This window comes from Meriones unguiculatus, chromosome 1 (genome assembly GCF_030254825.1).
Source record: "Meriones unguiculatus strain TT.TT164.6M chromosome 1, Bangor_MerUng_6.1, whole genome shotgun sequence".
In the NCBI taxonomy this organism is placed as follows: domain Eukaryota; kingdom Metazoa; phylum Chordata; class Mammalia; order Rodentia; family Muridae; genus Meriones; species Meriones unguiculatus.
In genome coordinates this window covers 145,573,012-145,717,190 of record NC_083349.1, presented here as the reverse complement: position 1 = coordinate 145,717,190, position 144,179 = coordinate 145,573,012, and the positions used below count along the sequence as shown (strand labels likewise).

Sequence of the window (144,179 nt, the reverse complement as noted above, 5' to 3'; positions counted from 1 at the left end):
CAGGACACACAGACCACCTCTTCTCTAACACTGAGGATGTGAAATTTCTCACACAACTGCTCCTGGGCCTCTCTCTTGGATCAGGAATTTGACTGGTGACATTAGTGATAAAGGGTTGATCTTCATCCTTAGTCATCACTCAGCTGGTCCCTTTTCAGCCCTCAGAGGCATCTCTGCCATCTTCCTGCTGAAAAATCCCACCTCCCCAGAGCACTGAGGACCCGGGGAAGACTGGTGTTCAGCTGTGTCTCTGGCCACGTAGTCAGGCTGGAGACTCCCTCTTTGGTGCTGACAGACTCAAGGCAAGGACACAGCAGACGTCAGCCCTGGGATGAGTTGTTGTTCTCTGAGGGCAGGGGATGCTTATCAGCCTTGTTTCTCAACGTGTTGCGCAGAGGATAAACGTAAAGAGAGAACAGTTGAGAGGGATGTGAGGCAGCCCTCAGAATGGAATGAACAGAGCAGTGGTTTGGACACAGACCCCACCCCCTACAGCCCGTGGGACTCTGGGAAGTGCTTCTGCCTGAGAATAAGATCACCTCAGAGTGAAGAAGGACAGCAGAGGCAAGAGGCCTTGCTGGAGCTGAAGCTCTTCTCCTCAGAGGACGTCACAGTGAGAAGAGAGATGGAGGCATCTTCTGTGATTTCCTGCAAGGGGTGTGCCCCCTGGCAGGGGCTCCTGCTCACAGGTAAGGGTGCTTACTCCTTGACTGTGTGTAGCTGTGGAGAACTCCTAGTCAATCTTTTTCTTCTTCTCCTTCTTCTCCTTCTCCTCCTCCTCCTCCTCCTCCTCCTTCTTCTTTTTAAATATTTGTCCTAGCTGCAGCTCCCTCCCTCGTCTCCCTCCAATCCCACACTTCCTCCCTCTTCTCCCCCATGCCCTTCTCCTAGTCCCCTGATAGGGGAGGTCCTTCTCCCCTTCCCTCTGACCCTAGCCTATCAGGTCCCATCAGGACTGGCTGCATTGTCTTCCTCTGTAGCCTGGTAAGGCTGCACCTGCCTCAGGGGGAAGTGATCAAAGTGCTGGCCACTGAGTTTATGTCAGAGACAGTCCTTGCTCCCCTTACTAGGGAATATACTTGGAGACTTGAGGTGCCATGGGCTACATCTGACGGGGAGGAGGTTTAGGTTCTTTCCATGAATGGTCCTTGGTTGAAGCATCGGTCTCTTCAGGCCCTTCTGGGTCCAGATTTTTTGGCTCTGTTGGTCTCTTTATGGAGCTCCTGGTCCCCTCCAGGTTTTTCTATCTCCCCCTTCTTCCATAAGATTCCCTGCAGTCTGCCGAAAGTTTGGTTAGGCATCTCAGCATCTGCTTTGATATCCTGCTGGGTAGATTCTTTCAGAGCCTCTGTAGTAGGCTCCTGTCCTGTTCCCTGTCTTCTCTCACTTCCAAGTCCATACTGTTTGCCCTTCTGAATGAGGATTAAGTATCTTCCCTAGGGTCCCCCTTTTTTAGCTTCTTTAAGGACTATAGATTTTAGTATGTTTATCCTATATTATACAGCTAATATCCACTTATGAGTGAGTATATACCATGTGTGTCTTCCTGCTTCTGGGTTACCTCATTCAGGATGATCTTTTCTAGTTCCATCCATTTTTGCCTCAAAAATTCATAATTTCTTTGGTTTTAACTGCTGAGTAGTATTCCATTGTGTAAATGTACCACAGTTTCTGTATCCATTCTTCTTGCTCACAGGTAAAGGTTTCCACTCCCTGTCTGTGTGGGCGTGGAGGGGAACTCCTAGGCAGTCATGAGTCTCCTGAAGACAGGAGCCCAAGATGAGACTTGGGGTTTCTGCTTGTCACTGCTGGTTGGGGCTTGAGGCCCATTAACCCTTTGTGAACCAAAGAGAAAAGAAAAAGAAGTCTTGTGCATACACATTCACTCAAAAAGTGGATGAAACAAGAAATTTTAACCCATAAGTATACATATGATGATAATGTTGATTTCAGCCAGCACCTCCTCTACAGAAACTAAACAAGTTTAGGCTGTCCTCAGGGAAATCTCTTTCCTGACTAGCTGCTATGGCCATTTCTGTAGTATCAGCCCATACCTACACATAGACAAACAACCAGACATATAGATCCGTAAATATTCATACATATATTCAATGGATGATACAAAAGGAGCTCCTTACATAAAGTCAGACAGAGAGCATACATTCTGTAACATGTGTACAAAAATAGACAGATGCATTTACATGCAAACACATACTTATATACATTTTTAAAACCCATAGATGAAGTGAATTCCAGCAGACTTTAACCCTGTTTATTGTCTGGTCATAGTTTTTATACTCCTGAGACAAAACTCTCTATGTCACAAAAGGAATTACCTCATAGCCAAAAAGGCAAATAATCAGAAAGTCAGACGAATTTGAAAATATAACAGGATAACAGGTTACATGTTTTTTCATGAACACTAAACATTTATCGTGTATCCGCTACATAAGTTCTTAGTGAGTTCAGAATGACGAACATCGACAGGGCCTAAAGTTTAACAAGGCCGGAGAGGTTACAACAAGATACATGTCTTTTCTGTTAAGGTTGACCTGAGAACACATTTTTCCAGCTATCTCTAAGTTTATAGTGAGTTCAGGACAATAATTCTATCTGTATTTCATTCCAAGATACAATGTAAATTTAGAAACGACACAACAAAACAGTTTGTAGTTTTTGACATTAAGGTTTGTACTTAATGTAGACATTTCTTGGGAGCCCCATTATATTCTGGGGTTCATGGGAAGCTCAAACCAACTGGCCTATAGTTATGGCACAGACCAGGATTCACGGTGCCATCTCTGGAGCAAAAGCTTATCTGGAGCGACACATCTGTCAAAGGCTCGTCTCTGCCCTAGAGAAGTTCATGTGTCCGTGTCCAGTGAAAAATCACAGAGGTCCAAGCAGATTTAGTTACTCTGCAGGAGGGGCTAAAAAGACTACTTGAATCAATTTAGGAGTCATGATCAAGAGTAATAAAATCATCTCCCTAATGATTCTGCAAGAATCTGCCTGGCAGAGAAAGGCAGACACATCAGAGTATAAGCAATGAAGTTTATGTATACGTGTGTGTGTGTGTGTATGTATATTCATGCTCTATGGGGTATAGCATGAAAAGGCAATCAGTAGCAAGAAACAATACAGAGATGAGGTCCCTAGGGACCTACTAGGTGCACCCATCACGGGCGGGCATTGCAGCAGTGGGCCATCTCCGAGAAGCTCGCTTGCTCACTTCGAGTTCATTCCTGATGATTGGCTCTGGCAATTGTTGGGTGACCTGAGGATCAGTGAGCACAAGTTGCCCCCTGACATCCCTCTAGGGCTGTGTGGTGTACCCCCCACTGACACATGTCCTTGCACACAAACTTCCACACAAAACTGTATCCCCAAACCTATGCATTTCTTAACTAATTCCATGGACATTGGACATACAGGGCCCTGAGCCATCATTCATTTCCCACAGATATCTTGGTCTTTTTAGAGAGTTAGTGTTTCCATCGATTAATTTATTTAACCTGTTTACCGCCTGGTCTCAGCCCCTCCCTCCTCTTCTCCCAGCCTTGCCCTTGTGCCCCTCCCCATCCCTCCTCTCCTTTTCCTCACAGAAGGGGAGGCCCCCAAGGGGTGTCTACCCGCCAGGCACCTCAAGGGGCAGCTCGTCCTCTCCCGGTGGGGCCGACCAGGCAGCCCGGCTGGGGAAAGGGATCCAGCAGCAGACGACAGTCAGAGCCAGCTCTCCGCCCACGGTTGGGTGACTCATGTTGACGGCACCGCACCTCTGCTACACGTGGTGCGTGTGGTCTCTGGGCAGTCCACGCGTGCGCTTTGGTTGGTGGTTCAGACTCTGTGAGCCCCCTGGGTCCAGGTTAGTTGAATCTGTAGGTCTTATTGATGTGTGCCTGACCCCTCTGGCTCCCTCTATCCTTCCTCTCACTCTTCCACAGAACTCCCCCACCCTCAGGTCAGCCTATTGTTTGGCCGTGGGTCTCTGCCTCTGTTTCCTACAGCAGCTGGATGAAGCCTCGCAGAAGACAGTTATGCTAAGACGCCTGTCTGCAAGCATAGCAGAGTGTCATTAATAGTGTCAGGGGATGCCTTTCTCCCATGGGGTGGGTCTCAAGTTGGGCCAGTCATTGTTGGCCACTCCCCCCATCCCTGTCCCATCTTTGCCCCTACACTTCTTGTAGGCAAGACACATTTTGGGTCAAAGGTTTCATGGGCAGGTTGGTGTCCCCCTCCTTCCACTGGAAGTCCCACCCAGCTACAGGAGGTGGCCACTTCAGGCTCCTTAACACCCGCTGCTAGAAGTCTCAGCTAGGGTGACCCCCATAGTCTCCCAGGAGCCTCTCCTGTACCAGAGATCTCTCAGTTCTCTCTCTGGGTCCTCCTCCTACCCCAACTCTCCACACACCTAATCCCCACCCATTACCTTCCCTGCCCCTTCGCCCACCCAGAGGTCCCTCCCTCCATCTACTTCAGATGTCTATTTTATTTCCCGTTCTGAGTGAGGTTTAGCCTTTTCCCTAGGCCTCTCCTCAGTGTCTGGGTTTGTGGATTAGAGCACGGTATCCTATATTTTATGGCTAATATCCGCTTACAAGTGAGTACATACAATGCATGTATTTTTGGGTCTGGGTTACCTTCCTCAGAATAATCTTTTCCATTTCCATCCATTTGCCTGAAAATTGCATGGTGTCTTTGTTTTTAATAGCTGAGTAGTATTCCATTATGTAAATGTACCACATTTTCTTTATCCTCAGTGGAGGGACATCTAGGTTGTTTCCAGTTTCTGGATATTACAAATAAAGCAGTTATGAACATAGTTGAGCAAGTGTTCTTGCAGTATGGTGGAGCATCTTTTGGGTATATGCCCAGGAGTAGAATAGCTGGGTCTTGAGCTAGATCTATTCCCATTTTTCTGAGAACCCTCCAGACTGAGTTGTACAGATTTGTGTTCCCACCAGCAATGAAGAAGTGTTCCCCTTGCTCCACATCCTCATCGAGTTTTTGGTCATGGCCATTCTGACAGGTGTAAGATGGAATCTCAGAGTCGTTTTGATGACTAAGTACATTGAACATTCCTTTTTTTTTAATTTTAATTTTATTCTTCATGATTTATTCATTATATATCCTGACTGAAGCCCCCTTCCTCAACTCTCTCCTGTCCCACCTTCCCTCCCTCTTCCCCACATCACATTCTCCTAGTCCAAGGGGGAGTTCTCCACTACGGCTATCTGTCTATAGCTTGTTAAGTCTCATCAGAACTGCCTGGATCTTCTTCCTCTGTGGCCTGGCAAGGCTGCATCATCAGGGGCGAATGATCAAAGAGCAGTCAATTTGAGTTCACGATAGAGGCAGCCTTTGCTCCCTTCTCTCAGAGATCCACATGGAGACTGAGCTGCCAATCAGTCACTTCTGAGCAGGGAGTCCAGGCCCTCCTCATGCATGGTCCTACGTTTGTGCATCAGTCTCCGGAGGACCCCCTGGGCTCAGATCTTTTAGCTTTGTTGGTTTCCTTGTGGGGCTCCTGTCCCCTCCATGTCCCTCTATTCCTACCCCTCTCTTCTTCCATAAGACTCCTTGCTCTCTGCCCAAAGTTTGGCATCTGCTTTGATCCCCTGTTGGGTGGATCCTTTCAGAGGATGTTCTATAGTAGGCCCCATCCTTTTTCCTCTCTTCCACTGCTTCTGGTGCACTGAACATTTCTTTAAGTGCTTCTCATCCATTAGAGATTCCTGTGTCGAGAATTCATTGTTTACCTCTTTATCCCTTTTGTTAATTGTGTTATTTGGTTTGTTGGTGTTTAACTTCTCGAGTTCTCTATATATTTTGGATTTTAGCCCTATGTTGGATATAAGGTTGGTGAAGATTCTTTCCAGTTTTGTAGGCTGCAGTTTTTATCCTATTGACAGTGTCCTTTGCCTTGCAGAAGCTTTTTAATTTCATGAGGTCCCATTAATTAATTGTTAACCTCAGTGCCTGAGCTGTTGGTTTTCTGTTCAGAAGGTTGTCTCCTGTACCAATGAGTTCAAGGTGCTTCCTCACTTTCTCTTCTATTAGGTTTAGTGTGTCTGGTTCTATGTTGAGGTCTTTGATCCACTTGGACTGGAGTTTTGTGCAGGGTGAAAAACATGGATCTATTTGCAGTCTTCTACATACTGGCATCCAGTTATACCATTATACCAGCCCCATTTGTTGAAGATGCTTTCTTGTTTTCATTGTATGGTTTTGGCTTCTTTGTCAAAAATCAGGTGTCTGTTCGTGAGTTTTGTTTTTTTTTTTATTTGAGTCCATTGATCTAATTGTCTGTTTTTACTTGTCTGATTACTATTGCTTTGAAATCAGGATGGAGATATTTCAGAACTTCTTTTATTGTACAGATTGTTTTAGCCATCCTGGATTTTTAATTTTTCTTTATGAAGTTGAGAATTGCTTTTTCCAGGCCTATAAAGAATTTTGATGGGGATTGCCTTGCATCTGTAGATTGCTTTTGGTAGGATGGCCATTTTCCTATGTTAATCCTATCAATCCATGAGTATGGGACATCTTTCCATCTTCCAATATTTTCTTCAATTTCTTTCTTCAGATACTTGAATTTCTTGTCATACAGGTCTTTCTTTGCTTGGTTAGAGTTACACCAAGATATTTTATATTTTTTTTTGTGGCTATTGTGAAGGGTGTTGTTCCCCAATTTCCTTTTCAGCCCATTTATCATTTGTATAAAGGAGGGCTACTGATTTTTTTTGAGTTATTTTTGTATCCAGTCACTTTGCTGAAGGTGTTTATCAGCTGTAGGAGTTCCCTGGTAAAATTTTGTAGGTCACTTATGTATACTATCATATTATCTGTGAATAGTGATACTTTTATTTCTTCTTTTCCAATTTGTAGCCCCTTGATCTCCTTTAGTTGTCTTAATGCTCTAGCTAAGACTTCAAGTACTATGTTGACTAGATATGGGAAGAGAGGGTACCTTGTCTTGTCCCTGATTTTTGTGGAAATGCTTTAGGTTTTTCTTCTTTTAATTTGATGTTGACTGTTTGCTTGTTGTATATTGCCTTTATTGTGTTTTGGAATATGACTTGTATCCCAGATCTTTCCAGTGCTTTTAACATGAAGGGGTGTTTGATTTTTGTCAATAGTTTTTTAAGCATCTGATGAGATGATTATGTGTTTTTTTTTCCTTTCAGTTTGTTTATATGGTGGATCACATTTATGGATTTTTATACGTTGAACCACCCCTGCATCCCTGGGATGAGTCCTACTTGATTATGGTGGATGATATCTTTGATGTGTTCTTGGATTCAGTTTGCAAGTACTTTATTGAGTATATTCTATCAATGTTCCTAAGGGAAACTGTAAAAGGAATTCTTATTTGCCTGCTTCAGTTGTTGTCTCAGAAAATTATTGCCTGTCTTCTAACCGAGGCATAGCCTTGGGAGCTTCTAGACTTTGTATAATCTAACCTAGGTGTAGAATATTTTCAGCCTCTGAGACATACTGCTGAATAATTTCACCCTTTCTTGGTTTTTGTTTGTTTTTTGAGCTCATAGCTGGCTGGTTCAACTCAGCTGTTCTGGCTAAATCTCTTCTCCCACTGTACTTATTCAATCTGGATTTTCTCTAGGCCTCTGACTAACTGCAACAATCTTTTCTAATTTTCTGGCACCTTCTAATTCTTTGGCTCATTCTGTCTTCACCTGTGTCTGGCTTGTTCTCTCACTCAACCTCTTTCTGTAAAACTGCCTCCTCTATCATTTTGCATTGCCCATTAAGTAGCTTTCCTTTCCTCTCTGTTCTTGTGAGAGTTGGACATATCCCATTCTGTCAAATCTTTCTCTGATTTGTCACTGTTTCTGCCATTCAATTAGACATCACTTTCAAACATGGGTGCTTCCTTTTACAAACTAACTTTACTTTAATTGTTTGGGATTGAAAGTGTATACCACCACATCTTGACTTAAGCTTCTCTTTACCTGAGACTTGTTCTATGCCAGGCTGGCCTTGAACTCAGAGACCTGCTTGCCTCTGTCTCTTAAATTAAAGGCATGTTTGTATTCCATCCATATCACACAGACCTAGAAGGTCTTTGGATGTGATCTCTTGCCAGAGCAGCCATGTTTTGAATTAAAATTCCTCTACAACACCCTCCTTTCTGTTTAAGCTGAAAATTGTACACTGTTTGACTTTTACAATAGAAACAATCATCAATCCCGTCAACTTAACAGTCTGAATGTCCTTTTGAGGATCCACTCTGCCATGTATGCGATGATCCTCCATAATTGAAGTCCTTGTCATCTGTCCTTCAACAGTAGTCCATTTCAGCATCAAGGTTTTGCAGTCTGCCAGTCTGATGAACTGTCTGTCCCACTTCAGCTAGTGTGTTAAGCTGTCTCCATGCAGAGGGATCTGCCTCCTCCTCCTCCTCCTCCTCCTCCTCCTCCTCCTTCTTCTTCTTTTTCTCCTTCTCGTTCTCCTCCTCCTTCTTCTCGTTCTCCTCCTCCTTCTTCTAGATTTATAATTGCCTTATTTACCTTGGCCTGGGCAGATATTTCATTTACACTGTCTCAATATCCTCACCATCCATCTCCCAGCTCCCATCCAATGCCATCCACCTTAATCCTTCCTATCTGGATTACCTTCCATCCAAAATCCTATGGTACTTTCTTGTGTTTTTCATCTGGGCATTTTCATGCCATTATTGGAGTCCTTTCTCTTAGCTCACATGTTTTTTTTCTCCATGCTAACCCATCGAGGCGTCCTCCTTCCTCCTCTATTCCCACCCCCAGGGATCTGCTTTCTGCATTGCTGCCTTTCTGCATCTCTTGAGTTGTGTCTTTTATTTGGAAACTTCTCTTATTTGGATTGAATCTTTATTAATTTTGATGCAACCCAGAGTCTTTCATCATCTATGGAAATGTAGACAAAACCTCTTTTCCATCATACCACATTCCCTGAGTTCCATTCTGATGTTAAAACATCTTAACGTGTACAAAGTTGAACTGATTCAATGGATCCCCACCCCCATCTAGTATCTTTCAGCTAATCATGTTTTCTCATCCATTCTGTTAGCTTGTATCTTTTTATTGGGGTAACTGAGTCCATTGATGTTGAGACATCAATGACCACTGATTGTAGCTTCTTGTTAGCTTGATGTTGGTTGTTAGTGTGTGTGTATGTTTGTGGTTTTTTATTTTTTCTGGTGTGGAATATTTCCTCTGTTTTTTTTTGGGGGGGTGTAGTTTACCTCTTTGAGTTGGATTTTTCTATAGAGCTGGCTTTGTGGATAGATATTGTTTAAATTTGCTTTTATCATGGAATATCTTGTTTTCTCCATCTATGATGACTGGAAGTTTTGCTGGATATAAAAGCCTGTGCTGGCATTTGTGGTCTCTTATGGTCTGCATGCTATCTGCCTAGGTTCTTCTGGCTTTTAAAGTCTTTGTTGAGAAGTCTGGTGTAATTCTAATAGGTCTGTCTTTATATGCTACTTTGCCCTCATCTTTTGTGGTTTTTCATTTTCTTCCTTCTGTACATTTAGTGTTTATATTATTATGTGGTGAGGTATTTCCCTTTTTGGTCCAATATATTTGGTGTTCTGTAAGCTTCTTGTACGTTTAAAGGCATCTTTTTCTTTAGGTTATGGAAAATTTCTTCTATGATTTTGTTGAAGATGTTTTCTGGGCCTTTGAGAAGGGAATCTTCTTCTTTTATTCCTATTATTCTTAGGTTTGATCTTTTCATAGTGTTCCACATTTCCCTATGTTTCACGTAAGACACTTTTTTAGATTTAGCATTTTCTTTGACTGATATATAAATTTCTTCTATTGTATCTTCTGTGCCTGAGAGTCTCTCTTCCATCTCCTGTACTCTGTTGGTGATACTGTTCTATTTCCTAGGGTTTCCTTCTCTAGGATTGCCTCAGTTTGTGTTTTCCTTATTGCTTCTATTTTCATTTTCAGGTCTTAAACAGTTTTATTCACTTCCTTCTCCTGACTGCTTGTATTTTTCTGTATTTCTTTAAGGGGTTTATTAATTTCCTTCATCTATTTTCTGTGTCTCTTTAAGGGATTTATTTATTTCCTTTTAAAAGGCCTGTATCATCTCCATTAAATTATATTTAAGGTGGTTTCCTTGCTCTTCAGCTGTGTTAGGATATCCAGGACTTATCGTAGTAGGATAGCTGGGTTCTGGTGGTGCCATATTGCCCTGGCTTTTGTGAAGAGTGTTCTTATACTGGTGTTTAGTCTTGGCAGGCCTGGTGGATCCTGATGGCAGTAGGCTTCTGGGATTGCAGGTAGAGAGGCTATCCCTTGATGGCTGCAGGCCTCTGATAACCCCTGATGGCTGCCAGCCTCTGGTAGTTTCTGCTGGCTGCTATCTTGATAGTCCCTGATGGCTGCTGCCTCTGGGGTTGCAGGTAGAGCTGGTGTCTGGGAAATGGTGCATGGAGGGCTTGGGTAAGACCAAACTGCTGCTGGGTTTGCCCAGAGAGTCCCACTGCTGTCTTGATAGTCTTGATAGTTTCTGATGGCCTCTGCCTCTGGGATTGCAGGTAGAGTTGGAGCCCTGTAAAATGGTGCACTGATAACTGAAAGTTTTACAAGAAATTATTTTTTCTTTCTTTTCATCTCCTTGAAGCCCAGTAGAATGTCTGATATTTTTAGGCAGTATTTCTTTTAAAAATACAAGTCAAATCCCAGTTCTTACAACAACTTCATCTGACTGGACTCTAAATAGAAAGCAGGAAGGGGAAGTTAGGTGTTAACAGGAACTACAAGAGGGACAGAACAACAACAAAAAGAGTCAGAGTGAAGTCCTAGACTTTTTAGGGAAAGAAGCTGGGGAGGAATCACCCAACACCAGTCTACACTGAATGTGAGCAGGGATTGAGGGCAGTGAGCCACAGCCATACTGACAACATACTGACAACCAAGCTTCCTGTTGGAGCTCCATGTTGATGAAATGAGAAGTGTAGAGACACTGAGTTCATGGAGGTATGTGCTGACCTCCTCCATGCAGGACAGAGAGATGCTTACCCACACAGCTAGGCTGAGCAGCAGGCACACCTGCTCAGGACACAGGGCTCCATCTTAGCCAGATACACAGTTCTAATATTGCTGTATCTCTCTTTCCTTCTAGTCTCCCTTTTGACCTGCGGTCACCTTGCCACCTCTGCTCAGCTCCGTATTGAGGCAGTGCCACCCAGTGTCGCTAAAGGCGAAAGTGTCCTTCTGCTGGTTCACAACCTCCCACAGAAACTTCGAAGCCTCTTCTGGTACAAAGGGGTGAATGTGTTCAAGAATCTTGAGGTTGCCCGACACACAATAGCCACCAATTCAAGTGTGCAGGGACCCGCAGGCAACAGTAGAGAGACACTGTACAGCAATGGATCCCTGCTGATCCGCAACGCCACCCGGAAGGACGCTGGATTCTACACCCTACGGACCCTGAGCACAGATCTGAACGCTGAAGTGGCACATGTGCAACTCTATGTGGACAGTAAGTGATTGTCTGTGATCACTCAGTGATGGTCCAGGTATAGACACACGTCTGCTGTTTGGCCTGTGCATGCCTCCGCTCTGCACTGTGTCCTCATGGTGGTGTTTGAACACTTCGTTCAGGACAGACATCATGGAGACAAATGGCATAGATTCTATTTCTGCCCTGATTCCACTCTCAGAGGTGTGTGTGTGTGGGGGGGGTGCACGTAACTCAGTGCAAGGAATATTGGACTTAGTCTAGTCTTTTGGGGTTCTCACTGTCAACATGAGAACCCCAAGTATCAAGAAAGATCCTGCTTCCATCAGGCAGATTTTGGTATCACCATAGAGAGGTGAGCACCAATGATCCCTGACTCCAGACCTCTGTCCCAGCTTGGACTACAAGTGATGCTGAGGAGTATTTTGCCAGGGTTGGACTCTTACTTCCTGTTGGAGCTGACATGTAAGAATAGTTTTTGACCATCTGTATTTCATAGCATGTGAAACCAACTAGTGCACTCTTTTGAGAGACACATTTAAGGCAGGTCACCTGGGAACCTCCTTCTTACACTCAGCATGGAGAGCCCAGCTGACCAGGTCATCAGACCATCAGCCAACTGTCCTCATTGGCTTTTGAGTCTTCACAGCAAGGTCAGGGTCCCAAAGGGGAGGAACAGAGGACCCAGGTCCTCCTGGGAAGTCCTTGTCCTCTGAGGTCCAGCCCAGGGCATTCTCTCCTGAAGGAAACAGTAACAGCCTCTGACAGCGGAGACATGCAGTCATGCTTCTGATCATCTAGGGGGTGATATTAGCTCACAGTCAAACTTGATAGGCTGGTTTCCTGGAGAACATAAAAGAAATGGTTTCTATTTCTGTCCCAACAGTCCTGCTGGTCCCTCCCACAAGGCTAGTTTGACCTACTGGCTGCTTCTCCTTTCTAGCATCTTGAATGGAGAAAGAGAGGATGACAGGGAAATTACCAAACAAAGGACAGAGGCATCCTGAAAGGTCATGGGCAGACCCAAACCACATCTCAGCCAACAAAGGAGGCTGGGATTCAGGCTCCCCTCTTCGCCCTCCACCGCAGAGTGAGTCCATACCTCTCCAGGGTTCAGGTGACCTGCTGCACACACAGAACACCAATCTCCAGAAGTCCCTGAATATTTGTCCTGGATCAGACCCTGAATGCTAACACCAGCGATAAGCGATGAGTGTCCTACCCCTGGTGTCACTCAGCTGCTCCCTTTCCAGCCCTCACAGACATCGCTGTCACCTTCTGGCTGAGTGTAAATTCCGCCTTCCCAGAGCATTGAGGACATGGGGATGACTGGGTGCTCAGTGGAGTTTCTGTGTCACAAAGGATGTGTAGGGAGCACGGAGTCTTTGGTGGTGACAGAGCCAAAGCTAGGATAAAGCAGAGGTCAGCCATGGAGTGAGCTGTTGGACTCTGGGTCACAGAGGGGCTTATGAGCCTGTTGTTCACTGTATAGTCTGGATTCTGAAACATAAGGACAGAGAGAGGGAGAGAGAAGTGGCCTTAAACAAGGACCCTGCCCACAGCCCATGTGCCTCTGGGTGGGGCTTCTGCCTTGGTGCAGACTCAGCTCAGAGGGAGGTAGGGCAAAAGAGCCAACCGACCAGGAAAGCAGAGCTAAATCCAGGACAGCAGAGCTGACCCTAGTATAGCAGAGCTGACCCCAGGACAGGAGAAATGACCTCGGGACAGCAGAGATGACTGACCCCAGTACAGCAGAGCTGACCCTGGGAAAGCAGAGCTGACCCCAGTACAGCAGAGCTGACCCCGGGACAACAGAGATGACCCCAGGACATCAGAGCTGACCACGGGACAGCAGAGCATGCTGAAGCTCCTCTATGTTGTGGGAGGACCCTGGCAACACACCACCGGAGACTGTGGAGCCCCCACTGTTCCTCCCTCCAAGGGGCCCAGAAGTGAAGAGAGAGTTCCTTAACAGTGTGGGAGAGAGTAGCACTCAGGCCCTGGTTGGACAAGGACAAGGGTCTGAAGGAGACTCAAGGTGTCTGCTCTCCCCCTTAGCGGAGATGATACAGCCAGGCAGAGGTTTAGCAGCAGGAGGTTCTCTGCGAACAGGAAATGGTAATGATAGCCATGAAAAGGCAGATTATTCTCCACTCAAAGTCAATCACACTGGCCACGATATTCTGGAGACCACTGTTACCAACTATGTCAGGGAGACTCATAATGCATCTGACAAAGGTAGGCCAGTGAGGTGTCTCAAGGAGTGAAGGTACATTCTGTCACGCCCCATGACATGAGTTTAATCCTCAGCTCCCATGTGGGGGAAGGAAAGAACCCCGTGACTCCCTCAAATTGTCTTCTGCCCCACACATAGGTACTGTGGCATGCACCCACCATATACATTTCTATGCAGGAATTCACATGTGTTCACATGTATGCATTCACACACATATGAAACAGAAATAAAAGTAAAATAATTAAAAGTAAAAGAATTAAGTTATTCACTTGCCTCATAGCTGAGGGTTTTAGAAGTAAAACCCTGGACCCAGTGGACCTCAGTTTCTCATTAAGTTTCATTCATTCTGCACAGGTATCTTGAGATTTTTTTTTTTAAAGGAAGCATTTTTTTTTCTTTTTAAAATATGTAAGGCAGATCCCGCTCCTCACAAAACACTATTCCAAGCGGACTGGAACGCAGGCCAGCACAAAAAGCTAGACGGTGAAGGCAGGCGTTGGCTGGAAACACAGAAGGAACAGAGCATCATCAACAACAACAGAGTCAGAGAGCCCAAACACAAACTCTACGGAAAGATGCCGGGAGGCATCGCCACCAGTCTACACAGAGTGTGAGCAGGCAGCAGAGTGCAGTGAGCTCTGGCCATGTTGGCACCTGTGGAAAGAGCACCACAGATGAAATGACAAGTGCAGGGACACAGAGGGCAGGAGGTAGTGTGATGACCAGCATTAAGTAGAAGAGGGAGAAGCTTACCCGGGCACCTCAGCTGAGGAAACGCTGCCCCATCTTCGCCGAAAAACAGAGGGCCCACCAATATTGCTGTGTCTCTCTCTTCCCTTCCAGCATGCTGTTTGACCTGTGTTCACCCTCCTGCCCCTGCTCAGCTCCGCATTGAAGCTGTGCCACCCAGCGTGGCTGAAGGCGGAAGTGTTCTTTTACTCGTCCATCATCTTCCAGCGAGTCTTCGAGCCCTCTTCTGGTACAAAGGGGTGAATGTGTTCAAGAATCTTGAGGTTGCCCGACACACAATAGCCACCAATTCAAGTGTGCAGGGACCCGCAGGCAACAGTAGAGAGACACTGTACAGCAATGGATCCCTGCTGATCCGCAACGCCACCCGGAAGGACGCTGGATTCTACACCCTACGGACCCTGAGCACAGATCTGAACGCTGAAGTGGCACATGTGCAACTCCAGATGGACAGTAAGTGATTGTCTGTGGTCAGCCAGCGCTGTGTGGGGCTTAGTCCCCATATTGTCTCCATGTGGAGGTTTGAGCACTTAGTGCAAGACACACACATGGAGGAGACAAATGCTTCTAGGTCAGACTCCATTGTCTGTCCCCCTCCTGCACCAAGAAAGACCTTGATGGAAAGTAACTCAGCCTGAGACGTCAGACATGATCCACAATTCTTGTGGGGAATCTCAATGCAAGTTTTGCTAAGAAAGGCTCTGTGGTTTCAGGCAGGGGCTGGCTGGGGGTAAACCATGGCATCCTAAGGGTGTTGAGCACCAGGGAGTCCTGGCTGTAGTAATCTTCTTAGGCTCAGCTACTGGTGAAGTATTTTGCTGGTGCTAGACTAGTACACCTCTCAGCGTTGACAGACAACAGTGGTTCTGGCTGTCCATGTCAAACTGGGGTAGTCATTTTCTCCAAACATGAGTTTTGTAATAAAATCTAGGAACTGTAGCAGGGGCCACAGAGGCGTGCTGCTTCCTGGAGCTGCTGGCAGTGGACTGGACCCTCGGCTTTCCTGCAGGCCAATATGGTGATGGCATTTTCAATTGCTGATTCATCTTTTCAAATCGGCCCTAGCTTCTGTGAAGAGGGCATAAAACCAGCCAGCATAGTCCTCGAGCCTTTTCCAAGACCTGAGCCTGCCGGAAAGGCCAGACTGTCCTCTCCCATTCCCAGACCTGTGTGCTGCAAGGCAGAGCAGGAACACCTAGAAGGTGAAGTCGGGGGTTGACGGGAGCCACAAAGGAAGTGAGAAAACAGAGAATGAAGATGTGAGGTCTGAGGAGAAAAGGCTCCACAGAGGCACAGTCTCGACCTCCAGTGTGAATGAATGTGAGTGGGTGTTTGTCTGAGAGTGAGGGGGCAGCCTCGTAGACACCCATGGGGAGACTCACAGAGGAAAGGACACATTCCAGGGCACCGAGGGAGGGAGTGGTGGAGGGAGTGGTGGAGGTCCTGCTGACTTCCACCAGGTGAAACAGAAACACGCAGACTCACTTCTTTAGGCTGAGTGACGAATCCACCTGCTGAGCATGGAGAGCCCCATCTCTTCACCAAGAACAACGATCCCCATGTGATAAGTTTTTCTTTTCCCTTCCAGCCTCCCTTTCTACCTGCTGTAACCCTCTCACCTCTGCCCCACTCACAATCAGTCCAGTGCCAAGGAATCCCGGTAAAGGACAAAATGTTCTTCTCCGTGTTCATAATCTGCCCAAAGATCTTCGAATGTTTTCTTGGTACAAATCGGCGTACAGCACCCAGAACCTTAAAATTGCAGACTATAGCGGAGCCATGAACTACGTCAGCAGGGGGCCCGCACACAGCCGAAGAATGACGGTGTACACCAATGCATCCCTGCTGCTCCAGGACGTCGTTGAGAAAGATTCAGGATTTTATACACTAGAAACTTTAAGCAGAGATTTCCAAACTGAAAAGACACACGTGCAGATTCATATAAGCCGTAAGTGACTCTTGGTGACTTCCAGCTACTGGCTGTGAGCTGTCCTGCTTTGTACACTGAACTGTCAGTGTGGGGCTGTGCCTGCTCTCCCCTCCACCCCCAGCATGGGGTCCTCACACTGGGGACTGGGCACTCACTGCTGGAAACACAGTGGGTAGACAAACAGCATTAGATCAGAACCCCTCGCCTGTCTTTACCTGCAGACAGGGGGAAACAAGCTGGGTAAATGCAGCCCGAGGATGTCAGACTCAGCGCAGACACTTGGGGGTCTCACTATGCACATGGCCCTGAGAGAGACTGTGGGGGTCAGGAAGGTCCTGGATGAGGATTTTCTGTGATCCTCACAGAGAACACCAAGGAGCCTGGCCTGCAAGTCTCTGTCCCTGGCTAGACTCCAGATGACAGTGGGAAGCTTTTGGTAACTGCTTTGTTCTGACTTCCTGTTAGAGCTGACATGAGACAAGGCTTTATTGACATGGGCACTATGGCAACGAGGGCCACCGTTAGGCTAGGTCCCTTGCTCATCTTCTCTAGAGACTCAGCAGGGAGAGCATAGCTGGACAGGTGCCCAGGCCATTAACTAACTGTCCCAATGCACCTATAAGATCTTACAGAAAGACCAGGGTCTCCAAAGTGAGGAACAAAGGACACAGGTTCTCTTTGCAAGTGATTTTTCTCTGGGGTCCAGCTCTGAAATTCTCTCTGGCAGGCAACTGGTAACAGAGGTGCTGATTCGGACAGCTCCCAGACTCGAGATGTAGTTCTCCCAATCGTCACTAGGTGGCTATAGAAGACACACAGTCACCACCTAGAAAAGTATTTCCAGGAGCCATGAGATTAATTGTAGCCTGGCTTCTGCCCCGTCCCTGCAGACCTGGAGGTCTCCGACACAGCCCTCTCAGACCCACTGGCTGCTCCTGTGTTTTTAAGCACACAAGTCTGTCAGAGGATCTTTTTGTGGTCACTCTTCCTCCTGGCACTTCTTACAGGGAAATCACCTGGAGAGCTGTAACACAGGAAGGGCGTGGGCAGACTCAATGTATGGCTCAGCCATCACGAGAAGATGGAGGGCCCCTCTGAAAGTTTCGCCAGGCTGATACAACCACTGTCCTCTCTTCAGGACTCAGGTCATCTGCTTCACGCACACAGGACACCCCTCACACTACTCCTGGGCCTCATGACAATGCACCCCGACTGGTGACTCCAGTGAGAAGGGGTCTGTTCCTTTTCCCAGGCATCACTCAGCTGGTCTTTCTGGACCCCGCAAGCATCTCTGTCACCTGCCTGCAGGGAATAAATCCTCACTTCTCAGAGCACTGAGCACACAGGGTAGACTAGGTGCTCAGTTAGGATTCCGTGTCATAGAGAACATTCTGGGAGAACACAGAGAGGGCTGGTCTGGGATGAACCATTGTCCTAGGGCACAGAGATTATCATTAGCCTGTTGCTCACTCTGTGGCCTGTAGGACTGAAACACACACACACACACACACACGGGACACCAGGCAGGACTAAGTGTGGAAGGGATAGAGCAGAGCAGAGCCCGGGACACTATCCCTGACAACAGTGAGCGTCACCCTGGGAATTGCTCCTGCCTGGCAGGAGGCGGCAGAGCTTGGGGCAGGGTTGGAGCGAACGCGAACGCCGTTCTCCACAGAGGGAGGGCAGAGCAGCTGTAGGGACCATGGAGGTCCGTGCTGTACTTCCCTGCAAAGGGTTCAGCCCCGGGAGTGGTTCCTGCTCACAGGTGAGGACAACGCTGCCTGCCTGTGAGGGAGGGGAGCTCAGAGCCTGGCTGGAGTCTCCAAAGGGGGGAGGACAGGAAAGAATCCCTCCAGTTGTCCTCTGAGCTCCATCAAGGTGCTGTGATGAGCACCCTCCCATTCACACGAGATGGTGTACATCTGCACCTGCACAAACACACGCTCACACCCACCCACACCTACACTCCTACACCCCACAAATGCATAAGTCAGTGTGAGCTGGAGGTTTAACCAGTGTCAGTAGCTCCAAGTATGAGAACTTCATTAACATCAGTCTTACAAGGCCCAGGGACTTTCACTCATTCAACATCCACACAGTTTTGTTTTTGTTTTTGTTTTTGAGACAGGGTTTCTCTGTATAGCCCTGGCTGTCCATGCTGGCCTCAAACTCACAGAGATCCACCTGCATCTTCCTCCTGAGTGCTGGGGTTAAAGGCGTGCACCACCTCCCCTGGCTCACCACCCAAATGTATCTCTACCTGTCCAGGCATTAGACCTTCCAGAAACATCAGACTAGGTTTTCCTAACAAGACCCTAGCTCTAGTGAACTGGAAGAAAGACCGGTAATCTCACCTTGAAGTGAAGCCAGGGGTTGATTGGAACAAGAAAAGAAACAGATCAAAGAGGTCAGAAGGTTAAGTCTGGGGTCTGTAGAGAAACAAGAGGTCAGAGAGGGCAGGCCACCCCAACATGTTCTGAGCATGAGGAAGCAAGTGAAGACAGAGAGGGTGAAAACAACACAAGGAGAGACTTCCAAACAGAGGAAGTGACATGAGCAGGTGCTTGGATTTCATTTGCTTACATCCTCTGTGTTGGACAGACACTCCCATCTACTTCCGATGAGTGATGGATCTAGGCTTCTCAGGACGCAGACGATAAAGGTTCTGATATTGATGAGTTTATCCCTTTTCCCTTCTATCCTCCCCTTTTAGCTTGCATTCACCCTTCTGCCACTGACCAGCTCACTATCGAACCAATGCCACCCAATGTTGATGAAGGGAAAAATGCTCTCCTACTTGTTCATAACATCCCAGAGAACCTTCGATCCTTTTCCTGGTACAAAGGGGTAGCCACTGTCAAGAGACATGAGATTGCACGGAATGTCATAAAAACTAACAAGAGTGTTCTGGGACCTGCACACACCGGCAGAGAGACAGTGTACACTAATGGATCCCTGCTACTGCACAATACCACCCGGGAAGACGCTGGATTCTACACCCTACGAACCCTAAATACACGGCGTGAAAGTCAAGAAACACACGTGTACCTCCATATATACAGTAAGTGATTCTCTGGGACACCTGGTTCTGGTGAGGTTGACTTCCCTTTACACACACAGGACTGTCGAATGCGGACTATGCCTGCCTCCCCTCCACACTGTGTCTCCACACTGGAGTCTGAGCACTCAGTGCAGGACACACACCAAGTAGACATATCACAGCTCAGAGTCCCTCACCCGACTCCATCTGCAGAGGAGGATGTGCCTTGGCCAACTCAATGGATGCCAGTTAGCCTCGGACTTTTGGGGCACTCACCATGAACATGGCCCCGGGAAATACCCCTTGTAAGTCAGGCAGGGCCTAGCTGAGAGAACAATGATTTCATCATGGTGTAGTCAAGGGTCCAGATCTCTGTCCCAGACTCAACTCTAGTGGTCTCCAGAGAGGGCTAGAATTTGACCGCCTGTGGGAGCCGAGGGGAAACAAGGCTTCACTGACTGTTCAAGTCCTGTAGAACGTGGGAGCAGCTGCGGTGACGGCTGTAGTTCTGTAGGTCATCTGGTCATCTCTCTCTCCTAAGTCTCAGTGGTCAGGTGCCAGGACATAAGCCGACTGTTCGGACGGACTTAGAAAGCTTTATAGGAAGGTCGTGCTCAGAAGAAGAGGGACAGAGAAGACAGTTCTCCAGGGAGCTCCTTGCCCTCCTGGGTCCAGTCTAGAGAATTCTCTTCTGCAGGTAAATGGCAACAGATGCTGCTGATTTGAGCAGCTCCCCCCTCCCAAGTCAGGACATGCTCAGATATAAGTATAACTCAGGGATACAGCAATGGTCATGCGCTGTGTGTCCTAAAGTAGGGAGACTGGGACACAGCAAACTCAGTGTCAGAATCAGGGTCACACAGGCCACAGGTGGCAGATCCAAAGCAGAATCTGTTGTCTGTTGTCATGGCCCCAATGTCTCCACGCTGGAGGCATTTTTAGGTGTCTGTTGACTACAGAGGCCCGGTTGAGCTCTCTGAAGGACTACTGTCATTTTGCCCTCTCCTGTGTTTCTTCACAGGGCCTGTGACACAGCCCTTTATTCAAGCCACTGACACTACAGTCAGAGAACAGAGCTATGTGGTTTTCACCTGCTTCTCAGCCGACACTGGAATCTCCACCCAGTGGCTCTTCAATAGCAACAACCTGAAGCTCACAGAGAGGACGACCCTGTCTGCGACCAAGTTCCAGCTCAGCATAGATCCTGTCAGGAAGGAGGATGCTGGAGAGTATCAGTGTGTGGTCTCCAACCCGGTCAGTTCGAAGACCAGTCTCCCAGTCAGCCTGGCCGTGACGAATGAGTGACCCCTCCTCGCATCCCGCTGCAGAGCGGGGGCATTTCTTTATCGATGGGGGTACAACATGGATAAATATTATGTGGTAAAAATGATCAGTTAACCACTCAGGCACAGCAAACTTGAGTCAGGCTTGTAATCCTGGGATAATCCTGTACAATGACTGACCAGGACATAGAGAGAGACTCAGTTTCCAAACGGAGGTGAAAACATCAATATTGTAACCAGTAATGCAAAGGCTTTACCAACTTTGGTCATGGATCAAACATACAGCCAACCCCCAGAAGCTACAGGAATGCATTTCAGGAGCCCTCACACTTCTTGTGCTCTGAGTCCCTGGTTAACATGGGGCAGTGTTTTCACAGAGAGAAACACCTGTTTTCATATGCTTAAATATCTTCTGTGCATAACTGGTTCACATAACACTAATGCTCCCTAGACACCAGCTATCCATGTGACGTGAGAAAGAAGAACGGGAGAAGGTACTGTCCATCTTTCCTGGTGGACATAACTCTCATCTAAATAGTTTAGAAGCATGGTTTGATGCACAGATGTCAAATCCATCACAAAGGCCCAACCCGACTCTTTCCATCCCGACAGTGGCATCACAATGTGGCGTTGTACGAGATTCTTTTTCCTGCTAACTTTTTCTGATGCAGGCATGGGATTTCCCACTTTGGCCATTCTGAAGTGAGCAACTAAGCAGCATGAAGCATCTACAGACCATTAACTGGCCACCTTTCTTTCTTTTTTTTTTTTTTTTTTTGTGAGGCCCAATTGTTTTGTTTAGGACTCCTAAGTGAAAACTGAACAAAAATTGGCCACAGTAGCATCCTTTTGCTGATTCTGGACTCAGAGAGAAAGTTGTCGGTGTCCCCACCAAGTACTGAGTTGGCTGCGTGCTACTACTGCCACAGTCATCTGTCACTAATTGCCTGTTTTCCACATGAACAACTGTTCATGCTACCTAGTGGGAGTGGCGCACGCCTTTAATCCCAGCACTTGGGAGGCAGAGGCAGGTGGAGCTCTGTGAGTTTGAGGCCCACATGGTTTAAAGAGCAAGTTCCAGGACAGCCAGTGCGACACAGAGAAACCTTACCTTGAAAACCAAAACTAAACAAAACAAAAAAATGTTCACTTTTGTCAAATGTCTTCATTGGTTCGGTCTTATTGGTTATGCCTGGAGTTAGTTTTGTATTTCTTCATGTTTCTACCTCTGTAGGTTCTGAGTTACTAGGACTGTGTCTGTTTCATCTAGGTGACTCAATAGTTAGCACATAACTATTGAGTACTCACAGAATTTTCAGAATTCTCAAGAATGAATGGTAAGGCCGCACATTTCACTTCTAGTTTTAATAATGTTACTCTGTTAAAAATAAAATTAAGCTAAAGTTTGTCAATATTGCTAATCACTTTGCAAAACAAATTTTTGTTTGTTTTTTCATATATATATATACACACACACACACACACACATATATATATATATAACAATTTATTTGCTTTATATCCCAAATGTAGTCCCTCCCTTATCTCCTTTTGTTCCCTCCTTCTATCCCTCTTTCCCCCATGTCTCCTTCCCCTAGTCCACTGAAAGGACGAGACTTCCTCCCCTACTGTCTGACGCTAGCCTATCAGGTCTCATCAGGACTGACTGGATCCTCTTCCTCTGTGGGCTGGCAAGGCCGCCCCTCCAGGGGGAAGTGATCAAAGAGCAGGCAACTGACTTCATGTCAGAGACAGCTTCTGCTACCTTTGCTAGAAGACCCACGTGGAGAGTGAGTTGCCCATGGGCTATATCTGAACAGGGAGATCTAGGTCTGCTCCATACATGGTCCTTGGTTGACATATCAGTCTCTGTAAGGCCCCCTGGGGTCATATATTATTTTTGTCTTTGTTTGTCTCCTTGTGGAGCTCCTGTCCCCTCTGGATCCTTCTATCCCCCCCTTCATTTCTTCCATAAGACTCCCTGTGCTCTGCCCAAAGTTTGGCTGTGAGGCTCTGCATCTGCTGTGATCCCATGCTGGGTGGAATCTTTCAGAGGGCATCTATGTTAGGCTCCCGTCCTGTTTCCTCTCTTCCGCTGCTTCTGGTGTCTATCCTGTTTGCCTTTGGAATGAGAATTAAGCATTCTCTCTAGGGTCCTCCTAAGAAGAAATTTTGATCCATTTATAAACTATTTATTTGTGTAGTTATTCTAACCCACAAGAAATTAAGTAAAGACGATAAAGGAATGATGCTTCCTGGCACACTCTCCATAGTTTGCTCAATTACTTTCTTGTTGTATAGCTTAGAACCAGCTGCTTAGGAGTGACACCACCATTGGTGAGCTGGACCCTCACACATCGATCACATAACAAGCAAATGCTCCTGTTGTAGGTGACGATTAATATTTACTATTGGTTTATCTTCTAGTAAAGCTTGCTGCTATTCTTAAACAGCTATATAACCAAATCACCACACAGAGACTGGGTTTTTAGTTAACCTAGAACACAATGCTGGGCAATATTTACTCCCTCCTAAACCTCCAAGACCTCAGTTTCCTAACATTTAGATTTCCCACATTATACTTGCTTTTTGTGAAATCTTAGGTCTGGTTCATGCTCCACGCCCTCCAAGATCTCTCCTCCAGCTCTGCTCTCCTAGCTCTCCTCTTGCCCCTTCTCCTCCTTCTCCTCTCACTCCTCCCCCGCCTTCTGGCTCCTCCCCTCCTTCCTGTCCTCTGGCTCCTCCCTGCTCAACATTGTGTCCAGTTGCTTTATTTTGTTCCTGTTTACACAAGAGTTGAGACAGGATGCTTAGAATGAGTATCACAATGCAATATCCAGATTGAAACCAGAGAGTTGGGAGTGGGTTGGGGAAAAATCAGTATTTAAATGAACAAGGGTAAGGTGTACACATTAAAAAATATAACATTATACCAACATGCTCCATAAACATAACCGCAGACCTGGCTGATGGAGAAAATGAGGTTCTCCATGTGTCTCTAGCTTGTGTCAGAAGATGCAAAGCAACCAGAACATCCATCAAACTCCAGGCTCATCAGCCCAGTTTCAGCAAGTGATTGCCCCTATTTTTTATGTATTACATAATCAGTATCCATCTGAGCCTCAACAAAGCTCTCTATAAGGTCCACACATATGAGAGAAGGAAACACATTGCCAGGAAGGTGGATCTGTTGAAAGCCTGGTCTGACCTTTAACATTCCTAGATTCATGCTTCTTCCTTAGGGAATCAGCGGCTCATTTCAGTCCTCAGGGATACTTAATCTACATGTAACAAAACAGCCATATTATAAGAGAAGAAAGCAGTACTTAATTATACTAAGTATCCCTGGCACCCTTAGCCCCAGAAATTCAAACATATTCACCCTTGGGACCCCTCTCACTGCCCAAGGTTTATAAGTCCTTGATTCACAAACTAAATCTCTCATTCCACTCCTCCATCATGACCGACTGAGATGCATCCTTTGTTCCACTGAATGCCTGGAGTGTGGCTGCCAGTTAGGGTGCCACACACCCAGATGACATGAGCTTCTGGACAGCCCAGACCTTGACAGCAACATACTGCTGGCACTGATAGCTCTTGCTATCAGACAGTCCTGATGAGACTTGATAGGCTCGGGTCAGATGGTATGGAAGAGGGCTCCCTGTTTCTGTGGTCTAGGGGAAGGGGATAGGGGGAAGAGGGAGGGAGTGTGGGACCTGGAGGAGACAAGGGAGGACCCCACAATTGGGATATAAAGTGAATAAATTATAATAAATAAATAAATAAATAAATAAATAAATAAAAATGTGGTGGTTTGAATGAGAATGCCCCCCCCCCCTTACATGACATTATTTGTATGCTCTGCCCTCTATTGGTGGAGCTATTTGAAAACTATGGATCAGATGGTTCGGCCCTCTTGGGAGAGGTATGTTGCTGTGAAAGGGCTTTAAATATCTCGCTATTCACACTTCGTCTTTTCTGTCTCCTACTAGTGGATCAGCCCATGAGCTCTCAACTGCTCCCATTGCCCTGCTCCTGTAGTTCATTTTCTATTGCTGTGAAGAGACTTAATGACCAAGGCAACTTACAAATGAAAAAATTTAACTTGTAGGCTCATAGTTCTAGAGGGAGAACAAGGCAAGCTGCGGGAAGGAATAGATCTGGAAAAAGAGCCGAGAGCTTACATCTAATCTACAAGCATGAGGCAAAGAGATGGGGGGGGCACTAAACGGAAATAAAGTGGGCTTTCGAAACCTGAAATTCCACCCTGAGCGATGACCTCCTTCGATAAGGCCACATCTCCTAATTCTTCCCAAAGATTTCCACAACTGTAGACCAAGTATTCAATCACATGAGCATATGGGGATCATTCTCATTCAAACTATCACACATGCCTCTGCCCTGCCTTCATGGAGTCTAATCATCTGAAACTGTAAACCAATTAAGTGCTTTCTTTTATAAGTTTCTTGGTCCTGGTGCTTTGTTATACCAATAGAAAAGAAACTCAGGCAAAATGCACAGTGAAATAAAGCATATTACTCTTGTGGTCTAGAGTGGTTTTCTGCAGGCGGTCACATCCACAATGGTTCAAGCATGGTATGAATTTCAATGCCAAGAGTGTGTTATTTCAGTGGAAAAAAAAGAATTGTAAGTTGTGATTTTTATAACAGATGGAAGGAAGAAGATTATCTTCATGGAAGCCAACTGGTTGCAGTTCACTTACAGATGTTTTCCATTTGCTTAGATATTGCATATGTGGTTAGGTGGGGTATTGTCTCCATGACTGACATTTACCTGTCTCATTGTAAATCTCATTTTCTGAGTAAAGAGTACGGTCAAAACAACAGACAGCCTTGCCCTCCTGGTGGGTTTTCCTGAATCCAGGATGACAACTCTCACTGCCTAGGGACCAAGGAATCTGATAATAAAGTGAATTGATATCAAATGGTCGGGTTTTTATAGAATCTCCAATAGAGTGTTTTAAATGTAGAATCATTAATTTGTTTATATTAATATCTCTAAATGCAGATAGTTTATTTTTGTTTTTTGTGTTTTTTATTTATTTATTTATTTATTTATTTACTAGGGTGAGTGCTTGGCCCTAATAAAGTGACCTTGTTGGAAAATTATTGGAAGATTATAAGGTGAGGCAAAGAAATAAAAATTTAAGTTCTTGCTATCAGATCTTGGTGTGACTGTACAAACTTACCTAATCTTGACTCCTGGATACAAAGGCAAATAAAATTTTCTTCCATGGCAATGTTTTATCTTGTCAATTTATAGGTTTAGAATCATTGTGGAAACCAATCTATGAGAATTATTGTGAAAGTTTTTGCTTAGATTAGGTTACTTGGCTATGGCCCCTGAAGGAATGAAAAGCAGGAAAGAATGATAATAGCAGCATTCAGCAGTCTCTGCACTGTGCATGTTGATGCAATGTGAAGTTGCCTCCACCACCTAAAGACACAGCTTCTTTCTACACTCTCAAACCGTGAGCCAAGAAACCCCTCCCCCCATTGTTTTTTAGGTATCATTTTTACAACAACAAAACAAACAACTAACAAATCTGCTATACATTGCCATCCTGCTCTTCTGTCTTCACAGGGGCCTAGAAGCAAAAGGCCAACTGACCATTGACTGAAACGTTCCAAACTGGGATCAAAAATAAATCTTCTGTCAGATGACATGTGATAATGATGAAATCATCCTGAAAAAGATACTGTATTTATGTTATTAAACAAATGAGCAGAGTGGAAAATAGTTTATTGTGGAGAGCTGCTTGTTTGTCAGGCTGCTTTGTTATTGAGTGAGAAACATGTTTTCACCCTGCCTTTACCTGGAGACAGAGATAAACAGTATGCTTTGCCAAGTTACTTCCCTTTTGTTTGTGCGAGGATCACATGCACAGGTGGTTGAGGTAAACAAGTTCGACTTCTCAATGAGCCCCTTCATTGTTTTGAGGTGCTTTGCTCAGACTAAAGAAAAGGTATTGTGGAATAAACCAGGTGCACAAGTTTCTGCTGACAGCCCTCTCAAACTGATCTCATGTTGAAGGAATTGAAGATAATATGGCTAAGTCCATTTTGTTTCTCCGACTTTGTCTTAAGTTGACCATCCTTAGAGTGACTTGGTCCCCACCTTCAGATTCCGAGAAAAACCACCTGGCCCTTCACCCTGCAGGTTGTCATAAATACGACAGAATGTGTTAATGGGTCCTTCACCCAGAAGGCTGTCATACAGATATCTTGTGATTTGAGCAGGTGGCTCGGACCAATCAGCTTAAAGGTCACCTCACTCACTGAACCCTTACCTAATTTTACCCAATCCTGTTGGAATTCCCCACCTACAGCTTTTTCCTTTAAAAACTCTGCTCTCCTGAGACTCAGGGCTGCTCTTTTCTGAACTTCGGCATCAGGGCTGATTGACAGCCTGAGCTCAAGCTTGAATAAAGACCCTTGTGTGTTTGTATTGGACTCGTGTTCCTGGTGGTCTCTTGGGGGGGGTTTGTGATCTAGGCATAACATTTGGAGGTCACACCGAGATCCCCCAGATCCCCAGGATCCTGACCCAGAAGGTCTTGTACTGTTGTACTGACCAGTAAATGTTTCTGTGTGGCGTCTGTGTTTCGTGCTTGCTTTTAGTTCTGGGAAGCCTCGAGGTGTCTGCATAAATGGCAGCATGTGACTAAGAGTGGATGCACTGGAGAGTCACAGCTGTGGGGATCAGGGAGAGGTCCTTGGCCCTGGGGTGGTTTATGGAGAGAGAGCCCACCCCAGAGGTGGTTGACGGAGAGCCTACCCCCCAGTTGGAGAGATTTTTGGTGGATGAGGAATCCCACCAGTTACTCTCCTCTCTGTGCTGCTTTCGGATTCCAGGGCAGGAGTTTGTAAGTCTAAGTTTATGGTTCTATTTTTCTCTCCAGTCATGGAGCGGCTACTTTGTTCATGTTTGTCTTCTATTTTGTTCCTTGTGTTTGTGAGTCTTTGTATTGGACTATGACGGACGCTGTGGGACAGACCACCTCTCACCCCCTTGATCTCATCCGGGCCCATTTCAGAGAAGTTAGGGCTAGGGCTCATAACCTTTCAGTAGATGTAAGGAAAGGAAATCTGACTACATACTGCAGCTCAGAATGGCAACTTTTAATGTCAGATGTCTGCCAAAAGGAACCTTCCATCTTCCAACCGTATAAGCAGTACAGGACAAATTATTTTGGAAAGCATGTGGACATCCTGATCACGTTGCTTATATTACAGTCTGGAAGGACCTGATTGTTGACCCACCCCCATGGGTTAGGCCTTTTCTCTCCCCTCCTGTTAACAATCCTTCATTAACAGGAACCATGCCAACACTGGTAATGGCCGAACGGGAGACTACCAAGCCAAAAGCTCCCCTGTATCCTGTCTTGCAGGATACCCCTCTCCCCGAAAATCTCATTTCCCCCCACTGCCTTACAGGCACCATCCTTCTGCACCGCTGGGCAATGAAGCACAACCGGCTCCAGGACCAGCTCTGCCACCTGCTCCAATGGCGCCAATTCTGGGAGTGGGAGGGGGACCCTCACGGGGCACCAGGAGTGCACGCAAGGTGCCTCCTGAGGTTGGGGGAAGGAGGCAGATTCCACCGTTCTTCCCTTGAGGGCAACAGGGCCAGCAGATCAGCATGGGAATCAACCTTACCATCTTTGGCCCTTTGCTACTGGGGACCTCTATATCTGGAGGACACAACATGCTCCTTTTTCCAAAAACCTGAAACAACTTATCAACCTTTTAGAAACTTTCTTGTTTACTCACCAATCCACTTGGGATAATTGTCAGCTTTGCAGGTTCTTTTCACCACATAAAAGAGGGAAGGCATTCTTTTGGAGGCCCCAAAAAAATGTTCCGAGGGATACAGGTGATCCCACCCAGAACCCAACCACAATAGATGCAGCCTTTCCCCTTACTTATCCTGATAGGGACTACAACACAGGTGCAGGTAAAGAGTGTCTTCAGGTTTATTGCCAAACTCTGTTGGCAGGTCTCAAAGCAGCCGCCAGATGGCCCACTAATTTGGCAAAGGTGTATGATGTCAGCCAGGAGCCTAATGAAAGCCCAGCGGCATTCTTAGAGAGGATCATGGAGGCTTACAGATGCTACACTCCTTATGATCCTGAGCACTCTGACCAGAAATCATCAGTGGCCCTGGTCTTCATTAACCAGCCAGCTCCAGATATTAAGTTACAGAAACTAGAAAGATTAGGAGAAAAGTCACTGAGGGGTTTAGCTGAGGTGGCGGAGAAGGTTTACAATAACTGAGATAGCCCAGAGGAGAAGCAGATTAAGGCAGAAAAAAGGCAGAATAGGGACTTGGCTAAGGTGCTGGCTGTGACAGCCTAGCCCAAAGAAAGTGGCAACTCCAACAACTTGCTGATGGAAAGAGCCCAGATGCTGAATATCATCAGAGGCATTAGGTAAGAATCAATGTGCACACTGTAAAGGAAGAGGACCATTGGGCTAAGGAATGCCCAAAGATAAGACTCAAGCCCAAAGCCTTTTTTTTTTTTTTTTGCCGGAGAAGATGATGATTGAAGGGGATGAGTTTTGGACCCCCTCCTCAAACCCACCGTAAACCTTATGGTGGAGGGGAAACCCTGGGACTTTCTGGTGGATACAGGAGCTCAACATTCAGTGCTCCAAAAGGCTGATGAGCCCTCACTTTAAAAAAAAATTTGGGTCCAAGGGGTCACAGGTACTAAACAATACTCATGGACTACCTGAAGATCTGTGGACTTGGGAATGGGATGGGTAACCCATTCATTCATGGTCATTCCAGAATGCCCTTACCCACTTCTGGGGAGGGCTCTACTAACCAAAATAAGGGCCCAGATACATTTTGGACAGTAAGGAGACCAGATACTAGATGATAAAGGAAGGCCTATCCAAGTTAACCCGGCCTTGAATCTGAGTACAAATTATAAGAGCAACCCCTTGCTCATAAGGGAACTCTGGATCTTTGTTGTGGGAATTTCCTCAGGCTTGGGCTGAAACAGAGGGAATGGGACTGGCCAAACACCGGCCATGAGTGTTTGTGGAACTTAAGTCAGGGGTGGATCCCGCCTGGGTGGGCCAATACCCGATGTCCCTGGAGGCAAAAAGGGGAAAAACTCCTCACATCTGAAAATTACTCAGACTTGGGGTTCTCAGGCCTTGCCAATCTGCCTGGAACACTCCCTTTTTGCCTGTTGGAAAGCCTAACTCGAATGACTACTGGCTGGTCTAGGACTAGAGGGAAGTCAACTGGTGGGGGATGGATATTCACCCCACTGTACTTAACCCATATACTTTTCTGAGTTCCCTACCACCTGAAAGAGACTGGTATACCATCCAAGACCTGAAGGAAGCCTTCTTCAACCTCCCCTTCGCACCCAAAATACTTTGCTTTTAAATGGCCTGACCCAGAGGCAGGCATCAACGGACAGCTGACTTGGACGCCTACCTCAAGGATTTAAAAACTCTCCCACCATCTTTGATGAGGCCCTGCATGAGGACCTGGGCGAGGACTAACAACCCGGATGTTACCCTTTTCCAGTGTGTACATGACATCTTGGTGGCAGCCAAGGACCAGGCAAGCTCTCTGGAAGGACCCGGAGGTTCTTACAAGACCTGGGAGACCTAGGGTACCGAGCCTCAGCCAAAAAGGTGCAACTCTGCAGAACTGAAGTGAATTACCTTGGCTGTATCCTGAAAGGGGACAACGCTGGCTCTTCAAGGCCAGAAAAGATACTGTTCTCAGCATTCCAGTCCCAAGCAGTCTCTGCCAGGTAAGAGAGTTCCTAGGGTCGGCAGAATTTTGCAGGCTCTGGACGCTAGGCTTTAAAAAAATTGCTAAGCCCCTTTATGAAGTCATGAAAGATATTGAGAACTTTAATTGGACACCAGAACAGTAATGGGCTTTTGATAAGTTGAAGCAGGCCCTGATGTTGGCACCAGCCTTATGGGTTACTAGACCTCACTAAGCCTTTTCACTTGTTTGTGGATGAAGGAAAAGGGATTGCCAAGGGAGTTCTGACTCAAAAACTGGGGCCTTAGAAACATCTGGTGGTATACCTGTCCAAAAAGTTGCACCCCTTTGAGGCCAGATGGCCCCTTGCCTGTGCATCATCAAAGTCACTGGCTTATTATTGGTCAGGGATGCAGATAAGCTCATCCCGGGGCAATGCCTAATTGTTACCACCCCACATGCCATTGAAGGAGTGCTAAAACAACCTCCAGATGGATGGCTCAGGAATGCCAGAATGACTCATCAGACCCTGCTGATCAACCCCAGCAGAATCAGTTTCCAGCTGCCTCCTTCCCTGAATCTGGGGACTCTCTTACTGGACCCAGATTTGGACCCCCCCTCTACATGACTGCATTGCGATATCGGCTGAAGTGTGCAGCGCAGGCCAGACCTGATGGACGTCCCCCTGAGTGATCACAGTTGGTACATGGATTGCCCCAACCTGCGGGACTTTAGTTATTGGTGAGAATTTGAGAAGGACCTCACCTAAAAGGCAAAACGGTGAGAAAGAAGAGCGAGACCAAGCTAAGTCTTGTCAAGGTCTGTTTGCAAGCCAGGGTACAGACTATAAAGGAAGGAACTGAGGGAATGGGGAGGGGGAAGGTGAGCTGTTAGGAGGGAGGATTTCGAGCTGGAATTTGCATTGACTCCAGCTCAAAGGCCAGGGTGGGGTGGGGGGGGCTGTTAGTGGAGCTGTCTGAGGGCTACTATCTTGCAAATTCCCTCAATAAGCCTTTTCTGAGCTAATCTATCCCTGTCGTTTTGAGTCAATGTTTTTCTAAGGGAGGAATCTTTTGAATCCCAGCTCAGGGTCAGTCAGAGGGACTCTTGTCTCTGACTCAGGGTCAGTCTGAGAGATTTTCTGGCTCATGGCTCAGGGTCAGTCTTTGGCAATGGATGGAAGCAGTCTCATCCTTGAGGGCCAGAGAAAAGCCAGAGTGGCAGTAACACTGAAACAGGTAATTTGGTCCCAGTCTCTTTCTGCAGGAACTTCTGCACAGAAAGCTGAGTTGATAGCCTTGGCCAAGGCCTTAACTTTGGGAAAGGATTTGGCAGTCAATGTCTACAGGGAAAGCAGGTACACCTTTGCTCACGGCCCATGTACATGGTGCCATTTACCGAGAACAAGGCCTACTTATTGCTGAGGGAAAACCCAGCAAAAATAAAGAGGAGATTTTGCAACTGCTCCAAGCACTCTGGTTACCTAACAGGTTGGCTATCACCCACTGCCCAGGACATCAGAGAGGAACCTCCTCTTAGCCAAAGGAAATAGTTTGGCCAATCAGATGGCTCAGGCAGCCACTCTACAAGAAGTTGCCCTCTCTGTCCTAACCACTGTTCTACCCGAACCACCCAACCCCAACCTGCTGGAACAACCAGTCTATACTGAGGAAGAAATTAAATGTGCTAAGAGCCGGGCCATGAGTCAATGTTTGGAGGGCTGGTGGCAATTGGCTGAAGGTAAGCTCATATTACCTAACTATTTAGCAAGAGTCATTCTTAGAAAATTCACAGAGTCACCCACATGGGCACCAGAAGAATGGCAGATGTGGACAGACAATCTACAGTGACCTTCAAACACATGCAGGGTACTCTTGAAGACATGGTGACAACTAAAGCTTGCCAACTAACTAATGCCTCGGGTAATCCCAAACATCCAGGCTCTTGACTACAAGGTAAGAGACTGGGGCCTATTGGGAAATTGATTTTTATAGAAATCAAGACAGGAAAATATGGCTACAAGCATCTGCTAGTGTTCATGGATATCTTCTCAGGATGGACAGAGGTATTTCTGACCAAGACCGAGACAGAAAGGTAGCAGCCAAGAAGCTTTTAGAGGATATCTTACCCAGGTATGGATTTCCTCACATGATAGGGTCAGATAATGGACCAGCATTTATGTCCAAGGTAAGTCAGGACATAGTGAGGTTCACTGGCGCAGATTGGAAACTGTGTTATGTTTATAGACCCCAAAGCTCAGGACAGGAAGAGGGAATGAATAGAACACTAAAAGAGACCTTAACTAATTGATCTTAGAGACTGGTGGGGACTGTGGGATGCTTCTTTTTTTGCCCTCTGTCACGTGAGGAATTCTCCTTACCTGATGGGGCTCACCCCCTTTGAGATCATGCATGGTGTTCCAGCTCCCAATGCGCCTAACCTGCGGTCAGCAGCTATTGCAGAACTAGAAGATGATGACTTTCTATTCAGAGTTAGAGCAACCCAGTGGGCTCCTAAACGTGCTTGGCCTAAATTGCGTGACCTTTATGAAGCAGGCCCAGTTCCAGAGCTATGTAACTTCCAACTGGGAGACTGTGAGGACGTTTCACCAAGGTACACTTGAGCCCAGATGGAAAGGACCTTAGGTCATTCTGCTGACCACACCAACAGCTCTTAAGGTGGATGGGATCACTGCATGGATACATTACACCACGCCAGACCAGCTAACCCGTTCTCCACCGAAGAGGACTGGAAGAGGACTGTCTGAATCCTACAGCGCCAGAATGGAAAGTTCACCATGGAAGCAGCCCTTTAAAACTCAACTTTCCCAGACCTCAGCCCTCTCAGGACTTCTAACCGTATCACTGCTGACCAGAACCCACATAGCCCTGACAACCACACCTAGATGCTTAAGGAGGGTTATGGAACAACTATTACTAGTATCTCAAAGGTTGTTCCACATGGAATCTGGTTTCCCTAGCTTTGTTTTGATCCCTTACAAATCATCCCCAATGCAGGGGGAGGTATTTTGAGCATAGGAAAAGTTCCTTACTATGTATGTTCTTCAACTTATGATAGCCCACCTTGGCAGAAGCTGTAAATGTGGGCATCTGTCTGGGGACTATTTCTGTGCTAGTTGGAGATGTGAAACTCAGGGCCCCTGGCTTCATCAACCAAAGCCAGAGGCCTTAGTAGCTATCCAGAGGGATCCTGAATCAAACTGTGATTGTGTAGGAGTGATTCCACCAAAGGAAGCCAAGCAGCCTTGTAACCAACTCAAGGTGATCTTTACTGAGCTAGGAAAATCTTACAATTGGGGAAAAAGGTAATAGACTTTGGTATCTGACCATACAAACACAGATACAACAATGGAGGAATCATCAGGGGTCTCCTAATCCTGAGTCCAGTCCTGACCACCCTCAGGGACTAGGACTGAACCCAGTTAGTATCCCAAACCAGCCTCTATAGCCAAGGGCCCCACAAATTCAATGGTCATGCCTAAACCTAAATCAACTAACTCCTACAGCCAAGGGCATTGCAAGCCCCCTACCACCACCACTTCTAACCGTTTACCCACTCAGGGCACCAATACTGACCCCTTATGGGACCTCATGGTACATACTTACCAAGCCATTAACGGGTTTAGCCTGATTTAACCCAGTCCTGTTGGTTATGCTACAATGCAAAAACCCCCTATTATGATGGTGTCTCCACCATGGGCAACTATACTTTCTCTGATAACCAAAGTCTATGTAGATGGCAGCAACCCTCCTTGGCCAGACTAACACTCCAATCATTCAAAGGCCAGGAGACAGGAATGTGCCTAGCTAATGTTGCTGAGGAATACAAAGAGTTCTGTAATCTAACTTGGAGCCTCATGGATTCTTAGAAGACTAAGTTTCTGATCCCTCCCGCCAATACCAGGTGGGCTTGTTCAACAGGATTGATCCCTGAGCCCGCAGCCAGCTGTTACAGTCCCCTGGCCAGTTCTGCATCTTGGTACAGCTACTTCCCCATCTAACCTGTCACAGCGGGGAAGACTTTATGTTCTTCTGGGACTCCCCCTCTATCTTAATGGACATGCATGTCAGAGCAAAGAGGGAACCCATCTCTACCCTAACATTGGCTGTCATCCTGGGGTTGGGGGCTGCAGGGGCCAGAACAGGAATCTCTTCCTTGGTACTTCAGGATCGATGCTATAGCCAACTTAGGGAATCCATAGATGAGGACATCAGTAGATTAGAGACCACCATCTCCCACTTGCAGGACTCATTATCCTCTTTGGCTGAAGCTATATTAGACCTCTTATTCCTACAGCAAGCAGGGCTTTGTACAGCCCTTAAGGAAGAATGCTGTTTTTACATGGATCACCCAGGCATAGTTACAGATTCTATGGGCTAAAGTACAAGAAGGCGTAGAAAACAGAAAAAGGGAACGGGAACAATCCCAAAGTTGGTTCCAATCAAGATTTAATGCTTCTTCCTAGTTAACAACATTGGTTTCCACGCTAAGGGGACCCCTCATTCTTTTGTTAACCTTTGGGTCTTGCATTCTTAATAAGCTATTGCAATATATAAAACAAAGATTGGGAGCAATTCAGTTAATGGTATTGAGAGCCCAATATCAACAGCTCAATACTCGGCTGAGATCTCTAAGGAGCCCAAGATTGACCTCCCTAGTTACCAGAAAAATGGGGGAATGAAAGAATTGATGAAAACAGGGCTAACTCCATTTTGTTTCTCAGACTCTATCCTAAGTTGACTATCCTTAGAATGACTTGGTCCCCACCTTCAGGTTACAAGAAAAACCACCTGGCCCTCCACCCTGCAGGTTGTCATAAATACCACAGATTGTGTTAATATGTCTTCCACCCAGCAGGATGTTGTAGGGATATTTTGCGGTTTGACCAGGTGGCTCGGACCAATCAACTTACAGGTCACCATGCTTGCTGAATCCTTACCCAGTTCTATCTAATCCTGTTGGAATTCCCTGCTTGCAGTTTTTCCCTTGAAAAACTTAGCCCTCCTGAGACTCAGGTCGCTCTTTTCTGAACTGCTGCATTGGAGATGAGTGATGGCCCAAGCTGGAGCTTGAATAAAGACCCTTGTGTGTTTGGACTCGTGTTCCTGGTTGTCTCTTGAGGGTCTCGTGATCTAGGCATAACAGTGTGTAGTGTGTTATTTTTTATTTTTTAAAAAATTTTCTTTCAATCCTTACTCCCCACCCAGGAATTGTTCGACTCTGATGGCAGGCTCCAGCAGTTTATCCTGCAAAATTAGGTATTAAGACAGTTCTCTAGGGCTGAAGAGATGGCTCAGTGATTAAGAGCATTGGCAGCTCTCCCAGAGGACCCTGGTTCAATTCCCAGCCTCCATGTGGCAGCTCACAACTGTCTGTAACCCCACTTTGAGGGAATCTGACACCTTCACATCAACATACATGCAGACAAAACACCAATTCACATAAAATAAATAAAATATTAAGAAAAACAGTTCTCAATATTAGTGGTCACTCTATGTCTATGAATGGGCACTGTGTGAGCAGTGGGGGATCACAGCACTCAGTAACATATTATTGAACTTTCCATACGGGTCGAGACACTGAAGTAATATGCAACTCACCTCTGTCAATTCTGTGGTCCATGGTATCATGTGACAAGATAAGGACAATTTCTGGTCCTCTGGAGCATTTGGAGAAAATACGCTTATGTTCACATTTAGCCTAAGACCTTTTAGGAAATTCCAGAACTTGAATCTGTACTGTGACTTCCTTTCCCAATCCAGGGCCACACAGTCTCTAGAATGACTGATAGTGTGTGTTTTCTAGAAAAGGGAAAAGCTAAAAGAGTGGCATTAACTTATGTCACATGACCTCCAGAGACTTGCAACAGAGGCAGAATCAGGGAACATCTCTTGTTGATTTTAATTCCTCATGTGAAAATTGCTTTAATATAGATATAAATTATTTTTAACAAATGATATCCAAGGATAATGGGAGCATAATTACACGTCTAAAATGGTCCAATCAGTTTCATTGCAAAAGTTAGAAACAAACACTCCTAAGTCATAAATGTGCAAGGAGAAAACCATCACTTTTATTGAAAATATAGTTATACCCAATTAAAAATTTAAAATCTTTAGGGTTTCACTCTGTAAAATGAATGATTTTATGATTGATCATTTACATAACGTAAGCATTTAGAAGTGTTTAAGTCCACTGTGATAATTCTTTGTCTCTGTCTTTTTTTTGTTGTGTGGAATCTCTGGAGTAAATATGCCTTTTATATTGAAAATTTTATCCTGAAAATATTGTGTGACCCTTTGTAATACAAGTATATATTGACTTAAAATGGATTCCTTCTTACACAGTCTCTCTTGCAGATTTTTGACAAAATAATCTAAAATATGTATTGCCTAGTTGAATGCACTTACACACCCTCAGAGCGTCGTGTTGTTAATTTCAGAATACAGCTGAAGTGACGCTACCTACCAGGAGAAGAAGAGCATCTCCTCCTTTTCCATGAGTTTGGAACTGGACTCGATTGAGAGTCATCTCATGCCGACCGTGGGCCACAGCACACAGCATTGTACACACTGTAACTCTCCTCACTCATGGCCATGTCAAATATGTTCCCGGGCAAGAATCCCAAGGAGGCATTAGGTAGACAGTTGTCCACACTTTTACAGCCTTTCCTAAAATGTGAGCAATTGAAGAATGAGTGCCACAATACGTGAAGATAAATGTCTTCTGGGTGTTTGGAAGGATCGGCTATCTGGATAAAATCTGTAAAACTGATAATCTCCTCATTATGGTGTGAAAAAATAAGAGCCCCATGCAACGAATATAACATGAAATATTCATCAAATGTTGAATTGTCCCAGTGTGAGTTCAGGACCCACACTTTCCGTGTGAGTAACATTTGCTTTATGTTTACTATTAAGCTTAACATAGAATCAGAGTCCCCGTAAATAACAATCACATTTGCTGATGATTCCAGGATCTGAACCTGATTTTTCCAGCATTTGGTCAGAAATGAACCCCTGCTGACTAGAATCATCTCCACAAATGCTATGCAGACTCCAGTTTATCCATCTGGCGTCTCAAATCTGACAGAGTCTGGGCACCTCTGTGATCATCTATAATGAGTAGCCCCACCCAGATCCAGTGAAAAGGAAGCATCAAAGGTACAATGCCAAGTGTCAGGTATGTGTCTTTGGGGGCCACCTGGAACAGAGAAGAAAGCCACCTTTGTTCATTCAGAATGCTTTCAAAAGGCCTGAAAGTAAGCTGTAAAGAAAAACAATAAAAAACAAGGACATAGTCATAAATTTTAGCTCAATTCTACAGTGATGGTTTGAAGCCTTTAGGAGAATCTTGCTTTGGAGGTCAAACCTGCACTCCTATGGGTTTTCCAGAACAGCACAGAAAATATTCAGAGGTGCTGTGTCTACTCTACTCTTTCCCTTCTCTCTATTCTAGGCTACAGAAATATAGATGCACCATTATATCTCTGCATCATTTTCCTATCCATGATGAGTGATTTAACTTTCCCTCTTTTCCCTCATAGCCACTTCAAATGTCATGTCCTATCCCCTAACCCCCCCAAAACTGAGTTGGTGCCTACATAGAGCCTTTACTCCTATGGACTAGTATTCATGGTACTGAAAGGTACTCAGCATGCTATCAAAGGAGAAAGGTAAATGCCAACCCAGCCACAAACCCTCTGATCAACAATGGTTCCCTGCTTACAAGATGCCAGTGTGTGACAGTGAAAGTCTCTCAAACCTTGTGGGACTAACCACTCGATATCTGATTGAATTTAAGGACTACTGCATGAGATGGAATCTAGCGATGCTTATTCTAAGCATCACCTGCCTCAAGTTGTGTAAACATGCCACCATTTGTTCTCTGTAATTTAAAAAAAAAAAAACAACAACCAGCCAATGCTGAGCAATGGAGAGAATAGGATGGGACATCCTGATCCAGAGTGGAGGAGAAAGAACAGAGTGGGAGGAGTCAGAGAGAAGAGATGGGCAGGACAGGACTTGGAACCATGAGAAGAGATGAACCAGACCTAAGATATGACTAAAACCAAATTGAAATTACAGAGAACAAATGGTAGCATGTTTACACAACCTGAGACAAGCGATGCTTATGGTTCTGGGAATGGGTAAATTGAGTTGTTGGCCAAATGGGCCCTACAGAAACATCCAAACAACCCAGGATATCTCTAAGGCTATTTGTTGTTCTACACAAAATGAAGGTTAAGGCTCTATTGATAAACCCCTACAGGACTTACTCTACATGGAGAAACTGAGTTGGTGCCTACATAGAGCTTTTACTCCTATGGACTAGTATTCATGGTTCTGAAAGGCACACTGCATGCTATCAAAGGAGAAAGGTCAATACCAACCCAGCCACAAACCCTCTGATCAACAAAGGTTCCCTGCTTACAAGATGCCAGTGTGCGACAGTGAAGGTGTCACAAACCTTGTGGGACTAACCACCGGATATCTGATTGAATTTAAGGACTACTGCATGAGATGGAATCCAGCGCTGCTTGGGTTACCAAGAACCTTAAAGTTTCATTTAGTGGTGAGAAATATCTAGTTGTGGCTTTCTCTTTCCTGTTATTTTGGTGATTCCACTAAGATTTCCTTCATATGTATATGCATAAGAAAAAATATTTTTAAAAGCCTCTATTGTGTTGTTTCCATATGACTAAAATGGCCCATACTTTTATTTCTTTAGGATGCCGTAAAACCCTGAATGTGGGCCTCTCAACAACTTGAACCCCAAGAGGGATTAATTCAGTTGCCTTGTACCTGTGAAGAATTCTGTCCGTGAGTTAGGGATAGGTCTTCAAACCTTCTTGTATTCAACTTTAAATCTGCACAACTACAAAAAAACCTCAAATACTTCTTGATGAAACCACCAATTACTAAGACATTGCTTAATTAAGAACCTCCAGGTCATTCAACCTGTCTGAACAACAGTTGTCATTTCTATAATAATTAATTTTATGTGTATGTTAGTGTGATGTTGGTACATTTCTCTGTGATGTGATGTGTCTGTGTGTGCACGCGTGTGTGAAAGGATGCTGGACTGAAAACAATTTCAGATGGGTTCACCACCATCCACCTTCTTTAATACCAGGTCTTTTTGTAGTCCATGGGATGGCGGGGATTCTCCTGCTTTTGTCGGTCATTTCACCAAAAGAGCATCAGGTTTACACTTGTGAGCTGCAATATCCATTTTTTTCAGCCTTCAGATACAAACTCACTTTTCACATTTACACTGCAAGCCTGTTCCCTTCTGATCGAGTTACTCGTTCATTTAATATGAGCCAGTAGGGAAGGAAATAACTTGTACTCTTTAACAACCACGTTTACACGTACACGGAGAAATATTGTGACAGTTTTTTGTGAGAAAAACGTGATATTCAGAAATGTTAGTTTTGTTAGAGTAGTATTTTGTAAATACTAATTTGAGTTGGGGTCAAAGTTCGTTCCCATGTTGCCATGTTTTCAGTGATTCATGAAAAAATGCAATGTTATTTTCTCTGTGTTGGTAGGGTCTGTGGAAAGGGAAAGGAATAACATCTTGAGCTCACGAGAAAACAAGACAGTGCCGGCATCTGTGTGTGTAGAATGATCCAGACGATCCCTGGGTATTAAGCAATCCAGGCTCTTAATCAATGGAAAGGAGCAATCTATAGCCATCAATACTAGGTAGCAGGATATTAAAATATTAAGAAAAGTGGAATTTTGAAAAGATGAGGATATTTGGAAGAAATACATAGAACAGGACAACTAAAATACAAATGTGAGACAGTCAGGAAGATAAACTATTAAATGTATCACCCTTTTCAGTTGGGCTTGGGAAAGTGCTCACTCAGGAGAATGCTTGGCATTCTGGTATGAGAACCTGATTTTGATTTTTGGTGCTCATGTATCTTGTAGGACACAGTGATGAACACATTTAGATCTGGTTTGGGAGTTCTGGAGAAAGGCGGCTCCCTAAATCTTGCTGTCCTGTCTGTTTAGCCATCTCCATAAATTCCCTGACAATGAGACTGTGCTTCCAGAATGTGGCCGGGTCCAGTCAGGTTGACTGCTGTTTTCCTCATTCTGGCACACACCTGTGTATGTACACTAACACAAACATGTGTATCTACACAAACACACCATCCTCTAACAATAATATCCACCACAGACACAGTACAAAAAGGGTAATCTAAGAGGAAAGAGCAAAACATCCAGCAGGAAAAGCTATTCTACCAGCTGAAAAGCAGGCTTCCAATTCGATATACTCTAAAGATACAAATGAGGTTATTCACAGATTTATAGGACAGATAAAAGTATGAAGCAATATCCAGGTATATTAGAACCTCATGATTCATCTTGGAATTGCAACAAAACAAAACAAAACAAAACAAAAAACCAATGTAAAATGGAGAAAGCACTTTCTTCCCTGAGATGTTGGGGTAACTAGAAAGCAACAGACAGAAAACTGAAGTTTGTCCCTAGTTTATCATCTTATGGTAAAATCAACTTAAAACATGAAATATGTGAATGGGAAAAATGGAAAACATGTCCAGATACCATTTCACTTTTGGGAACTTAACAGTCACAGGAGACTTGGCAATGGATTACAATTGAAACAGCTCTTGTGGGATTGAGTTAGAAGGTTCAGAGAAGAAAGAACACCTGCAGAATAGAAAATGCTTTGCAAATTCTTCATTGAACAGAGTTAAATCAGAGTATTCAACACAAAAGATACAGTAAGGAGATTCCCAAATATTTTAATTGAGGAGATGTTACATGAAGTGAAATTCATCAAAGGTGAAACTCAATTGTTGCATCATTTTTCCTCCCACCAGCAGTGAATAAGGTTTTCCATTTCCCCAAGTCCACGGTAGTGCCTCATCCTTCACTTTTTGGATCTTGCCATTTTGACTGGGATAAGATAGAGTCTTAAGTTAGTTTCAATTTGTTTCCCCAAGGTTGAGGATACTGAACATTTAAAACATTGTTTCTCAAGCATTCCTTCCTATTTTGAGGAATTTCTATTTATCTATGTTCCATTCTAATTTTTTTATTTCTTGATGTTAAAAAAATTTGAGTTCCTTATATATTCTGCTCACTAACCCTCTGTGAGATGTATAGGAGATAATTTTCTACATTTTGTATGCTTCCTTTTTACACGAGTGATAGCCTCAGTTGCTGTACAGAAATCTTAATTTCCTGAAGTCTAATTCCTTAATTTTTGTTCTTATTTTTTTCCTCCTTCCTTCCTCTTCCCTCCTTATTCCTCCTTTCTTTTTTTCTTTCTTCCTTCCTTTCTTTCTCTATCTCTCTTTATCTGTCTTTTTTTTTTTGAGACAGGGGACAATATTTCTCTCTCTAGTCCTATCTGTCTTGAAACTTATTTAGAGAAATCTTATTCAGATTTTCAAACTTATTTAGAAAACTTATTGACTAAAATAAGTCATATGCCTCTATTTCTCTAACGTCCTGGGATTAAAGGTGTGCACCACCAGCTGGGAGGCAAAGGCAGGTAGATCAATGTGAGTTCTAGGCTAGCCTGGTCTATAAGGGAAGGCCAGACCAGCCAAGGCTACACAGAAAAACTCTGTCTCAAAACAAACAAACAAACAAAAAAACAAGTGTACATTACCTTACTAGGCCCTTAATTACTGGTTTTAATGTCTGCACTATCACGATCCAGTTTAGAAAGACCTTTCCTGTGACAGGGAGCTCAAGTGTATTCTCTATCTTATCATTTATCAGATACAGGGTACCAGGGTTTTTAAAGATGCCTGATAATCTGAGATTTTGACAAACTTACTAAATCTTCTAAGACACATCCCATTGTCCATCCAACTTTTTGTCCGTACATATGGACCCTTCAAGAACAATCTGTGCTGTTCAAGTATTTTTGGATGAATGATCATCTTCTGAAATGCAGTCAACTTATGGAGTTATATACCCTTAGAGAAAATTGTTTTATCCCTTCTCAGTACCTAAAAATTGCCCTCACTCTGTGGGACTGTATGCACAACTCCCCTCTGCATACTGAGGTTCTGTCTGGTCCAGGCTTCTGCAAGTCTGGTCCACACTATCACAAATGATGTGAGTTCCTATTTGCAGCCTCCCTGTTATGTCCAGATGTTTCTATACAGTCATCCATCACCTCTAGCTCTTACATATTTTCTGATCATTCTTCCACAACAGTCCCTGGAATGGTGTGAGTGTGGTAGTTATGTTCCTTCAGTTATGTTCTATTGTCTCTTGTTCTCTGTACTTGTGTCTGTTGTGGGTCATTGTGTCAATCACCATCTATGAGAAATAGTAGCTTCTCACTAGGAATCATTTCGTTGACTTTCTTTTTAACCAGTTGTATTTGGTTATATTCTGGGTTATCCAGCCCCGGGGCAGTGTCAGGGGTGATCTCCCCTTCATGGCATGGTCAAGCTTGACCAATCCTTGGATGACCACTCCTACAATTTCTGTGCTACCTTCACCCCAGCATTTCTTGTCGACAGGACAAGTTATAGGTCAAAGGTTTTGTGGCTGGGTTTGTGTTCCAATCCCTCCACTGAAAATCTTGTCTGGTTACAGGAGATGACAAGTTCAGGCTCCATATCCCCCATTGCCATGAGTCTTAGCTAGAGTCACTGTTGTAAGAGACAATTAATATTTACTACAGGTTTATCTTCTGGTAAAGTTTGCTGTTAATCTTAAACAGCTGTATAACCAAATCATCACACAGAGACTGGGTTTTTAGTTAACCTAGAACACAATGCTGGGCAATATTTACTCCCTCCTAAACTTCCAAGCCCTCAGTTTCCTAACATTTAGATTTCCTACATTATACTTGCTTTTTGTGAAATCTCAGGTCTGGTTCATGCTCCAAGTCCTCCAAGCTCTCTCCTCCAGCTATCTTCTCACTCTCCCTTGCCCCTTCACCTCCTTCTCTTTCCTGCTCTCTAGCTCCTCCCCTCTTTCCTGTCCTCTGGCTCCTCCCATTGCACAACATTGTATCTAGTTGCTTTATTTTGTCCTGTTTACACAAGAGTTGAGACAGGATGCTTATAATGAGTATCACAATGCAATATCTGGAGTTGGGGTTGGGGAAATCAGCATTTGAATTAACAAGGGTAAGGCGTATACATTTTAAAAGAACATTATACCAACATCTCCCCCTTTAAGTCCAATAAAAGGCTCCTTTTCTTTCAATACACTAATAATTATGAAATTATGAAAACTGTTAGGTAAAATCTACATGTGCAACGTCTAGTCCATGTGTACTTAGCACATGGAGAGGGTATCTTAGGAGAAAGTATCTGATTATCCTATCTGTCTTGACAAGTTTGAAGTTCTATACCTAAATTAACTTTTATCCTTATTGGTATTACCTATATGAAAAGATTTCTTTTTTCTTTTTTTTTAATTTTTTTAATTTTATTTTTTTCTTATCAGTTACATTTTATTAATTCTGTATCCCAGCTGTATCCCTCTCCTGGTGGGAGACTCAGGGCTTCTGTTTTCAGTCTGAGGGGAGAGGACACAGACAGGGACAGGCATTCAGCAGCAGAAAGCTCCCAATGACATGAGATGGTATAAAGGAGAAAAGGTTCCATTATTCTCGCTTCCAAGTTGATCACATTGACAACTAAATCCTGAGGACTGATGTCCGCAACCATGAGAGGGTGACTCTTCAATTAAAAGACAAACTAGGTGAGAAATGGGACCATCCCAAATTAGAAAGAAAAATAACTGGACCTTGAATAAGGGCCAGCTAAAAAGAAAGAGCAAGTCAGGCAATTTAGGGGAGGACTGTCCTTGAAGCTGTAAGCGGCCTGCTACAAAACCGAGAGATGGGAGAAGAGGGGAGGACTGTCCTTGGAGCTGTGAGTTCCCCGCTACAGCTGCCAACCGCATAACTGCTATCTTTTCTGCTGACTAATCAATGTAAAGGCCTGAAATAAAAACTCTGTGCTTTGTATGCTCGGGGTCGTCTCCTGCTTTGAAGGGACGACCCCCATCGCGATCGGAATAAACTGCCTCTTGCTTTTGCATCGAACCGCGGTCTGTGAGTCACTTTGGGGGAGGGAGCGGTACGGACCCTGCACCGGGAGTGCAGGTTTTGCATAGGGAGAGCCATTGAGATGACTCAATGGTACTGGTGCTGGCAGCCAAGCCCAAGAAACCAGTTCAATCCCCAACACCTGCAAGGTGCCTGACCTCCATACATATGCTGTGCACACAGTCACCTGTACACAAATGCACACACATTGATACACATTCATTTACCCCCCTTCCCACAAATACACAAAAAAAGAAAAAAATCAAACTTGTATTAAACATGTAATTAGCTTCACATATTAGAATTTTGTAAACACTCCTGGATGCCCAGGACCATAGGGCATGCATTCTACCACTCATCCAAAGGTGTCCAAGCCTCTATCAGGCACTGGACCTTCTAAAGATGTCAGGCTCCACTTGGTTCTCATAAATACCTGGACTAGTGGGCTGGAAAATAGACCAGCAAGGACATCTAGAAGGAGAAGTCAGAGAACTGGGACCAAAGAGAGAATGGAGAAGTGAAGACTGAGGGTCTCCAGAGCTAAGAGGAACAGGAGGCATCACCTCAGCTCAAGCATCAAGCAGGAATCTGCGCACAGTATGGGGAGCCCTGCAGACACCCGAGGAGAGAGTGTCGCACAGAGAAAGCAACAGGTCCAGGACCACCAAGGGAGTGGATGGTGGTCATGTTGTGCACCCTTTCTTCATTGTGTCCCCACGTTGTGGTTTGAGGATTTAGTGCAAGACATGCATTATGAAGACAAACTGCTGTAGACCAGAATTCCTCCCCTGACTCCACCCACAGAAAAGAGGACCTGTGCCGGGTAATTCAGCCAAAGATGTTGGTCTCAGCTCAGACTTTTGGGGTTGTCATCATGAACCTGGCCCTGATTTTGAGAAGAGAGGAGGAAACCATGAGATCTTTAGTGGCCCTGGCTCCAGACCTCTGCCTAGACTAAGCTCGAAGGGAAGGACGACAGCAGAGCTGACCAGAACAGGGACTGGGGGCACTTCTGGAGCTGAAGGGAAGAACAGAGAAGACAGCCACGGAGACACCCCTACATCTCTCTGAAAACTGACAAAACTCCTGCTACCGGTGTCCATGCTGTTCCCTGTCTCTGTGTGGAAGGAGATTATTTCAGTGATGGCCTGGAGTCTTCCTAGGAGAACTAGGGCCTGAGAGGAGATGCAGGATTTCTTTCTGCTTCCTGAAAGACACAGCAGAGACACAGAGACACAGACTCTCTTTCAGGAGAGAGAGCTAAGGGGAACAGGAAGCATCACCTCTCTCTCAGGAGAGAGAGAGGCTTAGCAGGAGAAAGCTCTCAGTGAACAAGAAATGGTAAGGGGCAGGGGAGAGAAAAGTTGGATTGTTCATTAATTAAGTTAATCACCTTGGCAACTATTCTGAAGACTAATGTTCCCAGCTATGACAAGATGACTCTTGAAAAAAAAAAAAAAAAAACCAACAAAATTATGAGGTGACTCCACAGATATGGCCACTTGCTATCAATCCTGATGATCTGAGTTCAATACTCCTATCTCACATGGTGGAAGGAGAAAACTGATTAACGTAAGCTGTTCTCCGAGTTACTCACAGGTACCGTGGTATGCACCCACTCACACACACACTGAAACATGCTTGAGTACATGTGCCCCACACAACAAAGAGTAAATAAAAAATTGGGGTATGAAAATTGTAATTAGCTTGGAACCTGAGAATTTGGAAAATTAACGGATGAAAACACAGTGACCTGAAATGTGCCTCTATCCATTCATCCACTGAGCCCTTCCTAGGCATTGGGGCTTCTAAGAATATCAGACTGGTCCCTGGCCACAAAGCTCTAGAAGTAGATGGAAAGACACATTAGCAAGGGCAATGAGAATGCACCACAAAGGAACAGTGAAAAATAAGTCAGTGTGGAGACTCGGGGTCTGCTGAGGAAGAGGCCAGGGCAGTCACCCTCCTCCATGTGTTCTGGGTGTGAGCAAGGACCTGAGGGCATTGAGGGATGAATCATGCAGACAGAGTCATGAGCAGAGAGTTCCAAACAGAGGAAATGACAAGTTCAAGGGCCCTGAGGGCCTGGAGATCATGTTGTTGACCCCACCAAGCAGGATAGGCACATCCTAACCCATGCACCAAGGCTGAGTGATGGATACACCAGCTCATGACTCAGAGACCCTTCCTCCCACAAAATACAAAAGACTCATTTTTGAGGGTTTCTTTCTATTTCCTTCTAGGCTCACTGTTAGGCTACACGAAGCATCTTACCTCTTCACAACTCACAACTGAGCTGGTGCCACACATGGTTGATGAAGGGGACAAAGTTCTCCTACTGGTTCATGATCTGCCAGAGAAGCTTCAAGGCTTGGCCTGGCACAAAGGGGTACTTCCATTTGGCCATTTAAAGACAGCAAACCATGTAGACTTTGCAGTCTTCACTAAATCAAGCATCCCCAAGCATGCATATTATGGCAGAGCAACAATACACACTGACGTAGCCTGCTGCTCTGGAATGTCACCCAGAGAGACACAGGACTTCACACCCTGCGAACCATATCTGCAGACATCTGCAGACTTGAAATCAGAATGGGCCATCATGCACTTTCAAGTGAACAGGAAGTGATTCTTTGTGACTCTGGATGATGGTGGGGCTTATTCTACTCTGTGTACACAGGACGGAGAAGCCAGGACTGTGCCTACCTCCTCTCTGCACTGTGTCCTCTCTCCTGAATGTGGGCATTTGGTACAGGACACACATGGGGGAGATAAACAGGATCAGAAGCCCTGGCCTGACTCTAACCTGCATGGAGGAGGATGGAGAAAGCTTTGTGACATGGCTTGAATCTGACTATCTGCCAGAGCTGACTAGAAGCAATGCTTTATCCTGCACCCAAGTCTTACAGCACATGGAACCAACCAGTAGCTGTCATGACAACCATGGTTAGGCTAGGCCACCCGGGCATCTCCTCCTGACTCAGCATGGACAGCAGAGCGGTCACATGTGTGCACAGGCCACCAGACAACTGTGGTTGTCTTCATTTGCTTATGAGACTTCACAGGAAGGTCAGGGTCCCCAAGTGGAGGGAGAGAGTGTAGGCATAATGTTATCGTACACTGTGTAAAGACTCAAATGCTGACTTCTGTGCCACCCATTTCTGGTTGTAAGCCTTTTTCTGAGACTCTCTTGTCTAAATTTTACTCCCCAATTGTTCCCTGATATGTCAATAAAGAGGCTTGACAACTGATGACTGAGCAGGGGAGAGTATAACGGTGGACTTCCTGCCAGTCTGATATACAGATAAACATATTTTCTTTTTTTAATGAAATATTTATTTTTTATATTAATTAGAGTTTATTCACTTTGTATCTCAGCTATAGCCCCCCTCCCTTATTCCCCACCAATCCCACCCTCCCTCCCTCATCTCCTCCCATGCCCCTCTCCAAGTCCACTGATAGGAGAGGTCCTCCTCCCCTTCCATCTGATCCTAGCCTATCAGGTCTGATCAGGACTGAGAACACAGGACTTTAAATAACTAAAAGAGGATAATAGAAGAGGAAGGTTTAGATTGTGGTGGGGAATGGGAAGACCATCAAGAGGAAGTAATATGGAGAGGGATGACTGACAATAAAGATATTTAATGACTATATGAGCCAGTCCTGATGATAGGCTCGGGTCAGACAGAAGGGGAGGAGGACCACCCCTATCAGTGGACTAGGGGAGGGGCATGTGGGGAGAAGAGGGAGGGAGGGTGGGACTGAGAGGAGATGAGGGAGGTGAGTACAGCTGGGATACAAAGTGAATAAATTGTAATAAATAATATCTAAATATTAAAAAACAAAACAAACAAAAAATAAAAACTACTACACTAGAACATTTGTCATCAATCACCACCTATCACCAAAGTCCTCCTAGGCATCTGGTGGGGTGTCTAATGAGGTACCATCACATCGCAGATCTTCCGTCTCAGTGTTATCTGGACCCTTTCAAATGCAGACATCATCTCCCCAGGCCAGAGGCTCTTGGAAATCCTGGTTGATGCATTAAGTACTCTGTGGACTTGGCTTAGTTTACAAGATCAAAGGCCGAGTCTTCCATGAGTGAGGATTACTTCACCTGACAGAACTTGGGAATCAGTCGAAATCTCTTTGATGTTTCCTTAAATATCTAAATAGTGTAATACCGTTTGGTCTGAAGCCTGAAGACTTCAGGTAGGTTTTCTTGGCTTTTTTTTTTTTTTGGCTTACATGGTGGAATGTGTTAACTGCTTTCTTCCAGATGTACTCAGATCTACACGTGGCTCGAGTGTCTGTGTATACACACATACACCCAATAAAGCAGTAGTGATTTGAAAAATATGAGGTGGGGAGAGAGTCTTAACATCTTTTTAGTTGAAGACAGTGATTGGAGCTAATGGTTAAGGGCAAAATCATCAGAGAACATAAGCTTAGCCATGAATGCTGGGCTTCTAGAATCTCCTGGTAATAACTTGGGAACTAATCTCAAGACAGGTTTGTTATTCCTGGGTATGTCTAACTACAGTAGCAATTCCAAAGCAGGATGTGATGTCCACAGCATGTCTTGGAGGGGTTGGCTTGGTTTTGAGAGCTCTTCCACCACAGATCATGAAAGGATGCACAACAGAAGACAATGGGAGACTCAGAAAGACAGAGAACCTCAGAAATCTGCAGTATTCTTTCAGTAATATTTTATTATTAAATTTTCATTTAATTATTTAGTGTGTTTATTCGCATGTGTATATAAACCGTTGTTATTAAAATTTTGGCTTGTTTCTTCATAGTAGCCAGATTGTGACATGGAAATTGGGGGTTCCTTCTTGGAGCTCTTAGTTTAATAAAAGGATTTGAAGGACTTGAAGATAACAGGGCTGACTCCATTTTGTTTCTCAGACTCTTTCTGACGTTGACTGTCCTTTGAGTGCCTTTGACGTAGAGTGCCTTTGCCCCCACCTCCAGGTTCTGAGAAAGAGCACCTGGTCTTCCATCCCACAGAATGTGTTAATAGCTAACTGCAATCAGGCCTCCATCCCACAGGTTGTAAATAACACAGAATGAGTTAATAGATAACTGCAATCAGGACCAGAGGTTTCTACAGATATCTGGGCAGTTTGGCCAGGTGGCCCGGCCCAATCAGCTTAAAGGTCACCTTGCTTGCTGAGCCCTTACCCAATTTTACCTAATCCTGTTGGAATTCCCTGCTTGTGCTTTTTCCCTTTAAAAACTCTGCCCTCACATCATGAAACTGAAAAGCTTCTATAAAGCAAAGGGCACTTTCAGAATAAAATGACAGCCTACAGATTGGGAAAGGATCTTCACTAACCCTACATCTGACAGAGGGCTAATATCCAGAATATTTAACAAACTCTAAGAAGTTAAACGTCAACAAATCGAGTAATCCGATTAAAAAATGGGGAACAGAGCTAAACAGAATTCTCAATAGAGGAATATCTAATGGCAGAGAAACATTTAAAGAAATGCTCAACCTCATTAGCCATCAGGGAAATGCAAATCAAAACGACCCTGAGTTTTCACCTTACACCCATCAGAATGGCTAATATAAAAAATTCAAGTGGCAGCACATGTTGGAGAGGCTGTGGAGAAAGGGGAACCCTCCTCCACTGCTGGTGGGAGTGCAAACTTGTACCACCACTTTGGAAATCAATCTGGCGCTTTCTCAGACAATTAGGAATAGTGCTACCTCAAGATCCAGCTATACCACTCCTAGGCATATATCCAAAATATGTTCAAGCATACAAGAACATTTGCTCAGCCATGTTTGTAGCAGCTTTATTCATAATAGCCAGAAGCCGGAAACAACCCAGATGTCCCTCAACGGAGGAATGGATACAGAAATTGTGGTACATTTACACAATGGAATACTACTCGGCAATTAAAACAAGGAAATCATGAACTTTGCAGGCAAATGGTGGGCTCTAAGAAAGATCATCCTGAGTGAGGTTTCCCAGAAGCAGAAAGACACACATGGTATATACTCAGTTATAAGTGGATATTAGACATAAAATGTAGGATAATCATACTAAAATCTGTACACCTAAAGAAACTAAAAGAAGGAGGACCCTGGGAAGACGCTCAATCCTCATTCAGAAAGGCAAAAGGGTCAGACATCAGAAGAGGATGAAAACAAGGAACAAGACAGGAGCCCACCACGGAAAGCCTCTGAAAGACTCTGCCCAGCAGGGTATCAAAGCAGATGCTGAGACTCATAGCCAAACTTTGGGCAGAGAGTAGGGAATCTTATGAAAGAAGGGGAAGATAGAAAGACCTGGAGGGGAATGGAGCCTCACAAAGAGAGCAACAGAACCAAAAACTCTGGGCACAGGAGTCTTTTCTGAGACTGATACTCCAAACAAGGATCATGCATGGAGATAACCTAGAACCCCTGCCCAGATGTAGCCCATGGCAGCTCAGTGTCCAAGAGGGTTCCCAGTAATGGGAACAGGGACCGTCTCTGACATGAACTCAAGGGCAGGTTCTTTGTGCACATCCCCCCTGGGTTGGCGGGAGCAGCCTTATGAGGCCACAGAGGAAGACAATGAAGCCAGTCCTGATGAGACCTGATAGGCTAGGGTCAGATGGAAGGGGAGGACATCCCTGATCAGTGGATTGGGAAAGGGGCATAGGAGAAGAGGAAGGGAGGGTAGGGTTGGGAGGGGATGGGGAAAGGGGCTACAGCTGGGATACAAAGTGAATAAGCTGTAATTAATGAAAAAAAGAGTTAGAAATTGATTGGATACAGCTGTAAGCCTAGGACCCACCAGAATCAAAGGATCCATTCCTTTTAGAGGGGCCAAAAAACCCAAACCCCAAAAAACAAAAAAAAAAAACAAACCAACAACAACAACAACAACAACAAAACTGCCCTCCTGAGGCTCAGGCCGCTCTTTCTAAATCGCTGTATCAGGGATGATTGAAGGCCCAAGCCAGAGCTTGAATAAAGTGTTTGCATTGGACTGGTGTTCCTGGTGGTCTCTTCTGGACCTCACAAATTTGGGCATTACATTTAGGGGCTCATCTGGGATCCCCCAGGGCCCCAGGACCTCAACCTGGAGGATCTTATGCCGGCTGGTGTCTCAGTGTAATGTGTATGTTTTGTGCTTACTCAGTTCTGAAAAGCCTCTAGGTGTTGGCCTCGCTAGAGAGTCACAGTTGTGGGGTCAGGGAGACATCTCTTGCCCTGGCGTGGTTCAGGTAGAACCCACCTGTCAGTTGGAGAGATTTTCGGTGGACGTGGAATCCCATCCTCTACCCTCCTCTCTCTGCCGCTTTCAGTTTCCATGGCAGGAAAACCATGGTGGGAGCCTGCGAGTCTGAGCTTTTGGATCCACTCCTGTTTCCAGTTGTGGAACGGCTACTTTGTTCGCGTTTGTCTATTTCGTTCCTTGAGTTTGCGTGTCTTTGTATTGGACTCTGACAGACATTATGGGACATACTTCCTCTAACCCCTGACTATTCCTCTTGACCCCTCCACCTGTGCATCCTTCACCCTTCCGCGTCCCACCGCTGTCGCCCCTTCCCCTCCAGGGATGGACAGGTGGTCTGGCAGCAGGCATGGGCTGGGTGGGGATGAGAGGGCTGTTCCCGGAACACCCGAGCACAGTTTCTTCATGGCAGTGGCCGCGGCCTATCCAGTCCCAGTGTTACAGCCCTGTCCCCGGTGGCAGCGCCTGCGGAGTCCCAGGTCGGGGGAGCGGGACCTCAAATCAGACTTGGCAACCCGCTGAATCTAAGCCTATTAGGCAGGGGAGGAAAAGAAACTAACCAGGATTCCCCCAGTAACAGTGAAGAGCGCAGTGCTAAATCCCCGCTGAGCAGCGCTGTGCGCAGAGGGCTTAGGGAAATGCGGCCAGAGTCTTCCCAGAGTCAGGTTGCTTGGAAATGCAGCTCAACCCCAGGAGAGACTTCTGTGCAGCAGGCAGCTCTTAAAGGGACAACAGCAACTTCTCAGGTAAGAACGCTACAAGCCTCGATGGTTATGAGAATTGGATTCAACAGGTAGCAAGATGTCAGCCTGTTTTTGCTTCCTGTAGCTGTAATTTCAAGATGTTCCTCCCTTGGGGTTGCAGCCGGAGGAAGTGAAGTTTTGTCTGTTTTGAATATGTAAGTTTACTGCGTTGTATATGTCTTGGTTATAGATTGTTGGTTATCGGGTATGTGAAAAATCTGTAACTTCTGTAACAAAAAAGTTCCCGTGACCTTGTAACTTAGGGTCGGAGCCATTCTCAACAACAAATGGCGTGAGCCCACGGAGAAACAAGTCTCCAGCCAGGTTTGCAAAAAAGGAGGTGTGGAGCTCTGTTTACGTGAGTATTAGAGCTGCAGCTCCATGTGCTCGGGTACAAGAACTTTTCTTGCTGGCAGCCAAAGTTTCTAACAGCAAAATAATGCACTTGGTATTGATGTTAGAGACACTGATCTGTTTACACGGATAAAATTTGGCTTTCACTTCCAAAACCTGTGGTTATGTTCTATGACTTCCCTCTGGGCATTTTAATACTGCAAAAACAGGTTTTGGAGGATGTTTAAATGTTTAAAGCCATGAAACATTTTAAAGTTCATCAGGTATTTTATAATTATATCTTCATGGATTTTTGTATATATATCATTCAGGACTGTATTTTTTGAGGCATGCTGTATGTGTGATCCAGCCCTGGTTTGTAAAGGTCTATTCAAATTAACAGGCTGCTTTGAAGTGTGTTGCCTTTCTGCCAGTTCTTAAATAAATGATTTGATGCTGGTTCTTTCTGGCCTATAGATTTGATATGGCTAGAATAATCCAAGCACAGTTTTAAAATTGTTCTAACTATTCTGTTATGTAGTTGGTTCTAAAGCCTATGATTACAATGTTAAAACTGTAAGTGCTCCATAGTGCTATACCATGAGAGGCAGCCACACTATCAGTGACATCTGATGGCTAGGTTTTAAATTACTGGCCACAGCCTGTAACAACAGGTGGCTGGCTGCCATATTGCTTCAGGGATAAAGCGGGTGGACTTTTTCACCATCTTTGTTGAGGGCTGTTGGCTGTGTTCAGTTCCCTGTTTGGTGCTAAGTGAAACTTCTGTCCTTTAAGCTTTTTGCTGTTCAGTCTTAACGCAATGTGGCAGGATCAGCAAGATTTGCCAGCCCCTCTATGGACTCTATCTGATTAAAAGTTTTGCTTTGGTTTTAGTTCAGAAATATATTTAAAGTTATGCTAATGACTGCAGTTGGGTACAAGATTGAGTGTTACCTGGTCTCTTGTTTATGTTTTCAAAGTTAAGCCTAGGATGGGTAACTACAAAGTTTGCCTATGTAGATCTACTTGAAATAGGTATAGTGCTAAAACACTTGCCTAAGGAACATGCCAGAATTAGAGATTATGGCATTCTGTTTTATAGGATGCAATTTGGGGCAGATAACGTCGACAAAGATGAAGACAGACCTAGATAGAGATAGACAGAGAGTAACTCATATGTTGGCCCTCAGGCTTGTCAGAGATCTGATGAATATGGCATTTTAATATGTGTAAGCTTATTATGACAGAGAGTCCCAAAATCCTCGCAGAGCTCCCCAAGGTCTCTGAGAAGATTTGGGCATGATGACAGATGACTTCAACTCTGGATTATGGTATACTAACCACTGGATAAGACTGCCCCAACTGGCCCACCGCTAGGGCCCAGCCTAAACTAAAGTACACAAAGCTGTGGACACCTGGAGAGTCATTGTTTCACATTGCTGAAGGCAAGGTGAGATCAGTCTCTCATGTTCTTTTTCCACAGAAATAGTCTCTCACCTTCTGTGCCTGATGGCCAGATTGCCTCTGCTCATGATGCCATGAGACCATAGGAGCCAGGGACAACTGCCTAGGTGGTGGACTGGATAGTCATCTCTGTCATTTTGATTGGTACATAGATTGGTACATATATTTAGCTTATAATTTATCCTTCTCAGGTCTCTGATCACATTGATGGCTAAGCTAAGCTAATGGTAGCTTTTCAGCTAAAGAGCAGACAGTTAGATCCACTGTTAGTTCGTTGGTCAACTCATTAGCTAGTAAGAACTACTAGATACTAGATCTTTTATTGAGAAAGGCAAAGAGGTTTGTCTTGCTCACAGGCTTCATGTTAATTGCCTGTGTCTTATGGTGAATAATTGGATAGAAAGATGTAAAGTTTATGTAAGGTCTGAGGATATGAAAGTTTAAGCTTTGAAGATCTAAAAAAAGTTGCGAGTCTAGGAAACTGTTTCAATGTTGGTAAATGCAAGAAAGATTGGAGGATCTAAGTAGGTATTTTAAGGTATATGAATGTAAGTTGTAATGTATAAGAAAATAATTTAAGGCATATTAAAAATGGAAAATATTTCAGATTACTCCCCCTCTATGCTATTGGTATGCTTATGTTGTTATAAGATTTCAGAAGTTCAGAGTTACAACATTGATCAATAGAATTCTGATAAGCTGATGGAGCGCTGACTGCTTATTATCCATCACAAGTTCAAGATTTTAACTTCCCTTTGGTTGTCTTCTGGAGATAGACTTAAAGGTGCTTCTGATCATGCTAAAAATATCTGTCTAATGTGTTTATCTCTGACTCAAAAGCCATAGCTTTTACTAGTTCTTAATGGCATGAGTCTACTCCTGCTGTCTTGTAGACAACTGTTTACTGCTTTTTTTAAAGTATAGATCTTAATATAATAGTGATACTAATATACTTCCTTTTGTAAATTAAAATTCATATGAGTTTCAGGAAATCAAAAAGTCATGAGACCTGGATCTGGCACAGCTAAAACGGACCCCAGATGAGTTTTTCCCTTGGTCTTGGGATTTCTCACTTTCCCCATTTACTAGATTGTTGTATTAGGCCATAAATATTTACTATTGATATATCTTTTAGTAAAGCTGTGGTTAATCCTAAACAGATGTATAACCAAATCACTACACAGAGACTAGGATTTATTTAATTAACCTAGAGCACAATGCTGGGCAATAGTTACTCCATTCTAAACTCTTAGCCCACATAGTTCCTACCATTCAGATTCACCCATTTTACTTGCTTTTAGTGATATCTTAGCTCCGGTTCATTTTTCCTCATTGTTCCAAGACCTCTCTTCCAGCTTCTGCTCTCTCTGCTTCTCCCTCTCGATTCTCCTCCTCCTCTGCCTCCCACTCCTTCCTGTTCTCTTTCTTCCTCTCTTCCCACTCTGAACCAGGATGTCCCACCCTATCCTCTCCATTGTTCAACATTGTACCTGGTTGATTTAATTGACATTTTAGAGACCGAATGGTGGCATGTTTATGCAAACTTGAGACAGGTGATGCTTAGAATAAGTGTCACAATGCAATGTCTGGATTAAAACCAGATAGTTGGGGAGAGAAATCAGCATTTGAGTGAACAAGGGTAAGGTGTATACATTTCCAAAGAGCATTGTACCAATACTAGATAAATTTTAACTTCTGCTTCTAGTCTGAATTTGTTTTATCAGATTTTCACCTGGCTGACAGACTGCCTTCAGGGATCAGCTATGCACTGCAAGCTGAAATCTGGACTTGCCGAAAGCTGAAGTAATCCAGTCCAGTGGATGTGATGGCTCCTCGTCTCTTCAACAGGATTGCTAATTAGATAGTGCCTGGTTGCCTACCTTTTAACTAACCTTTCAGCCTTCTTGAGTCCCCAATATCTCTGCCCCAATATCAGCCTGAAGAAATTATAGAAGAGAGATTCATCGGCCTTTATCCTACCTAGAAGGCTGAAATTCCAAGTCAAAAGGGACTTCCTGACATTAGCTATTATCTTGGGGACCTGCTTAGCTGGAGCAGGAACTCGTATTGCAACACTGGCTTTACAAAGCTGGAATTATAACAGATGAAAGGCAGATATCGATAAAAATATTCACTGCCTTGAGAACTCAATACTCAGCTATCACATTTCTAAGGAGCCTAAGATTGGCCTCCATAGTCAGTAGAAAAGGGGGGAAATAAAGGGACTCAAGATAACAGGGCTAACTCCATTCTGTTTCTCAGACTCTATCTTAAGTTGACTGTCTAAGCTTTGAGTGACTTGGCCCCCACCGTCGGGTTCCAAGAAAAACCACCTGGCCCTCTGCCCCACAGGTTGTCCTAGATACTACAGAAATGTGTTAATAGATAACTGCAATCAGGCCTCCACCCCACAGGCTGTCGGTTGTCTTAAGTACTACAGAATGTGTTGATAACTGCAATCAGGACCAGAGGTTTCTACAGATATCCTACTGTTTGGCCAGGTGGCCAGGCCCAATCAGTTTAAAGGTCACCTTGCTTGCTGAGCCCTTCCCCAATTTTACCTAATCCTGTTGGAATTCCCCATTTGCAGTTTTTCCCTCTAAAAACTCTGCCCTCCCTTGGCTCCAGGATGCTCTTTATGAACTGCTGTAGCAGGGATGGTTGACAGCCCAAGCCTGAGCCCGAATAAAGACCCTTGTGTGTTTGCATCAGACTTGTGTTCCTGATGGTCTCTTTGGGGGTCTTGTGATCTGGGCATCATAGATTTAAGAATGCATCAAATGGAAGCTAAAAGATGATTTTCTTATAGTTTAAGAGAGAAATACCCCAGACAAGCAAACTGTAAAGATGAGCAGCTTCTCAAAAGAGGAGAATATGTAAGCCCAGAGAATGAGCCCTGGACTTGAGTTAAGCTGATACAATTTAGGCACTCAGTGGCAGACAACCCCATGGTGGAGAGTGGGGCTTAAAGAATGCTAAGCATGTTTAGAGCAGAGATGGAAATAAAAGTAATTTGGAGCATCATGACTATGCTCTGCAAATCTTATGCTGGAGGAAGGAAATTGTAAACATACAGTTTTCCATCAAATTGATAGCTTTTCTGAACCTCTCTTTAGCATGGTTCAAGTTTAACCTGCATTTCTAGGAGAGGCCCTTCCTTTTTGAGGCACAACCCACTTAAAAGTTGAGCTTCTTATCAGGCCAGAGATTCTACTTCCTTGGATAGAAGAAAATTTCTTTTAATGAACTTGAATGTCCCTCAAAATCTAACCAACTGAAGACGCAATCCTAAAGTCGTTCAGAAACCACACCAGGGTTAGAGAGGACAATCACTTCTGGTATCTCCACCCTCTGGAGATAATTCTGCAGAGAGGCCAAAGAACATTTCCGGCTTTCAGCCAATCAGTGAAATGCTTACTTTTCTTTGGTGACTTTGTAACCTAAAGTACATAGCCAATAGGTGCTCCTTGTTTTCATCTGTGCCCACTCTGAAGAGGTAACCCCAACTTCAATATGTTATTGGGGAGATGGTTTGCCCAGCTTCTTGTAACTTACCTGGCTTCTTAGGTTTGACACTGGGTGTGACAGTAGAGGAACTCTTCCAGATAGGCATGCCTGATAAATCTGTGTATACCAGGCAGGATCCTATCTCAAGTAGATCTGCCTCCCTCTGCCTCCTGAGTGTTGGGGTGCAGTGGTTCTCAATCAGATCAATATAGTTATGAAGTAAAAATGGAATGAGTTTTTGTTGGGGGTCACAACTACATGAGAGTTGCAGTTTTAGGAAGGGTTTGGCGCCACCACATCCACGTCTTCCGTGGCTGTTTTAAATACAGTGTCATTCTTTCCAACACAGTAAATAGCTAATAAAACCCAATGCTCACTTAAGCTGAAATGTTCAGATATACAGCGTGGTCTTCACGTGGGTCCCCTGACAACTGGAGCAGGGGCTGTCTCTGACTGCTGCTTGCCTTTGGATCCTTTCCCCCTATCTGGGCTGCCTGGTCTAGCAGCAACAGGAGAAGATGCACCTAGTCTTACTGCAACTTAATAAGCCAACTAACTTAATAAGGCTTAGTTGATAGCCATGGGAGGGCTCCCCTTCTCTGAGGAGAAAGGGAGAAAGGGAGGAGGCTAGAGGGAGAGGCTGGGAGGAAACCTAACGAACTGCTAATAAACGGCTCATAAAGGGTTTGGTACAATTAGCCATGGGGAAATAGAAGGGGTAATACAAACGAAAACTATTAGAGGATTCATTTTACTCCAATCAGAATGGCTGTCAGCAGATCTCAAAGGATGGCGGATGCAGGCAAGGCTGTGGGGAAATAGCAATGTTTAATCACGGGTGCTGGGGGTAAGCAGTGATATACACAGCATGAAAATTATGGCGGAGATTCCCCCAAAATCTCAAAATAGAATTATCATACGAATGAGCTATATTATTTCTTCACAGGTACCCAACAGACTCTACAACCTACTGCAGAGACACTTCCTGATCCTGTTCTATTCACAATAACCAGAAAATGAAATCAGCCTAGATGTCCATGAACTGACGAATGGATAATAAAAATGTGAACCATATATACAGTGGGGTTTTATTCTGCTGTAGCGGAAAGTGAAATTTGGAAGTAGATGTGCGGAACCAAAAGTCACATTGAGTGAGGCGAGGTACACAGGCACAGAAAACAGATGCAGCTCGCTCACTCACAAGTGCACCTCGCTTTGGATCTTTTCTGTGCTTCATAAGGAGCACTTGTGGAAGGCAGGAAGGAAAAAGAAAGCCTTTGGGAAAGGCTTGCTTTATGAGGGAGGAGAGTGACATGTAGGTAACCTGAAAGTAGAAACGGGAATAGTGGGTGGAAAACATTAAAAACGGAGGGATAGTAGAGGAGGAGAGGTAACCAAAGTGAATGTACTGAGATAAAGATATGAGGCCTAGGAATGCCGCTGCGTACTATTATTCTCAGCACTTGAGTGGCAGAAGCCAGTGGATCTCTGCGAGTTTGAGGACAGCCAGGGCTATATAGTAAAACATACCAACCAATGGAAAAACAAAAGAACAGAGAAGCTATATGGAAACAAAATTCTATAACCAAACTCGAATTAGACTATTGAAAGAAAGTGTTGGAAGGGAGATACTCCCATAGCTGGAAACAGCTGCTCTTAGAGTCATAGTTTATTAAACCAAAACTCCAGGGGCAGGAGTGAGGTATCTCCTATTAAGCTGTCCTCACCAAAGCCTCAGAGGCCCCCCAAATAATAGAGGCTGTTTCAGTTCATCTTGTTTGCCCGCCAGAGAGAGAGGATAAGAACCTATTGATGAAGAGACCACACAGTGCAGGTGCGTGGTTCGGAGAAACCAATTTGCTTGTGAGCCAGAAAACTCCCTGTCAACTAGCTTTCGTAGTCCTGGAAGGTGCTACGCACGTGCAGTCACGGAGCTGTAAGACCTGGCAACTGCAAGGGCAACTTCCAAGCAAAGTGGGCACACTTGAGCAGTTGTGGCCCCTGTCTCATGCAAATGAACACCTAGTTTCTTTCAGATTTGAGATCTATTGCACAGAATGGGATTCATTTTTGGTATCATAAACCTTATCAAAACACATGACAAATAACAGCTTAGACCTTACAGGGAAAAGAAATACTGTTGTTTAGCTAAATTGACACAGTGTCACAGTGCTGTCTAAATATTTATCTTTACTCCCATAGACCAACCTCACCATCTACTTAAAGGGTCAGGGAGGATTTTGGAAGATAAGTTAGAAACAATGTATGTAAGAGTAAGGGTAAGGGGCAGGGCTAAAAAAAAAAAAAAAAAAAAAAAAAAAAAAATCCCATCTCCTGAGCAGGATATAACCGTGCAACCAGAAGCTCGCAGCATTTGTGAAAGTGTGAAAGGTTGGAACTGCACAAGAATCTATGGGCAGGAGGCATGGATGGAGGGAGAGCTTGGGCCCCACCCCTCACTGAGGCATGGATGGAGGGAGAGCTCAGGGCCACCCCTCACTGAGTCAGGGATGGAGGGAGAGCTCAGGGCCCCACCCCTCATTGAGGCATGGATGGAGGGAGAGCTCAGGGGGCCCACCCCTCACTGAGTCAGGGATGGAGGGAGAGCTCAGGGCCCCACCCCTCATTGAGGCATGGATGGAGGGAGAGCTCAGGGGGCCCACCCCTCACTGAGTCAGGGATGGAGGGAGAGCTCAGGGCCCCACCCCTCACTGCTCAACTATCAGTGCGTGACAGAATCGGGGAGAGGATGAGTTACTGCCTTCAGTGGTGTACCCACAGATGACTCCCCTCAGCAGAGTTCCAACCCAATGATCACACAGGTGGCTCTTGGGGAAGAAATGGATCACACAAAACATCATCAAATCATGATTCTGAGAAAAGAACTGGAAGAATGAAGCTGTTGGAGGAGGCTGTTAATAGAAATGGGAGAGAGATAAAGGACAATGAGGGGAGGGAGTAATAAGAGTATATTTTATACATGTCTGAAGCTGCCAAAGAACAAAATTAATACATTTAATTAAAATAAAATTAACGAACCGCAAACAATAATGCTTTTAGATCATAAATATTCTAGAGTAATTATCCTTCATAATTGGGTTTGCTTATAAGAATACTACTGTCGGGCTGGAGAGATGGCTCAGAGGTTACTCTGCCTGTTCTTTCAAAGGTCCTGAGTTCAATTCCCAGCAACCACATGGAGGCTCACAACCATCTGTAATAAGATCTGGATTGCCCTCTTCTGGATTGCAAGTGTACATGAAGGCAGAATACTGTATACATAATAAATCAATCTTAAAAAATGCTATTGTTTTTATGATGCATTATCCTCAGATTTAGATCCAAACGTATTGAAAAAGGAATATTTTTATATATTTTATATCCTTTTATATAAAAGGATAATTTTATCAACAAAAATCAGACAGACATGCATACATTTCCCTGTGGTTAGACTTCCATATCACTCCTCACATTACAATAATACAAAATAACAGGCAATTTTATATGTTGGTTATAAAATAATGTAACTGAATTAAGTAACATGAAAGTAAACTCAGATTTTGAGAAATACTTTTTCTATTACTGTTAAAATAATGTAACTGAATTAAGTAACATGAAAGTAAACTCAGATTTTGAGAAATACTTTTTCTATTACTGTGACATAATTCAAAATATTTATAAAAGAAGTCCTCAGTTCTCTTAGCACACAGTTCACCCTCCACAGCACTGAACATTCTATTCCATGTGGGAAAAACCACGTTGGCTACAGAATTTTATTTAAGGTGATTCTCTGTGTATTTTTATGTGGCTAAGACAGGTCCAAGAGATGATTCTCAAGTTATCTCCAGCCACTCACAGCCACGAGTAAAACCATAAACGCTATAAAGACCAAATCTCCGCCCTGAGAAACTACATCCACAGTCAATTCTTGAGTGCCTGTATTTAGTCTACATATTCACGTATTCTGCGCTCAACCTGGAGAAATCAGGTCTATGTTCAGCTCTCATTCTACTTCCCCAAACATGGGTGTCTGAGTAAATCGATTTTCTTTTCCTGTTTGCAAGCTAGTCTGCCTTTCAGACAGGGCCATCGCACTCAGAGAGAGAGCAGGCTTGGTAATCAATATGTATACCAGGCAGCCCTGAAACTCAGAGAGATCCACCTGCTTCTGCTTCTTGAATACCAGGACTGATTTAAACTCATGGCCGCACACCTGACCCACTGACATAGCTTTCAGCCCAGAAGTAAAAGGAAGCGTTCTCTGAGACAGAATGCAAACATCAGTATATTCCAGTAAAATCCCAAAGACTCTGATGAAGCAGAATTTCTAATTTTTTTTAATTTCTAATTTTTAATATTGGATCCAGAAGTCCTCGGCAAGTGCAGAGGGATGAGTGAGTTCTATGAAAAGGACCACAGTTAACAAGAATCTCAGCTGCCTAGTCACAGCAAGATGGAGCTGCTTTCCGGGTGAAGTCTTCCACCTGAATTCAGATTCTGCAGAAACATAGCTCTGGCTTCGTCACTCAAGGAAGACCCTCATGTCTGTCTATTTTCCTGAGACAGAAATCACCTTCCACACATTATCTGTGGAGTTCTGTGTAGGCAGTTGGCCCAGCCCAGGACCTGATATCCCACAGGAAGACCATCATGATGTCACCTACCAGCGGCAGCACCTTCATGGTTAGGGTTTGGGTTGCCTCTGATGAGGAACAGGTTTTACACCCACGGCAAATCACCACAAACAACTTCTGGCTGTTAGTAATGAGTCCTTAGTAGCACGTTTATATATCACATCCAGGAATCATTCTAAATCTGAGAAGGTTTTGCAAGTAGCTGAAAATGGATCTATCACGTGACCCAGCTACACCACGCTTGGGCATAGGCCCACAGGACTCCAGGGCCAACTACAGGGACAGGTTCCATCCATGCTCATTCCTGCCCTGTTCATGATAGCTAGGGAGGGGAATCAGCCTCCATGTCCATCACCTGATGAGGGGATAATGGAAATGTGGCGCATTTACACAAAGCCTAAACATTCCTTAACAAAGGACTTCTTTCACGTGTGCTTTAATGCAGTGTCCTCCCCGCACAGAAGAGCCTGTCAGATCCCCTGGGACTGGAGTTGGAGATGGTTGTGAGCCACTGTAAGTGTGCTGGGAATCGAACCTGGGTCTGTGCAAGAGCTTCAGGTGCTTTTAACCACTGAGCCTCCTCTCCAGCCCCCAAAGACAGTGTAGACCAGTGGTTCTCAACATTCCTAACGCTGTGACCCTTTAATAGGGTTCATCATGTTGCGGTGACATCCAACTATAAAATTATTTCACTGCTACTTCATCACTGTTACGAATCGTACTGTACATGTCTGATATGAAGGATATGTGATATGCGTCGTCTCTGGGTCACAAGCCACAGGCTGAAAACCATTGGTTTAAAGAAAGCTAGGCAGGCAATATATGTGTTGATGTAACTGGTACCAGTAAGTTAACCAAAACCAAACTAGTATGTGACAGTGTGAAGGTTTATGAGACATGAGCGGGCTCAAAACTTAAATACCAGTAACCGTATTAATTTGTGGGAGAAAATGGATTAAATTTCAGGATTGAGAAGGTCACCATAAAGGATAAGATTAATCCACTATATTACATTAAGTTTAAAAAAACTCCCTATCCTCTAAATACCGTTGACAATACATATAAAACCCCAAATCTTGGAAAGATTTGAGACTCTATATAACAGGCAAATAATTTGTGCTAATAAATATACCACAGATATATAGCCAAGATCATATGTTTATTAAATATATTTAGAAATTATATATAATCATTTTATATTTAAATAAATTTAATTTAAACATACTCAATTTAAATATACCTAAATTTATTTATTTCAATATATCAAATAATATATTATGTATATTTATTTGTGTTGTACATTCACTTTATGTGTATTTCTTTATATACTGATGAATACATCATATGTATAATCAAATTAAATCTTTTTGTATAAAAGAGTGAAACATATTCCAACTTTTCCCTATCATTATAGCCACCATCATCCTTTCCGTCCCTGTCATCCTTATCTTCTTCATTGCCATCCTTATCATCAACACCATCACAGTTACTAAAATATCTATTTCCCACAGGAGGAAGTTTGGATATTGCATGAGACCACAGAGATCACCAAGAACAAACTACCTTTAATCTCCTTCGGCATCCCATAGCACCTATCAAACACTTCAACTAATTCATTAGCTAACTATTTACGTATCTGCTACTGTGTGGGTGCGTGTACGTATGTAATATCACACATGTGTAGGTCAGAGGAAACTTGGGGCTTGGTTCCCTCCGTCAGCCTGTTAGGACAGTGCTGGGGCTTGAACTCAGGCTGTCAGTTTTCCACAGCAAACGCTTTGCCCACCGAATCATCTCACCAGCCCCTAAGATACTTAAAATAAACGTGAGAGAAAGAAAATAAGGGGCCGGTGAGGCGCCTCAACAGGCGACGGTGCTTGAGAGCCTGAGTCAGTCCCTGGGACCCGCGTGGTGAAAGGCGAGAGCCAAGCCCTCCAAGCTGTCCTCCGCCTCCGCATGCGCACTGTGGCGCGCGCAAATAAGCAGACATAATACCACACTTTGCTGTTATTGTTTTCTCTGTGTGTAGCCCTGGCTGTCCTGGACTCACTTTGTAGACCAGGCTAGCCTCGAACCCACAGAGATCCTTTTGCCTGAATGCTGGGCTTAAAGACATGCACCACCACTCCTGGCTTTAATGCCATACATTAAAAAGGCATCAAGGTACATTTTTTTGGTGATGTGTTATCTGTGGAACAGCTCAGAATCATTTAGAAATCCACTGTGAGGAAATCAGGGCAGAATTTCAAGAGAGGAGTAGCTGGTTTGGTGGTGAAGGAGAACTTAGAGAGAAAGGGCTCAGGAATTTCTAAGCTTATTTCGCTAGGTGAAACGGAGTCGCACCTGTCCATTGAACCAACACCGGACCTTCTAATCCCCCGCAGGGTTTGCTGTGGGGCGGCGGTTCTCAACCTGTGGGCTGAAACCTATTTGGAGGTTGAACCACCCTTTCACAGGGGTTGCCCAAGACCGTCAGAAAACGCAGATATTGATATTATGATTCATAAGAGCAGCAAAATTACAGTTATGACGTAGCAAGAAAAATAATTTTATGGTTGAAGGTCACCACAACATGAGGATCTGCATTCAAGGGCTGCAGCTTTAGGGAGGCTGAGAACCGCTGCTGCAGGGCGACAGGGAAATGGTTAGAATTTGTGTCGACTGGGCAGCTGTCTTCTCAACTCTAGCCCCTCTGATGGCTTCAAGGACTGTGAAAACCAGGGACAGTGTTATCACTGCTAACGAGGGACAATCAGAGAGTGTGGTGCCAGGTGGGAGGACCTGTTTCGCATCATCAACTGGTGCTAGAGATGCATGAGGAACTCAGGGTGCTAACAGACACCCAAAGGTGACAGCTTCCTGCCTCTGTGAATGTGCTGGCCATTCAAGAACCGCCACTCATTTCTTCACCTACAATTCTAAGATCCTTCTGTGAAAGTTCAGATCTACAAAGTGCTCTTTCTTGGGAAACACACACACACACTAAAGGAAGTCAGGTTATATGCAGAATGAAGCCCATGGCCAGTCTCCATCATCCGGAGCAAAAGGCTGTTTGGAGAGGTCCTGGGATTATACTAATGTCTCTCTGTGTTATATCACAATAATGATAATTGCAAAAGTAGAATCATGGGAGTTTCCAGCAGGCAGCCCAATGGTGATCATTTACACCTGGGGCCTAAGAGCACAGGTGAAATAATTTTACAAAGCCTGCAGCCAATGATAGAGCCATAGCAGCCAATGAGAGAAGTGAGCCTATAGCCAATCAAAATGCTAGCATGGCTTCTTATTCTTAGTTTTTCACAGTGGTCCTTTGATAAGTACCAGCCCATTGGCCCCGGGTCCGGTGTGGGTAAGAAACTCATTTCCTCTAGCGAAATGTCTTTTTCTCTCTGTTTTCTCCATTCTATGCATTGCAGATGATCTACAGAACCATGAAGCTCCTTTGGCCTTCATTCAATATTGACTGATTTTATATAAGTCCATACAACTAACTTCACCATCACTGTATCATTTCTCGATGCTTCTTTTATTTATTTAGAGGCATGGCCAGAGTGGAGGCTCCAGGAATCCTATCTTTCCTTCTGCTGTTGCAAGGGAGAATTCTAATGAAAGGCATGCCAATTTATAGAGATTGCTCACCCAGCGTTTCTCCCCTTTAAATGTCTTTGTTTTCCTTGGCTCGTGAGGTGGCTCAGCTAGTAAAGGTGCTTGCTACCAAGCCTTCTGAGATCCATCTGTGGGACCTGCTTGATGGAGAAGGAGCCGAGATGCCCACAAATTGTTCTCTGGCTTTCTGTATGTGTGCTGTAGCACATGCGTTCCTCCACCCCTAAATTAAAATGGAATAGACTGGGCATGGTGACACACACCTTTAGTCTCAGTATTCGAGAGCCAGAGTAAGGCAGATCTTTGCGTTTGAGGCCAGCCTGGTCTACCTAGGGAGTTTCAGACCAGTTAGGGTTATACTGTGAGACCCTGTCTGAAATGCAAGAAAAAAAAAATCATACTTTCTGTGTTTTCCAACTCTAAATTGGGTAAAAGAAAAGAATTTTTCCAAAAGGAGTCAAGGTTTTGTTTTGCTTTTTTAAAAATAGCTTAATGTAGCTTAGTTGGTGCTTGGGCATGCACAGTCTGAGGGTCTTCCTCAGCTTTGTAGCTCATTGGTGAAGGGACTTGGGCCAGTGCTAGTGGTAGGCGTGGCTCTGGCAGGCCTTGCCCTTCTTTCCTATTCCTTCTGTTGCTAAAAACCCTTAGGTCACATTCCTCAGGAATGTAGATTACAGCCTAAAAATGTAAGCTAAGGTCTATTCCCTTATTTGGCCATGACCTCCTCCTCAGGTTGACTACTAAGATCTAGATGTTAAAGTACTAGCAATCAAAAGTCCCCTTTGGCTCACCTAATTAACATGCCCAATTTTAATTAAACACCTCATCCTAACCCGGGATTTCCCCTTGTATCTGTATAAAGTACCTTTTGCCTATGGGGCCCGCCTGTCTGCCCTCTACCCAGAAGCAGTCCTTTGTCTCCACCTCCCAACCCCCAAACACCCCTTACCTTTCTCCCTTGCCCTGTGTCTCCCCCTTTTTCCCTTCACCCTTGTCCTCTGTCTCCTGTGTTCTTCTCTTATTCTCTGCCCTCTGCCTTGCTGGGGAAAATAAATCTCCTTTATGCTGAGAATTTGGTCTGAAAACTTGGTGTTGGGAGTCTTGAGCCCATACCTTTTCTCCCCCCTCCCCCCTCCCCCCCCCCCCCCCCCCCCGCAATGTTGGTTCACACCTGTGATCCCAGCACTTGGGAGGTAGATACTGGAGGACCGAATGTAGTGACATTTTTGAGAATTCTACAGCTTCGGTTTCTTTAAAAACACAAATATTATTATAAGAACGTGCTTCTGCTTTAATCCCGGGTGTAGGATGTGGGGCTGCTGCTGCCTGTCAGAAGCAGCTGACTAGGATTGCCGGGTGCTCTAGCGGAAGCATGGTTTTGCCAGCTGCGGATGGTTACTGCAGTTGTGTGATTGGAATTCCAGAAACTTGGCAGAGGGAACATAACTACGAGGGGCCCAAGGGGCAGCGGGTGGTTGATGGTCCTTTAGAGAGGCTGGTTGCAGTTTGTTAGTAGCCATGGTCAAAGAAGAAACGAAATTACATTCAGGGATCTTTTTTCCTCTGTCCTTGTTTCTCTCTTATCTAGTGTTAGGGGGTGAAACTGGGGATGGGGGATAAAGGTGGGGGATATAGAGGAACCCACAATGTAGCAAAGCTACAGTCAGTAATTTAGCACTGTGGTGAGATCCATGATGAATCTGAGGCCTGCCTGGGTTGTATGAAACGAGGTCTTAAAAATATTAATTGAAGACATAGAAATTTGGAAGCTGTGGATACTGGAGAATCGAGGGTGAGTGGAGCGACCATTGAAACTCGAAGATCTGTTTCTCAGACTGGGTGGGTGTGCCCGTTCTGACTGTGAGATGCTCAGAACCTGGCCAGAGAGATGAAAGCAAAGCAGTTTTACACAGGGAGGAAGTCTGAATGAAGTCTGAAAACTCTTGCTGTGATGTTTTGGCTGGTTGGCTTTGATAGGACATTCTAGCTGCATGTTAAATGATGGGGAAAGCTTTTCGTCCTCACCCTTCCTCTCTGACGACACGGGTAGTGCTATTGGTGGAATGAGCCAGGTGATGCCTTCAGGAGGAGGCAGGTGCTGCCGGGACCACTGAGGTTCATGGCATGAAATGGTAATGATCTAGATCCTAGAGTCGGCTTGATGGGACCATGAAGTTTCAAGAGCATCGGTGAGGAATCTTGGATGCAGTATGAGTAGTAAAGCTGATTAAGCAATCAAGCATTCGAGACAGCGGTGGGAGATCCTGAACCTTCAGGGCAAGTCTCAAGTCCAATAAGAAGATGATTAGAGAGAGATGGGACACACGAAGTTGTTAAAAACTTGTGCTAAAATATACTGGCACAACACATGCCATTTTAACGATAGTTAAGAATATGGAACCATTGTTTGGTGGTTTAATACACTTTGCTGGGTACCCATCCATCTCCAAAAACTGGTCAGTATTTGAGACAAAAATCATTTCCATTAAACAGCTCTCCTTTCTCCTCTAATCTCTAGATTCTACATTCCAGCCCTTGAATTGGTACTTAGGGTCCTCAAATAAGTGGAGTATGATATCTTAAAAGTGGTTGATTTTTATTTGCTGTCCTCTCTACAAGTCCATGAATGCTATAGCTCATACCTTCCCTGTGGTGTCCAAATAATACCTGTGTGTTGGGGTAGGCTAGTCCTACTTATTGATCCAGTAATGGCTAATTAGTCAGTCCCAGGTCTTAGACCTAGTGAACAGTGTTACTGTGAATGTTGGTGTGCAATGAAAAGTTTTACTCAACATGCAGACTTATAAAGCCTTCATTCTACTCTCAGAGGTTGTGAGGTGCACAAAGATGATGGTCTAGCACGTTTAGGACTCCTGCTTGGTCTCTGTCAGGGGTCTAGCAGGTAAGAGTCACTTTGGGACCCCAGTCAACTTTGAATTACTGGTCTCTTTAATGGGATATTTAATAATTGCACAAATTCTCATATTTATGGGTGTTTCAGTTTGGGTCTGTTTCAAGTATTGTAATGCTCATTTCTTCAGGCGCATCTTTGGGCACGTGAGCAGTTGTTACTTGAAAATTGATTCTAGATGGTGAAACGGTGGGACAAAGGTAGGGCTCCCTTTCTGTTTTGGTGGAGGGAGACTGCCAGGTTTCAATTCCAAACTGTCCACACATTTATCTTTATGCTGCCTGCATTGCTTACCTATTAAGTTGCAGGTTCTATGTATTGTATAAACTATATCTATAGAAATGGAAAAGAGCTTTCAGTTATTCTGCTTGTTCAACAGCTTTCAGTTTCTCTATGTAGATAATCACTTCTGTTTAAGTAAATTTAGTTTTTCTTTCAAGTGATATTAAAATGTGTGCTTAAATTTTTACTTGGGAAGCATGGGCAGTGGATCTTTGTGATTTTTGAGGCCAGCCTGCTCTACATAGTGAGATCCAGACCAGCCAGAGCTACATAGTAGCACCTTGTTTTAAAAATTTACGTGTGGCTTCTTAGGATTTTTGTCTTCATTTGGTAACTCTTTAGTTGTCTTTTTAAAGGGAGTCCAGGGTTTCAGGTTCAGAAAGTGATGACTGAACACGTGATTTTGATGCTTTGATAGTTTCCCTCCTAATGGATGGGAGAGGGTGTCCATTTGAAGTTTAGTGATTAGTGATGTGAAACACATTTGCATGACTATTGGTATAGTTTTACCTATTCTGAATCAAATTGCTTCTCTTTGTTGCTGATTTTTTGGAGTTTCTGATAGTCAAGATGATTATTTATAATGTGTCTTTATAGCTCTGCCCTTCCCCTAACGGGTAATCAATCAGAAAAGGAAAATGCTGTGTGAGCCCACTTGTAAAAGGCACTTAAATTAATTCAAATCCTATAGACAGTTAGGGAGTTGATCTCCTCATAGCAGTAGAGAGAAGAAAGGTTAATACTTGGAGGAAAGGGGAAAGAAGGGGTGGAGAAAGGCTGCCCATTGGGCACTAAGTTAGATTATAAGACAAATGAGTTCTAGTGATGAAAATGCGGGACATATAAACAATGGAATGTTATTTAGTTACAACGAAAGAAGGAATCGTGAGGTCTGTAGGGCAATGGATGGACGTGGAAAGCGTAATATCAATGAGATGGCCATACTCAAGAACAGACGTTTTCCAGTGTATAACGACCCTATAAGGGCCCTAGCCTATAATGTCCCAAGAGCGAGGTCTTTCCTTCTGGGCCTGGACAGAACACTTGCAGCTCTTCCAGAGGTCCTGGGTTTTCTTCCCAACACCCACACAGTGGCTCAAAACCATCTGTAACTCCAGTGGCAGGGGCTTGAGTGCCACCTTCTGGCCTCTGAAGATGCTGGGTACCTATGTGGTTGCATAGATATGCATGTGGGCAAGCCTAAAAATCTCAGTTGGAGGTCAGCCTGGTCTATATAACAAGTTCCAGGCCAGCGAAGGCTAGATAATGCAACCCTGTCTCAAATAGCAAAACAAAAACGATGGGGTGGAAAGAAAGGCCTCAGGATAGGAAGTAGACTAATGATTGCCAGGGGAAGTGAGCTGCTTATTTGACTCCTAGGATTTCAGTGTTAAAAGACTGAAAAGCATTATGGAGACAGATGTGGTGACGGTCTGAACTGTGCGATTAAAGGTAGCCATTTGTTAGGACAGAGCCGCCACATGGCGAGGGGAGCACGATTGCAGTATCTATCTTGTAGTTTAACTGAATTTACAACAAATTCAGTCTCTCAAATTCATTTTTTGCTGGGGGTCTTCCTTATCAGGGAAGGGTTGGAGGGCCCTGCTGACAGGGTGCCTGCAGAGCAGATGAGGGGAGGAAGTAAGTTAGAGGAATTTAGCAGCCCTGACTTCCAGCAGCCAGGCTGCTTCTGGGGCGCTGGCTTTCTAGCAGCCCAGCTCTGTGGCTCTGACTTAAGCAGTCAGGTGCTGCTTTATTTATACAAGGTTTGCAGAACAAAGACAGACTAATTATAACCCAAGTAGTAGAGTGTGTGTTTGACTTTTCATTACAAGTCCAGGATTGCAGGCTCAGTTGCAATTAGAAATTAGAAACAGAACAGATCATCATCATCATCATCATCATCATCACTATAACACCAATTTAAAGCGTTTAGAGACTGTCTCTTCTAAAGCAAATACATTTAATATGTGACAGTCTGCTTTTAGGCTGGCAATGTTTGCTGTTTGAGAACACTCCAGACAAACGGAAAATATCTGAATAGGTCTTTTTGTGAATAACAAATACTAATGCCTAACTCCTTTAACTATATGTTTCATCATTTCCACTATAAAGCAGAAAAAGTATATTTTAGTCACTCTTTCTTATTTCTGAATTTTATTCCTTCAGAAGTGTACCCTATCTTTAAACTACATTTTCTTTTCTTTTTTTTTAAGATTTATTTATTTCTTTATGTATATGAATGGTCTGTTTTCATGCATACCAGAAGAGGGAATCAGATTCCTTATATGTGGTTGCTGGGAGTTGAACTCAGGACCTCCAGAAGAGCAGTCAGTGCTCTTAACCACTGGGCCATCTCACCAGCCCCTAGACTATGTTTTCAAAAATCTGTAAGCCTTGACTAAGAGAGGCCTAATGAAAGAGGCCTTGACTCTGAAATCCATTCTTCTGGCTAGTCAGAGTGTATCAACTGTCCCTGTTTACCCTGCACCAATTATGCTGTTTGAGTTAGCTCAGGGGCAGATACCCCAAGAAGATCCCTGGAGTAATGGCCTCATCTAGCCATGTGCTTCTCTGTGCTTAATGATCTCCAGGGCATAAGGTATTCTTTCAAATAGTGGCCAGATGAAGTTAATTATAGGACTTTCCTAAAAAAGACTCAGATGTAATTTTTCTCAGGAAAAGATGTAAATGGAATCATAATGCAGAAAGTCCCCAAAAATGCTTCACACGGAGACCAAAACTGAGAAGCTACAGGCCAGGGATGGCAGCCATCAAGGCAGCTGTGCTGGCTTCACGACTCTCCCTGTTCCCAGCGGGTGTGGCTGTGCCGATCTCTTACATGTGTATCCCTGAAACTTTCAGTATGTGTTATGTAGGAGCCATTCTGATTTTCTGAGTTTCCTGTGAGCCTTTTGAAAGCTTTGTCGTCGACGTTGCTGTTCTGTGTGAATATAACCCTCTAGTGGAGCAGTTTTCGACCTGTGAGCTGAGACCCCTTTGGGGTCTATTACAGCACCCACATGGCGCCGCACAACCACCTATAACTTCACTGCCAGGGTATCTGATGCCCTCTTCTGGTTTCCATGGGACTGCATGTACATTGTTCATAGGAATACATGTGGGCATTTTTTTTTTTTTTTGAGACAGGGTTTCTCTTGTGTGGTCTTGGCTGTCCTGGACTCACTTTGTAGACCAGGGAGGACTTGAACTCAGATCTGCCTGACTCTACCTCCCAGAGTGCTGGGATAGAGGTGTGCGCTTCCACACCTGGCCTGTCTTTCTTTGTAAAGTTTATTTATTTTTTTAATGTAATCACCTTACAGACTGATTCCAGCCCCAGCCTCATGCTCCCTTTCCCCCCATACTCCTGTCTTCTCAGAAGGGGAGAATCCCCAGGGGTACCATCTCTCCCTGGCATCTCAAGCTACGGCAGGACTAAGCTCATCCTGCTTTCCCTTCCACTGAGGCCCGACAAGTCAGCCCAGCTAAGGGGAAGGGACCAAAGGCAGGCAGGCAGCACCGAGCCTCTACTCCTATTGCTATGGAACCCACAAGATGACCATGCTATACCCCTGCTGCATATGTGGAGGGGTCTAGGTTCAGCCCATGCATGCTCTTTGGTTGGTGGTTTGGTCTCTGTGACACCCCCTGCTGCAAATAGGCCCAGGTCAGTTTACTGTAGGTCTTTTTGTGATGTCCTTGACCCCTTGAGCTCCCTCAATCCTTCCTCCCACTCTTCCTCAAAACTCCCTGAGCTCAGCCTATTCTCTGGCTGTGGGTCTCTGCATCTGTTTCCTCAGCTGTTGAAGTCTCTCAGGAGTCAGTTATGTGAGGCTCCTGTCTGCAAACATAGCAGAGTATCATTAATAGTGTCAGGGTTGACCCTCTCCCATGGGATGGGTCTCCAGTTGGGCCAGGCATTGGTTTGTCATTTTCACAGTCCCTGCTCCTTCTTTATCCCTGCACTTCCTGTAGCTGAGGCAAATGTTGGTGGAGAGTTTTACGGGTGTGTTGGTGTCCCCATCCATCTGCTGGAAGCCTCGCCTGGCCACACAAAGTGGCGACTTCAGGTTCTCTATCCCCAGCTGCTAGGAGCTAGGGTCACCCCCCAGACTCCCAGGAGCCCCCCGTCTGAGATGTCACAGGTTGTTCTCTCTCCTGGTCTCCCCACTCCCACCCTCCACTCCCTCCTCCCTTCTGCCCCCCTCTGCACTTCTGATACCAAATATTTTTGACTTATTAAGGATAGACCAAACATTGTTTTAAAACATCCAGTATCAAACAGTGTGTTAATATTCATATAGAGGTTCTCCTAAAGCCATTCAGTTGAGATGTGTCCCTAGGAGTATATGGTGGCAGGCACAAAGGCAAAAATTGTCAACCGTTCTTTCTTGGCTCTATTGATAAACTTCACTGCTTTATTGACTTTTTTTTTTTTCAGTTGGTTCATTCTCTGACTGTGGTCTTAGTGTAAAGCTATTGTTTTTTTTTTTTTTTTTTTTTTTTTTTTTTTTTTTTACTTATTGAAACAGGGTTTCTCTGTGTACCCTGGCTGTTCTGGAACTTGCTCTGCAGATCTGCAGACCAGGCTGACCTTGAGCTCAGATTCTTTTGCCTCTGCCTCCAAGTGCTTGGATAAAAGGTACGTGCCACAACTGCCCAGCCATTAAGTTAACAGATTCACGTAAATTATAGTGAAAGAGTAAAGGATGAAGCCACATATATCTGAAGGAAGGAATGTATAATGTCAATAATTTGAGCCTTTTTTAAGTTGTTGAGACTGGACTCTCATGTCATTCTTCCTCAGGTGTCACTTATTTCTTGAAGATTTATTAGCCTCTATACTCTGAGCTTACTGTCCAACATGGCAGACTCACCTGACTATGACTTACTGCAGTATTTGCAAAATCTCAGTGATGAAGAGTTCCTGACATTTAAAGAGCTTCTCAGGGAAGAGCCAAAGAAATTTCATCTGAAACCAATCTCCTGGACTCAGATTGAGAAAGCTTCCAAAGAAGATCTGGTAACGCTATTGAACACGCATTATCCAGGATGGACATGGGAGGTGGTGGTGAGCCTGTTTCAACAGGTCAATCGGAATGACCTCTCAAATATGGTTCAGAGGCAGAGGAGAGGTGAGTGTGGAGAGAAAGGGGGACACCTGGAGAAAGCTAGTCAAGTAGGAGCTGCTGCTGCTTTTCCTCCTCTTAATATTCTCTCAGTTCTGTCCCAACTGCAGTTTCCCCTCCCTCCACTCCTCCAGTTGTCCCTCCCCTCCTCCAGTCCTTCCTCCCCCACATATATTGGTCCTCCACTTACCTTCAGAAAAGAGCAGACCTCCCAGGAATAGCAGCCAAGTACAGCGTGACTGGTCACAACGAGCCGAGGCACAAACCCTCATATGGGGCTGGAGGAGGCAACACAGTAGGAGGAAAAGGGTCCCAAGAGCATGTAAAATTGTCAAGACACCTGCACTCTCAGTCTTGAGTCCCACAAGAACACCAAGCTAACAACTATCATGTGAAGGAGATTCACTGTTGCATGACAGCCTACCTGTCCCAATGGTTAGGGAAAGGTTGAAGAAACCAATAGGTGTTATGTATAGATCATCCTTTAACTGAGGTAGGAGAGGGTGTCCTGATGCACAGGACCATTACCAAAAAAGCAAAAACCAAAACCAATCAAAAAAACAACCAAAAAAATAACCCCAAAACCAAAATGTGTAGGATGGATTGAAACAAATAAGGCAGATCCTAACATTTCTTCAGCTAGCCAAGATAACTGTTCTTTTTGCTTTTTAAAAACTAGCACACAGAACAATACATTATGGCATTTCTCTACCTTCCTTTTTCTGTCTCCCCCTTATTTTGTTTGCTCTTTCTGTCTTTGAAAATACCTCACTGTGTAGCTCAGGCTGGCTTCAGTCGCTATGTGGACCAGACTTGGCTTGAACTCATGATTTCCTGCTTCAGCTTCTTGAGTTCTGGGGTTACAGGTACACAGTGTGACATAGTTAGCTATGATGGAAGTCTATCATAGTACTTACTCATGCTTTTAACCAGACATGAAGTGCTAAGAAGAGGCCTTCATCTCCTTTCATAGAGACTTTCTCTTTATTTCCTATGAATTTCTCAAGGCAGCAGAGGGATTTATAACCTTAGAGTAGCTCCTAGTGGGGCATATCAAAATCCTTCTGGAGGGATTTCATCTCACATTTCATCTAAGTCCTCTCCATGTCCAAAGTTGTCTGTTGTTCATACATACAGCCTTTGGCAGAACATACATCCTTTGGCAGAACCATGATTTAACAGGTGCTATATACGTCAGAAGTGTCCATCGAAAATAATCATGAATCTGGAACCGCATGCTTGTTTCGGCTCGTCCTTATGTGACTTGTCGTCAGGCTGCAGCAAGATGATCAGTGTCACTACATCTGTGACATCAGCTATTTGGCACAGAGCGATTAAACGCAAGACATTGGGAGGAGCTGGACACGGTTATCGCACCGGTTACTTTCGTGGTTCTCTGACTATGACTGAAAGCAATTCATGAAAGAAGGGTTTATTTTGGTTTATGGTTCCAAAGTGGTAGGGGTCTGCTATGACAAGAGGCATGACAGCACACAGGCATGGGGATAGGAGCAGGAAGCTGAGATCATGTCTCGACTACAAGCATGGGGCAGACAGAGTGACCTGGAACCGGGGTGAGGCTCTAAAATCTTAACGCCTGCCCCAAGCCACACCGTTCTCCAGCAAGGCCGCATTCCCTAAGCCACCCAAACTCACTGTGTCACAAACGTTTTACCGTAGTTTTTACACTTCCTGTTTTTAGGCTTATTTTTAATTACGTTTCTGTGTGGGAGTGACCATGTGGAGGTGTGCTGGGAGTGTAGGCTCCTGGGGGTCAGGGGTGTCATATCCTCTGCATCTTCAGTTGTAGGTGTTTGTGAGCCACTTGGTGTGGGTGCTAGGAACTTTATTCAGGTCCTCTGCAAAAGCGGTGTGCACTTTCAACCTGTGAGCTGCCGCTCCAACCCATAATTATGTATGTACTTATTTGTGAGAGTGTACAGTTGGGTAAATGTGGAGATCAGAGGGCGGGGATCCCCGGAGCTGAACCTAGAGGCAGTGGTTGTGTCAGTGCCAGGAGGTGACCCCGGGTCCTCTGGAAGAACAGCAAGTTCTCTTAACTTGCTGAACATTTCTAATGCACCAATCACTGACACAAGCCCCAGCAGATCTCAGAAGACAGTAGGCGCTTGCTCTCAGAAATCCTGATACCAGAAGAAGCTCATGAGAAAATATCAAGTTGTGGCATTGATCACGCACCAGTGGCCAGCTCACTACCTCCATGAATAACGAAAGAAACCCGTCCTCTTGATCTCACTTGGCTGAGGACATCGATCCAGATACATTAAATAACATATCTAATACTGTGAGACGCACATGATTTAACCCAGGCCAACCTGACACCCTGATCAGGAGTGTTACCCATAGATTCGACATCATATAGCCCCAAAGTTTGTTTCACTCTGTCTTGTTACCTGAAGCAAATCTTGCTTTGACTAAGCATGGAATTATAAACATTTTTATCAAACTGAAAATTTATAAATAGAACTCTTAAATGACTTACTGAAGATAGGAAAGGTTTAGACTAAATAGCACCATTCTGAGTCCTAACTCATGAAATTATGTACATATGAAGTACTTGCAGATTTTCTCCTGGTGAGGTGCCATGCCCTTCATAAATCTGTAATGCAATAGATACCCAGAATTTATGCTTTATAGTAGCAGTTACTTAGAGGTAAGTTTCCAATTTGGTCATAATGCTTTTACAGGCAATATGTCAAGTATATATTATAACCTTGGATATGGGAAATAACCAACGGAGGTTCTGGGGTTTGAGCCTCATGTTGGGTACTAAGATGATCCTGGCTAGCTGGGGAGTTAATTTTCTCCGAATTAAAGAATGGAACAGCAGGAAGAGTTCTAGGGATAGTGGAAGTAAAATTGATTTGCTTTATTGAATTTTAGGTAGAGAACGGTCCCTATATATGGAAGACAATTGATCTAGAAGGGTCCCAGGTTATTTGGTTTAACTACCGTTTGACTATCCCCTTCTCCTCTATTGGCACTGAAATATTCATATACACCCTTTAGCATGGGGGTTTGAGTCCCTGCTTCTGTTTCCAAGCTTCTGAAGAGTTACATGCACTACTGAGAGGTGTGGGTGTAGAAAGAACAGGCTGGTTGGGGGTAGAGTGGGTCCCTGACCATTCTTTGTTCATAGTGTAATGGGAAAAAAAACTGGCAGCAGGTGCAGGTGAAGAGAAATTGCATGGTAAGGGGTGGGTGGCTCTCCTCCCTTTTTTCCTCTTCTCAGGACCCATGGCCTCACTGGTCATCAAGATGTGTAGATGATTCATGGTCTAATACATTTAAATACTGTGTCTCATTCTCATGAGTATCCTATTCCTGACTGCCTTGTATTATGATTTCATCAAACTCAGATAAACAAACTAGATACAAAGAGCATATGAAGACTGCATTTCAACGTATATGGAACTTTGAAGCCAACACTCATATTCCTGATAGAAACTACCAAGTCATTATAGAGCCCCAGTACAGGGCACTGCAAGAGGTATTTTATTCTGAGTCAGAACCAGTCACGGCGGTGGTCCTAGGTGTTACAGGAGAAGGAAAAACCGTCTTCTTAAGAAAAGCCATGTTGGACTGGGCATCAGGAAGGTTATGGCAGAACAGGTTTAGGTATGTTTTCTTCATCCCTGTCTTTACGCTTAACAATATCACAGAGTTCAGTTTAGCTAGCCTCGTCTCAACCCAGTTACCTGAGTCTTCAGAGACAGTGGAGGACATTTTATCCCATCCGAGGAGAATCTTGTTTATCCTGGATGGATTTGACTACCTGAAATTTGACTTGGAACTTAGGACAAACTTGTCTGATGACTGGAGGGAAAGCCTACCAACACAAATTGTCTTTAGCAGTTTGCTTCAGAAAAAAATGCTTCCAGAAGCCTCTCTGCTGCTTGAATTGGGAAACCGAAGTCTGCCCAAAATCGGTCTCTTGCTGCAGTATCCACGGGAGATAACTATTGGAGGGTTTAGCGAGGAGTCTATAGAGTTCTACTGCATGTCCTTCTTTGACTATCATGGGCAGGGCTCAGAAGTCTATCATCATTTCAAACAGAATCCACCATTTCTGGTTTTATGCCGGAGTCCTTATCTATGCTGGTTGTTCTGTAGCTCTTTAAAGTGGCAGATAGACAGGGGAGGTGATGTGGTCTTGGTTGGTGGCACAGATACAGCTACATACACAAGCTTTTTGGTGAACGCATTCAAATCAATGTTTGCCAATGTTCAATCTAATCAGAACAGAGCCAGGTTAAAGACCCTGTGTACCTTGGCTGTAGAGGGAATGTGGACACAGGAATTTGTGTTTGACTTCGAGGATCTCAGGAAGAACGGGATATCCGAACATGAAAGGGTAATGTGGCTGAGAATGAAATTTTTCCGGAATCGGGGCAGGAGCTTCGCCTTTTATCATCCTGATCTACAGTCATACTTTGCTGCACTGTTCTACTTCCTCGGAAAAGACACAGACAAACCTCGTTCAGTCATTGGAAGCCTATCTCAACTCCTAAGAGAATTGTTTGCTCATGGACAGACCCGATGGCTCAAGACAGGAATATTTCTGTTTGGAATTACTGCTGAAAGAGTCACCTCCATGCTCAGACCGTGCTTTGGGCTTATACCATCCAGAGAGATAAAACAGGAGATCATTAACTACCTTAAAAGTCTCAGTCAGCAAGAGAACAATGAGAAATTGTCGAGTCCCCTGAATTTGGTCAGCTGTCTACTTGACAGCCAGGAGGAAAGATTTGTAACACAAGTGATGAATGTATTTGAAGAAATGACTGTTGATATTAGTAATTCTGATGTAGTAACAGATCTTTCATACGGTCTGCTGAAAGCCACAAAATTAAAGAAACTTCACCTTCATATAGAAAAGAGAGTTTTTCCGGAAGTGTTTGATCCAGAATATTTTACCTCAGAATCATTTGAACAGAGTAAAACGTGAGTATACCTCTGAACCTTCTTCTGTTCTTCATTTTGCCTCCATGCCCACCACATTATTGTATAGGTGTATTTGCGTGCATGCTGTATCCATGTGAATTCATGATGAACTCAGAGGATGATGTGAGTTGTCTTTCTCTATTTTCTGCCTTAAACCCTTTAGACAGTCTCTTACCATTTTGACTCGGCAAACCGATCAGTAAGATATCAGGATCTAGATCTACTGTCTCCATTTTCTAAGGCTGGGGCATACCTTCAAGCAATCATGGCCAGCTTTTTATGTCAGGAATGCAGACATGAACTCAGTTTCTCATGCTTGCACAGCAAATACCCTTACCCACTGATCCCTCTCTCCAGCACAGTCTTGTGTAAGTTCTTGTATGTCTGAGGGTTTAGATGGCATAGTCAGAAAGACTTTGTTGAGTCTTAACACTGCTGTTTAGAGCTATGTAGCTCTGAACAGCCATGTCTTGAGTTCCTCCATTCATACAAAGAACAAATTTGCCACAGGGCCAATGTGAGGTGGAAATGTGAACAGCTTCATTGCAGCATCTGACCCCTTTCCTTCATCCGTGGAATGTTCAGTGTCCTGGTGACACGAGGGGATTCTGGGAACTCGTGTGCTCTTTTAGATTGTGCTTATACGACCTTGCTCTAGTTAACTTGCCCTGCAGTGAATTTAGGCTGCTAGCTCATACTTGATCTTTCAAATGTGTAATTTTTTACTGATATTATTGAGCATAGCTTTTCCACCCTAATTCACACAGAGATGTTTTCTGACTAAAACAGGAGGCATTAGAGAACAGAGTAAGGTTGAGTGTCTTCAGCAGTGAGATGTAGATGTTAACAATGAGTCTTCTATAGAAACTCAATTCTGGTTTATCTCCTCTCAATCCATGCTTCATTATAATTTTTATCCAATGTATTCATTTGTAATTTTATACCAATATATAGTGCATTCTGATACTCTCCCCTTCTACTCAGCTCTGTTTCCCTTCTACACCATCACTCCAACTTCTTTACACATTCCTTTCTCTCTTATTTCAATTTTGATTTTTTGATTTAATTTTAATTTTTATATGAATTACAATGTATTCACTTTGTATCCCAGCTGTAGCCCCCTCTCTCATCCCCTCCCAACCCCACCCTCTCTCCCTCATCTCCTCCCAACCCCACCCTCTCTCCCTCATCTCTTCCCATGCTCCTCTCCAAGTCCACTGATAGGGGAGGTCCTCTTTCCTTTCTATCTGACCATAACCTATAAGGTCTCCTCTGGAGGGGACAAGAGCTCCACAGGGGAGCAACAGAACCAAATCCCTTTCTCATATTCATGACTTCTTGTTTTGTCAGTTATCTAGTTTAACTAGGGATATCAGTTTGTGCATGGGTTTCCACTGTGCATTCGACCCTGGTGTGCTCACTTGTGGGTCCAACACTGAAGATTGCTGGTCCTCCCCCAGAAGGCAATAGTTCAGCAAGGAGGGGTAGAGCTGGGTGAGCCTCTCCCCGGTGTTATTATATCAGGCCTGGTCTTTTGCAGGCCAGTGAAGGCATCTGTACCTGCTGTGGGATCAAGACTTCTGTACTAGGCCCAGAAGATGGAATTTTATAGCCCACAGTCCCTTCTTCTCTTCTTCTCTCCCCTCCCCTCCTCTCCCCTCCCCTCCTCTCCCCTCCCCTCCTTTCCTCTCCCCTCTCCTCCCCTCCTCTCCTCTCCCTTCCCCTCCTGTCCCCTTTTCTTTCTCCCCTCCCCCTCCTCCCCCTTTTTCCTGTCTCTTCTTTCCTCCCCTCTCCCCTTCCTTCTCTCCTCCTCTCTCCTCTCCCCTCTTCCCTCTTCTTTCCTCTCTCCTCTTTCTTTTTTAGAGCTTTATTTGTATTTCATGTGTATGAGTGTTTCACCTGGGTGTATGTCTGTATACCATGTGAGTACAATGCCTCTGGTGTCCACAAGGGTTCTGAGAATCAAACTTGGGCCCTCTGCAAGACCACCAAGTGGGTCTTGACCTCTGATCTATCTAACCAGGGATCTTTCTTAATCACTATGCTGTGTTGACCCATTTTACTTGGATGAATTCCCTGTGTCAAGGGTAACTGACCGCTTTGAGGGGATTGGGAGTGATCTGCCTATCTTAGGAGTGTCTTGAATTGAATTTAGTAACTAGAGACTGATGCTGTGTTGTCTCATTGCAGAATTGCAACTGAACATTGGGCTATATTATGCAGGATGTTCTATAGCTTGCATGTATTGGATCTGGACAGCTGTCATTTCAATGAAGAGGCCATTCAGATTCTCTGTGATTCTATGTCTCCATCTCACACAATGCCTCTGGATGTTTTTGAGCTCCAAAGCTTGTTGTAAGTTTGATAGTCACCCATCTTTTAAGCAGATAGAAAAAAAAAAAACCTCTCTTCCTTGTGGAGGAAACTAATGCATAGATAAATGCAGAACTAACATCCAAAGTAGCAAATACAATAGTACCCGAGTCACAAAGTTTTCCATGTCACACACACACATCTGACATATATAGTCTATAAATGCCTAAACATCTAGTGTATGTGTACTAAAGTAACACACAACAGGAATTTCTGTATTTTAGGGACTGCAATGAATGTGAATTGAAGGTCTGATTTTAAATTGTGTTTAATTGGGTGTATGTGTGTGCGTCTGAGCTGGGTCCTGTGGAGTTGGAGTTGTTCTTAGTTGTGAGCTTCCCGCAGTGGGTGCTGGGAACTGAACTCCAGTGCTCTTAACCATTGAGCCCTCTGCCCAGCCCAATGTCCCTTTCTTAGTCATCCTGCTGACATCTGTTCATTAGCCTAAGGAAACTTGGCCAGGTGTAAGTTTGGCTACATTTTTCCAACCTTGAAAATGGAATAAATATAAAAAGCAAACAGTTTGCTCCTAATTTTCTTGATTTTTAGAACCCAGTCTATGAAAATTATAGATAATAATGCCTTAAAAATTGGTGCGTATTAAAGGAGGTGGTGGTGGCAGCGCGCCCTTTAACCCCAGCACTAGGGGGGGCAGATAGAGGTGGACCACTGGGGTTGAAACCAGCCTAGTCTACAGAGTGAGTTTCAGGACAGCTACACAGTGAGACCCTGTTTCACAAAGCAAACGAAGAACAGGAAAACATAAGTACTTAAAGAGCAATGGGTCCTTCCCTTGGGATACACAGCTGGGAACATTAGTACAAAGAAAGTGTCTGTGTTGTGCATAAGCTGTTGTTCTGGTTTGGTTTCTGTTTCTTTGATAAACACCATGATCAAAAGCTTCCTGGGGGAGAAAAGTGTTTACTTAATTTTACCACTCCTAAGTCCATCACCAAGAGGGATCAGGGCAGGAACCTGAAGCAGGAACTAAAGCAGAGACCATAATGGACTGCTGCTTACTGGAGTGTCTCCCCATGGCCTGTCTACAACCTTTCTTATTCAGATTAGAGATACATGCCCAGGGGTAATGCTTCTCACATTGGCATTTCTATACCAATTACTGACCAAGAAAATTCCCCACAGACATGCCAGTCTGATGGAGGCAATTCCTGAATTCAGGTTCCTTTTCCCTAGATAATGTCAAGTTGACAGCCTTGATTAGCTATGACAGGCAATTTTCAGAGTTTAATGTGAGAGCGAGTCTCCTTAGAATGTTCTAGGTGTTAGACAGACATGGGGGAATGGAAGAAAAGGGATAGGTCTGAGTAGCTTGACCGTGGTGCTTGTCTGGCACCTGGAGATAACCAGGGACACCTCTCCTGGGGTGACCAGAATGCCCAAACAACCATGGCATGTAAGAGGAAGTGTGGGCAAGGATGTCCGCAGGTTGGTTCGCCGTGGACCCACACATCCCGGTATACCATGCCTTTTGGCCTTATTCTGCAGGTGTTCCTTCATGACTAACTTCGGAGATGGTTCGTTATTTCACACGTTTTTAAAGCTGCCTCAGCTGAGATCCCTGAACCTGTATGGCACTAACCTCTCAAAGGATGTGGTTGAGAATCTGTGCTCTGCTCTGAAATACTCAACATGTAGTGTGAAGGAGTTACTGTAAGTCCATTGTCCACACTCGGGGCGGGGGGGGGTCACGATTTCTTTAAACCCCCGTTTAAGGCTGAACTGTGAAAGTTGTGCTTTGCATTAGCACATGTGGTACAAACTGAGTTCCATTTTGACAGTTTCTTTTTCTCTTTGTTAAGCATGTTTGCAAGTGTGCATGTGTGCAGGAGTCTGTATGTGGGTACCTTTAAAAGCAAGAGGGAATCAGATGCAGTTGTGAGCTACCTGGTGTGGGTGCCTGGAACTGAACTCTAGTCCTGTCCAAGCAGCAAGTGTTCATAGCTGCTGATCCATCTCTCTAGCTCTCACATTATGATATGTTCACCCACTTTGCACTTTGCACTCATTCGCTTATATTCTGTTGGTGTTCATTTCCTTAAAATTTTTCCCTTTGTATTTTTTGATTTTTTTCTAATGTTTTGAATATCAACATAATAGCACATCTGGTTTCTATTACATTCATTTATTTACTTAGTGTATGGAGCAGGCACCCATAGATGTCAGAGGTCAACTTGCAGAAGCACTTTGTAAAAACTGTCAGCACAGAGACAATCTATAAATAAAAGTCCCATGAGGACTTTGATGGAAGGCTAGAGACGAAATTACAGGAGGCAGCCACGCAACTGGGCTATGTGAAAATAGCATGAACAGGAGTTGAAGTTGGCAGGGTACTGATGTCCTGTTTTGAAGCGATGTGATAGCTCAGATGGGAGTTTATCTCCATTGGCATTTGTGGTAATGCTGGCTTACAATAAGCAATGTACAGTTTGGCCTTTTCCTCCAGCTGGGTAAAGGAGAGACAAACCTTTGCAGTTTCATGACAGTTAGTGGTAGTAGCAGGACCATTTCTATGATGTTTGTTTGGTCCGTTGCCTTGATTCCCAACACGAAACTTCCAACCTCTGGGCGTTTTCCAGGTGACAGGATCAACTTTTATTCTAAGAAGGTGATGTTTGGTGGAATACTGCATAGTGGCCAGTCCCCAGAAGACCCAAGCTAGGACTATGTTCTGTAACTATTATTCTCATCTCCTGTCCTCAGTGTTAAGATAAATTTGGAGTCAGCCAGTCATACTTATATGGTAAAGCCTCCATTTAAAATCTCCCAAAGTGCAGAGTAGTACCCTGCTTAACATTAACTGTCAATTTGACCTGAAGAAGAACGTCTCAGTTAGGTAATTATCTTTATTAAGGTGATATGTGTTAGGCATATCGGTGATCGATTCCCTTGATTGTTAATTGACATAAGAGGGTTCAGGCTACTCTGAGTGGGTGTGGTTCACCGGGCAGGTGGGTCTGGTCATTATAAGAAGTCTAGCTAGCTAAGCATGAACCAGCAAGCAGCTCCATGATTCTTACATCTAGGTTCCCTGCTCTGCCTTCCTAAATGATAGACTGACCCGGAAGGGCAAGCCAAACCGTTTCCTTGCTAAGTTGCTTTGGTCAGAGTGTTTTATCAGTGATAGAACAGGCATCGTCTGGTTCGGCAAACATACCCATGTGGAGCACTGTCCATCCACGCAGCAAAGGCTCTTACACTTGGGGTTTGTCCAGGTATTATCCATGCACATGGGCTCTGACTGTTCTATTAGCCATCATCATATCTTTTTTAAAAGATTTATTTATTGTGTATACAGTATTCTGCCTGCTTGTGTGTCTGTAGGCCAGAAGAGGGCACCAGATCTCACTATAGATGGCTGTAAGCTACCATGTGGTTCCTGGGAGTTGAACTCCGGACCTTTGGAAGAACGGCCAGTGCTCTTAACCTTTGAGCCGTTTCTCCAGACTCCCATTATCATATCTTTTAAATACACTAAACTGGCAAGTGGTATAACAAAGCCCGTAAGCTTTCTGTAAGTTAAACACAAGGAGTAGGCTGCAAGAATGTCAGTCTATCACTAGCTGGTCAGAAGCACAGATCAAATACAATCAGCTCTGTAACTGACACCTAAAAAATGGGTCCTAGAGAGTAAATGTCATCCATAGCTGAAAACCATTGGCTTGGGCATATTCCCAACCAGTAGAACTCTACAATTCACAAAGATAGTCACACAATTCTACTTATAAGTTAATCAAGCCCCTGATGTGGCTGTGGACTGGTATGTACAGGATCAGAATCTAGGGTGCTTTTTTCCCCAACAATAGACATTCTCACATAGACCTCCTAACGTTGTTATTCTAACCTGTGACATGTTCATCACATGTAGGTTGGGGAAATGTGACATCTCGAGTGAGGCATGTGGCATAATTGCTACTACCCTCATGTACTGCAAGGTAAAGCATCTCTCGCTGGTTGAAAATCCCTTGAAGAACAGAGGAGTGGTGTCACTGTGTGAACTCCTGAAGCGGCCAACCTGTGTCTTGGAGACATTGATGTGAGTTGGTGTGGGGGAGCATCCTCTGGAGATGTTGCGGAACCCTTTTCGTGGGTTCAGCCATCAGAAAGGTAGTCAGTGCTCACGAAGGACCTCGGGAGAACATGGGACGACGGGGCGTTAGACTCACTCCCATTCCTTGCCTCAGTTGCCATATCAGTAAGTGGAACAAATGTGAACATAGACACCATGACGCCAAGTTCAGACAAGGCAAGGCTAGTTCTGAAACTCCTTGTAGGTGATTTTTAGCTTAATGAGTGTGATCATTGTGGAAAATAAATAAGACCCTGGAAAGAGATTGGTTACTGGGCTATAGAGGAGAATATAAATAAGAAAAACGTTGATCTTCCCAAGGCAGGGCTTCCTCCATCTTACCTAGGTAAGGCACTGTGAGCTGCCTCCTGCCCGAGGTTAAGGTTCATTGCTCCTTGGTGCAGACTCATATTAGACAACTCACCGTTCCTTCAATCAAAGGCCTTAACAGGGAAGAGGCTCAAAGACACCTGGCTTCATGGGAAAGGAAGAGTCTGGAGACAAATCGCTGTCTCCCCTGGGATCATGTATGCATGTGGTAGCACGAACATGTGCAGCTTAGATAGGAGCATGCACACAAAATGTAAGAGCAGTGAATTTTGACCATTACAGACACCTGCTCATCAAAAGTATCTCTGACGTAAACTTCTGAGGAGCAGACCAGAAGTGTGTCATATTTCATATCTTTCATAATATTTGCATATTGTTGAGCCTTGGTGATGGTCCCTAAGTTCAGACATGAAATTTATTTGGATGGTGTATAAAAGTTGTGCACATGGCTTGGCAGTAGTTTTATATAATATTTTCAGTGCTTTTGTGGTGTGTTTTGACCTGGGCTTGGATACATGAGAGCAGTGGTAGAATTTCCTAATTATATCATGCGATTCTGAAAACATTTTGTATTTTGGAACATCAGGGATATCCATTTTTTCAATGAGGAATGCTTAATGTGCAGTAAAAATATACCCATTTTATGTGCACGCTTATGAGTTTATGGGTAACATGTTAGAACACGAGCCTGCAGAAGCCAGAAGAGGTCATGAGGCCTCTGGAACTGCAGGTATCGGAGGTTGAGAGCACCGTGCATGTGCTGTGTGGGTGCTTGAAACTGACCCCCAGGTCCTCTGCAAGATCAGCAAATGATCTGAAATGCTGAGCCATCTCTCCAGTCCTGAAGTGAAACCTATAACAGAAAAGCAGAAAAATGCACTATAAAAAGGTGAAGGCTGTTTCAGAAGAGGCAGGAAAATGACATTAGAAGACAAAATTATTTGGTTAAGTAATTACTAATTGATTGTATAGAGTAGACTGAATCGAATTATACGTGGTGATTAGTGATCATGAAGAGCGACATCAATCATGAATCGCTTTAAACATTTGTTCTTTAAAATCCTCGTCTTTAGCTCATGCAGGGAACAGGATTAGAAAAATCTATTTAAAATAACAGTAGCAGGCTGGAGTATTGCTAAATTGTTAAAAACACTTGCCGCTCATGATGGCCTGAGTTTGATCCCCAGAACCCATGACAGGATTAGTGACACACTGAAGAAGCGGAGACAGCAGGACCCCTGCGGCTCACTGGACAGCCATCCGAGTCTAATAAACGAGTTCCAGGCCAGTGAGAGAGCCCATCTCAAAGCAGGTGGCTGGTGTTCCAGAGCGTGACATCTGAGGTGGTCCTCTGACCTCCGCATTCACATGCACCTGTGTGGAGACAGACAGACAGACAGACAGACAGACAGACAGACAGACACACACACACACACACACACACACACTCTCTCTCTCTCTCTCTCGTCTACAACAAAGGACATAAAAACTTAAGAGAAGATATCCCACTAGGGCAGGATTCTGCGAGACGGCGACTTTCTGATATGGGTGGAAATATTCGTCGGTGGAGTGTTTTTGCAAATACGTTGATAGTTAGCACTCATTTTTGGAAATGTCTATGGTGATCTATACCATCAGCTTTCCAAACTGTTTGAAAATGTTTCCGTAAGTGGCGTGTGTATGTGTGTGCCAGAGTTGGTATACCCTTCCATCGTGTAGGACTGAACTCAAGCACTCAGACTTGGTGACAAGGGCCTCTAGCCATCTCACCAGCCCATTTTTTTTTTTTAAATGCAAAGTGGAAAGTCAGTACAGGAAGAACGAGAAAGCCTTGGCAGAGGCATGTGCTGGGCGTGAGCTGCTGACGTGTGGCCCTCTTCCAGGTTGTCTTACTGCTGTCTCACCTTCATTGCCTGTGGCCATCTCTACGAAGCCCTTTTGTGCAACAAACGCCTCTCTCTGCTTGATCTGGGGTCAAATTTCCTGGAAGATACCGGAGTGAATATTCTGTGTGAAGCTCTGAAAGATCCAGCGTGCCCTCTCCAGGAGTTGTGGTACGGCTGTGTTCTCATTCATTGATGGAAGTGCTATTTTGGATGTTGGCATAAAAGCACTAGGGGGGTATGAATGACAGTGTCGCCTCAGAATCTCTGTTGAAGCCTACCACCCGTGATAACCATTTTAAGACAGGGAGTCCTGGGTGATTGGGTCCTGAGGGTGTGTCCCCATGAGTGACTGCCCCGATAAAGAAGCCTCAGAGATGGCCTCAACCACTCCATCACAGGAGGACACAGACTCCATCACACCCAGAAAGATGGCACAGTGGTTGAGAGCACTTGTTACTGAGTCAGGAGGACCAGAATCTGGATCATCCGGGTCTGGTGGCTCACAATCACCTGTACCTCCAGTGCTCAGGGATCAATGTCCTTCCCTGGCCTTCCTGGGCATCCCCCAACATGGACACACACTCTCTCACAGGCACATGTGCACACACAAATAAAGGTTTATCTACGGGCCAGGAAATCGGGATTTCTCCAAATATTGTACCAGCTTATACCTTGATCTTGGGTTTCTAGCCTTTGGGACTGTGTGACAGACATATCGGCTGCCCATGAGCCATGCAGTCTAATGTTACAGCAGGCCAAACGGGTCTCCTTGAGAAAACAAGGCTCTGGTTATTTCAGCTGACACTTTTTGGCTGCTTAGCGCCTTGCTGACTCTAGTCTTAACCAAACCAGAGGTGTTGTCAGAAGGGGGGGGGGTTGTGTACTGCTCTTGAGTTGGAGCTGAATAACCCGCAGGGTTTTGTCAGGGCCAGTGGGAGCTTGGGAAGGTGATCTTTTTTGGGGAAGGCTGAGTGTAGTCCTCTGACAGAATTGAGGTGGCGTGCATGTGCGTAGATCAGGCACAGAGGTACTGTTTGTGTGCAAACGTCACAGTTTCTAAATCTTTATTGGCATTTTTGTTACGGCTGTGATTTGTGGAGGGCAGTAACACCCTTTGTCCTCATGTGGCAAACTGAAATCTCTCTAGAATCATTCCCTGGAGGATAAAATTCGTCCCTGCTTGACACACATTTTATACACATGTAAGTCCATATGAATATATACCTCCATCTTGAATCTAAAAATGTGTGTTTATGTATCTACATACCTGCCTTTCTCATATCTGCCACCTATCTGTCATGTATGAATTCCTACAGTTTAAAATTACACTGCCTTTACTCATGTACCATCCACCTCTCCAATAATCACCTGCATATCACCATCTGTTACCAATCAATCATATGTTCATTATCCATCTAACAAAGGTCAGCCTAATGTCTGTATTTAACATCTATGTTCCATCTGTATGTGCATCCTTTACCTATCTTATCCCTATTATCTCCCTTCCCTCCCTCAGCTTCTCTCGTAACCATGATTGAAAGTGCCATGGGAAACCATGAGCCTGAGGCTCAGACAGGATTTGAGGACATGCGATCATATTAAAAACGGGCAGAGGTTTACCACATGGTAACAGGCACACAGAAATATGAAGTCAGCGACGGGGTAGCCCCACTGATTTTCAGGGCACGTGTATTTTAGCCAGGAGGAAGCACCAGGTGAAGAGCTCAAAGCAGGAGAATGCAGCGAGCCAAAATGGAGCAGAGTACCCCAGATGGAGAAGCAGTGATGGAAGTGCTCCAGCATTTCCGGTCCATACAAATAGAAAGAAGCCAAAGTGCTAAGATGGAATCTCAGGGACTGGGGCTGTAGCTCAGCTGGTAGAATGCTTACCCAGCAAACACACAGCCCTGAGTTTGAGTCTCCAGCTCAGCCTTAAAAGAAGGTGTGATAACCATACACCTCAAATCTCAGCACTGGGAGATAGAGATAGGATGGTCAGAAGTTCAAGGTCATCCCCAGCTATGCAATGGGTCTGGAGCCACACTGGTTTATAGGAGGCCCTGTCTCAAAAAGGAAAGGTGCTCAATGAAAGAGAGGGAGAAGCAGTCTCCTCCAGAGGCAAACTCTGACATAGGATATCCAATTCGCTGGACACACGTACCTGCAAGCAAGGCTAAAGAGAGCTTGTGGGTTACATATACATGTGTGCATGCATGCAGACATAGCATGTGTGTACATGTGACAATGCAGAAGAGATTGTTAATTGGGGCATTGGGGGAGGGGTGGAGTGATGTAGATGCAGTGCTCGTGTTGAAGTTCTAAACTTGAAAGTTATGAACGGTGAATCCGGGCAAATCCATTGGTGAGTAAGTACGTTTGTGTGTGTGTCTTCCCAGGTTGTCTGGTTGCTACCTCACTTCAGAGTGTTGCGAGGCGATCTCTGGTGTCCTTACTTGCAATAGAAATCTAAAAACCCTGAAACTGGGCAATAATAACATACAGGACGCTGGAGTCAAACAGTTGTGTGAGGCTCTCAGGCATCGGGATTGTAAATTGCAGTGTCTCGGGTGAGTGTCTCGTCACCATGGGGAGGGGTCCCAACTCGATGAGAAAAAGCTATAGGGTTAATAGGGTTAAGAATTCCACCCAGCAGAGGCTCAGGAGTTCTGAGAAAACGTTAATGCATAAGGTCTTGTGCACGCAACAGTGGCCACTGTGAGTGAAATGCTCCTGTCAAGTCTCCCCCCATACCTGCTTTTTTTTAGTCTTCCCCCTCTTCTGTGGTGTTCCCCTGAGCCTTGTTTGGGGGAGGGGATGATAGAGAGGCCTCCTTTGAGGCTGAGTGCTCTGCAGTCACTCTCTGAACGTTGGCCAGCTGTGAGTCTCCATATTAACCAATCCAGTGCAAAAAGGGCTTCTTTAATGAGGCGTGAGAACTGAATTAGTGCAGAGGAATACTGCTATGCATTCAGAACAATGGTTCTTAACTTGTGGGTCACAACCCCTTTGGATTTGAGACCAGGATCTGCTCAGAGTTGTTACTGTGGACCTTTGGGGCTGTTGAGGTCTTTTCTCAGACACCTGAAACTGGTAATGAACAACAGTCTTTTTCTGGCACTTTCTCTGTCACAGGTTAGACATGTGTGAGTTCACGACTGACTGTTGTGAAGACCTGGCCTTGGCGCTCACCTCCTGCAAAACGCTGACCAGCCTGAACCTGGACTGGATAAGCTTGGACCACGCTGGGGTGGACGTGCTGTGCGAGGCTTTGAGTCACAAAGACTGTAACCTGAAGATGCTTGGGTGAGTGCACTGTCTCCATGGCCAAGGAACAGCTTGCTCAAGCTCAGTAACACGGGGCTGGGGAGTTCTGTCGTGAGGGTCCACCACAGCACCGCAGGACATCGAGGGCCATCCTTGATTCTGTACATTTGTGAGTATAACACTCTGGTGGCTAGGACTCCAAATGTCATCAGCATTTAAAAAATATCATTTCTTTAAAAAATGGCTGATGTTTAAAAATTGTCATTCAGCTCAAAAGAATAATGAGATCACAAGATGTATAGAAAAAGAGTGGAGTTGGAAGTAAAGCAAAAAGAAACCACATATTTCCTCCCATGGACCCTAGTCTAAAATGTGTACACACAGACACACACACAGACACACTCTGTATGTGGGTATCTAATAACATTTAGAAGAAACAAGAAAGGGTAAGAAGACAGATGCTTATCAATATGAGTTCATGTATAGTATACTTTGTATAATGGTCTCTCAAGGTATGACACATTTCAGTGCCCAATTTTTAAAGCTGTTTCCATTGTATGTATGAGTGTTTTGTCAATCCTCTGCCCTGCTGACTTGGATCCTTGAGCTATAGAGAATAGTACTAGGGCAAGGATAAGCTGTTGACAAGGTCTAGGGTGCAAGCACAGATGGTAAATGGAAGTGAGAACGCTCCAGTTGGGGCAGTATTGGCTGAAGGAGAGTCAGGAGCTGAAACAGGCAGCGGCTCTAAAAGAGCCTGGCATATCCATATCGGTGTTAACTCTGCAGTCAAAGGTGACATAACCCGGTTGTGGTCACCAGGCCAGGAAAAAGCAGACAGGAGGATAAAATTGAGGAAGCCAGCTGTACTTTTTCAGGGAGAGCTGTGTTCCAGTCAGAACTTGTGAAATTCAGGGTGGGGGGTGGGAACTAATGCCCAAAAATCTAAGGGAAATTTTCAAGAAAGAAAATGTATTTAACCATGTTGAGTGTTGACTGCTTAAGATCTTATATACATTTATATATACACATATATGTATATACACATAGACATACACATATAGATATATATTCACACACATATACACACATATACATATATATGATACATATATGGTGTGTGTGTATATGTTTGTGGTATATATGTATATACCAAAGCGGGAGTGTGATCTTACTCCCAAAGTTCAGAGAAAATTGAAGGACTAGGAAGATGGTAAGAGATGGGGAAGAATGCCACAAAGCAGCATCTTTTGGACTTGCCGAGGCAGCCATCCTCGTGAACTGCCAGTACCACTGGCTGACTACCCAAGACCTGCATGAGATCAAGCCAGTCCGGACTCCAACACGGAGAGGGGAGGTTCTCGTGAGACCCCATCCCCAGCTGAGGAGCTGCTGAGAGTCAGTTCTCTTCAGGGATGCAGCCCTGCTAGGTTGTGTATGCTCCAGAGGATGGGCACAGCCACGCATGTATGTTATCATTCTTTAGACTCAGTGAGCTGTCCGGCAGGAAAAGGGCAGAAAGTTAGGAAAGGCACGTGGGCAGGTCAGAGAGGAATGGGGAAAGGTTGTGATCAAAATACGTTGTATAGATAGGAAATCCTCAGAGTAAACATGTAGATTTTTAAAACGAGTGTAAAGGCAATAAGCATTGGGTAATTTTTAGTGTCTGTGACCCAATATTGTTTTAAGGTGAATTTAGTGATGATGGTGTGGGTAAAACAGGCAGTGAGAATGGGTGAGCATGGGGTGTGTTTTTGGGTAAGCTAAGGTGTAGGATTCGGCTTAACTGCCTCACAGAAGGTGAGTAGGGACAGAAAAGGGACAAGCTAAATACGAATAATTATGAGGTTGGTGACTACGAGTGTTTGTAAGTCTGGGAAAAGTAATGCTATACTAAGTTATAGTGCACCAAGAAGAAATGATAAACACGTGTAGGCAACGAATGGGTGAAAATGGGCATTTCTATTTTTACTTCAACATTTCTAACTTTAATCTTAACATCTAGGTAGATGCTTTATATGGATTTTTATATCCTATATATAGGATGTATAATATATATGTGTGTATATGTATGCATTTATATGTATGTGTGTATACACATATATGTACACATACATGCATGGGGCTTCTTACTCCCTGGGGGAGAATCCTGCTCTGTTCACACTCAGTACATTTTTCTCATTCCGTCCTAGGGAAGGTTAACAGAGGGAGTCATTGGTGTAAAGAGAGGCAAATGATTGCCAACAAAGCTTGAGATGGTGACATGGTGGGTGAAGACACTTGCCAGGCCTGACAACCAGGAACCCACCTGGCAGAAGGGGGAGGATGGACTCCCGTGAGCAGTCCTCTGACCCTCACGTGTGTGCTCTAGCGTGTGCCTGTCCAATACATGCAAATTAGTAAATGTAAGAAAATAAAGAGAACACTGTCTTTTCCACCCCAGACTGGACAAATCTGCATTATCTGAGGAATCACAGGCGCTGCTCCAAGCTGTGGAAAAGAGCAAAAGTAATCTGAATATTTTGCATTACCCGTGGGTTGAAGAGGAACGCGAGAAGAGGGGCGTTCGTCTAGTATGGAACAGCAAAAACTGATCGCGAAACAAAGGCTTTCCCTTTGTCCTGTTTCTCCTCTACACCTTGTCCCAAGTTGTACACCGTGGTACTGGTGGCTGGTTTGGGGGCTGTTCTTTCACCATATCCTCCCTCCACCCATCTTTACACCTCCCCTCACCACTTTGCAATATTTGGATAACCAATGCATTCAGTAAAGTCTAAGCATGTGTGAAAACATGGATGGTTTCCTTACTGAATGCCTGCCTTAAAGTGTTGGGTTTGAAACGGAGGGGACCCTCTTACAGCTCCGGTTGGGAATGGCGTTTTAACACGTCTACACTTGGAGTCATTTTCAAGTGTAACTCCCACCTGAACTTCCTGTCTGCATCCACGCCGTGATCTTGAGAGTCACGGACACTGCAGTGGAAGGCAGGAATGTAATATCTAGATTCCCTAATGGTTAAAATCGTGCATCCATCATTTCGGGAAAGTGATCTCCGTTTCTTTAAGTTCTCGGGACCAGACCTGAGGCTTGTCTTCTGTGCTGGGAAGATAATTCAGTGGTTGAAAGTGTTCCCTGCTCTTCAGAAGACTGGAGTTCAAACCCCAGCACATACGCTGTGAGGCTCAAAACTGCCCACAGCGCCAGCTCTGCTGTTGTGGTGTGCTCTCCCGGCCTCCACACGCAGCTACATGCATGCACACACAGACGCGCACACACAGAGACGCACCCGCAAACCTTTACACGTTAGCTGTTAGTCACTATGACCATTGCTGTAAATTACAGTAAATAGGTCAGTCCTGCTTAATAATTCAAAATTTAGTAATCTAAAGTCAGCAGTTCTGAACTCATGGTTTGTGAGAGGGGTTGCACGTCAGATATCCAGCATGTCAGATACTTACATTACGATCATGACAGCAGGAAAATTACAGGAGAGGAACTATAGCAACGAGGCACAGAGTAGGGCAGGCTGAGAGCCACTGAAGGATATGTAAGTTACGTTCTCTTCGAAACGGTATGTATCTGATGGTCGTGTGTGCAGCTGGTGTGCATATCTGTACCACGCGTGTACAGACGCCCTTGGAGACTGAGAGGCTCCACCCAGCAGCTGATGAAAACAGGTGGAGAGATGCACAGCCAAACGTGAGGGCTCGAGGAGTCGCCTGGGAGAGTTGACGCGCTGTCTGAGGGAGCCGGAGGGGTCAAGGACTCCACAAGAAGAGTTAACTAACCTGGGCCCACGGGGCTCACTGAGACGGAACCAGAGACTGGGCCTCCGCCCTTGCACACAGGTAGCAGATGTGCCGCCTGGTCTTCGTGTGGAGCCCTGACAACTGGACCGAACCGGCTTTGGCTCTGATGCCTCTCTTTGGATCCCTTTTGCCTTGTCTGGCCTCAGTGGGAGAGGGTGTGCCAGGGCGGGCTGGTACCTATGGTGCCTTCTCTAAGGAGAAGGAGAGGGGAGAACAGTAGCTTAGCAGGGAGGGTTTGTGAGACAGGGGAGGAAGGTGGGGACTGCAATCCGGATATAAATAATTTAAAAAGCCTGAAGTTACCTACGGAGGCCACCAGAGGGCACTAACCCCCCCTTCCCCCCCCTCCCCCCCCCCCCCCCGGGCGCTCGTGTGGGGGTGAGGACACTCCCATCTGCAAAACCACAAATGCTCTCATCTGCTGAGCTTCCGCTGGAGCCCCACCTGTTTGGAGTTCTAACTGGAAAAGTGATGACTCTTTCTGTGAGTTTCTTCAAACTGTAGATTTAAAGCTCAGGCAAGCATACACTTCTCTCCTGATTCCCTCCAATACTAATTCATCATCTGAGCTGACTGAAATATTAAAATGATGGTTTACAGGCTGGAGAGCTAGCTCAGCGCTTCAGAGCACTTATTGTTGCTGCATAGGCCCTGGGCACCCACATGGAGGCTCACCGCTTCTCAAACACCAGCACAAGCGTGGCGCACACACACAAAGCCAAGACACTCGCGCATATAAACAATCAAAAAGTATTTAAAATATTTTAAAATTAATACCTTGCAAACAATTCAGTTTTGCAAACTAGGTACAAATATATCTGCTCTGAACTCGACCAAGGGGGAGCCAGAAGTTAAAAATCTTTTGCTCTTCAGTTTTGTGATGTGAACCAGCAGGCAACTCAAAGGGATATTATTCTAATTCTCACTCCATTGCTTTAACAAAACACACCAAAAGCAACACGGGGGCTGGAAGGGTTCCTTTGGCCTGCAGTTTTCATCAGGGGAAACTGAGGCAGAAGGTGAAATAGTGTGGGGGAATGATGGGTACTGGCTTGATCCCTATGGTTTGCTCAGACTGCTTTTTTCTCGTACAATGCAGAGCCACCTCCCCAAGGGTGGCACGGCTAATGGAGAGAATGCCACCACAGACTGGCAATGGAAGGCTGTATTTCACATCTTTCATGCTTTAGTCTGGTTTTCTGTTGTGATAAAATACTGTCCAAAAGAACAGCCTAGGGGAGAAAGGGGCTATTTGGCTTACAGGTTGTGAGGGAAGCCGGGTCAGGGGGCCTGAGCCAGGAGCTGCAGCAGAGATCACGGAGGAAAGCTGCTTACGGATTTCTCCCTCTGGCCTACTCATCCACCGTTCTCCTTCAACCCAAGCCCAGCTGCCTGTGGCTATAGAACTTCCAAGGGTGGGCTAGGCCCCCCTATGTTAATTAGGAAAATGCCCCACACACTTGCTCACAGACATCAAGGAAGTATTTCTTCTCCCTGCTGTGTGAATTGACAGCTAATGCCTACTCTGACAGTCTTCCAATGACCTGGAAGAAAGAGAAATAGAAAGGAAAGGAAGACAGGAGAGTTGGGAAATACGGGAAGCAGAATAAAAAGGAATTACCCACTGTAGCTCCTCATTGGACATTAGGAGGAAGTTATCTATGTCTCTCCTCCTTATCCATCCAAGGATGTGATCAAACCAAGATCCAGAAGCAACTAGGGTGATAGGGGAGGAAAATGAAAATAGGACTGAACTTTTATTTCATCAATATTATTCCCAAATGGTACATACTTTGAGGAAGGCAAGGGCTGTCAAGTTCTACCTCTAGAGGCATGTAATAAAATTATGACACTAGTCACGAAAAACCCACGTGTGCTTTTTTGAAGAGGAAAAAACTACATGCTTACTACCTACATTTAAAAAATATTTTTTAAACCTGATTTCATAGTATAATTCCGTGTTTTCTGGAATGCACCACGTGTGTGGTGATCACAGAGACCAGAAGAGGACATAGGATCTCTTGGAACTGGAATTACAGATGGTTGTAAGCCATTGTGTGTGTGCTGGGAACTGAACTCAGGTCCTCTGAAAAGGCCAAACACTGACCTGCCTCTCCGGCCCTGAGTCTTTGAACTTTGAACTAGAAAAGTGTTTAAAGGAAGCAGGATAAAATCCAAACACCTGAAAGGACTATTTTATAAAATAATCAAATATTAAGTAATACTTTATTGTAAATAAACTATCAAGAGCTGATGGGATGGCTCAGTGTATAAAAACACGTGACCCCAAGCCTGGTGATGTGAGTTCGCTCCCTGAAGACCACATGGTAAAAGGAGAGATCTGACTCCCACAGGTCGCCCTTAGACCTCCAGCAGGCGCTGTGGCATGTGTGCGACTCCATATACATACACACTAGATAATGAGTATATCTGAGCACATAATTGACTGAAAGCTATAAAAATAAGGATTAGATGGTATTCATACATATATGGTATACAAGAACTGATTTTCTATGTGAAAAAAAGTATTAAAATCATGTTACATCTGCCTGTCCATAAAATTCTTGACATCACACCTAGTAAAATTTAAAAATATTTACTTTTGTTACTTTAAATTACATGCCTCTCTCCCTTCTTTTCTCCCTCCCTCCACTCTCCCTCTTCTATGTGTGTGTGTGTGTGTGTGTGTGTGTGTGTGTGTGAGACAGCACTGCCTTTGGATTCCAGAAGAGGGCGCTAGCTCTCTGGATATGGAGTCACCAGCTGTTGTAACCAACCTGTCATGTGTGCTGGTAACCAAACTCAGGACCTCTGAAAGAAACCACACTCTTAACAGCTATGCCAGCCTTTTAGTCCCACACTGAATAAATTTAAACAGTTGTGACCCACAGATTTAGTTTTTAAACATTCAATACAGATCTCTGGTGTTGCTAATATTTCAAAATATAATCTTTGTGGTCCAGATTCCACTCACCATCACCTTGGATAAATGAGTGAAGGAATTCATCAACAGTCTGTTGATTCTTCACAGGGGGTAAATGTTTTCCTATGTGATAAGCAGATGAGGCAACATCTCTTGCATTCCTGATGACATAATCTTAGAGAGAGAACGTTTGTTAGTAGTGTTTGTCTTCATCTCACCATAGTGTATTTCCTCATGGCCTGAACCAAACTGCTTAAGTCTTTACACAAAGCCACGGCACACACATGGCCGTCAAAGGATGAGCTGCATTTTCCCTCCATCCATGACTCTCAATGCAAGATTGGTTCCTCTTCTACCATCTTCTTAATTCGGAGACAAAGGAGGCTAAGTTGACCTTTCATTTGGGAAAGTGTAACTAGCTGGCACAGGCGTGCAGGTTTCCCTGCTGTAAGAAAGGAGGGTGGGCTGGAGAAATGTCTTGGTAGGTTAAGCAGTTCTCAACCGGGAGGTCAAACGACCCTATCACAGGCTTACTAAGACCATCAGAAAACACAGATATTTACAATTCATAGAATCAGCAAAAGTGCAGTTATAAAACAGCAGCAAACTTTATGATTGGGGCACCATAACATGAGGAGCTGCAGTAAAGGGTCAGAGCATTAAGGTCCTTCAGAACCACTGGCTGACAGTGTTTCCTGCACAGTGAAGTTTGGAGACTGGATTCCCAGAAATCCATGTAAAGGGTGGTCGGGGGGTGAGAAACCCGCCTGTAATTCCACCCTTGTAAGGTGGAGACAGGAGATCCCCAGAGATAGCTGGTTACCAAGACTAGCCATGCCAGTGAACTGTGTTTGACTGGGAGACTGCCTCAGGAAGAATGAGGTAGAAATGGTGAGGTTGCTCGGTGGGTAGAGTCACTGGGTCCCACATAGTGGAAAGTGAGCCATGGTGTACACACACACACACACACACACACACACACACAGAGAGAGAGAGAGAGAGAGAGAGAGAGAGAGAGAGAGAGAGAATATAAGTTTTTTTTTTAAGAATAGGGTACATGGGTGATTGAAAATGATTCCACACATAAACCTTGGTCCTCCCCCCACACCCACTCACAACAAAGGCACCTCCACACTCCCCTGCCCACACACATGCACACCACATGCTATACACATGGGAAAAAAAGAAGAAAGCAGAGCGAAGTTGAAAACTGACTTCTGAGCTAACATGATGAAGTACTGTGGGTTCAGTTATGGATCCATACGTGTGTGTGTGTGTGTGTGTGTTAGGAAGATCCTGGAGACCAGCAACCCCTCACCTTGGCACTAGAAGTGAAGACATGGGAAACAGTTGCATGGGAAGAGGAGTTGTCATGAGGTGTGGTCCATCCTGGTCCAGCAATAGTTTCTGCCAAGGTTTAGACTCTACCCCTGGGGACCTGACAGAAGTTTTGACAGGTCCCCAGTAGGAGACAATCAGACTACAATCTCTGTCATCCATTGTATTCCTGGTTGTGGGATAATAGAAAAATCAAATTTTGTCTTGCATTTACATAATAAAGAAAACGTGTCATATGTTGAATGATGAAGGTATTTTTATTCGATTTTCTTCTTTTGTTTCTCTTTTTTTTTTTTTTGTAGTTTCTGCTTGGATACAATCCATCAGGTTTGTGCATTGCTTCATTATACTTTTTAATCCTCGAAACTCCTTCCTTCATCTCATAAGCCTCGCATCTACATCCTAATTTAAACTATTAAAGATGGCCACACCATCTTTCCTTTCCTTTCCTTTTGCCCTTGCTCCACTATACTCGCCACTTTTAATCCACTCCCAATACACACTAACTCTTAAAGTACAAATAATTATTGTCTAAAGATAAAGTGACATGAGTAAGAGAGTGAGCTCAAGTTCACACCCCTGGAAAGGGCAGAGGCAAAGTGTAATCAAGCAGTGCTCAAATCCTGTCCATCTCAGTGTCTGACGATAAGTGAGCCCTGGGCCAATCTCATCTCCAGCCCATTCTCAAAGTTTCCCATCTCTAAGTCTTTAGAAAGGAGAAGCTGTATGGTTCTTGAGACCACTCTTAGATTTAGAAACTGACAAGAGCAAATGAAAACCTGCAATTTAACTATTAGTGGCAGATTAGTGATGTGCTAGTGTCTTTTTAGTTACATATTTACTTAACGTAGGGATCTGTGCCCCAGGAGCAGTCTTAGATCATGATAGATAGAAAAGTAGGTACATAAGTTCATAGATGATAGACAGATATACTAATATGTCAGAAGATAGGTAGATGATAGATAGATAGATAGATAGATAGATAGATAGATAAGTCTATTTCTGAGTTTCCTAGCAGAAAACTCCTACTATCCTTTAATCTCTGAAGTAGTGGAGGTTTTCTGTGTGTAAACAAATGGCCTCAGCCCCATAAGTAGCTTGAGGCTGTAGGCTGGTCACCTGGATCCCTGTGGCAGAATTAGAGGACTGGGATTTTCCAGCCCCACTCCCTAACCTGTGAATGAAGGAGGCAGGCTGCAGTGGTCTGAATAGGCATGGCCCCCATAAACTCATGTGTTTGAATGCTTGGCCCTTGGGGAGAGGCACTATTAGGAAGGGCGGCCTTGTTGGAGTAGGTGTGGCCTCATTGGAGGAAGTGTGTCACTGTGGTGGTGGGCTGTGTGGTCTCCTACTCTCAAGCTCCACCCAGAACGGAACCCACTTATTCTGCTGCTTCTGGATCAAGAAGTAGAACACTCAGCTTTATCTACTACCATGCTGGCCTGCACGCTGCCGTGCTTCCCGCCATGATGATGGTGGACTAAACCTCTGAAACCGTAAGCCAGCCTCAATGAAATGTTTTCCTTTATAAGAGCTGCCGTGGTTATGGTGTCTTCACAGCAATGAAACCCTAACTAAGACACGGGCTAAGGGCTCAGGTGACCACAAACAGTCAATATTTGTTTTAAACTATGATTTTTCTTTTTTCATCGTTTCATACATATAGCTTACTTTGGCTAATATTTTAATCAATCATCCTTATCATCAATCTCCTAAGAGCCCCAAAATACTGGGTTTAGGGAACTGAATGTGTTGAAAATTTCATAAGCATTTTTTTTGGTGGAAATAGAAAGCAGTGCAACTGACATGGGGAAAAGGTATGCAGATTATGTTAATTTGAATGAGAATGGCCCCCTCGGCTCATATGTTTGGATGCTGGGTCTCTAGTTAGCTGTTTGAGAAGAATTAGGAAGTTTTGTTGAAGATCCGGGTCCTGTGGGCAGAAATGTGTCACTGGGGATGGGATTTGAGGTTTTAAAAGCCCACCAAGTCTCTCTCTGTCCCTCCCTGCCCGCTCTCTCTCTCTTTCTCTCTCTCTCTCTCTCTCTGCCTGTCTGCCTGCCACCATGCCTCCTCCTTTGATGATTATGTACTAATCTTCTGAACCTGTAAGCAACTCCCTAATTAAATATCTCCCTTTACAAGTTACCTGGGCCATTGTATGTATTCACAGCAATAGAACAGCAACTAAGACAGTTTAACCCCCATAAACCATCACAAGTTTTACACACACACACACACACATACACACACACACACACACACACCCCTTTCTCTCACTGGATCTAGGACAGGTCCCTATGATCATCTTTCACAAAAAATTCCTGAGCAAAAGACAGGGACTCCTCCTTAAGGAAGCCCTGCAGCCTCTGAATCCCCTTGAACAGGAAGATATTGTCAGACATCTTGACAGAGCCTGGGCTTCCATGAGGCTCCCCAAGTTGCCTGGCTCATTCAAGTCATGGTGTTGGATTTAAATGGCCTGCATATGCTCCAGAGAAGGCTGCTGAGAGCCCAGGTGTCAATGCAGAGCAAGGTGCAATGTGCAGTCCTCCAGAGCTACTGGAAGAACAGAACTTAAGAAGGGTGAGAATGAAGAGGAGTGAAGTTTTGCAGAGTAACCGAGGGAAATTTGCAAGGCCTTCAGGATTTCAAAGCAGAGTTGCAGCAGTTTTCCTGGAATAAGCACTCAGGCAGGATGAGGGTGGAAGAGAGGAGATGTCCCCAGTTGACTGAAGCCAGGAGCCAGGACAGTTCCTGAAAGGCTTTGGGAACTTTGGTCCCAAGGTCCTTTGCATTCACATTTACACTCTAAACCCACAAACTGGGGCAGGCAAGCAGGCAAGATTTTACAGAAGCTACAGGGCAGAAGATACTAGAAGGAAAACTCCAATCCACCGAAAACAACCACACCCTAGAAACATAGGATACAGATAACTTTCACAACAAAAATTAAAAGGAAACAAGCAATGACTCACAGTAACACCACCAACTCCACAACAAAAGTAATTAATAATCATTGGTCACTACTATCTCTCAGTATTAATGGACTCAACTCCCCAATAAAAAGACACAGACTAACAAAATGGTTGCAGAAACAGGATCCAAAATTCTGCTGCATCCAAGAACACATCTCTGCAACAAAGATAAACACTACCTCAGAGTAAAGGACTAGAAACATGTTTGAAAGTAAATGGACCCAGAAAACGAGCTGGGGTAGCTATCCCAATATCTAATAAAATAGACTTTCAACCAAAATTAATAAAAAAAGATGAGGAGGGGCATTTCATTCTCCTCAAAGGAAAAATCCACCAGGAAGACATCACAATTCTGAACATCTATGCCCCAAATACAAGAGTGCCTACATTTGTAAATGAAACATTATCAATCCCAACACCTTAATAGTGGGAGACTTCAACACTCCACTCACACCAAAGAACAGATCATCTAAACGGAAGCCAAATAGGGAAATAAAGGCACTTACAGAGGTCCTAAATTAAATGAACCTAATAGATGTCTACAGAAATTTTCACCCAAATTCAAAAGAGTATACCTTCTTTCCAGCACCTCATGGAACCTTCTCCAAAACAGACCATATAGTTGATTACAAAACAAGCCTCAGCAGATACAAGAAGATTGAAATTATTCCTTGTGTTCTATCTGACCATCATGGACTAAAGCTGGACTTCAACAACAGCAGACATAGCAAAAAGCCTACACACACATGGAAACTGAACAACTTGCTACTCAATGACAGCTGGATCAGAGAAGAAATAAAGAAATTAAAGACTTCCTAGAAGTCAATAAAAATGAAGGCACAACATACCCAAACATATGGGACACAATGAAAGCTGTGCTAAGAGGAAAATTCATAGCACTAAGTGCCTTCAAAAAGAAACTTGAAACATCTCATGCAAGCAACTTAAAGGCCCACCTGAAAGTCCTTGAAAAAAGAGAAGCAGACACACCCAAGAGGAGTAGACAGCTGGAAATAATCAAACTCAGGGCTGACATCAATAAATTAGAATCAAATAAAAGTATTCAAAGAATCAATGAAACCAAGAGTTGTTTCTTTGAGAAAATCAACAAGATAGACAAACCCTTAGCCAAATTAACTAAAAGGCAGAGAGAAACTATCCAAATCAGCAAAATCAGAAATGAAAAAGGGAAACATAACTACAGACACTGAAGAAATCCAAACAATCATTAGGTCTTACTACAAAAGCCTATATGCCACAAAATTTGAAAATCTAAAGGAAATAGACAATTTTCTTGATAGATTCCATTTACCAAATTAAATCAAGATCAGGTAGAAAGATTGAACAGTCCTATAACCCCCAAGGAAATAGAAGCAGTCATCAAAAGTCTCCATTTCAAAAAAACCCCAGGGTCAGATGCTTACAGCGCAAAATTCTACCAGACCTTCAAAGAAGTGCTAACTCCAATTCTCTTCAAATTATTTCATAAAATAGAAACAGAAGGAACATTACCAAAATCATTCTATGAAGCCACAGTCACCTTAATACCTAAAGCACACAAAGACTCAACCAAAAAATAGAACTTTAGACCTATCTCTCTTATGAACATTGATGCAAAAATAATCAATAAAATACTGGCAAACCTCCAAGAACACATAAAAGACATCATCCTCCATGATCAGGTAGGCTTCATCCCAGGCATGCAGGGATGGTTCAATATACAGAAAGCCATCAATGTAATCCATCATATAAGCAAACTGAAGGAGAAAAAACACATGATCATCTCCTTAGATGCCAAAAAAGCATTTGACAAAATCCAACACCCATTCATGTTTAAAGTCTTGGAGAGATCAGGGATACAAGGCACTTACCTAAACAGTAAAGACAATTTACAGCAAGCCTATAGTGAACATCAAACTAAACAGAGAGAAACTTAAATTAATCCCACTGAAATCAGGAACAAGGCAAGGCTGTCCACTCTCTCCATATCTTCAACATAGTAAGTACTTGAAGTCCTAGCTAGAGCAATAAGACAACTAAAGGAGATCAAGAGATACAAATCAGAAAGGAAGAGGTCAAAGTTTCACTATTTGCAGATGATATGATACTATACATGAGTGACCCCAAAAATTCATCCAGAGAATTCCTTCAGCTAATAAACACCTTCAGCAAAGTGGCTGAATTCAAAATTAACTAAAAAAAAAAAATTCAGAAGCCCTCCTGTATACCAAAGACAAAAGGGCCAAGAAAGAAATTAGGAAAACATCACCCTTCACAATAGCCACTGATAGCATAAAGTGCCTTGGTGTGACTCTAACCAAACAAGTGAAAGACCTGTTTGAAAAAAACTTTGGGTCTGAAGAAAGAAATTGAAGAAGATATCAGAAGATGGAAAGATCTCCCGTGCTCATGGATCAGTAGGATCAACACAATGAAAATGGCCATTCTACCAAAAGCAATCTACAGATTCAATGCAATTCCCATCAAATTACCAACACAATTCTTTACAGAACTTGCAATAATATTTCTCAACTTCATATGGAAAAACAAAAAACCCAGAATTGCCAAAACGATCCTGTACAACAACCAATCGTCTCCATCCCTGATCTCAAGCTGTACTACAGAGCAATAGTAATAAAAACCTCATGGTACTGGCATAGAAACAGAATGGTAGATCAATGGAATTGAATTGAAGACCCAGAAATAAACTCACACACCTATGGATACTTGATTTTTGACAAAGAAGCCAAAACCATATAATGGAAAAGAGACAGCATCTTCAACAAATGGTGCTGGTCTAACCGGATGTCTACATGTAGAAAAATGCAAATAGATCCATATTTATCACCCTGCACAAAACTAAAGTCCAAGTGGATCAAAGACCTCAACATAAAACCAGACAAACTGAATCGGTTAGAAGAAAAAGTGGGGAAGAGTCTTGAATTCATTGGTACAGAAGACAACTTCCTGAACAGAACACCAGCAGCACAGATCTAAGAGAAACAATCAATAAATGGGACCTCATGAAAATGAAAAGCTTTTGTAAAGCAAAGGACACTGTCATCAGAACAAATGACAGCCTAGAGACTGGGAAAGGTTCTTCACCAATTCTCTATCTGACAGAGGGCTAATACCCAGAATATATAAAGAACTAAAGAAGTTCAACAGCAACAAACCAAGTAATCCAATTAAAAAAAAGGGGGCTACAGAGCTAAACAAAGAATTCTCAATAGAGGAATATATAATGGCAGAAACACTTAAAGAAATGCTCAGTGTCCTTAATCATCAGGAGATGCAAATCAAAATGATGCTGAGATTTCACCTTACAGCCAACAGAATGGCTAAGATCAAAAACTCAAGTGACGATACATGCTGGAGAGGATGTGGAGAAAAAGGAATCCTACTCCATTGCTTGTAAACTTGTACAACTACTTTGGAACTCAATTTGGCGCTTTCTCACACAATTAGGAATAGTGCTACCTCAAGATCCAGCCATACCACTCCTAGGCATATATCCAAAATATGTTCAAGTACACAACAAGGACTTTTGTTGAATCATGTTTCTAGCAGCTTTATTCGTAATAGCCAGAACCTGAAAATAATCCAGATGTCCCTCAATGGAGGAATAGATACAGAAATTGTGGTACATTTACACAATGGAATACTACTCAGCAATTAAAAACAAGGAAATAATGAAATTTGCAGGCAAATGGTGGGAACTAGAAAATATCATTTTGAGTTAGGTATCCCAGAAACAAAGACACACAGGGTATATACTCACTCATAAGTGGATACTAGAACTATAATATAGGATAAACCTACAAAAACCTGTATACCTAAAGAAGGTGAGCTAGAAGGAGGACCCTGGGCAAAATAATCAATCCTCACTCAGAAAGACAGACATTGGAAGAAGGAGAAAACAGGAAACAGGACAGGAGCCTACCATGGAGGACCTCTGAAAGACTCTACCCAGCATTGTATAAAAGTAGATAATGAGACTCATAAACAAACTTTGGGCAGAGTGCAAGGAATCTTAGGAAAGAAGGGGGAGATAGTAAGACCTGGAGAGGTCAAGAGCTGCACAAGCATAGCAACAGAATCAAAATATCTGGGTACAGGGGTCTTTTCTGAGACTGATACTCCAACCAAGGACCATTCATGGACATAACCTAGAACCCCTGCTCAGATGTAGCCCATGGCAGCTCAGTCTTCAAGAGGGTTCCCAAGTAAGGGGATCAGGCACTGCCTCTGTCATGAGCTCAGTGGCTAGCTCTTTCACTGCCTCCACTAGATGGGGGAGCAGCCTTGCCAGGCTACAGAGGAGGACAATGCAGCCAGTTCAGATGAGACAGGATAAGCTAAGGTCAGATGGAAGGGGAGGAGGACCTCCCCTATCTGTAGACTTGGAGAGGGGCATTGGAGGAGATGAGGAAGGGAGGGTGGGATTGGGAGGGGAGGATGGAGGGGGCTATAGCTGGGATACAAAGTGAATAAACTGTAATTAATATGAAAAATAAAAATTAAAAAACTCAAGAAACTAGATAGCAAAATACCAAATATTCCTATCATTAAATAAGACACAGATCTAAACAGAGAATTCTCAACAGACAAAACTCAAATGGTTAATAAGAACTTAAATAAATGCTCAGCATTCTTAGCCAACAGGGAAATGCAAATCAAAACTACTTTGAGATTCTGTCATACACCTGTCAGAATAGCAAAGATCAATAATACAAGTGAGAGTTCGAGTTGGCAAGGGTGTGGAGAAAAGGAACACTTCTTCTTTGCTGGTGGGAGTGCAAATTTGTACAGCCACTATGGAAATCAATACAGCAGTTCTTCAAAAAGTTGGAAATCAATCTACCTCAGGATCCACCTACATTACTCTTGGGCATATGCCCAAAGAACAAGTTCATTCTTCCTAAAGGATGTTTGTAACTGGAAGCAATATAGATGACCTCAGAGAGAAGAATGGATGAAGAAAATATGGTACATTTACAAAACAGAGTATTACTTAGTGGTTAAAAGTTTGCCAGGCCACAGAGGAAGATGATGCAGCTGGCCCTGATTAGGGGACTTAGGGGGAGAAGAGTGAGGGTGGGTGGGACTTAGAGGGAGAGGGCCACAATGGAGATACAAAGTGAATAAATTATAATTAATTAATTAATTAATTGGAAAAGAGAATGACATGAAACTTGCAGGCATATGGATGGAAGTAGAAAAATCATCCCGAGAGATGTAAACCAGATCCAGAAAGATAAATATGGTATATATTAACTTGTAAGTATATGTTAGTAAATAAATAAATGATAACCAAGGTACAATCCCTAGACCCAGAGAAGATAGGTAAAGAGGAAAATTCTAGGAGGAACACATGGATCACCCTGGAAGGGGAAAATAGAATAGATTTACAGGCTGACTGATGGCTGGGTGCGGATAGGAATGGGAAGATCAGATGGGGAGTGGGAGAGATAGGTTTGAGGGAGAGAATTCAGGGAAAGACAGAACTGAGGGGCATTTGAGGGAAGGTAAGGAAACCTCCTAAAATGCATGACTGGGATCCTAATGAGGTCTTCTAACAACGATAGGCAGAGTCTCAAACGGCTATTTGTTGTCTCCGTACAAGTCTTCTAGTAGAGGAACAAGGTTTCATTCAATGGAATTCTATGCCAAGCGAGTCTAATGAATATACACAAACAACCCATAATGATTCTACAACCAAGGGTTGCTCTCCACAAGTGGAGCCACTGCAAGGACAACACTCATACAACTCTTTGAACATGGAGAAGTCACAGTAGTGCCTACATGGAGCTTTTATCCCTAAGTTTTAGTCTTTTGGTATGGGAAGGTAATCTGAAGGCTAAGAAAGAAAAACTAGGACATCAACCCAGTGACAGACCCATTGGTCTAAAATCTGCCCTGCATACAAACTGTGCTAGAGCAATGGAGGCATTGGGGAGCAACCAACCAATGTTTCGTTTGACTTAAGACCCATTCCATAAAAACAAATCTTTACCTGACGCTGCCTGGGTAACCAAGGACCAGAGACCAAAATGATCTAGGGGAAAACCAACTGTAACTGCTCAATGAGTAAGTAAGAACAAAAGCTTTTTAATGATATTCTGCTCGTAATTACTTATAGATGATATAGATGTTATTCAGTCATCATCAAAGAGGCTTACTCTGGTGGAAGATGAGTACAGAACAGATGTGGAGACTAATTGGAATGTATCCATCAAATATGTCCCTTTAGAGCTCCAGAAACGCATCAGAAGAGGATGAGAAACAGTGTAAGAGCCAGGAGGAATGGAGGATGCCAGGAGAATAAGACACTCCAAAGCAAGTAAGCAAGACACATATGAACTCACAGAGACTGATTCAGCATGCACAGAACTTACACAGGTCTGCACGCTGTCCTCAGCGGCAATATTATAGCTGTTAGCTTAGTGTTTTTAAGGGACTCCAGACTGTAGGAACAAGAGGATCTCTGACTGTTGTGTCTGCTCTTGGAACTCTTTTCCTTCTGTTGAGTTGTGGTGTCCAACCTCATTATGATAGTTGTTGCTTCATCTTATTATATTTTATTTTGTCATGTTTTGTTGTTATCACCTAGAAGCCTATTCTTCTCTAAAGAGAGACAGAAAAGGAGTAGATTCCCATGGCAGGGGTTTAGGGGAGGAACTTAGAAGAGTTGAGTGAGAGGAGACTAAGAATATGACATATTATATGAAAAATATTTTTCTTTTATTATTATTATTATTATTATTACACTTTATTCACTTTGTATCCCCCCATAAGCCCCTCCCTCCTCCCCTCCCGATCCCACCCTCTCTCCCCCTTCTTCCTGCATGCCCCTCCCCAAGTCCACTGATAGGGGAGGTCCTCCTCTCCTTCCTTCTGATCTTAGTCTATCAGATCACATCAGGAGTAGCTGCATTGTCATCTTCTGTGGCCTGGTAAGGCTGCTCTCCCCTCAGGGGGAGGTGATCAAAGAGCAGCCTATCGGATTGTGTTGGAGTCAGTCCCTCTGCCCATTACTATGTAACCCACTTAGACACTAAACTGCCATGGATTGCATCTGCGCATTGGTTCTAGGTTGTCTCCATGCCTGGTACTTGGTTGGAGTATGGGTCTCTGGGAAGACCCCTGGGTTCAAATTTTCTGGTTCTGTTGCTCTCCTTGTGGAGTTCCTGTCCTCTCCATAACCTACTATTTCCCACTTCTTACATAAGATTCCATGCACATTGCCCAACAGTTGGCCATAAAGTCTCAGCATCTGCTTTGATAGTGTGCAGGGCAGAGCCTTTCAGAGGCCCTCTGTGGCAGGTTCCTAGCTTGTTTCCTGTTTTCTCCTTCTTCTGATGTCCATCCTCTTTGCCTTTGAGAAACTATATTTTCAAGGCCAGCCCTCCACCCTGCCACACGGTGTGGCTGTGAACACCCAGAGGCCCCCCCACAGATGTGACACGTGGTGTGGGATGGGGAAGACGCCCAGAGGCCCCCCACAGACATGACACATGGTGTGGGCTGGGGAAGACGCCCAGAGGCCCACATGCCTTGGCCTGCGTGTGTACAGCAGGAGCCATTGCAATGTGCAAGTGTGTGGTGGAGAGATGGAAGAGAACAAGACACAGAAAGGCTTGAGAATTATGAGGAGAGTCGGAACTGGTGACGTGAGGGTGGAGAAAAATAACCTGATGTCATAGGCTGCCCTGCACCCGAGGCCAAGGCGAAGTCCAACCAGCGCTGCCCTTGAGGGCCATGTCTGGGTCCACGGCCATGCAGCAGGGGTCTATGTCAACATCCATGGCTCTTATTACCACTAAAGGCCATGTGGACACCCCTGGTGTGGGTGGCTGCCAGGGAACATGTTGATGCCCAAGGACTGAGCACAGCTGGCCATGCCCCCGGGTGGCTCCAGCACTCCAGAGAACAGGCAGGCCTTTCACCTTGCCAAGACAGCACAGTAGATCTGGTCCTGGTGGCATGAGCTCAGGAAAGGTGACCCTGCCCCTCATCTGCTGTGAGGTGGCTTGGGCTTGGGAGAGATGCCCACCTCCACCTTGACCCTCATCACGTGTGGCAGGCAGAGAGATGGCTCATAGGTCGTGAGAGGAGGAGAACTGGGTCTGCCCCGCACTGGCGGCTGGCACTGCACCTTGCCTGTGCAGCAGAGTGGAACTGACCCTGGTCGGGGGTTCAGGTGAGCTGGCCCCAATGGCATGTGTGCTGGAGAGTTAGCCCTGTCATTCATCTGCCGAGTGCAGAAACCTTGAACCAGACCAAAGACTCACATAATGAACATTTGCAAGTAAAGATTTGTGAACAAATGGGTAAACTTTGGGACACATTGTGACACACTACAGCTTCCACAATGAGAAGTTTTATGCTTTGTTTGGGGTTTTTTATTTTATTTATTTATTTATTTATTTATTTATTTTTGAGAAAAAGGTTTTAAGGTCAGAGGGTGAATACAAAGGGAAGAACAGATGAGTGGAATTGGAGTAAATGAGGGGGAGGTGAAAAACATTAATGATCAATAAATGTCTTTAAAAATCCAGAAAATACTCTTTATTTTCAATAAAAGGAAAAAGATGGTTCTTGAAACTGATAATGGCATTGACAACCTTTAATCAAATTAACTTTGTTTTTTTTTAAATTTTTTTTCTTATCAGTTACATTTTATTAACTCTGTATCCCAGCTGTATCCCGCTCCTTCATTCCCTCCCAATCCCACCCTCCCTCCCTATTAACTTTGTTTTTAAAAGATTGACATTTGTAACAACAGAATTGAAATTTGGGACGTAGGTGTCCATTTTTCAGAATACTAAACTTTTCTAAGTATAGAGTGACTTACATGAAACAGACAAATTCCTAGAAGCCCAGAGCCTACAGAGAGGGAAGCATGAAGAACAGGATCGAATCAATAAAGACATTTGACACATGTGAACAGTTTTTAATGATGAAAAACAGCCAACCTAGGGAAGGGATAGGAGAGCACGTCAGTGCAGTGGGGCGCACGTGAACACCCACAGCCAACCGGTACTCAGTGGGACACCTGACAACTTTCTCTAAGACCAGGATTGACATAAGGATGCTGCTCTGGCCACTTACGTTTAGTATTCTCTTAGAAGTCCTAAACAGAACAATTAGACAATGCAAAGAAATGAAAGGTGGCCAATTGCTCGGCTGTAAAGTATTTCTTCAGACATCATGAACTTATGTTAGAAAACCTTAAAGATTCTGAAGAACTTTCCGGAACTGGTGAACAAGCACGCCCACCTGGGATCTACTTCTGTAAACTAATGGTAGCCACGATTAGGTGTCCTTTTCTGTGACAAGCACAGAGAGGCCAAGTAACAAGGAAGACTCAAGAAGAGATCATGGATCTACCTGGGAAAGGAAACAGAGTTGACTCTGTGGGCAAATTGTGTGGGTAGAAATGAAAGCAGAAGGCAAAGATGGGTATGGAGGCAGGGAGGAAGGGAGAACGTACTTGGAGAGATAACTGGAACTGGGGAATGTTTTAGAAAGAATTGGGAAACCTAGGGCAAGAGAAACTCCTTGGAATCTTCAAGAGTGACCCTAGAGAAGACTTCTAATAATAAAAGATATGGAGCCTGAACCGGCCATCTTCTATAATCAGGCAAGGCTCCTAGCAGCGGCACTGGGACACCTGAAACAAAACTTTTAACCTACAAATCTGTCCTGCCTGCAAGATGTGCTGGGGCAATGGTGGCAGAGAGCTGTGGGAGTGGCCATGGGAGGAAGCCAATGCCTGACACTTCCTAGATTTCTAAAAAGCAGGGACTGGACAGTCCAAAGATTCAGTACAGAGCCAAAGATGCCTGGAAGAACATTAATGAAACACTAATGATATTCTGCTATAGTCATACATGGGTGCCTGGCCTAATTGCCATCAGAAAGATCTCATCCAGCAACTGACGGGAGTAGATGCAGTGGCACAGCCAAACACTTGGTGAGCCCAAAGGAACCCCATAGATGAGAGGGAGACGGTTCATAGGAAGCATAGAGGTCAAAGACACAATGAGAACATGGCCTCCAGAATCAACTAAGCAGGGTTCGTAGGGGCTCACAGAGATGGAAGTGACAATCACTGACCCTGTATGACGTGGGGATCAGGAACCGAGGGGAGTGGGGTGAGTGGCAACAGAGCCCACACAGAATACCGGGAATCAGACTTGGGAGACCAGACCCAAAGGTGCAGATCTAAGTTTATTATTCACTCTATCAGCCTTTAAATGATCGAAAGGTAAATCAGACTTTCCCATGCTAGCCTAAGCAACAGTAACATCAATCAGGTTGGTGCAACTATAAGGACCTGTGGGAGTTGGGGAGTTGGGGGGGGCAAGGTCACCTTAGGAAACTTCCGTAAAGAAGGGGGAAGCAGTCACCTACGTAGCCTCAGATCCATTTTGAGACTTCACTAGTGTGCTAGGAGCCCCTGGTGATCGACACTGTGTGCAGTGAATCAGGACTTTTGAGGAATCTTGGAAGCCACTGAGGCCTCACTTGCCTTTCCCCATGGGCCTACAAAAGACTTTCCTCAACATTCCCCACAGTATGGGTCTGAACTAGGTCCTCTGCATGTAAATTATGGTTCTGTGGCTAGGTGTTCTTGTGGGACTTTTAACAATAGGAGTGGAGGATGTCTTTGACTCTTTTGCCGGTTCTTGGTACCCTTTTTCTCCTACTCAGTTACATCACCCACCTCTGACATGAGGGTTTGTCCCTAGTCTCACCTTAAGGTGTTATGCCATGTTCTGTTGAAATACCTGTGATGCCTGCTTTATTTTATTTTATTTTTTTATTTTTTGGAAGGAAAATAGAAGAGGAGTGGATCTGAGGCATAGGGAATATGAGGATGGGGATGGAGAGGGCTGGAGGGAGGGGAAACTATGGTCAGGATGTAATGTATGAGAGAAGAATAAAAAAGAAATACATATTAGCAGGAAAAGGAATCATGTCCAAGACCCCAACATGAGTGTGACTCGGAGAATAGAAAACAGAATCAGGACCTCTAATGTAGATTTTACATCTGTGCATTAAAAAACAAAACAAAACAAAACAACTGAGAATCAAAACTATTTAGAAACCAGTTATACCCACAATTAAACATGGGTAGTCCTTTCTCCTGTCACTCTTCCTCATTTCACAGGATGGCTGGTGTCTAGTCCCCATTAATGTTAGGTAAATTAGTTAAACATGGAATGTATTTTAGCATATGAGGGGATATATTTATCTCTATGCAAACACTGCACTATTTTTATAGCAGACTCAGAGCATCCAAAAGTTTGGGGGGGTCCTGAAATTTGTTCTCACAGATTCTAAGGGTTGCCTATTTAACCCACATCCATCCTAAGCTCTTAATGCCTTTGAGTTACTCTTTACTGTATTGGTGTCTTTGTTTTCCTTTGAATTCTTTAAATCCTGGCTTATCTTTGCACACATGTGTGTCCCAGGATTATAGGCATGACTCACCATGCAGTCTGTACCTGAGTAGTAACTGATAACTTTCAAGACATAATTTTCCTCCATGTTGTACCCCATCAATAAATAAATGCAGGTGTCATTCTGTAGGATGAGAGGAAGGGTCCCTGATTCATCACGGCCACCTGACTGGGTAACTGAGCTCTGCACCTAGTCGGTTGGTGACCAAGCACCGATACTCTCCTGCATCCTCTGACGTGACAGGATCTACTCTGAGCCCGCACTTTGTTGGGGACAGCGTCATCCTTTCTGTGAGCTCCAGATTGTTGTTATTGAAGAACCAACGGATGGAGGTTCCAGTGTCAGGTGAAACACAGGTGAACATCACAGATCTGTTTCCTCTGACTGTAGTGTCAGTGATCTTCACGACAGGCTGTGTCACAGGCTCTGTGGAAAAACAGAGAGAGGACAAAAATGGCATTACTCCTTCAAAGAGCTCACCCCACCTCTCTTCAGTTAATACTGAATAAAGCCTCGAAAGGGGAGAACTTAGAGCTGTGACTATAGACCTAGACAGTTTTATCTGTCACCCATGGCCTGGGTGACCCCAATTCAGCCACTGTGTTTCCTTTGTCTCAGTTTCCATATATAATAGGACACGCCATAAATGATCACTGCTGTGTCTGTGAGTTAAGATGAGGCATGAAGGGCCTGACCTTGGGATGGGGGAGCTGCTTAAATCAGCAGCACCTTTTACTATTTACCAGCAGAAGGCACTTCCTTAGGCTGGACTCATGAGGAGAAGGTGCTGCCTGTAGTAACTGGCTCCTCCCCTTTCTGCTACATGGACTGTGAGCTTCTGTAAGTTTCCCAAGGCCATCACCTGTTCACTGAGACTCAGGAGATGGAGACGCATAGGTGACCCACATAACCGTAGCTATATTGGCAGCGCATAGCTGCTTTCATACTTTATGAGACTTGGACATTCAGTAGAGACTTGTTCTCTGTCAGCTCTAACAGGACAGGGTTTGGAACCAGGTTTATGTGGTGCTCCTCCTGAGGACACAGTCCTCATGCAATGCCTGCCTGACTCCCACAGTCTTTCTTGGGGACATGTGCATAGGGAGAGTGCCCAAGAGTCTGCCTGAGGCTGACATCCTTGTCCTGAGTTATCCCACACACTTTCTCCTCTGTAGAGGTGGAGACTGATGTGGGGTTCTGCCTGCAGTTTGTCTCCCCAATGTTCCTACAGTAAGTGCCCAAACCCCAGTGTGGAGACACAATGCCGTGGGGAGAGAGCAGGCACAGCCCAGTCCTCACAGTACAGTGTATGGAGTAAGATAAGGCATACCCTGCAGCCAGAGGCCAGAGTCACTTACTGTTCACATAAAATTGAACATGTGCTCTGTCAATTTTGTCATCTTTGTTTAAAACTTCTAGTGTGTACATCCTTGCATCACTTTGGGTGACATCCTGGAGCAGCAGGTGTCCGCTGGGGTAAACCATCCCTCGTCCACTGTATTTATGCCCCCAGGTGGTGGTATTCCAGAGGCTGTTGTATTCCACGATTTTAAAGGACGGCATATTATACATTGATTTATACCAGGAAAAGGCTTGAACATCTTTTGGCAGATTGTGAACAAGCAGAAGAACACTTTCTCCTTCAGCAGCATACCGCGGCACTGGTACAATCAAGACTTGGGAAGTGGTGAAAAGCAAGGCTGGAAGGGAAAAGAGAAAACGCCATTACACGAGGATCCCAGTGCCTGCTGGGAAGATGGTGGCCTCCGTCCTGAGCGGACAGGCTCTTCGCTCGGCATGGACTTGTGCTTGTGGTCCGCCTATCCTATGCGATGAAGGTGAGCAACGCGAGCTCCCCGTTCCCTCAGTGCCCCTGGAAGTGTCACTTCCTCTGCTGGGCGCTCTCCCCTCAAGGGTCTACATGGCCGTCCCCTCACTGCCCTCAGTCAGACACCGCGCACACTCAAGCACCCTGTTATGAGAGGATGCCTCTCCTGAACTCTACAGGCCCAGATGGTCACCTTCTGTGTTTTATGTCTTTGTTTCGTTTGCTTTTTGTTTCCTTTGTGGCTCCAGTCAACCCAGACTTTGCCTTCTAGATGCTCTTTCTGCTCCTCCTGGTACTCCATAAGACTGAGGTTTAATGAGGGCCAGGAGCAATCTGCTCTCCAGTGAAGGCTCAGGTCTCAGAAAGGGCTAAGGTGTCAGGCTGGCTGGTTTTATGTCAACTTAACACAATGTATAATCCATGGGAAGGTAAGGCCTCAGTCGAAATGCCACCAGCAGACTGGCCTGTGAGCAAGCCTGATATCATATATATAATATATACCATAATATGTGTATATCAATTATATATGTGTAACATTGAGGGTTGATGCAGGAGGATGCAGACCACTGAAGCAGTTTTACTGATGGCCAAGGGTCCCTGGGTCCTGTGAGAGAGCAGGCTGAGCAAGCCATGAGGACTAAGCTGGTGAACAGCACTCCTCAATGGTCTCTGCACCAGTTCCTGAAGTTTATTTATGACGCTCTCAATTTGGAGCAATAGAACTGCAGTTTGACATGGCCAGCCCAAAACCACTGTTCCCTGTCAGCTTCAAGAGGAAGTGAGACTCAAGGACTGGAAAAATGTTCCTTGCACCCCTTGAGTCCACCCTTGGAGGGATGACAGGGTTTGGAGCCCCTGACCTAGGGCCCCAGGAGTCTGACATGTGAGGCCGAGGTGCTTTCCATCAAGCTCCTCCTTGCTGCAGGCGGAGTCAGAAGATGGAGTCTGCTCTATGCTGTTTGTCTCCACCATGCCTGTCCTACACTACGTGTTCAAACCTCCCATGGGGACAGGGTGCAGAGTAGAGGTAGCCACAGGCCGGGCATGACAGTTCTGTGTGTCTGAGCCCCACCAGACGGAACAACCTCAGAGAGTCACTTACTGTCCACCTGGATTTCTACATGAGCTTCTTCACTTTTCATGTCTGTACCAAGAACTTGTAGGGTGTACAATCCGGCATCCTTTTGAGTGACACTGTAGAACAATAGGGATCCGTCGCTGAATAAGTTCTCTCTACCGCTGTAGGCAGGCCCCAACACAACTGATTTCCTGGCTAGTATGTATCGGCCAATCTCAAGCTTCCCGAACACAGTCATTCCTTTGAACCAAGCAAAGCTGTGAATGTTCTCTGGGAGACTGTGAACACGCAAAACAACCTGCTCCCCTTCAGGAACGATGGTTGGCAGTGACTCGATAGTGGGCTGGGCAGAGGTGGCGAGACGCCCGCAGTTCCAAAGGAAGGCTGGAAGGAAAGAGAGAGATTCGTCTCAAGAGGGACCTTTCTATTAAGATGTGGCGTTGTGTGCATTGCTCAGCCTAGCTGTGTGTGTCTTCCCATCCTGCTTTGCATCCCTGCACTGTGTTTTCTTTGGTGCTCTCTCTTCAGTTGTCAGCACGGTTCTGGCTCACTGCCCTCAGATCCTTGCTCACTTTAACGCTGATTTGTGCTGGGGTGATGCCTCCTCAACTTCTTCTATGCTCACTGTACCTTCAACAACTATTTTGTTGTTCTGTTTCTCTTGTGGTTCCTGTTAACACCTGACTGACCTTCTTGCTTTCTTTACTGATCTGTCTTCCAGTCCACTTGAACTGAGGCATTGTGAGAACCATGACTGGTCTTACATATTTTTAAAAAAATGCTAACTAGAAAAAAAAAAAAACCCTTGACAATGGAGAATGAATGAATGAATGGTATTGCCTGTATGCCCGCAGGTTTATTTAAGAAAGCCTTAGGTTTGTAAATGCGGTATTGAATCATTCTATTCACTTTGATTTTTTTTTTTTTACGCATGTTTACAAATTATATTTGTGTGTGAGTCTGAGGACATCTCTCAGCGTGGATGAGTGAGTGAAAGACACAAAATTTAAGTGGAAGTCAGAGGACAACCCGTGTCCGTTTCTCCTCGGGTCACCCGCTTAGAGTTCTGTTTGGTAAATCAAGGGGAGGTCATCTGTCTTCAGAACATTGTGGTTGTGGGGATTAACTTTGGATAAAAACAATCTCCCCTCCCTTTAATTTTTCTTAGTCACCAAGAGCCTCTTGCTGCTGAGCCTCTGTCCCGCACTGTCTCTTCTCTCCCACAAACCCCGAGGCTCCTCTCAGGTCCTTGTCCCTCTTAGAAGACCCTAGACAGTAGGTGAGTCCTCTGCTCTCATAGACTGTAATGTCAAAAGCCTTCTCATCTGTGAGCCGGAACCCCTGAAAGACGTACAGCATTTACAGTGGGCTCCAGATAGTGCCCCCCGGTCTCCGTGGTCTGACCCTTTCGTCCTCCCCTCCCTGTCCTGACTCTCCTCCCAGGAAGGACACCTCCAGTAGTCTCACGGTCAGTGTGTGGTTCTCTGTCAGAAACACTACTCTTCCCCTTCCCCTCCCTATGCTGCCTCATGCCCCAAAGACTAGTGAGCATCCCTGCGGCCTGAGAGAACAGCAGATGACCCTGGGCTATCCTGTGCTGTGTCCTGGCCTTGGCCAGTCAGCACCAAAAATGAAAACTCTGTGCTCCCTCTGTGACATAGAAACCCAGCTGTGTACGCGGTCTGCACTGAGTTCTCAGTGCTCTGGAAAGACAGAATTACTTCTCAGTGGGAAGGTGACAGAGATCTCTATGAGGCTCCAAAGGGACCAGCTGAGTGACTGTAGGGAAGGAAACAGATCTGTTTTCACTGTGTCACCACTCAGGCTTTGGACCAATAGCAATGGTCCGGGGTGTGTCAAGAGTCTCACACCCTTAGGTGACCTGCTCCTTGAAAAAAAGGCTAGGAGCTCTTTCATCTCATGCAAGATTTCAAGAGAAAATCTTGGGGAGCTCCCAGTTTTTCTGCTTGCTGATCTGTGTAATGGGTCTGCTCCTGTGCTCTTTGGACTTTCTCAGATGTCTTGGACTAGATCTGTCTAGCGGATTCCTCTTTGTTATCTTATATTTCTCAAAGGAAAAAAAAAAACCTAAGAGGTACTAGAACATGATCTTTTGGCAGTGTAGCAGACACATTAAGCAGTCAGCAGGTCTGAGAATACTATGTCCAGGGTTTCCATGTGTTAGAATCAGGGGTGAAATCTGGCTACTAGGTACATTCGAGGTTCAGGAAGTGCTTTTCTTCATGTTGGTTGTGTGTCCCAGGGCCGCCCCTGGTGCTCACTGGGGGAATTGCAGCGCATTCTGGTGGCACTGTCAGATCAGCAGAGCCTGTTTCTATTTGCACACAGCAGAGAATCCCCAAAGGACGAGCACTTGTCAGAAAGACCTGTGTCCCTTTTCTTTTCCTGTGGTCCCTGACATTCCTGTTAAGTCTCATAAGTCTGTCAGGATGGTAGTTAATGGACCGGGCATCTGTCTAGCCGTGTTCTCCCTGCCGGTTCAAGGGAGAGGATGGCCAAGTAACCTGACCTAACGGCGATTTTCACGGCAGTGCCCTGGCTGTTCCCACACAGCACAGGACTTTGACTGCTGAAACGCACTGTTCCCTGCCAACAGGATTTCAAAATCCAACCAGAGCAAAATTCTTGTCAGGGCCGTCAGAGCTGAGTCTGGGACAGAGGTCTGAGCCAGGATTTCCTGGTACCCATGTCAGTGAGGAGTCCATGTCTTCCTCAATCAGGCTGACCTTCCTCCCCAGGGTCTTTCCCAAGCACACACATGCCTGGTGAGATCGCCAGAGTCTACACAAGGCCTGATGTAATTGACTGACTTACCCACCATGTGACCACTCGTCTGCAAGGTGAAGTCAAATGAAGGATTCTGATGTATTGCCATTATCATCCATTATGTGTCTGCATTAAATGCTCAAAACCCAACATGGAAACACAATGCGAAAGGGAGATGGCTCGTGCCATCCCTGATGCTCTGGTGTGTGTGTGGTGGAATGAACCCGACCCAGCACCCAGGATACACAAGGAATGACTTACTGTTCACGTGGAGGTACGTAGATGTCACTGATACAGTTTCTACCTGTCTATTAAAGGTTCGGAGGGTGTAGTATCCTGTGTCCCCCAGGGTGACATTGTCAATCCGCAGAGATCCATTCCTGTACATGCTGCCTTTGCTGTTGTGTACAGGCCCCAGCACACTTACATCGGTGTTCAGTGCATACAGTACAATTTTCGTGTTCACATTAGTCGTCCCTTTGTACCAGGCTAGGGCTATAAGATTCCTTGGAAGATTGTGGACGAGGAGAAGGACATTTTCTCCTTCCACCACTTGAGGTGGAACTAATTCAATGATGACGTCGGCAGTGGTGGACAGGTGCCAGCAGGTTAAAAGGGAGGCTAAAGGAGAAGAGGGAGAAACCCATCAATAGTGAGCGGGGGTGCTCATCACTCAGGTTAGGTGTGTGGGTAGGCTGTGCCCACCCTCCTTAGTGGGGGCCAGCAACATGACCACCGTTCTTTCACAGCCTGTCACTCTGGACTTATTCTCTCAGGAATTCTGTGCTCAGTTGTCTGCCTGGTTGACTATTCAGTGTCCCAGTTTTGGTGTGAGAATGCTTCTCTGACCTCCTCCACTGCAGGGCGCTCACTTTGTGACTTCTTTCTCTTTTCTTTTGCTGGCACCAGGCAACCCCTGACATAATCTTCCAGAGAGTCTGACATGTGCTCTACTATGACCAGGGCTATGTGGGACATAGAATTATCTGACCATTTTCAAAGGTCCAGCTCCTGGAAAGGACTCAAATACCAGTTAAAAAAGAAAAGAGAGAGGAAGGAAGGAAGGAAGGAAGGAAGGAAGGAAGGAAGGAAGGAAGGAAGGAAGGAAGGAGGGAAGGAAAGAAGGGAGGAAGGAAGGAAGAAAGTATGTCTCCTTGGGTTTCTCTCCATAGTTCCCAGGTTTGGATCAGGAACTCTTCTGTACTTCATCAGTTTTGGAACTGATAGCAATAATTATACTCAAGTGTGATTTAAATGGTTTTACATTTACTCAAGTACTGCATGTGTGTGTTTATGAGGGCAAGCAGCTCAGTGTGTCCACGTGAAGGTGTGTGCCTCAAACCTGTGTGGAGGCACATGTCTCACTGTGAGCATGTGCAAATGCATGCCACAGCACCTGTGTGGAGGGCACAGGGCCAGCAGGATTCTATTCTCTCCATCTACCCTGTGGGAGCTGAGGATTGAATTCAGCTTGTCACGTCTCCACACTGAGCCATATTGCTGGCCCACCCCTGTTTGAATTCTATTTGGAGATTCACTCTGTCATGGTTGGGAGCGCCCCATCTTCAGAACATAGCAGCCAATGTAATTGTCTGTGAATGTGGGACACTTAAGGCCTTTTTCTATCCTCATAACTTTCTGTCCACTAGGCTCTTCTGACTTCTGAGCCTCTGTCCCTCAACGTAGCTTGTGTCCCATGAAAGCAAACAGAAACCCCAAGTTCCTTCTTGGACACCTGTCCTCTAAGCGCCTCTGCACCCCCATTGTCACAGAGTTGGCACCATTACCTGTGAGCAGGAGCTCCTTCCAGGAGGTACACCCCTTGCAGGGAAGCAAAGAGGATGTCATCTGTCTCCTCACCGTGCGGTCCTCCTTCTGAGAAGATCTTCAGCTCCAACCCAGCACCAGTCTATGCTGCTGTACCACCCTCTGAGTTGAGTGTCTTCTCTGGTAGGATCACTTCTCAGAATCCAATGAGCTGTGAGTGGTGGGGTCTGTCTCCAAGGCACTGTTCTGTACTTGAAACTCTCAGGGCTGCTCTGCATGTCTCTTTCTGTTTCTCCTCCAGGCATCATGTTGAGCAACAAGGCAAATAAGTATCCTCATGCCCTCAGAGAAAAACAGCTCATCCCAGGGCTGACATCTGCTCTGTCTGCACCTTGGGTCTGTCAGCATCAACGAGGGAACCTCCATCATGTAGTGTCTCTATGTCTTGTAGAAACACAGCTGAGCATTCAGTCTTTTCTGTGTTCTCATTGCTCTAGGAAGGATTTCTTTACTCCCAGCAGAAAGGTGACAGAACAGGCTGCAAAGACAGCAACTGACTGATGATTGGGGATGATGATCAATCCTTTATCAGTAGTTCTACCAGTCAAATTTCTGATCCAGGAGAAAAGCCCAGGAGTAGTGGGGGGGGGGGATTTTATGTTGCAGTATTGGGGAAAAGGTGACCCATTCATCTGGAGAGAATCATAGGCTCCCGCTTCCTATGAAGCATTTCAAGGCAACAGTTCAGCTTTGTGTGTCGGCTGAGATGTGTCTTGGGAACGTGAAGGTTTTTTCTGATCTTCGTAGCTCACCTTCGTAATTTGTCTAGGTGACTAACACAGTATCTTTCCCTATGGGACACACCTGAAAGGAGGGGACTTTCATTTCCCCAGACAGAGGGAGGATCCAGGATATCAGAGCGAAGTCTTGGGAGTGAGCTACAGGTTAGTAGGGACAGGGATGAGAAAACAGTCTCCTAGGCAAGGTCATGCATGTCTCAGGAAACAATTTTCTGGTTGTTGAGAATGTATCCTGATATGGCCCCCTGGTGATCACTGGGGGAAATGAAATCCCATGTCTAGGGCTACAATAGGCATGCTCAGGAAGTCAAGTGCGTTCTGCCCTGATCTCTTCAGTACAGGTGGGATTCAGGGCCTGTCATCCAGTTCAGTGTGCTCTCTAGACCTCTGAAATCCATCTAATATAAGATTAGTCTAAACAGTGTTTCCGATCTTTTCTCAGAAGCCCTGGATTAAAGTTGGAAGAAGTGAAAGAGATCTGCCAGAACAGACCCAAGGATCATCCAGGATTGAAATCCCAATTTCAATACCATGCCTAGGGTTCCAACTAAGATACATCCATCACAGAAGAGCCGGGATACCCTTTGAGTTCTAGCCTCCAGCCCAAGGCTTTACAAACAACCCGAGGAGGGTTCCCAGGACCCCTTTGGCTTCTTTGTCAAAAATCAGGTGTCCACACATGTGTGGGTTTATTTCTGTGTTTTTGATTTGAATGTATTGATCTACCATTCTCTTTCCATGTCAGTACCATGCAGTTTTTATTACTGTTGCTCTATAGTACAGCTTGAGATCAGGGATGGAGCTACCTCCAGAAGATCTGTTACTATACAGGATTGTTTTAGCAATTCTGGGTTTTTGTTTTTCCATATGAAACTGAAAATTGATCTTTCAAGTTCTGTAAAGAATTTTGTTGGTATTTTGATGGAGTTTTCATTGAATCTATAAATTGCGTTTGGTAGGATGGCCATTTTTTCTGTTAATCCTACCAATCCATTAACATGGGAGATCTTTCCATCTTCTAATATCTTCTTCAGTTTCTTTCTTCAGAGACTTGAAGGGTTTTTTTTTTTTTTTTTTTTTTTTTTTTCATACAAGTCTTTCACTTGTTTGGGTAGAGTTACACCAAGATACTTTATGTTATTTGTGGCTATTGTGAAGGTAGTTTTTCTTTCTCAGCCCTTTTGTCTTTCATACACAGGAAGGCTTCTGTTTTTTTTTTTTTTAGTTAATTTTGTATCCAGCCAATTTGCTGAAGGTGTTTATCAGCTGAGGGAGTTCTCCGGTAGAATTTTTGGGGTCCACTCAGATATACTATCATATCATCTGTGAATAATGATACTTGGATTTCTTCCTTTCTGATTTGTATCTGATATGTATTTTCTTGATCTCCTTTAGTTGTCCTATTGCTCTAGGTAGGACTTCAAATTCTGTGGAAATCTGGAGAGAGTGGGCAGTCTTGCCTTGTCCCTGATATCAGTGGGATTGATTTAAGTTTCTTTGTGTTTAGTTTGATGTTGGCTATAGGATTAATTTGTATTGCCTCTACTATGTTTAGGTATGTGCGTATGTCGTTGATCTCTCCAAAAATTTAAACACGAACAGGTATTGGATTTTGTCAAATGCTTTTTCAGCATCTAAAAATATAACAATGTGAGGTTTTCTCTTCAGTTTGTTTATATGGTGGATTACACTGATGGATTTCCATATATTGAACCACCCCTGCATGCCTGGGATGAAGCCTACCTGGTTGTGGTGGATGATATCTTTTAAGTGTTCTTGGATTTGGTTTGTGAGTATTTTATTGAATATTTTTGTGGCAATGTTCATAAGAGAGATAGGTCTAAAGTTCTCTTTCCCTGTTGGGTTTTGTGAGGTTTAGGTACCAAGGCGACTGTGGCCTCATAAAATGAGTTTGGTAACTTCTGTTTCTGTATTGAAGTAAGCTCTTCTGCACTCAAATCAGGGCTTTTTTTAGAAGGGAGACTTTTGATGACTGCTTTTATTTCCTTGGGGAATATAGGACTATTTAATCTATTTACCTGATCTTGGTTTAGCGTTGGTAAATGAAATCTATAAAGAAAATTGTCCATTTCATTTAGATTTTCAAATTTTGTGGCTATAGGCTTTTGATGTAAGACCTAATAATTCTTTAGATTTCCTCAGTGTCTGTCATTATGTCTACCTTTTCATTTCTTATTTTATTGGTTTGGGTATCTATCTGCCTTTTAGTTAGTTTGGCTAACTTGATTTTCTCAAAGAACAAGCTCTTGGTTTCATTGATTTTTTTGAATTTTTTTGTTTCTAGTTTATTGATTTTAGCTCTGAGTTTCATTATTTCCAACTGTCTACTTCTCTTGGGTGTGTCTGCTTTTTTTTTTCTTGTCCCTAAGGCTTTCAGGTGTGCTGTTAGGTTGCTTATATGAGATGTCTCAAATTTCTTTCTGAAGGCACTTAGTGCTATGAACTTTCCTCTTAGCACTGCTTTCATTGTGTCCCATAAGTTTGGGTAACTTGTGCCTTCATTTTATTGAATTTTAGGAAGTCTCCAATTTCTTTCTTTATTTCGTCCCTGACCCAGCTGTGTTTGAGTAAAGAGTTGTTTAGTTTTCATGTGTATATTGGCTTTTTGCTATTTCTGTTGTTGTTGAGATCTTGTTTTAGGCCATGGTGGTCTGATTGGATACAAGAGTTTATTTCAATCTTGTATCTGTTGATGGTTCCATGAGGTGCTGAGAAGAAGGTATATTCTTTTGCGTTTGCGTGAAAAGTTCTGTAGACATCTATTAGGTCCATTTGATTTAGGATGTCTGTAAATGCCATTATTTCCCTATTTAGCTTCTGTGTAAATGATCTGTTACTTGGTGAGAGTGGAGCGTTGAAGTCTCCCACTATTAAGATGTTGGTATCAATACGTGATTTAAGCTTTAATAATGTTTCACTTCTGAATGCATATGCTCTTGTATTTGGAGCATAGATGTTCAGGATTGTGATATCATCTTGGTGGATTTTTCCTTTGATGAGAATGAAATGTCCCTCCTCCTCTTTTTTGACTAATTTTGGTTGAAAGTCTATTTTATTAGATATTAGGATGACTACTCCAGCTTGTTTTCTGGATTTGTTTGCTTGAAGAACATTTTCCAACCTTTACTCTGAGGTAGTGTTTATCTTTGTTGCAGAGGTATGTTTCTTGGATGCAGCAGAATGTTGGATCTGGTTTCTGCAACCATTCTGTTAGTCCGTGTCTTTTTATTGGGAGTTGAGTCCATTGATATTGAAAGATAGTAGTTCCTTTTATTGTGGAGATGGTGTGCTTGTTTTCTTTTGATTTTTGTTGTTGTGAAGTTACCTATATCTTGTGTTTTCTTGGGTGTAGTTGATTTCATTAGATTGGAGTTTTCCTTCTAGTATCTTCTGTAGGGCTGTGTAGATATTGTTTAAGTTTAGTTTTGTCACAGAATATTTGTTTTCTCCATCCATGTGGATTGAAAGTTTTGCTGGGTATAGTAGTCTTGATTGGCATCTGTGGTCTCTTAGTGTCTGCATGACATCTTCACAGGACCTTTAAACTTTCAAAGTTTCTGTTGAGAAGTCTGGTGTGATTCTGTTAGGTATGACTTTATAGGTTACTTGGCCTTTTTCTTTTGCTGCTTTTAATACTTTTTTATTTGTTCTGTAGATTTATTGTTTTGACTATTACGTGGCAGGCAGAGTTTCTTTTCTGGTCTATTTGGTGTTCTGTAGGTCTCTTGTATGTTTATGGATATCTCTTTAAGTTGGAAGAATTTTCTATGATTTTCTTGAAAATGTTTTCTGGACCTTGGAGCCTGGAATCTTCTTTTTCGTCTATTCCTAATATTCTTAGATTTCATCTTTTCATGTTATCCTTGATTTCTTGGATGTTTTCTGTTTGGAACTTTTCCAGTATTACTTTTTTTTTGAGAGATGTATCTGATCTTTTCTCTAAGTTCTCCAGCTCCAGGGTTTTCTCTGTTTGTGTTTTATTTATTTGTTCTAGTTCTTTTTTTTTGATGTTTTGCACCATTTCCTTCATCTGTTTGAATTTGTATTCCTGTCTGTCCATGATGGTGTCTATTTTTTTGTTCATTTCCTCTCTATATGCCTCTACTTATGCCTCTATTTGTTTGGCTGTATATGACTGTATTTCTTTGAGAACTTCATTCATTTCCTCTTTATAACTGGATAAGAATAGATTAAAATCATTTTCCTGAGCTAATCAGGAAGGAGAAGTATGGCTAAGATGCTCAATCCCCATTCAGAAAGGCAAAGAGGATGGACATCAGAGGAGGGAGGAAACAGGGAACAGGACAGGAGTCTACCACAGAGGGCCTCTGAAAGGCTCTACCCTGCAGGGTATCAAGGCAGATGCTGAGACTCATAGTCAAACTTTGGGCAGAGTGCAGGGAATCTTATGAAAGAAGTGGGAAATAGTAAGACCTGGAGAGGACAGGAGCTCCACAAGGAGAGCAACAGATCCAAAAAGTCTAGGCATAGGAGTCTTTTTTGAGACTGATACTCCAGCCAAGGACCACTCATGAAGATGGCCTGGAACCCTTGCACAGAGGTAGCCCATGGCAGTTCAGTATCCAAGTGGGTTCCATAGTAATGGAGACAGGGACTGTCTCTGACATAATCTGATTGGCCTGCTCTTTGATCACCTCCCCCTGAGGGGAGAGCAGCCTTACCAGGCCACAGACGAAGACAATGCAGCCACTCCTGATGAGACCTGATAGACTAGGATCAGAGAGAAGGGGAGGAGGACCTCCCTTATCAGTGGACTGGGAAAGAGACACAGGTGGGAAAGAGGAAAGGTGGGGTTGGGAAGGGAGGAGGGAGGGAGGTACAGGGGGGGATACAAAGTGAATAAACTGTAATTAATAAAAGTAAAAATAATTAAATAAATATATATGACAAAAATAATTTTCCTGTGTTTCTGATGAATTAACATATCCATTGATTTTTGTGGCTGCTGGTGAAGCTATGCTGTCCTGATTTTTATTTGATGTGTTCTTATGCCGACCTCTAGCCATCTGCTTATCCATAACCTTCGCTGTTTGTTCCTGGAGTCTTTACTTCAGACTGGATCCATCTGTCTCTGGTGTCTGGAGTGTTCTTCAGGAAGAGACCTTTCCACCGTTTGAAAGTGGATGTTGGTATTTCAGCTGTAGCTAAGGGAGGAAGGTCGAAGGCGCATATGCACAAGCGTGGGTGTGGGCGTGGAAGTGTATGCCTTGAGGGAGATGGTGCTAGAACACATAGATGCCTGGAAGGTGGAGCTTAAGCATGGGAGGGATGTGGGTTCTGGCACTGTTCATGGACAGAATGTACATGTGCAGATGCCCTGAATACCTCAGTGGCCTGTAAGCCATTCAATGTTGAGAATACTTTTCAAAGGATCCCGATGTTGCCCACAGTGGGAGTGTGGTTGGGAGGGATCCAATGTCTGGCTGCTAGCTTAGAGGCACCCCTGGATCTGGGGCTCTGCATGCACTCACCTGAAGGTACACTTACTTGCTCGCAGCCCTAATCAGAAAGCACAGGGATTTCCTCTGTTCTCTACTCTCAGATTTCAGCCCACGGGGGCAAAAGGGAGTGTAGGAGATCCATCAGCTCGGTGTGTCCACTGTTTGACCGCTGGACAGGGAGGCCTGTACTTGGTACAGCTGCCTCTGCTGTCTCAGTCACAGAGCACGGAGGCTCCTGCTTGGACTGGCTGCAGCCCCACCACAGCTGCAGCCCTGGGAAGTCCATCTGTGTCATTTCAGTCACCAAGGATGGAGGCTCATGCTTGGGGCAACCACTGCCGCCTCAGCTGAGCAGGGAGGCCTGTGCTTGGGGAAAAGGAAAGCGCAGGAGGTTTGAATATTCACCGCTCTCAGTCCCCAGAGGTGTCTACAGGTGACCTGGATCTAAACTGTCCCAGCTTACAGGTTGTTCCCTCTTGCCCAGGAAATGAGATGGATGTTCTGGCTTCAGCTGCCCTTGCACTCACCAATTTTGGTGTTTTGCATCTTGTGCCCCTCAGATACGGAATGAGCCTGTTGCGCCATCTTGGGCCATCGTAGCATTAAGTGACTTCAGAAAGAAGTTGGAGACATCTCATACAAGCAACTTAAAAGCACACCTAAAAGACCTAGAAAAAAAAAAAAAAGAAGCAGACACACCCAAGAGGAGAAGATGATTGGAAATAATCAAACAGAGAGCTGAAATAAATGAATTAGAAACAAAGAAAACAATTCAATGAAACCAAGAGCTGGTTCTTTGAGAAAATCAACAAGATAGACAAACCTTTAGCCAAACTAACTAAAAGTCAGAAACTATCCAACTCAGCAAAATCAGAAATGAAAAGGGGACATAATGATGGACACTGAGGAAATCCAAACAATCATTAGGTCTTACTATAAAAGCCTATATGCCACAAAATTTGAAAGTCTAAAGGAAATGGACAATTTTCTTGATAGATTCCATTTACCAAATTAAATCAAGATCAGGTAAATAGATTAAATAGTCCTATATTCCCCAAGGAAATAGAAGCAGTCATCAAAAGTCCCCATTTAAAAAAAAAAAAAGCCCAGGGCCAGATGGTTTCAGTGCAGAATTCTACCAGACCTTCAAAGAAGAGCTAACTCAAATTCTCTTCCAACTATTCCACAAAATATAGAAACAGAAGGAATATTACAAACTCATTCTATGAGGCCACAGTCACCTTGATACCTAAACCACACACAGACCCAAGAAAAAAAGAGAACTTTTTTGTTCTATCTATCTCTCTTATGAACATTGATGCAAAAATAATCAATAAAATACTTGCAAACCAAATTCAAGAACACATAAAAGATATCATCCACCACGACCAAATAGGCTTCATCCCAGGCATGCAGGGATGGTTCAATATATGGAAATCCATCATGTAATCCACCATATAAACAAACTAAAGGAGAAAAAAACACATGATCATCTCCTTAGATGCAAAAAAACAAAAACAAACAACCCCCCCAAAAAAACCAGGGATACAAGGCACATACCTAAACATAGTAAAGACAATATACGGCAAGCCTATAGCCAACATCAAACTAAAGGTAGGGAAACTTAAATCAATCTCACTGAAATCAGGAACAAAGCAAGGCTGCCCATTCTCTCTGTATCTCTTCAACATAGTACTTGAATTTCTAGCTAGAGCAAAAAGACAACTAAAGGAGATCAAGGGGATACAAAGCAGAAAGGAAGAAGTCAAAGTATCACTATTTGCAGATGATATGATAGTACACATGTGTGACCCCCAACATTCAACCAGAGAACTCCTTCAGCTGATAAACTCCTTGAGTTATGTGGCTGGATACAAAATTAACTCAAAAAAGGCAGTAGCCTTCCTGTATATGAAAGGCAAAAGGGCTGAGAAAGAAATTAGGAAAACAACACTTCACAATATCCACAAATAACATAAACTACCTTGGTGTGACTCAAACCAAGCAAGTCAAAGACCTGTTTGGAAAAAAAAAATTCAAGTGTCTGAAGAAAGAAATTGAAGAAGATCTCAGAAGATGGAAAGATCTCCCATGCTCATGGATTGGTATGATTAACATAGTAAAAATGGCCATGCTGCCAAAAGCAATCTACAGATTCAATGCAATTCCCATCAAAATACCAACACAATTCTTTACAGACCTTGAAAGAAAAATTCTCAATTTCATATTGAAAAACAAAAAACCCAGAATTGCCAAAACAATCCCATACAATAACAGGTCTTTTATAGGCATCTCCATCCCTGATCCCAGCCTATACTATAGAGCAACAGTAATAAAAACTGCATGGTACTGGCATAGAAACAGAATGGTGGATCAATAAATTAAAATCAGAAACCCAAAATAAACTCACACACATGTGGACACCTGATTTTTGACAAAGAAGCCAAAAGCATATGTTGTAGGTGGTGATTAATATTTACTATTGATATATCTTCTGGTAATTCTGCTGTTAGTCCTAAACAGCTGTATAACCAAATCACCACACAGAGACTGGGTTTATTTAGTTAACCTAGAACACAATGCTGGGCAATAGTTACTCCCTCCTAAACCTCCATGCCCTCATAGATTCCTAACATTTAGATCTCCCACCTTATACTTGCTTTTGGTGAAATATTATGTCCAGTCCATCTCCACGTAGTTCCAAGGTCTGTCCTCCAGTTCTGCTCTCCTCTCTCTCCTCTCACCCTTTCTCCTCCCACTCATTTCCTGCCCTCTAGCTCCTCTCCTCTTTCCTGTCCTCTGGCTCCTCCTAGCTCAACCGTGTGTTGATATTAGACATAGTTGCTTTATTTTGGCCTGTTTACACAAGAGTTGAGACAGGATGCTTAAAATGAGTATCACAATGCAATATCCATATTGAAACCAGAGAGTGCCGGGGGAGGGGGTAAGAAATCAGCATTTGAATGAACAAGGGTAAGGTGTATACATTTCAAAAGAACATTATACCAACAAGCATACAATGAAAAAGAGACAGCATCTTCAACAAATCGTGCTGGTCTAACTGGATGTCTACATGTAGAAAAATACAAATAGATCCATATTTATCACACTGTACAAAATTAAAGTCCAAATGGATCAAAGACCTCAACATAAAATGAGACACACTAAACCTGTTAGAAGAAAAAGTGGGGAAGAGCCTTGAACTCATTGGCACAGGAGACAACTCCCTGATCAGAAAACCAACAGCACAGGCTTAAGAGCAACAATCCATAAATGAGACCTCATGAAACTGAAAAACTTCTGCAAAGCAAAGGACACTGAGATCAGAACAAAATGACAGCCCACAGATTGGGAAAGTCTTCACCAACCCTATATTTGACAGAGGGCCAATATTCAGAATATAAAGAACTCAAGAAGTTAAAAAGCAACAAATCAAGTAATCCAACTGAAAAATGGGATACAGAGCTAAACAGAGAATTCGCAATAGAGGAATATTGAATGGCAGAGAAACACTTAAAGAAATGCTCAACGTCCTTAGTCATCAGGGAAATGTAAATCAAAACAACCCTGAGATTTCACCTACACCCATCAGAATGGCTAAGATCAAAGACTCAAGTGACAATACATGCTGGATAGGATGTGGAGAAAGGGGAACCCTCCTCCATTGCTGGTTGGAATATAAACTTGTATAACCACTTTGGAATCAATCTGGCACTTTCCCATATAATAGGTATAGTGCTTTTCAAGATCCAGGCATACCACTCCTAGATATATATCCAAAATATGCTCAAGTATACAACAAGGACATTTGCTCAACCATGTTGATAGTAGCTTTATTTGTAATAGCCAGAATCTGGAAACAAACCATATGTCCCTCAATGGAAGAATGGATACAGAAATTGTGGTACATTTGCACAATACTACTCAGCAATTAAAAACAAGGATATTGTGAAATTTGAAGGCAAATAGTGGGAACTAGAAAAGATCATCCTGAGAGAGGTATCCCAGAAGCAGAAAGACACACATGGTATATACTCACATATAAGTGGATATTAGACATATAACATAGGATAAACATACTAAAATCTGTACACCTTAAGGAAGCTAAGCAAGAAGGAGGACCCTGGGTAAGATGCTCAATCCCCATTCAGAAAGACAAATGGTATGAACATCGAAAGAGGAAGAAAACAGGCAACAGGACAGTAGCCTACCACAGAGGGCCTCTGGAAGACTCTACTGATTGAGGTATCATAGCACATGTTGAGACTCATAACTAAACTCTGGTCAGAGTGCAGGGAAGAAGGGGGAATACAGAAAGACCTGGAGGGGATAGGAGACCAACAGAGCCAAAAATCTAGGCCCAAGAAGGCCTGCAGAGAACAATACTCCAACCAAGGACCATGCATGGAGAGGACCTAGACACCCTGCCCAGAGGTAGTTCATAAGCAGCTCAGTCTCCAAGTGGACTCCCTAGTAAGGGGAACAGGGGCTGTCTCGAACATGAACTCAGTGGCTGGCCCTTTGATCACCTCCCTCTAGGGTGTGCAGCCTTGCCAGGCCTCAGAGGAAGACAATGCAGCCAGTCCTGATGAGACCTGATAGGCTATGGTCAGATCAAAGAGGTGGAAGACTTCCCCTATTAGTGGGCTAGGGGAAGGGCATAGAGAGGAAAAGAGGGAGGGTGAGAGTGACGGGGAGGAAATGAGTGAGGGGGCTAAAGCTGGGATACAAAGTGAATAAATTGTAATAAATAATAAATAAAATTTAAAAATAAAAATAAAATATTGCACTGAGACTGAGGATTTAGCTCAGTAGAGAAGTACTTGAAAAAGTTGTGAGTTCAGCCCTAAGCATCAGAAAAATAAATAAACATAATAAAATATTTCCTTCACAGAAATGATTCTACTATAAACATGTATATAAACATGTATATGCTTGTTCACATAAATTTAAATGCTTTTATATTCTTATTTTATTTGAAACTTTCATACAGTGAATACTCATATAATTTTTTTAATTTTTTTATTCATAATTTATTCATTATATATCCTGGTTGAAGGCCCCTCCCTCAACTCCCCTAGTCTCACTCCCCTTCCCTATTCCCCTTATCTCCTTCCCCTAATCCACTGAAAGGAGTTTCCCTCCTCTGCCATCTGCTCATAGCTTGTTAAGTCTCATCAGGACTGCCTGGATCCTCTTCCTCCGTGGCCTGGCAATGATGCATCATCAGGGATGAGTGATCAGAGAGTAGTCAACTGAGTTCATGATTGAGGCAGCCCCCGCCCCCCTCACTTGGAGATCCACATGGAGACTGAGCTGCTTATGAGCTACCTCTGAGCAGGGGGTCTAGGTCCTCTCCATGCATGGTCCTCCGTTGGTGTATCAGTCTCTGTAAGGAGCTCCTGGGCTTAGATCTTTTGTTCTCATAAACTGGGCTTGATTTTCATTGCATAACTAAAAGAAAGAAAGAACGATCTTAAATCTGATCTCATGAAGATGAGAGAGGCCTTTAAATAAGAAATGAAAAAATCTCTTAAATAAATTCAGGAAAAGAGAATCAAAAGGTGAAGAAAATGAATAAAACTGTCCAAGACCTAAAAATGAAAGTAGAAGCAAGCAAGAAAGCGCAATGTGAAGGAATCCTGGAGATAGAAAACTTAGGAAAGAGAACAGGAGTAACTGACACAAATATCTTCAACAGAATCTAAGAGATGGAAGAGAGAATCTCAGATGTAGAAGATATCATAGAGGAAATTGAAATATCAGTCAAAGAAAATGTTAAAGGTAAAAAAAAAATCCTGACACAAAACATCTGGGATATTATAAAAAGACCTAACCTATGAATAACAGGAATACAGGAAGGTGAATATTCCCAGCTCCAAACACCAGAAAATATTTTCAACAAAATCATAGAAGAAAATTTTCCTAACTTGAAGAAAGGGATGCCTATAAACATACAAGAGGCTTACAGAGCACCAATTAGACTGGCCCAAAAAAGAAAATCCTCCCAACTGTATGATAATCAAAACACTAAACCTTCAGAACAATGAAAGAATATTAAAAGCTGCAAGGGGAGAAGGCCAAATAACATATAAAGGCAGACCTATCAGAATTACACTTGACTTCTCATCAGAGACTCTAAAAGCAAGAAAGACCTGGGCAGATGTCTTGCAAACCCTGAGAGAGCACAGGTTTCAGCCCAGAGTACTTACCCAGCAGAACTCTCAATCCCCATAGATGGAGAAAACAGACATTCCAAGACAAAACCAAATCTAAACAATATCTACAGATCTGGCCCTACAGAAAATACCAGAAGGAAAACCCCATCTCAACGAGGGTGACTACATCCAAGAAAACACAGGAAATAAATAATTCCACACCATCAAAAACAAAAGAAGTGGTGCACGCACTAACACACACACACACACACACACACACACATTAACAACACATACATCAAAATAACACCATTCATAACAGCCGCCAATAAAGCACACTGGAGTGTACACGGTGGCAGAAACACAAGGTACATGAATGGATCTCTGCTGCTTTGAAACACAGTCCAGAGAGACACACGATGCTTTACCCTACAAATCTGAAGTGCTCCGGTCGAAACTGAGCAAATACATACGTGTCGTGACTGAAACAACGGTGGTTCTTTGTGACCGTTGGATGCTACGTGGGGTTGTTTCCACGTTGTCCACATTGGTCTGGACTGCTCCTACTTCCTGCCTGGACTTTGTGCCCATACTGAGTTTTGAGCATTTAATGCATGACGCCCTCAGAGTAGACTGGCTGCAATAGCAGAATCCTTTGCTGAGGGAGTTCTTATTAAAGGAGGAATCAGCGGAAAGTCATAGCCCCAGACAATGTCTCGTGCTTCTGACTACCAGTGACCTGGGGAGTGTCAGAAGGGCTGGAATATGACCTGTGAGCACTAACAGAGCAGAATGATTTATCGGCTTTCTGCAGCTCCTAGCTTATAGACCCAGCCAGTGTACCGCCAGGAGAACCACCGTTAGGTGAGGTCACCTGGGCCTCTCATGCCGAGTCTCAGCCTGTAGAGCACAACCACACAGGCGCCCAGGTCGTTAGTCAACTGTTCTAACCACTTATGAGACTTTACAGGAAGGACAGGGTCCCTAAGAGAGGGAACAGAGGATAAAGGTCCTCCTGATGACTCCGTGCCCTCAGGGAGCGAGTCTAGCAGCTTCTCTCCTGCAGGCAAATAGTGACAGATGCTGCTGACCTGACAGCTGTCCTGACCCAGTGTCGGCTTCCTGCTCATACAGATGTTGCAACATTCACTAACCACGTGTGTGCTGTCATGGTGAAAGAGAGACCCAGGGAACACAGCAGCCACATCAGGCTCACACAGGCCACAGATGAAGCGCAAGCTGCCTGTCTGTAGTCAGGTGTCCAATGTGTCCACCCTGGAGGCTACCCAGGTGCCTGTGGAGCAGGGAGGAGCTGATGTTAATCTTGGCTATAAGCAGCTACAGAGCACGTCTTATCCAGGAAGAGAAAACAAATGGACAGTTAGATTTCCCAATAGAACTACGCCACCTCAGTCTGGAGCATTTCTGTAGAATTCCATGAATCTGCAGGCCATGCACTAGACAGGAAATCATGTGTTTTGTGGTGGGACACTGTCACTTCTTGAGGGTGAAGAACAGGGCTTTGCTTTGTCCATCCTCCTTCAGTTGATCCTGCACCAAACACAGGGATCTCTCTGCTCAGGGAGTCACTGAATTCAAACAACATTAGCATCTAACTCTACTCTTTCTTCACTGTGTTTATAGAATCTAATGCGATTGGCATTAGATCCTGGGTATTAGTAACAATATGGAGAAAGTCTGTGTCCCTTATTCCTAGCCCAGATCTGCCAAACACACCTGCCCCTTCCAGCCATAGTTCCAGCAAGTTCTTGCTCTCTGCCTTCTAGCTGTCAGATCTGCCTCTGAAAACACCCACCTGGGAGGGCTGGAGAGAGGCTCGGTGGTTAAGAGCCCTGGAGGCTCCTGCAGAGGACCCAAGGTCAGTTCCTAGCACACCCATGGCAGTTCATAACTGTTTCTAACTCCAGTGACAGGGGATCCAATGTCCCCTTTTGGCTTCTGTAGACACTAGGCATGCTTGCGGTGGACAGATAGGCATGTAGCCAAAATAACCACACACAGAAAAAATTTAAAAGAAAGTAATCAACCATCCAAGATTCAGGAACTTTCTTCGCATGGTCTTCACATGTGGGAAACGGGGCATTACAGGCCGGGGAAACATTAATTGTTCTGTTTCAAGCCTGCTTGACCCCCACACCATTTAATCTCCTATATCATTCTGAGACTCATCCTTTGCCATGTGGGGACCTGTGCCTCATGTCAGTAACCATCAAACACCTGGGATGATTGACCCATATTATAGTCTAGACTGGGTAGTTAGCTGAGTCCAGACCTGCTCCTGGTTTCACATGTGAGATTTCTGTACACACAAGTCCCAAGGACATGCTGTGGGTGCTTCCTAGGGAACCTTAATGGGAAGTCTCATTTTGTTCTCATTTTGAACCTTGGAATACCTTGGAAGGCTGAGGCTTGGATCTCGGTGCAACTGGACAGACAAAACACATCATGGTACCACACACTGTGGGTCACTGAGGACCGCGGGAAACACTGGGGCTTTTAACTTCAGCTCCTAGGTGAATGGGCTTTAACAGGCCTGAGCACGGCAAACATAGGCCCCAATATGACAAACATAGCACTGACAAGTTTTGCCTTTTACCCTTCTCCCTTGTTGCTAAAAACCATTAGGATTCATTCCTAAAGCTAGCATTCAAGGTCTGTTCCTTTACTGGCCACTCCTTCCTTCTTCATTTAACTACCAAAGTCCATCCATTAAAATTTTATAGTGATCAAATCTGTCTGATCAAAATTAACAGACTCATCCTAACATGGGGTTCCCCCTTTTTTCTTTATAAACTGATATTTGCCCTTGGGCCACGTCTCTCTCTTCTCTATCCACAGGCAGTCCTTCGTCTCTTCAGGGAAAATAATACTTCTCCCTTCTCTATTATTCCTTTTTACATACTAACCCAGACTTGACTCCCAGCCCAAGACCAGTGAAAAGAAACAGAATCCTACCAATTCCTGAGCTTGCCATAGAAACCCACCAATTCCTGAACAGAAAAACACACTAATTCCTAAGTTTACCACAAAAACTAACCAATCTCTGAACAGAAAAACCCACCAATCCCTGAGCTTGCCCAAGCTCAAGAATTAAAATCCTACCCACTCCTTACTCTTGAAATCTTCGCCCTGGAAAGCTTTGTTCCCAGACAAACCTGCCTTCCGCTCAGTTCCCTGCTGCCGCTTGTCTGAGCAGTGGCAGCTGCCCTCCTGGGTCTTTCCCTCCCGATAAACCTCTTGCCTGGGGCTTGTTCTGCTGTGTGACTCTGTGGTAATCCTTCACTCCCAGTTGCCTGGATGCCTCTCTGAGCAGAACTCTAACACTTCTGCTGGAGCAAAGCTTTCTCCAGGGAAGCTCAGGGCCTCTCTTTCCTTAGTCCTTCCTCTCTTTCTTTGGTCTTGGGATTCCTCTTTGCCAACTACCATAACAATGAATCTAAAAGTTTCAAATGTACATCTAAATTAAAAAAAAAAAATTAAGCAGGACAAACCAGCCATAAGGTCAGGTGAGTGAGCCCCTGCCAGATAAACTGCCCAAATCCCTAGACTCAGTTCTCCAAGACCCATTCTACCAACACTCCCCTCCCACCTTGCTGCCTATCCAGTAGCCAGGACCCTACTGCCATTCTGGCAGTCTCTAGCTGCTCAGGTATAAGCCACACCAGTTTAAAGAACAGAGACTCCCTGCTGCAACCCAGTCAGAGACTCCCTAGGGTTCAGAGGTCAAGCAGGCTGCCAGAAATACAGGTCACAAAGCCCAGAAGACCAAAGAAGAAAGAAACAAAATACCCATCCATCAAAGACAAACTCAGACATCTGTACCTAGATCTATAATCAACCAAACTCAGATACCTAAATGCCAGTGTAAGAATACAATCAACAACAGCTGTGGAAATCTGGTACCACCAGGGCCCAGCTATCCTATAACAGTAAGAGCTGAATATTCCAGTGCACCTAAAGAACAAGAAAAGGACCTTAAAACCAATTTTATGAGATGATAGAAACCTTTAAAGATGAAAAATTGCCACACCAACTCCAGTGTCGTCTGTGTAGCATGGCAAATGGTTGTGCTGCTAGACGGGAGATACGCTTCCTCGGGTATAAGCTCCCTGGAGGTCCCTGGAAAAAGTGCTCCCCCCTGACCACCTAAGCCAAAAAGACATACTCCGAGATTCCTATGCTTCCTTGATTGCGGAGTTGGAGTAATGAGCCTTTTGTCCTTTCTCTGTGATTCTTGGAACAGCACAATTAACTATTCAAGGAAACATATCTTTGATAGATTATTAAAAGCTTGAACAAGAATAGAGTGGAAGAAAAATAAAATCTTAAAAGAAGTAATGAATCAGATTCAGTATCAGAAAGCATTACAAGAATAGTGAAAAAATAGTGGGCTCCTCTTTAGGGAAAGAGAGCATGAGAAAATACAGCTGGCTCGAGCATGTCCCCCTTGGGGTATTTATTATTTCTAAGGAGGATCATAAATCTTTAGAAGACATTGGGAGGATGGTTAACAAAGGTGTATTTAGACTTCAATGCAGAGAAAGATTTTGGCAGGTATCCGACTTGGCTCGGAGGACCGTAACAGCCCCTGACTTTTCCATTCACTAGTTAGTAATAATGAAATTGCATGAATAGCCACGAGTGTGAGGTTTTTTTGTCCTTTGTTTGCTTTGATCAAAAAGTTTTTAGGCCAAGATTTCTTGTGGGCACTGCTCTAAGTCTGGCTACACTTTTGAGTTAAAATGTAAACTTTGTATTCTTGGTAAAAATCTAAATGTTCCAAGAAGTATGCCAATTTTAAGGTGTTTCCTTATGTAATTACTATAAAATTATTAGCTTGACTTCAGTAAAATTGCAGCAGATTCAAAGCTGAACTGGTGTAGTCTCTGACTGTCATCCACTGAACCTGTACCTTCCTGAATATCCAAAACCCTGATTCTCCCACGGTTGTGGGACCCGACTGGGTCAGTCCATGGCAAAAAAATCCCTTAAAATTTTGAGAAAAATTTCTTTCTCAGCCCTTTTGTCCTTTGTATACAGGAAGGCTACTGATTTTTTTAGTTAATTTTGTATTCAGCTACTTTGCCGAAGGTGTTAATCAGCTGTAGAAGTTCCCTGGTAGAGTTTTTGGGGTCACTCAGGTATACTATCATATCATCTGCAAATAGTGATACTTTGACTTCTTCCTTTCCAATTTGTATCCCCTTGATCTCCTTCAATTGTCTTATTGCTCTAGCTAGGACTTCAAGAACAATGTTGAAAAGATATGGAGAGAGTGGGCAGCCTTGCCTTGTCCCTGATTTCAGTGGGAATGATTTAAGTTTCTCTCCATTGAGTTTGATGTTGGCTATAGGCTTGCTGTATATCACCTTTACTATGTTCAGGTATGTGCCTTGTATCCTTGATCTCTCTAATACTTTAAACACGAATGGATGTTGGATTTTGTCAAATGCCTTTTCAGCATCTAAGGAGATGATCATGTGGTTTTTCTCCTTCAGTTTGTTTATGTGGTGGATCACATTGATGAATTTCCATATACTGAACCACCCCTGCATGCCTGGAATGAAGCCTACTTGGTCGTAGTGGATGATACTGAGACTTATGGGCAACCTTTGGGCAGAGTGCAGGGAATCTTAGGAAAGAAGTGGAAAACAGTAAGATCTGGAGAGGACAGGAACTCCATAAGAAGAGCAACAGAACCAAAATATCTGAGCACAGGGGTCTTTCCTGAGACTGATACTCCAACCAAGGACTATGCATGGAGATAACCTAAGACCCCTGCACAGATGTAGCCCATGGCAGTTCAGTATCCAAGTGGGTTCCATTGTGATAGGAACAGGGACTGTCTCTGCGATGAACTGATTGGCCTGCTCTTTAATTACCTCCCCCTGAGGGGGAAGCAGTATTACCAGGCCACAGAAGAAGACAAGGCAGCCACTCCTGATGAGACCTAATTGACTAGGATCAGAAGGAAGGAAAAGAAGTCCTCCCCTATCAGTGGACTTGGGGAGGGGCATGCATGCAGAGGGTGGAGGAAGGGAGGGATTGGGAGGGGAGGAAGGAGAGAACCACAGGGGGTTTGAGAAAAAGACAAAAAATTGAAGTAAATCAATAAATCCCTTAAAGAATGTGAAGAAAAACAAGAAAGAAAAAAACAAACATATGAGGGAAACATGTTGTTCAAGACCTGAAAAAAAAAATTAATGAAAACAATAAAGGAAATACAAACTGAGGGAATTCTGAAAATGGAAAATCTGGGTAAGCAAACAGGAATTGCAGAAGCAAGCATCACCAAAAGAATATAAGAAATGGAAGAAAAGAAGCTCAGGGTTTGAAGATAGGATAGATTGAATAGATTTATAGGTAAAAAAAAAAAAAAAATGTTAAGTCTAAAGAGTTCCTGACACAAAACATCCAGGAAATCTGAAAAAATATGAAAAGAACAAATGTAAGAGTAAGAGTGAAGAAGACAATTCCCAGCTCAAAGGTCCAAAAAACATTTTCAACAAAATCAGAGAAAATTTCCCTTACCTAAAGAAAGAGAGGCCTATAAGCACACAAGAAGCCTACAGAGCACCCAATATAGATTGGACCGTGAAGTTTTACTGTCACATAATCAAAGTGCTAAATGTACAGAAAAAGAAATGATTTTAAAGGCTGCAAGGGGAAAACGCCAACCAACACACAAAGGCAGACCTATCAGAACTACACCCAGCCCACTAACACAGATTCCAAAAGCCAGAAGGGCTTGGATAGATATTTTTCAGGCTCTATAACCACAGATGCCACCCCAGACTTCCATTCCCAGCAAACTTTCAATTTCCACAGGTAGAGCAAACAAAATGTTTCATGACAAAACCAAATTTAAACAGTATCTATCCACACGAATCCACAAATTTATGTTTTGAGGCCACAGTCTCCCTTATTCCTAAACCACACAAAGACACACATACACACACACACACGAAAGAATTTCAAACAGATTTTTTCATGAACATTGATGAACAAATACTCAATAAAATATTCACAAACTGAATCCAAGAGCACATAAAAAAGATCATCTACCATGATCAAGTAGAATACATAAGAGAGATGCAGGGATGTTTCAACATATGAAAATGTGGTAATGTAATCCACAATATAAATACTACTGAAAGAAAAAAGCGACATGATCATATCATTAGAGGCTGAAAAGCCTTTGTCAAAATTCAACACCCTTTCATGATAAGTCTTGGAATGATCAGGAACACAAGGCACATGCCTAAAGACAATAAAGACAATATACAGCAAGCTGATCGCCAACATCAAATTAAAGAAAAATTAAATTAAAGAAAAAACTTAAAGCATTGCTATTTGCAAATGGTGGGACAGTATTCATAAAGACCCCAAAGATCTTACTATGGAACTCTTCCAGATGATAAACACCTGCCGCAAAGTGGCTGGATGCAAAATTAACGCAAATACAATCAGTATTTATACAAATATAAATGATAAATGTGCTGAGAAAGAAATCAGGGAAACATGATGGCCATAAATTATACAAAGTATCTTGGGTTAACTCTAAGTAAGCAAGTGCAAGATCTCCATGACACGAACTTCAAGTCTCTGAAGAAAGAAAGTGAAGAAAATATCACAATGGAAAGATCTTCCATGTTCCTGGATTTGTAGAATTGACATAGAGAAAATGGCCATCTTACCAAAAGCAATATACAGATTCAATGCAATTCCCATCAAAATTCTAACACCATTCTTTACAGATCTTGAAAGAATACTCAGCTTCATGTAGAAGAACAAAAAGCCCAGGATAGATAAAATAATCCTGTACAATAACAGAATTCCCAGGGGTGTGAGCATCCCTGATTTCAAACTTTACCATAGAGCAATAGTAATGAAAACTACACGGAACTGTCTTAAAAGCAGGAAGGCTCATAAATGCAAATGAACGGAAGGGCCAGACGTAAATCCACACACTTACAAACACTTGATTTTTGAGAAAGAATAAAAAAATTATGCAATGTGAAAAAGAAAGCATCTTCAACAAGTGGTGCTGGTCTAACTGGATGTTGTCGTGCAGAAGGCTGCAAACAGATCTGTATGTATCACTCTGTCTAAGTCAGGTCTAAGTGGATCAAAGACTTCAGCGTAAAGGCAGACCCACTAAACCTGAGAGAAGAAAAGTTAGGGAATAAACTGCCAACAACAAGCCTTGGCCAGAAACGTTCTGATTTTCTGAAAAGATACAGGTTAGTTCCCAGACCGTGTTCCTAGGTATCAGCGAATCCTAATCGTCCTAACTTGAAGTTCATTCCAGAGTCTCCCCCTCCTTGCTTCCCTGATCTCCTTTATTCAACTTTGGATCTATTCTGGAATGTGAGTACAATATATGCCAGCCCTGGGAAGTCTCATGTGGTGGCAGGGACCTCCCGGGAGAAGTGTGTCCTTGAGGGCATGTGTATGTGACACAAACTCATGACCTCTAGTCCCCTCTATTCATTTTACAATAGTTATTGTGCAGAAGGGACGACAGGGTTTTGAATTGTGCTCACACAGTTTTATTTCCCACGAGAGAAGAGGAAACTCCCTTGGAATGGGGGTCAGCCACTCAGAACTCTGCTCCCATTTGCCCCTGGGCCATGTGGAGACTGGCAATGCTCTGTGGCTGTGGAGTAGATTCCTGGAAGATCTGTCTTGAGTCAGAATGAGACAGATCACCGATGATTTGATGATGCTACCTAACTGGTGCTTCCTAAAGGTGAAAGTATGTCACTCATGGACTTTAGAGAGTCCCATGGTGGAGGATTAGGGAAGTAGAAAAGGGAACTTCGGGTTAGGATGCCTCTGAGATGTCCGTGTGAAGCTCTGGACATGAGCAAGTGTGATAATCACAGAGAGCAAGTGATAGACATGCCCTAAGAGAACAGAGAGCTTCCTGTTTTAGTTAGCATTAAACTGTCAAACTGACACAGCTTAAACTGACCATTGTGGGGACTATGTTTTAACCGAGTCATTATCTCAGTTGATCAGTCTTCAGAATTATCTGTGAGGGACTGCCTTGAGTGTCTTAATGGATGTGGGAGGGTGGAGGTCACTGTGGGTATGTCCATCCCTATGCAGGTGGTCCTGGGTTATGTAGGTAAGGAAGATAAACTTCAACCAGATGGTCCTTGGTTGTATAAGAAAGATAGCTAAGGAAGACAAATAGAAGGAGCCAAGCAATGAGCTAGCAAGCCGACTTCCTTCAGTGTGACAAAATGACACAGACACAGAAGGGAAATGGACCCTTTACTCTCTCTTAAATGACTGTTCTCAGGGTGTTCTTTACCACAGTGACAGAAAGAACCTAGAACTGTGTCACAGGAATAGCAGATGACACATCCATTTTAATTAATGTTCTCTGCATTAGAGAGAAGAGCCCCCACCACCCTATGTGCAAAGAAAAAAAAAGGTTTTAGACAACAGAAATGGACCCAAAAGCACATGTGCAGCTCCTACATTAGCGTCCCCTCCTTTGAGCCTCAAGAGAGATGTCCTAGGACTCTCCTCTGAAATTTTCTGAGTAGTTGCACCCATCCTCTGGATGCGTGCTTCTTCCAGCTTTAGTCCAGAGATTCCGAAGAAGAACCTGGAACCCTGTCTAGACCCACCTTACTCTAGATGGAATCAGGAGTTCTGGAGAGCACAGTGAGCAAGATGACAGGCCCTGCACCCCACCTGTGCTGTGGGGATCAGGGCAGGTCACATGTGACTTGTTGACCATCCCTGCTGGAGGCCTGGATGTGAGACTGTAGTTCTCCCAGTGATCTCCAGGCATGATATCAGGACACACACTCAACACTCAGAAAATTGTTCCCTGAGCCATGACCTTTCCTAGGAGACTGGTGTTTACTCCTGTTCCTTCTGATCTGGAGGCCTCTCCCTAGACCCTGCTCTGACATAGTGGGTGTTCCCTGTGTCTGAGAATATCTTTCCACCCGAGAAAGCTGAGAGTGCCCTCTCTTCTGGTCTCTTTCAAAGGGAAAGACAAAATTACCACTGGGGAATCACCTCCATAAAGGGGAATGGTTACCCAGGAAGATCAGAAAGGTCAGGAACTCACCCAACACATAATGCTGGAAGGTTGCCTTGAAAACTTCCATAGAACCATAGAATGAAGGAGCCCACAGTCCTTTCCAGGTCACACAGGTCACCTCTTCCCAACACTGAACACATGAAACCCCTCACACAACTGCCCCTGGGCCTCTCTCCTGAATCAGGAATTTGACTAGTGATGTTTTTGATAAAGGACTGAACTTCATCTCTAGCCATCGCTCCTTTCCAGCCCACAAAGACCTCTCTATCAACTTCCTGCTGGAGGTAAAAAAAAAAAAATCCCACCTTCCCAGAGCCCTGAGGACACGGGGAAGACA

At 44.1% G+C, this 144,179-nt stretch overlaps 3 protein-coding genes and 1 long non-coding RNA gene across 5 annotated transcripts; 3 read left to right on the top strand and 1 right to left on the bottom strand.

Annotated features, from left to right (window-relative positions):
• Positions 1-625: 625 nt before the first annotated feature.
• On the top strand, positions 626-20,739 carry LOC110552638 (carcinoembryonic antigen-related cell adhesion molecule 3-like). Its single transcript, XM_060368903.1, has 6 exons — positions 626-689; positions 11,140-11,499; positions 14,558-14,917; positions 16,053-16,412; positions 19,108-19,455; positions 20,456-20,739. Exons 1-6 carry the CDS (start codon positions 626-628, stop codon positions 20,737-20,739), a joined length of 1,776 nt encoding a protein of 591 aa, XP_060224886.1.
• A 31,506-nt stretch (positions 20,740-52,245) lies between these two features.
• Positions 52,246-58,935, top strand: LOC132648130 (uncharacterized). The gene is made up of 4 exons (XR_009586519.1): positions 52,246-52,560; positions 52,643-52,712; positions 52,821-52,915; positions 54,170-58,935. It is a non-coding gene; the product is annotated as an uncharacterized LOC132648130 (long non-coding RNA).
• Positions 58,936-74,161: 15,226 nt separating this feature from the next.
• LOC110544634 (NACHT, LRR and PYD domains-containing protein 9B-like) lies at positions 74,162-94,121 on the top strand. Of its 2 annotated transcripts, XM_060368884.1 has the most exons (9): positions 74,162-74,432; positions 77,807-79,391; positions 81,582-81,746; positions 83,271-83,435; positions 85,651-85,818; positions 88,065-88,235; positions 90,464-90,634; positions 91,200-91,370; positions 93,775-94,121. In XM_060368884.1, exons 1-9 carry the CDS (start codon positions 74,162-74,164, stop codon positions 93,923-93,925), a joined length of 3,018 nt encoding a protein of 1,005 aa, XP_060224867.1. In that variant the 3' UTR covers positions 93,926-94,121. The 2 variants fall into 2 exon arrangements, with proteins under 2 accessions (XP_060224867.1, XP_060224875.1); XM_060368892.1 differs by lacking the exon at positions 81,582-81,746.
• A 19,884-nt stretch (positions 94,122-114,005) lies between these two features.
• Positions 114,006-121,392, bottom strand: LOC110542415 (pregnancy-specific glycoprotein 22-like). The gene is made up of 6 exons (XM_060381359.1): positions 121,332-121,392; positions 119,806-120,165; positions 116,782-117,141; positions 116,322-116,348; positions 115,210-115,542; positions 114,006-114,277 (listed from the first exon to the last, which is right to left on the bottom strand). The coding sequence occupies exons 1-6, from the start codon at positions 121,390-121,392 to the stop codon at positions 114,006-114,008; spliced, it is 1,413 nt and encodes a 470-aa protein (XP_060237342.1).
• Positions 121,393-144,179: the final 22,787 nt, after the last annotated feature.

Excerpts from the sequence above, each read along its gene's own strand:
- LOC110552638 (XM_060368903.1), top strand. The coding sequence starts at position 626 with ATGGAGGCATCTTCTGTGATTTCCTGCAAGGGGTGTGCCCCCTGGCAG. Across the intron at positions 690-11,139 it reads GCAGGGGCTCCTGCTCACAG|TCTCCCTTTTGACCTGCGGT; the intron begins GTAAGGGTGCTT and ends CTTTCCTTCTAG. Across the intron at positions 14,918-16,052 it reads TGTGCAACTCCAGATGGACA|CCTCCCTTTCTACCTGCTGT; the intron begins GTAAGTGATTGT and ends TTTCCCTTCCAG.
- LOC110544634 (XM_060368884.1), top strand. The coding sequence starts at position 74,162 with ATGGCAGACTCACCTGACTATGACTTACTGCAGTATTTGCAAAATCTC. Across the intron at positions 74,433-77,806 it reads GGTTCAGAGGCAGAGGAGAG|ATAAACAAACTAGATACAAA; the intron begins GTGAGTGTGGAG and ends CATCAAACTCAG. Across the intron at positions 90,635-91,199 it reads TGTAAATTGCAGTGTCTCGG|GTTAGACATGTGTGAGTTCA; the intron begins GTGAGTGTCTCG and ends TCTCTGTCACAG.
- LOC110542415 (XM_060381359.1), bottom strand. The coding sequence starts at position 121,392 with ATGACATCCTCTTTGCTTCCCTGCAAGGGGTGTACCTCCTGGAAGGAG. Across the intron at positions 117,142-119,805 it reads TACGTACCTCCACGTGAACA|CCTTCCTTTGGAACTGCGGG; the intron begins GTAAGTCATTCC and ends CTTTCCTTCCAG. Across the intron at positions 114,278-115,209 it reads TGTTCAATTTTATGTGAACA|AGCCTGTGACACAGCCTGTC; the intron begins GTAAGTGACTCT and ends GTTTTTCCACAG.